General features: G+C 49.0%; 8 protein-coding genes across 11 annotated transcripts; 4 read left to right on the top strand and 4 right to left on the bottom strand.

Moving 5' to 3' along the window:
- Positions 1 to 823: 823 nt before the first annotated feature.
- LOC134150734 (myb-related transcription factor, partner of profilin-like) lies at positions 824 to 3,399 on the bottom strand. The gene is made up of 3 exons (XM_062594783.1): positions 3,086 to 3,399; positions 2,890 to 2,968; positions 824 to 1,593 (listed from the first exon to the last, which is right to left on the bottom strand). The coding sequence occupies exons 1-3, from the start codon at positions 3,392 to 3,394 to the stop codon at positions 1,034 to 1,036; spliced, it is 948 nt and encodes a 315-aa protein (XP_062450767.1). The 5' UTR covers positions 3,395 to 3,399; the 3' UTR covers positions 824 to 1,033.
- Positions 3,400 to 4,622: 1,223 nt separating this feature from the next.
- LMOD1 (leiomodin 1) lies at positions 4,623 to 26,487 on the bottom strand. The gene is made up of 3 exons (XM_062594964.1): positions 26,082 to 26,487; positions 6,921 to 8,465; positions 4,623 to 6,299 (listed from the first exon to the last, which is right to left on the bottom strand). The coding sequence occupies exons 1-3, from the start codon at positions 26,340 to 26,342 to the stop codon at positions 6,273 to 6,275; spliced, it is 1,833 nt and encodes a 610-aa protein (XP_062450948.1). The 5' UTR covers positions 26,343 to 26,487; the 3' UTR covers positions 4,623 to 6,272.
- Positions 26,488 to 31,348: 4,861 nt separating this feature from the next.
- TIMM17A (translocase of inner mitochondrial membrane 17A) lies at positions 31,349 to 41,463 on the top strand. Its single transcript, XM_062594894.1, has 6 exons — positions 31,349 to 31,419; positions 35,268 to 35,367; positions 36,565 to 36,628; positions 38,076 to 38,204; positions 38,609 to 38,719; positions 41,136 to 41,463. The coding sequence occupies exons 1-6, from the start codon at positions 31,352 to 31,354 to the stop codon at positions 41,204 to 41,206; spliced, it is 543 nt and encodes a 180-aa protein (XP_062450878.1). The 5' UTR covers positions 31,349 to 31,351; the 3' UTR covers positions 41,207 to 41,463.
- Positions 41,464 to 44,245: 2,782 nt separating this feature from the next.
- Positions 44,246 to 53,035, bottom strand: ADIPOR1 (adiponectin receptor 1). The gene is made up of 8 exons (XM_062594893.1): positions 52,961 to 53,035; positions 52,391 to 52,619; positions 51,366 to 51,482; positions 50,351 to 50,522; positions 48,672 to 48,858; positions 47,265 to 47,452; positions 45,547 to 45,740; positions 44,246 to 45,148 (listed from the first exon to the last, which is right to left on the bottom strand). Exons 2-8 carry the CDS (start codon positions 52,529 to 52,531, stop codon positions 45,020 to 45,022), a joined length of 1,128 nt encoding a protein of 375 aa, XP_062450877.1. The 5' UTR covers positions 52,532 to 52,619; positions 52,961 to 53,035; the 3' UTR covers positions 44,246 to 45,019.
- Positions 53,036 to 54,647: 1,612 nt separating this feature from the next.
- On the top strand, positions 54,648 to 57,449 carry LOC134150733 (tetraspanin-18-like). The gene is made up of 7 exons (XM_062594782.1): positions 54,648 to 54,704; positions 54,943 to 55,137; positions 55,476 to 55,550; positions 55,705 to 55,728; positions 55,860 to 55,976; positions 56,224 to 56,403; positions 57,402 to 57,449. Exons 1-7 carry the CDS (start codon positions 54,648 to 54,650, stop codon positions 57,447 to 57,449), a joined length of 696 nt encoding a protein of 231 aa, XP_062450766.1.
- A 524-nt stretch (positions 57,450 to 57,973) lies between these two features.
- UBE2T (ubiquitin conjugating enzyme E2 T) lies at positions 57,974 to 63,585 on the bottom strand. 2 transcript variants are annotated; one of them, XM_062595070.1, is made up of 7 exons: positions 63,515 to 63,585; positions 61,760 to 61,872; positions 61,314 to 61,383; positions 60,900 to 61,005; positions 60,317 to 60,415; positions 59,773 to 59,856; positions 57,974 to 58,204 (listed from the first exon to the last, which is right to left on the bottom strand). In XM_062595070.1, exons 1-7 carry the CDS (start codon positions 63,565 to 63,567, stop codon positions 58,082 to 58,084), a joined length of 648 nt encoding a protein of 215 aa, XP_062451054.1. In that variant the 5' UTR covers positions 63,568 to 63,585; the 3' UTR covers positions 57,974 to 58,081. The 2 variants fall into 2 exon arrangements, with proteins under 2 accessions (XP_062451054.1, XP_062451055.1); XM_062595071.1 differs by lacking the exon at positions 57,974 to 58,204 and adding an exon at positions 58,298 to 58,386.
- Positions 63,586 to 63,835: 250 nt separating this feature from the next.
- On the top strand, positions 63,836 to 78,199 carry LOC134150807 (cryptochrome-1-like). The gene is made up of 12 exons (XM_062594896.1): positions 63,836 to 63,907; positions 64,827 to 65,007; positions 68,596 to 69,028; positions 69,997 to 70,113; positions 71,980 to 72,127; positions 72,746 to 72,886; positions 73,731 to 73,901; positions 74,066 to 74,206; positions 74,742 to 74,893; positions 75,958 to 76,055; positions 76,659 to 76,769; positions 77,932 to 78,199. Exons 3-12 carry the CDS (start codon positions 68,616 to 68,618, stop codon positions 78,027 to 78,029), a joined length of 1,590 nt encoding a protein of 529 aa, XP_062450880.1. The 5' UTR covers positions 63,836 to 63,907; positions 64,827 to 65,007; positions 68,596 to 68,615; the 3' UTR covers positions 78,030 to 78,199.
- An 11,281-nt stretch (positions 78,200 to 89,480) lies between these two features.
- Positions 89,481 to 101,961, top strand: LRIF1 (ligand dependent nuclear receptor interacting factor 1). Of its 3 annotated transcripts, none has more exons than XM_062594883.1 (4): positions 89,481 to 89,682; positions 96,019 to 97,534; positions 99,065 to 99,343; positions 100,707 to 101,961. In XM_062594883.1, the coding sequence occupies exons 1-4, from the start codon at positions 89,618 to 89,620 to the stop codon at positions 101,169 to 101,171; spliced, it is 2,325 nt and encodes a 774-aa protein (XP_062450867.1). In that variant the 5' UTR covers positions 89,481 to 89,617; the 3' UTR covers positions 101,172 to 101,961. The 3 variants fall into 3 exon arrangements, with proteins under 3 accessions (XP_062450867.1, XP_062450869.1, XP_062450868.1); XM_062594885.1 differs by lacking the exon at positions 89,481 to 89,682 and adding an exon at positions 89,786 to 89,886; XM_062594884.1 differs by lacking the exon at positions 89,481 to 89,682 and adding an exon at positions 89,916 to 90,273.
- The last annotated feature ends 11,714 nt before the right edge of the window (positions 101,962 to 113,675 follow it).

Genomic DNA, 113,675 nt, shown 5'->3' with positions numbered 1-113,675 from the left:
CCGCCCGCGTCCCGCGTCAGTGCCTTGCTCGGTGACGTCCCCGTTCCCCCAGGATGGGGTGTGTGGGGGGGTCCCAGCCCTCCCCAGGATGGATACACCACGGCATCTTGCTGCTCTTCCGGCTCTTCTCTTGCCTGGGTCTCGGCCAGCCCAGGGTGGGGGGACGCGGGGCTCCAGTGGTACCCAGGGATGCTGCCGGGCATCGCCTGCATCCGGCCTCCCGCTCAGGAGGGGCTGGGAAAAGGAGGGTTTATTTCCTATTTTAGCATTTAGATAGCGTAACGGACGGCTCCGTTGCCATCCCCGAAGGATCTGGCCAGGCACAAACCCCGCAAGCGGGAGCAGAGCCGCAAGGGGAGTCGCTGCGACCTGCTCCCGGCTGCCAGCTCAGCCCTCGGGGCTGGAAGGGGGTGGTGGTGGGGAACATTCACCCTGCCAAATTTAGCCCCTTCCCCGCACCGACGGGGACAGGAACCGTCTCCCTTTACAGCCGCCGGAGAGAGCCAGGCAATCGGAGAGCGCGACGCACCCGGCCCCTCTCAGCCAGCTGTCGCCGGCGTGATTCATCTCGGCCGCTCCGGCTGCCATCCCCGGGGCCGGGAAAAAAGCCAGGCAAATACCTCCAGCTCCCTCCGGAGCGGCAACGGAGGAGGAGGAGAGGGCCTCGTGAATCCCACGAAAACCCCGGCCCTGTCTGCTACGCTCAGCGCCGGCGGCAGCCCTTTTCCTAGCCCCAACGGCTTTTTTTTTCCAGCGGGATTCGGCCGGGGCAGGAGAGGTTCGGCCAGCTCTGAGCAGGAGCAGAGACGGGGCAGCGCCCACGGCCAGTTCAGAGTTTTATTACGAGGTGCCTGCGTTGGTGGAGGAAGGACCGAAAGAAAACCAGGCGCAGGGGCGAGGAGGGGGAAACCGGCCCCAAATCCCGTGCTCCGGGCCGAGCGGGTGTTCGTCGGCCAGCCCGCGTCCGGAGCGGTGGCCTCTCTCCCCCCACCCAAACCCCTCCGGCTCTCCCCACAGCCAGCTGCGGGACGGCTCACGGCTTGGGGGCCGCCTGCTCGCGGAGGTAGAGATCGCGGATCTGCGCCAGGCTGCTGCTGACGCCGCTCAGCGCCTCGGCGATGGCGCGCAGGACGGAGGCCGTCTCGCGGCGGCTCTCGGCGTACTCGCGCCGCAGAGCCCGCATCTCCTGCACCAGCTGCTCGTTGGACTGGACGATGCGTTTTTCGGCCGGGCTCAGGTGGGCGCTTTGGGGTCCCCGCTCCGAGAGCGGCCCGGCGCCGGCGCCTGCCGGCTCGCCCGCGTCGCCGCAGTCAGCCAGGCGCTCGGCGTCCTGCTCGAAGACGATGCCGCCGGTGAAATCCGAGCCCAGCGGCTCCTGCTGCCCACCCGGCTCGCCGCCGGAGAGTTCGGGTGGCGAGGGCTGCGGCGGGCTCCGGCTCCAGCCTTGGCGCAGCTCGCCGGGAGCGGGGGCATTGCCGCGCGGCAGCCGGCGCTCCGGGGCCGCCCGGCCGCGGCCGCTCTCCGAAGTCGGCGCGTGGAAAGGTTCGGTCTTCACCTCCACCGGCTCCTCCTTCACCGCCTCCTCCTTCACGCCTGCTCGGGGAAGCAGAGAGAGCAGGTCACCGCGTGCCGAGAGCGGTCCGGCACCCGTCCTTCCCCCCCCCCTTCCACCCTGCCCTCCTACTGCCGCAAATAAACCCCGATCCCTCCGGATGGGCCAAGCTGCCTGTGAAATGGCGCCGGCCGCGGTGCGACCCCCAGGCGCCGGGATCGTCCCCGGGCAGCTCCATCCCCGGCATCCGCGGCGCTGAGTGCCTCGGAGCTATTCTGGAAGCGCCGGGAGAAACGGTGGGATTAGCAGACCGGCAGCACCGATCTGCCTGCCGGGGGGTCTCGGCCGCACCAGGACTCGTCGCTTCCTCCATCTCCGCTTCTTTCCGGCCGCGGGTCCTGGTTTTCTCCGGGATGCTGAGGCCGGCTGATGCGTGCAGCCTCCTGCCTCCTCCGGGGCTTTGCTCCGTGAGCAAGCTGCCGGGTGTAATCCCGGTGCCCGCAGAAGGGCTGGCACAGCTCTCCGTCCCCCTGCAGACCACCGTGTCCCCTCTCCTGCCCCCCTCCACGTCTTTTACCCTGTCCTGATCCTGTCCTTGTTCCTCTCCCTGTCCCCATTGCCCCTGTTCTGCTCCCTGTCTCACTCCCCACCACGTCCCTGTCCCCCAGTGTCCCCGTCCCAATTCCCCACATCCCAGTCCCCATCCTGCTTCCCTGTGTCCCGTCCTGGTCCCTCAGGTCCCTGTCCCTCCCTCCCCCACATCGCAGTCCCTATCCTAGTTCCCCATGTCCTGTCCTAGTTCCCCGTCCTGGTCTCCCCTGTCCCAGTTCTCCCTGTCCCTGTGTCCCTGTCGCAGTCCCTATCCTGGTTCCTTCTTTCCCTGTCTCCATCCAGCCTGTCCCCATCCCAGTTCCCCATGTCAGCGTGTCCCACTCTTCCCCTGTCGGGGTCCCTATGCTGGTCCCCCTGTCCTTATCCCAGTCTCCCTTGTTCCCGTCCTGGTTCCCCACGTCCCCGTGTCCCCGTCCTGGTGCCGGTCCCCGTCCCCCCGTGTCCCTGTCATGGTCCCTCTTCCAGTCCCACCTGTCCCTGTCCGGGTTCCCCACGCCCCCGTGTCCTGTCGCAGTCCCTGTCCTGGTCCCCCCGTCCCCTGTGTCCCCGTGTCCCTGTCCTGGTGCTGGTCCCTCAGGTCCCCATCCCACTGCGTCCCCATCACAGTCCCTATCCCGGTCCCCCCCCCCGTCCCTATCCCGGTCTCCACTCCCCCGACCCGGTTCCCCCCGGTCCCCCCCGTCCCCCGGGCCGCCGTGTCCCCGTCCCGCTGCCCGCGCACCCACCGTGCGGCGCCACCACCTCGACGGCGACGAGCGGCGGCGGGTCGAGGCCGGCGGCGGCGGCGCGCAGGGCCCAGCCGGGGCCGGGGCCGGGGCCGGGGCCGGGGCCGGGGCCGGGGCCGGGGCCGGGGCCGGGGCCGGGCGCGGCGCGGGGCCCGGCGGCGGCGGCGGCGGCGGCGGCGGCGGCGCGGGGCCCGGCGGGCGCCTGCCGCTCCTGCCGGTGCCGGGTGATCTTGTCGTTGGCGCGGCGGCGCAGGCCCCGCCAGCGGTTCTTCACCTCGCCGATGTCGCGCTGGTTGCGGCCCGCCGCGTTGATCTTGTTCGTGATGCGCCACCAGATCTTCTGCTTCTCGTAGGCGTTGACGGTGCTGGCGGCGGCGCCGAAGAGCAGCTGCTCGTACTTGAGCACCTCGCTCATGAGGATGTCGATCTCCTGCAGCGTGAAGTTGGGCTTCCGCTTCAGCAGCCCCCGCCGCCCCGCGCCGCCGCCGCCGCCCGCCGCGGCCATGCTGCCCCCCGCCGCCGCCGCCGCCGCCGCCGCCTCATGGCGCCGCCCGGCCGCCCATGGCCCCGCCGCCCGCGCCTTTGTCTGCGCCGCCGCCGCCGCCGCCACCGAGCGGCCGCGGCTGCGGGAGCCCGAGCGGCCGCGGCGGCGGCACCGCGCCCCCTGCCGGCCCCGCCGCTGCGTCCCGGCGCCGCCCCGCGCCGGTGGGTCCCGGCCCCGCCCCCCGCCGGTGGGTCCCGGCCCCGCCCCCCGCCGGTGGGTCCCGGCACTGCCCCCTGGCGGTGGGTCCTGGCCCCGCCCCCCGCCGGTGGGTCCCGGCGCCGCCCCACGCAGGTGGGTCCCGGCCCCGCCCCCTGCCGGTGGGTCCCGGCACTGCCCTCCGCCGGTGGGTCCCGGCCCCGCCCCCCGCCGGTGGGTCCCGGCGCCGCCCCACGCAGGTGGGTCCCGGCCCCGCCCCCTGCCGGTGGGTCCCGGCACTGCCCCCTGCCGGTGGTTCCCGGCCCCGCCCCCCGCCGGTGGGTCCCGGCCCCGCCCCCTGCCGGTGGTTCCCGGCCCCGCCCCCCGCCGGTGGGTCCCGGCCCCGCCCCCCGCCGGTGGGTCCCGGTACCGCCCCCTGCCGGTGGGTCCTGGCGCCGCCCCGCGCCGGTGGGTCCCGGCCCCGCCCCCCACCGGTGGGTCCCGGCCCCGCCCCCCGCCGGTGGGTCCCGGCACTGCCCCGCGCCGGTGGGTCCCGGCCCCGCCCCCCGCCGGTGGGTCCCGGCCCCGCCCCCTGCCGGTGGGTCCCGGCCCCGCCCCCCACCGGTGGGTCCCGGCCCCGCCCCCCGCCGGTGGGTCCCGGGCCGGTGCTGGGGGCCAGGAGGGGGCAGCGTCGCCCGCAGGGCGGCTGCTGGCGGGCGGCACCCGCCACCCGGTGCCCAGCACCCAGCACCCAGCACCCGGCGCCCAGCACCCAGCACCCGCCACCCGGTGCCCAGCACCCAGCACCTGCCACCCGGCGCCCAGCACCCGCCACCCGGCGCCCTGCACCCAGCGCCGCCGCGCGCCCGCGGGGCCCCGCAGCGCTCCCGGGCGCGCCGGGTGCCGCCCGCCGAGGCAGGAGGCAGGAGGCGCCGCCGGGCCGCCCCGGCGCAGAATGCCCAAATATAGGCATTTGGCCGGGTTTTGCGCCGCGGCCGCTCGCCTCGCGGCCGCCGGCGCCGCCGGGCGCCCCCGAACAGCGCCGCGCGCAGCCTTTGGTGAACTTTATTGCTGATGCGGTGGCCGTACAAGCCGCAAACCGGTTTCACGCCGGGCGCGACGCGGGGCGCTCGGCCTCGCTCGCCCCACGCGCCGCGACCCGCCGGCGCCCGCCCGAGCCGCCCGCCAAACCCGCGCCGTGGCTCCGCGACCGCGCCGGTGCGGCGCCGTCCCGCCAGCTGCCCGGCCGCCGCGGCCCCGCTCGGCAGCCCAGCTCGGTGCGGTGGTGGCGTGGGGCGGAAGGGACCCACAGCGAGAGCCCGCGCCCGCGCCCCGCGGCAGACCCGAAGCGAGGTGGCAGCGGTGAGGCAGCTCGCCGGCGGTACACGACCCGGCAGCACGCCCTGCCGCTCCCCTGCCGGGGCGTAAGGACGGCCCTGGGCACGGAGGAGACGGGTCCCCACGCTCCGACCTTCCTAACAGCGTCCCAAAGGTGCTGCGAGCGGTGAGAGGAAGCGAGGAGGCGGCCGGCGGCCCCGCGCGGCTGCGGCGCCCGCGGTCGCCATGGCCGGAGCTGCGGGTGTGTCACGGCTCGGCTCCCGTCTCCTGCTCCGTCACCTCTGTCTTCGCTCTCTTCCTGGCTGTTCCTCCTCTTAGCCCCCTGCACGCAACGGACGCCTCCTGCCGTCAAGCCTAACCTCTGGGACCTGGCAACCTCAAGGCCTCTGCTCGAGCCCCGTGACTCTCCTGGCCGCTCGGAGACCCCCGGGGAAGCCGGGGTGGGCAGCCTGCGGTGATGATGGTCTAGCCGTCTCCAGCCCCTTTGAAGAACAAGGCTGGCAGCTAGCTGGGAAGATATGTCTACTCTTCCCAGCGTGGACCGCTGCGGCTCATGGTGCGAGTGGAGTCCTGCTGGCGAGCTGGGCTGCGAGTTGTCACATCCCCTTTGGCATGCTCTGAGGGAGCTTCCTACGAAGCTCTGCAACCCTCTCTGCATCATTGCGCTGCTATTGGCATCACGTTGGATCTCGTTGGCCTCCAGCATTAGCTCCCTTCCGCCACATGCTTCCTCTCCCCTCGCCAGGAGGCTGGGGACGCTGATGCTCAGAGGTGAAGGGAGCTGCCTACGTGCCATCCTCCTGGGCTACCTCATCCCCTGTCCCACTGCTGCAGAGCTGCAGGCGGGGGCTCAGCCCAGTCCCCTGCTCGCTCCCTCTTGGCAGAGCTTCCCCCATGCACGTGCTGCTGTGCACACGTAGAGCCACACGGGGCAGAGACCCGTATGTGAACACGGATGTGACAGGGTGCCATTAGCAAAGCTCAGCTGGTGTCTTCTGGGATGTCCAACAACTCTGGGTGGAAGCAGGAACGGCCCACCATCCCCTGGATTTTGCAGCCTATCCTCTATTCTCAGCATCTCCAGGTTGCCAGATGGAGGTGGGCACAGTGCTGGCGAAAGAAAGAGCTTTAGGGCTTCACAAACTTAAAAACAATAAATACAACATCTTCCTCACACACTGCATCAAATGACCGTGCTGGCCCTCCTCAGGTCTGGTCCCTCCTCTGTCACTCCCAGAGAGATCACTGCTCCTCGGCATCAGTCACTGCAGGCTCCCAAAGGGCTTGTCATGGAAACAGTCACGAGAAAGGCATGTGTCCTAGGGTCTGCCACAGCAGGCTGCGTGTGGGAGAGCCATCCCGCTCCCTACTGCAGCAGCTTTGGTACCTCCACCTGCCGGAGAAAACACCCCGTTACTGGGCAAAGCAGGGAGCAATGAAAGGGGGTAGGAGAGACGTAGCCCTTCCAGGCGTCCCTCAGTACCCTCTGCATGGTGGCCTCTTGCATCCCAGGGATGCAGGCTCGGCTGCGCCAACATGATGGCAGAGCCTGAGGACCTGCTGCCCTTGGAGACCTGCTATGTGCACCCACTGGTCAGCACAGACGCCAGCCACCCGAGTTTGGGTGGAGGCACAGGCCTCTCGCTGCAGCTAAGCCCTGCTTCCTTTACGCACATGAAGGTACTGGCTCCCCATCCACCAGGGGTTTAGGTTAAAAGCGGTTTCTTGCTTGTGTCCCAAACCCCGGACCAAAATCTAGCGGCTGGAATAAAGCAGATCTGCCCAGTCTGGTCTGCAAAGGGATGGATCTGCTGACCCTGCGTGCTCTGCAAAGGGATGGATCTCCCTATCCTGTGCTCTGCAAAAGAATTGGGAACATAGACCCCACACTCGGGACTCTGCACAGGAGGACAGCCCTTGCTTCTGCTGCACGCAAGTGAGAATGGAAGTGACCTCAAATCTCAGCCCCCATGCTAACTCCATGAGTGTTGCCCACACTTGTTCCCATACTTGCCTTCTTGAGCTGTTTGAGGTTGCTGGAGCGGATGGCCGCCAGAAGCTGGTCCCGTGAGTTCTTCTCCTGGGCTGGCAGCGCCCGATCTGCCAGCTTCCTCTGTGTGGCCGGCGATAGTGAGTTCCTCAGGTTCTCATTGATCAGTGGTGGGGCGAGTGGAGGAGGAGGTGGGGGTGGTGCAGCAGGTGCTCCCCCTTTCTTTGGAGAGCTTTTGGGGGAAGACTTGGGGGATGGCTGCGGGGAAGGCTTGGGGGATCCCTTTGGCAGGGCTCCAGGTTTGGGCACCTGCAGGAGGTCTTTCTTCTCTGCACGTTCCTGTGCTAGTTTCTGTTCCTGGAGGCGTTTCTGCCTCTGTTTGTCCATATTTCGGCTTAGCAGGTTGGTGACTGTCATGCGAGGCCCAGCCAGCTCAAAATGGTAGCCCAACTTCAGGAGGGTAGTGTTTTCCTTCAGCAGCTTGGCAATCTCCATCTCCGTCTTCCCCCCGCAGATGTGCCGCTGGTTGTGGAAGCGCAGCTCCGTCAGCGTGTTGTTCTGCAGCAGTGCTCGGAAAATGGCCAGGATGCCCTTGCCGGTGATGTGGTTCGAGTCTAGGTTGATGCTCGTCAGCACCTTGTTGGCCTTCAGCATGATGGCGATGGCAAAGGCCACGTGGTCATCAGCACGGGTGTTGGCCAGCGCGAACACTTTCACCACGGTATTGAACTCCAGGGCCTCGGTGAAGCGCACCAGGGTCTCGTTGTTGATGCAGTCTGAGTTGTTCACATTCACTTCTGTGACCTCAGCATCGTTGTTCTTCACTTTCTCGATGAGCTCGTCAAAAATGCTGGAGGCCTCATCGTCCTTGGCCTGTTCTGGGGGGCTGACGGTGGGCTTGGAGGTGCTGTTCTCAGTCACTGCGGTTGTCTCAGCTTCCGGCTCTGGAGCAGCCTTCTTCTCTGCTGCCTTTTCCGGCCCTGGCTGGGATTTATCCTTTTCACCAGCCTTTGATTTCTTCAAAGCCAAATTCTTTTCTTCCTCTTTTCTATCCTTTTCTTTCTTATCTTCTCCTTTTGTATCTTTTCCTGCCTCTTTCTTTGATCCCAAACTCTTCTCTTCTTCCTTTTTATCCTTCCCTCCATCCTTTTTTAATGCTGAACCCTTCTCCTCTTCCTTTTTGTCCTTCCATGTGTCCTTCTTCAATGCTGAGCCCTTTTCTTCTTCTTTTTTGTCCTTCCCTGCCCCCTTCTTTAATGCTGAACCCTTCTCTTCCTCCTTTTTATCCTTCCCTGCATCCTTCTTTAATGCTGAACCCTTCTCTTCCTCCTTTTTGTCCTTCCCCATCAGTTTTTTCTCCATGGCCTTGACTTTGTCATTGATGGCTTTCTCCTCTTTGGGTTTTCTCTCAGGCTCAGCTTTAACTTTTGGGTCTGTCTTCTTAACACCTTCTTCCTTTTTCGAGTCTTTCCCTGCTTCTGTATTTTGTTTCAGGTCTTTGGAAGGAGCTCCCTTTCCCTTTTCTTCTCCAGTCTTGGCTTCCTTATTCTTCTCTGTTGATCTGCTTTCCTAACAACAGAAGAACACCAAGGTATTACAGAGGCAAATTCCCTCCAACCTCCAGACTTGTTACCCCAGCCCCATTGTCAGAAACTCAGCACCTCTCTTGCACGTGGAAGCAGCACATGAAGAGCGATATGCAATGGGATCTCTGTCCACTGGCCCTGGCCCTGGGGACACGTGGGCAGCACTGCAGCTGGGCAAGTTGCATGGCTAGTCAAGGGAGGATACAGGACAGTCTGGCCTCAGGAAGGTCTTAGACCACTCATACGAGGATGAGCTGCCTTGAAACACACTGGACACTGTCCTCTTTGCTATGAGGCCATTGAAGAGGTGGAGGGGAGACTTGGGGGGAGATGGGGAAAGCAGAGATTTTTCTCTAGTCCCAGCAGCACTCAGGATGAGAAATGGCTGAGATGAAGTACGAGTGATTTATGTGACAGAAACCTCCTGGTGAGAGCATCATACAGGGTGATATGTGCACCCTGGGAGGCAACAGAGAGAGTCTCTGCTCCAAACCAGGCTCTCGCAGCAATGAAAGAGGCAAAGATGTGGATCTGTCCCTCCTTACTCCATGAGGACAGCTAAGGCCAGGTCTGTGCTGGGGCAGGAGAAGAAGACCTGCAGTCTTGTGGTCAGGACTCTTCAGGGAGATAAGGTCACCCCTGATCTGAATCATAATGGTTTAGCCCCAAATATGGGCCAGGGTCTCGCCTATGCCAGTTGAGTGATTTAACGCCGCATGTTTACACGCTGCTGCTTCATGGCTGTGCTTTGGAAGAGGGAAGTTTAACCCGGCTGAAGTCCTCAGGTCCAAGGGAGGGCTCAGTGTCCAAGTGCTCTGGATGGAGACAGAGCCTGCAGGGCACAAGGGTGCTGAGGTCCCCTCACAGCTCTCTGAGGCCCCTCTGCTCTTCCTCTGCCTCCAAGCCTTTCCCAGAAGGCTCCAGAAGTCTTGGTGATGCCCTCCTTTGTCCCCACTGAACGGACAATAACCTAACAGACCGTAACAAACTGCAGAACACATCTCACTCAGAAGACTGCACTGTTTGACCCCCTCCCTCATTTATCCTCTTTAACCAGAGGTGGATCTAACATCCATAGTCTGTAATCCCCAGATCCTTTACTAGCATTTTATAAATGACTTCCAGATGGATGCCCCACAAATATGCCTGGTCTCGAGTCCGGAGTGCTCCTTGCATGGGCCTTGGCATATGTGCAAGCAGGAGAGTGTCCACAGCCAGTGACACAGGTCACATGCACTGATCCAGTAGTCTCACCCAACTCCAAGCTTTTTGACACAAGGCTCCCTTTAAAGTGAGTTTGCATGTTGAGCTTGCAGTTCCCTGTAGAGAACTGGGCAAAATGGCAAAGAGTGTTTATTACTTTTTAATATATGGCATTTACCCAGCATATCTTCCTGCGTTTTGTTCTCCAGTGGCAACATAAGAAGGAAGAGCTTAACTGGGGCAGTCTGGAGGAGGCATGCAGATCTGGTCCCCACAGGGAGGGTCCAAATGATCATGTGTTGTGTAAGGCAGTGTTACTGCAGCTGGCAGCCCCCTGCCCTGCATATCTGCAGTTGGGATTTTCCCAGCTCTCTGTGCCAAGTGGTTGATGCGGCTGATGCGAAGATGTTGTGCAGCTGGACCTCCTGACTTTCTTCTTTTAACTCCAGGCCAGCCAAGATGCCCACTCATTCCTTTGTGGGCTGGCAAACACCAGTGCTTTCGTTTTGTCTGCAACTTTCTCTATTCACCGTTGAAATGCAAATTTTGCCTTTGCATTTTATGCTTACTGTGGTGCTGCTGTTCTGTTTGCTGGACTTTGAAACGCAAGAGGAACTCGGTCTGGTTTTCAGCTTTCTAACTCTGACCTTCAAGTGGTGACTATGCCTTCCTTTCACATTGAGGGCTGAAAACCCTGAAGCTTGATGACTGTTTCCTTGCGGACTGCTTCTTCCAGCTAAGGATTTTGTTGTTTTCCTTCATGCTTAAGGGCTATTTGATCATTTGCCGCCTGTCAGTTAAATCCCCCTTTCTTGAGTTGTCATTAGATGATTTTTTGTACCTTTGCCAGGCAACTGACACTCATTCTTGGTGTAGCTTCTGCTACTGCTGTAGCGGGCTCCTGCACCTTGCCACTGACCACAACCAGCACCAGCAGCTCCAGGATGCAGCAACAGGGAGTCTGCAAATGTCTCGTGACAGCCTTTACCCAGGGTCAGCGGTGTGGGTAGAGTCTCCCATCAGCATTCTTCTGACATATGTTCTGTGTCATGTCTCACCAACATCTTTGTTTGCAGCTCAGTGCAAGCAGCTTTCCAGCCTGCTGTTTTTTATGGCATAGGATTTCCCTTAGCTTCCCTGTGTGCCTCAGGAGATGTGGGCACGGGACCTAGATTTTGCACTATGCACTAAGAACTGGGCATGAGGGCAGGACTCAGCTCCCTTAAGATTAGATATAAGACACCTCTGCTCCCACCCATGGAGATTAATCAATTCTATAAACAACTAAAATGAGACAGATCAATCCCTTCCATTGGGACTAAGCTTGCTCTGCAGGGTGAGGTCCAAATATAAAGTCTGCATCTGGTCTTGGTAGTTTAAACATCCTTCTTGCCACTGCGTGGCCAGGGAGCACACAACTCTTGCCTCTTGTGGCTCTGTCTTGGTACGTGGCTTTGGCAGCACGGCTCAGCTCCATGTGCCTGCTGGCTCCGGCAGAGGTGCAGAGCAGCCTCCGAGGGCTGTGGTTTCCTGTCTGGAGATAAGCAGAGGGCAATGTGTTGTGACACTGCTAGCTGGGAGCCTGGATGCAGAGCTGTCTGTTAGGTCAGGGCCCGGTTTACTACTATGTGGGTTACTACTATTTGGCTTGAATGCAGAGCTGGTAGCAATGCTGGCTGCAGGAGAAGGAAGCACTGAGATGAGGAGATGGCAGAGCAAATGTTGTCTTTGACTGGGGACTTTAGGATTTCAGAGAAAAGAAGAACAAAAACACTCCTGGGAGATGCAGACATTACACTTGAGTGAGCACCTTGGACCTTCTAGAGCTTTAGCAGCACCATGGTTTCCACTCAGCACCTTGACACCGGAGATAACCCCAAATCAGAGCCAGAGACCCTGTTCTGCAGCCAAGGCAGGCCTCCTCGTCCACATGGGTCTGATCAGGACTCCACAGTAATTCCCAGGCTGAGGTGTCTTCTCCAGCCCAGACTCATTGCTGCCGTGGTAGCGTCCATGCTGGGGCAACGTGCAGATCTACATTCCCTCTGTGAGGCACTGCCGGCCCTGTGGGAATGCTTTTTGTGGAAAGAACTGGCCGCTCTGAGTGCAGCAGCTGTGGAGACTGTTTGTACCTGGCATATAAACAGATGCCATCTGGGACGAGAAATCTGTTTATTTAGTTAAGAGATTTCTTGGCTCCTCGTCATGGACCTAAACATGCGACGGAAAGGCATATGCCAGACCACTACAAAGTGCTACCTGTCCTGTCTCCACAGCCCCACAGTGGTGCAAATGTTGAAGACAGTGGCCAGACAGGGCTCCCTGAGTCTCCCCCGAACCACCTTGGCAAAGGAAGAGCCGCATCTTTTCCAACAGGAGGCTGAGCAGAAGGCATGCAGGGGATGGGGGCTCCACTGCCTTGGTCTGTCCATACACTTATGTCTCACACACCATTCAAAGGCATTTGGAGATGTCATGGCCTGGATATGTCTCCATGTCCCTGCAAGAAAAGACAGTATCCCCCAGGGCTCTACAGCCCTCTCATGTCCAAAGGGAAGGCAAACCTGGCTGAGCAGAGAGCCAGCAGCTTCATCTCCATGCCAAGTGCTCCAAAAAGCATTCTTCTTCCCAGCCTGAGCATGCGTAGTTTGGTAATGGGGAGCCCTGGATCTCTCTAAGCTCTTGAGGTTGTTCCTGCAGCATCTCCCAGCCTGTTTCCTGGCACATCCAAGAGCAAGCAGAGCAAAGGTTTTGGCCAGGATAGAGTAGGTCTTGGGAAAAGGGAGGAAAACTCTAGAAAGAAGGATCTACAGAGAAGGCAGCGGAACCAAGATGAAACCAAAGCGAATTAAGAAGTGTATCAAATCCCTGCTTAGCAAAGCTGCAGTAGCAAGTGCTGGGAATATCCTGTTATCACATGGTTACTGCTGTTCTTGTTACAGCTGCTCAGGCATTCCCATGGGCTTCCACATGGTGGCTATGACCAGTGGGGTTCCTGCTGGGTTGCTGTTTGCTTTCCCTCAGGAGAGCTCTGAAGAAGCTCATGACTTCCTTAACCCTCGTGCTGCCTCGAAGCACAAGGCTGGCAAATGCCTGCGGAGAAAGGAGCAGGATAATCTGCTGGCTGGGAAGCCTGGGCATTGGCAGTGCTGGGGAGAGGGGGCTTGGGGTGCTGGAAATGGTGCGATCTCTGGGCAACGTGACTGCAGAGAGCAGAGCTGACACACAGCAGGGCCCTGTGGCCAGTGGATCTCCTGATGTAGCTAACAGCGAGGCCACATGTCTAGGTACTGCGGCATGGGGCATGCCTGTGGGAGGGAGGGCACCGGTGCCTGCAGATCAGGGAGTGGGACTTGGAAATGGCACTGGTGGAAAATGAGCCAGACGTGTCCCTCGGCAGAGGAAAGGCAAGGCAAGCCATGGATGTCCAGCCATCAGCTGTGGGTGTCACTATTGCCCCAGGCAGCGTTTGTGGGATCACATATGCCTGGCGCTGCAGTTCAATTCTGGATGAGCAGGAAGGATGCTGTCAAAGAGGATCTCTCTTGGTAGAGATTTGGGGCATCTCTACAGCCAGATCAGAGGCTTTTTTTCCCCAGAAGACATGCTTTGCTTTAGGGACTTCCAGCTGGTTTGCAGCAGGCCTGCTCCTGCCCGTGAAGTGCCTTCGTCCCCTCCTGTGTTTGCACTCAGTCCTAGGTTCTCTGTGAACTTCTGCCACTTCGGGCCAGCCTGGGGTGGTGACACCAGCTCAAGCTTTGCTCACCGGTGACAGTGCAGCAGTGCTCACCTCCAGGCTGGCAGCACAAGCATGCTGCTCCAGCTCTTGGAGCTGTTGGGGCACGGTGAAAAAGCTCTGTGGCAGAACGATGGAGAGGAAGGGACAGAAATGTCTCTTTTCCCTCGACCTTGAAATGCTGGACCTGCAGCCACCAGCGCACCTTCTCCCACAGCCAGAGCCGCTGGCCAGGCTGTCTCCATCTGCACTGTCCAGGGCCAGCCCTGCACTCTCTCGATTGCCATCTTGAGTCCTGCCTGCTCACTCCTCTCTGCTGTGCTGACATATTTACCTTGGATACCTAGAAACGAGTGCCATGGCACCTCCTCCTGTGCTATTCCCTCTGCTGCGAGCAAGATTATTAGGGGAATATTTTTACACAGCGTGTCAGACCTTTAAAAATAAGCCTAATGAAAACAGCCTGGTACTTGGCTGATTAATCACCAGTGTTTTGATGAACTGAAATGCCTTCCCCTTTCCTCTAAATAGACTAAAATGAGCATTGCCATTGCTTGTTAGCAAATGTAACCCTCAAACCCACTCAAATGTTTCCTTAAAAGGCAAAGGAGACTGGGAACTTCTTGCCTGGAATCCGAGCGTTCGCAGCACTGCTCCCGCCCTGGTGCAAACGCCGCGTCCCACGGCCCAAGCGCTTCCCCTCTGTGGATGTTGTGGAGCTCAGCAAGATGAGCATTGCTTAACGGCCTTTGGGAAGCCCTGGTGCTCAGCAGGCGTTCGGCACGGGTGCAAGGCAAGGGAAGGGGTGAGAGCAGAGGGGCTGCAAGCTTTGCTGCTCGCTCCCTGGCAGCTGATGGAGCATGGCTCTCTCCTCCAGCCTCAAACGCCCTGCAGCCCATTTCTGCGTGGGTGGGAGGACTCGCAGACCACAGAGATGGCCCATGGCAAGGCACCGTCACATCTTAAACGCTATAGGTGCAGAAATCTGTTACTAGGTGCTAGACATTGATCTGGCTGTTCACATGCTGGGAAAGGTACCTGGAGTGGGCTCAGCACGGGGACTGAGAGCTGACGGGGGCAAGGATCACCCTGCTGTGCCCACAGGCAGGTTTCTAAGTGAAATGGAAACATGCTGAGGAGGAAAGGAAAGTACCCAAGGACTCAAAATCTGTACCCCAGCTGCAGAGAAGGGGCAATTTTGCAGCCCAGTTGCTGCTGTTACATCAGTCCCTGGCAGAGGTGACATATGGGAATGCACTTGTAGAAGAAATGTTTTGTCTTTGGAAGGGGCCAGCTTTTGCCAATGCACAGCTATTTTCAGAGGTATGTCCTCGGAAGAGTCCCTCATGGCCCAGATTACCACTCCGAACATACTGCCCTCGCACACCAGCCATGTGCACGGGCTTGCTAAAGAACAAAATGGAGGACACACGCTGCCAAGCAGCTAGTTGTTTGCTCCAGGAAGCCATCTCCCATCTGTGCTTGAGGAGGGCCTAGCTGAAAGGGGGAAAACATCAGAAGAGGCCAGGACAAGCTCCTCCATGAGGTATGTGGCGGGAGGCACATGGCCCAAGGAGAAAACAAAGATCATCTATTGGCATCACATCCCTCAGCAAAAGCCCTCAGTGCCAAAACTGCACCTGTAGCTCATGTTAAAATCCAGAAACACTGAACTCAACTTGCAAGCTTAATACTGACTCAGTCTCTAATGTCATCTGCAGCTTCTGGGGGCCTCCAAGAAGCTGACTGCAAGATATCATCAGGAGACTGATATCTCACCCCAGCTCCTGGCTGAGATAAGAGCACCAAGAGCAGAAGAGAGGAAGCTTGAGCCAGGCCATGGCCCTTGGAGATGCTTGTGCTGTTGAGCGAGGACTCTGCTAGGATCAGACCCACCTCAGCCATCAGCACCGCTGGGAAATGAAGGGTTAGCTCCGAAGGGGCTGACAGCCCCAGATGCTGTTCATCGGTGATGCCAATGGGAACATAAGCTTCACAAGCCCCTGAGCAGAAGAACACAGTCCTGATCTGTGTATAGCTATGAGGACATCTGTTGTCAAGGAATATGAGTGGGAAACATAGACCCCTATGGGGGCAAAGTGAGAGGCAAGTATCTGCACATTCAGAAATTGCCCGTGCATGGCAATTGCACCTGTTTAACCAAGTTAGCTGAGCTGCACGCCTACTTGTGCCTACAATCTTGCAAGCATCTAGCAAGCAGTTAGCCCTGTTTGTTACCAAACTACCCTACACTAGCACACATCCCTCCTAAACCAGGATGTGGGCATCTGCCCAAAAGACAGCTGGACCAGCTGAACTTAATTAATCCAGGAACGATTTCAGTCAGCATGGGTTAATTTCTGCATGGAAACTGGAGCCTGCTAGAGCCCATGGGTCTTCTTGTGACTCACTTCCTCTCTCCTCTCCAACAACTCAACCAGCAAAGCTGTTTCTGTGGTGCTGGCTGTCTGGCGCTTCACTTTTGTTACTTTTGCCACCAACAGAGAGCCTCTACCCAAGGCTGTGCTACTCGCAAACCAAGCAGAATCTCTCCTGCTTGGAGACTGTCAGGCTGGGAGATAAAGTCTAGCCAGGAGACTGTCCCTTTCTCTCAGTCTCTGCTGTGGTAACAAATTCCTCCTGCAGGTAACAGGACATTTTCCAGTTTGCCTGTTGTCAGGGCATAGCTTGGGCGTCAGGTATCCACCAGCAAAGCTCCATCAGTCCTGTGCAAATCCTGAGTTACCGGTGATTTGGAAAAAAATGGGAGAGCAAGGAAGTGGGGAACCGCCAGGGACTCTGAAACACAGAGAAAGCGCTGCAGAACTGTTGGTCAGCTGAGAGGTCCCAAATCAAACTGGCAAGGGAAGGAAGGTGGTGTTGGTTACTCTAAGGAAGGGGTTTAGGCACAATTATGGCTCCATAACTGACTGGCCAATCAGAGTGTCCTATGGATGCTAATTAGCCCTAAAAAGGTCTCCAGAATTACCCCAAGAGCCTGAGATCTAACCCACAGGTCTAAATTCAGGCATCTGCATCATTCTCTGGAGACATCTACTTAGTTGCATTGGCTCTAAAGGAAGCCCCCAATGACTCCTCCTTCCTGCCTACTTCACCCAAATCCCATGCCCAGAGGCTGTGAACAAGACACCAGCACCCCACCATCCCTCGGTGAGACTGTGAACGAGGCGGGCTGAGGCAGCTGGGCACGACCCACAGGAGAGCTCCCAGGGGACTGGGATGTCCCCAAGACTGTTCCACCACACGGGGAAGTCGCTTGAGATGGCCAGTGGGCAAAACCAGATTGTTTTGCATTTGACATTCCTGAGTATTTGGGTACCCATTGCTGTTATGCTCTAGGCATGTGGGAGGGTTGCCGGAGCCAAGCTAATCCATAACAGGACTGGTCAAGCTGCTCCTTTCCTGCAGTCTTCGGCCAATTTTGAGCAGCCCAGGGACATCTCGGAGCCAAGGACATTCCTGGAAAAATGCTGTGTCCTTGGCTGAGTCCTACAGGCTACTAAATCCAGACTGCCAGAGACCATCAGAGGAAGTGGGAGCACAAGGCTTCTGCAGGCCCTGCTCACCCAGCTCAGCCAGGTCCAGCTCTACACAACACCCACCTCAGTCACAAGTGCATCTGGCTTTGCTCTACCTGCATTAGTCCTGGGGCAGCCCTCCCAGTCATTAGCTAAGAGCAAACCTCCTGGGCTAGTGTTGACTGATACAATGCTCGCACCCTCCTGTATGCCCCACAGAGCACTTGCCCTGGAGGCTCCCTGGTAGGACAATTCCCAGGAAGCGACTGGTTTCTCTCTTTGCATATTTGGACATTTTTTGCAAGAAGCAGAGAGGTTCTAGCAAGGGCAAAAGGACCTCAGCTTCCAGCACCGAGAAGGGACGTCACTGTCATCCTTCAGACCTTGCATGACCCCTGGCCCTGCTCTATGTGCCAAAGCCCAGAGTGATGTAAACAACTTCTTGCCCCGTCCTGCCTCGGCTATTACTCTGTTATTTTAACAAGGACCTCAGTTATTCCCCTTCCCTTCTGCTCAGACCCTTCTGACCCCAAATATCACTGTCTCTTTGCACTTCCCAGATGAATGTTTCCTAAAACATGCTCCTTCTGAGATGCAACACTGTTCTCCACAAGCTGGACAACTTCCAGCCCTGACTCCCATTTTGCTCTGTCTTCATGGCTGAATTTAAGGCAGATAACAGACATTTCAGATGGGTTCTTTTTATTTGAATAGCTCCATCTCCTCCTCAGTAACATGAAGCAGTTTTCTAGAGAGCTTTTAAAGCCACTGGATACTTTACAAATGGAAACTTTTGTTTCTCTGTTAAAATCTGTTCTTAGAATTCAGAGCTTTTTTGTTCTACCCGTCATTTTCTCAGCCCCTTCTCCTGACATTCCCGAGCTGAGGTCTTTCCTCTGATCACTTCCTCTTCGGCAGAGGTTGCAAAGGGCAGTAAACTTCAGTGATTCACATCACAGCCACCTCACAGCTGGATTTCTGCCTGGTGAATTTTCTGTGGGCAAACATGAACATTCCTCAGATTTTTAGGAAGAGAAGCACTGCAGATTACATCTAGTGAGTCCTAAATCCTATCTCCTGTCCTCTGCAGCACTGGGTAAATAATGCTCGAGAAGCAAGGGTCTGGTTCTCAATCTCCTGAGACTACATAGGTAGTGTCTTCTGGCACCTTGATGGTGCAGGTTGCCCACAGGTCTGTTGTATGTCCCATCAGCCAGCCCACGGGGCTGTCACAGACGGTTGTGGGGATCCAGTGTGGGAGGATGAACTCAGGTCTGTGAAGCCTGTGAGATGAGTTCCAGACCCAGGTGCCTGCCTGCCAAAATCTGAGAGTTGATTTGTTTGCCAAAACCTCTAAATAGCTTATGAAAAACAGGAGCACAGGCTTCTGTGTCACCTGGGCTCCTAAGTCACATGGGGCCTGAAGCACAGAATTCAGCACTTAATGAAATAAGGCAGGGCATGCCAGGAGCCATGATTTCTAGTTCTTGGAAACGGAAGATCTTCCCTGAAAGGAAGCAGACTGCACATCTCTTTTTTCTGCAGGCTGTTCTCATCACTGTGCGTGCCCACACCAGCTCCTAGGCCAGCCACTTCCACTTTCTGACCTGGCCCCCCTGTTGGGAGACAAGACCACTCAGAGTCCTTGGCAGCAGCTGGCATTTATCACTGGGTGAATCCTGAGCTGCTCATCTCACATCTATAGCAGCAGAGTGGAAGCAAATATTGAGTCTCAGTTCTGGGCTACTCAACCCAATGTGAACGGGCTGCATGCACCAAAATGCCTTTGCAACCGTGAGCCATGCTCATTCCTGTTTTATTTCTGCAGCTGAGGTTCCTGTTTCTTTTCACCCTTGTTTGTCACCATGCTTTGAGCAGAGGAAAGGAAGGGTCTGAAAGGACTTCTGTCAGGTCATTGTGTGGCTGATCCACCACAGTTGCTGCGATCCACACAATGATTTCAAAACTTGTGCCCTGATACTCCTCCCCTGTGGAGTGTTGCACATGAAATACAGCGGGAGATCTGTCCCCTCCACAGCACTGCGATTCCCACCAAAGCAAAGGGTGGGCTTGAGTGATATGACTAGTTAATCCCAGTGTCCTGCTGGGAGCTGAGTCACAGAGACCATTTTAGCACGCAAATGATGTCATAACACTGTGAAAGAAAGCGATATATAAAGGATTTTAGCTCTTTTCCTGCTCTGTAAGTCAAATTATCAGCTCACCATAAACAGATAATAAACTTTCCCATCTGTGGCAGCTCAACCCATATAAACTAAACACTACAAGCATTTCCATGGATTTGTCTGCATCCCAGTTGTGGTCTATGTAAATATAGATCTAAGCTTTTCACTGTTGTTTTTTCAGACTGACTAGAAATTCAGAGGTTTTTTTCACTTGTGCCCTTAGATGGAACATGCATCTTCCAGACAGAAAATTTGCTTCTGGCACAACCTACGAGTCACTGGGAATGCTTTGTGCCGTGATTTGCTCTGGTCACAGGGAAACATGATTTCCCAACAACATTAGAAAAAAACCAGATCTAGTCATACCATTCTTTCTTGCACTGTTTGTTTGAAAATGTGGTTGAAACCTGACTGCATTGCCACCTCACTTTCTTCAGCTGTTCGTTAAACTGCAGATCTTTGGTTATCTGTTGTTGGATCTTTCTTGCTTTTCTTTTTGCCTTGGAGGCCTGTTTTATCTTCTCTTGCTAGCTGGGAACTCGTATTTGTGATGCTTGTCCTTCTCTTTACAGAGTTGATATGTTTCCAGAAATGAAGAACTAAATATCGAAGCTCAGACAACAGCGGTTTTCATTTTTGAACAATAAAAGGTGACAAAAAAGCTCTCCTTGAAGGGCTCTTTTATGCAGTTGGAGAAGTCACACAGCAAAATTCATCTGTGGCATCCCTTAGAGACTACACTAGCACATTTGCTCTGAATCCAAATAGGAGCAACTCAATATCTTTGTTTTCTTCTAAAATATGTGAATATTTTGGATATCCCTACCTACTGTCTGCTGGAGTAATGCAAAGATCAGAGATCCACCAGCGGCAGCTCATGTCGTGTGTGTTGCTGGAAGGACAACACAAGTGTGATCCACACATCTGCACCCCTTGTCCTTCTCAGTGTGAGCCAGATGTCACCAGGGAAGAGTGAAGAGGAAGGATACCCCAGTGTCACCTACTCTTACACCTTTTTCAGAGGCCATGAGCTAGACAGAGCAGCAATATACTCTGATGAAGAAGAGCAGGCAGTGAGATTGCTAGAGACCTGCCCAGGACACAGTTAAAAGAAAGGAAAGAACTGGGAATTGGTGATGACTCGGAGGAGACAAGAGAACAGTCTTGGCTTATCTACAGAACTGGCTGATAAACAGAACAGCAGAGTTTAAATACATATGTATTAGTTGCAGGCTGGTAGGATGATTAAAGGATAATACAAACATTTCTTTTCCCTCTTTTACAATTTCCCTTGAGTCTGTTGCAGCTATTTAAATCTGGAGCTTGTTTTCTCCTCCAGATATTTTCATGAAAAGATGACAAGCTTTGAGCATTAATAGCAAACTAATTAACTGAGTTGGTCTTCCATGGTGTTGATGAAGGCTTCACTGGTAGAAATCTTCACTTTCTATGGTATCTCTCTCTACAAACAGCTAGCAGTAATACTGCATTAAATACCACCCAGTAGCAAGTGCCAAGCCTACACATACAGGAAACAAGTTAGAAAGGAAATCAGCATTTTTTGGAAGACCTTTCCAAGAGGTCTTGTAATCCCTATCAGTGGCATTAGGACCTGTGGGTGTGATGGCCCACTGCTCTCCAAGAAATGTCTGTCAGAACCTATACTTGTCTTCTAACCCTTCCTTTAGCTTTGCTTGGGACAGGTAGGATGCACCCACAGATATACATACACACTGCATTCACCGGCTGCCATCTGGCATTAGTATACCTCAGATATTCTGCATCTGGATTAAGTAAAATCCCTCTGAGTTCACTGCTTTCCCTTTGCATCAAAACACTGCCATGAGGAATGGTGTTGCACCTCCATCAGTTGTATGTAGCCTGCAGCAAACAGTGTTGCTTGGGGGCACAAGGATGTTCTGAGGAGCACTAGGCCAGCGAAAGCATCCTGCAGGGATAAGGACACACGGATCTGGAACAGGACAGTGGCTTACCTGTGCAGGAGTGTGTGCAGGGAGTGGGAAACCTGAGAGAAAGGGGAAAAGTGTTTGAAAACATTTGCCTGAGCCAACTCACCTTCTCCTGTTGGAAGGGATGTTTAAACTTCAGGAGACAAAAATATAGGAAACATACATTAGGGCTGTGCACATCTGCCCTGGCATCCAACGTCCTCTCTTACTCAGAGCCTTCTCCTCCAAGAAGCAGGTCCCTAGGCTCACAGATAGAGACATCCACTGTACATGAAAACATTTTTCTAAGGCAAGAATTTTTGCGGCCCTGAAATAAATCCCCTCCAACAGTAGGATAACACATGTAATTTCCCTGCACTTTCTAAGCAGTCCTTGCTCAAAGCAGCATGAAATCATTGCCTTCCTGTTGGGAGGTAGGACTGGGATGTCTACATTCCCAGGGAGGGTGTTGGGGCCAGGGAAGGAGAGCACTAGGAGGAACTGCCCCTGCCACCAGGTGTTCAGTGTGTTGGGAGATATCTGGGTTCTGTAGTGAAGCCACGCACAAGTCCAGGGAGAGCCAAGAATAGCAGAAGGTAGATTTTGTGGTGTGCTTTGAAAAGTAAAGCCTGTAACTCCTGGTAAGGACACAGCAATAGCTAAAGAGCTCTCATTCACATAATCACCTGGTCCTAGAGGATATGTGGTTCATGCTGAGCTGTGGTGCTTCCTTGGGGTAACACTTCTTAACCAGGTTCCTCCATGCAAATGTACTGCTGGGAGCATTTAAAAGTAACTGAATGCCAATGGAAAAGATAGGGATATCTCCAGGGTATATATCATGGTGCTATATGCACATAAATACATTCCTTTTAAAGTGGACATCACAAATGGCAGAGGAAGAACTAGAAAAAGCCAACTGAAATAGCTCTCTCAAAACCCGTCTTCTCATATAACTCAGTTGTCATCCAGAGAAAACCATCCAAAGATTCCTGCATAGAGCCTCTATCTTGTGGCACAGCCAACTTTTCTTCTTTTAAGGAGAAATCCCAGACATGATACAGAGATTTCAAGTCATTGCAAGTCAGCAGTGCCCCCAAGCAAATCATCCCAGCAGTCAATGCCACTGCTACAAATTTACAGCATGTTTCTAACCTGAATTTCTCTCATTATGTCTTTGTCTGCCATATTTAAAAGCCACGAGCTATTAGAAATCATGTCCCCATTTATGTACTTGTGGATATTAATTTCACTTTGGTTCCCTTGATACATATACCCACGGGAAGGCCTTGTTAAGTATTATCTGAAGAGAGGCAGTGTCCCAAGCCCCATCGTTCAACTGGGGCATCCTTTCACTCACTAACAACAGGAAATCAAGGTTAATTAATGCACCAGTAACACATGAATTTGGCTCCCCAGGGTAGAGAAGTAAGGGAGAAGCTCACGTCTATTTTGGGTTGTTTATAAACAGCTTCCTAGTTACCCAAGTTTGCCCTTTTCGTCACAGAGAAAGAAGACATGTTATTATGTAGTTACAATATTTCTAAATATATCCACTCCTCCCAGGATTTAGAAGGAAATTGGGGTGCCTGGAGCTAGTCCAACAATAGAGAAATGACTGCAAGAGAAAACTCTAAGATTGGCAGACATTGAACTTTTTCCTTTAAAATATCCTATTTTTCCCTTTGTAAAAGCTCCTGCACAATCCCACTAACAGAAAACACTCCATGAGCAAATGCACAGACAAACTAAAAGGGGACAGAGGAGGGAGGGAAAGAATAGGAGGAAAAATAAACGGGGAGACCCAAGAGCAGCAGCTTTCATCAGTGTGCTGCTGGATCAGCCCTGCCTGGACAGCTTTCCCATCCCCAGGCCTGGCAGGCAGTGGTTGAGGGGATCTGGGGCAGTGGTTTTATTGCGGAAATCACCTTCTAGATTTGCAAAATAAGTTTCTTAGGAGAAACAATATAGCTGAGGTGCCACTCAGGAGCTTTACTGGGAACTCCTTAATATTTTCTATCCTCAGTCCTTTTGTGCGACGCAGTTACGGACTATAACCTCTTTATAGTTCAAGGACAAGAATCTAACCCCCCGTTCCTCCCAATGAAGAGACATCACAGATGCAGGATAACATCTTCCAGATGTTCAAAGGGCTAGTCCCACTGAGAGGACCTCCCATTCCTTCTGTGCCCTTGCGTGCACGCTTCCCACCCATGCTCACGCTTCTGCTTCTCGCTTGCAACATTTTCGCTCTGTGCACCTAATCAAGGACGCCATGTGCTGCGTGGATTTGTGATGCACAGAGCTGAGAGTTGTCAAGGGAGAAAGGCTGACATGGATATCGACAAGGGTGATGTTTGCACTTGGCCGAGTGAAGGCCATCTCCTTCGACGAAGGACCCGCGGGCGCAGCGAGTGAATCCAGACCGCAGCCACACGATGTCTGTTGGCAGTCACAAGTGCACGAGCGCATCTCAGCCCATTGCAACATGAAATCTACTGATAAGAAAGAAGGATTTGTCATCACAAGCCTCAGCGCTCTGAGCGGCTAGAAGAGAGCCCTGGGAGCTACCAGGGATGCTCCAAATGGCTCCAAGTTCTCACTCCATCCAACACTGCAAAACACAACACTGCAGCTTCCTTGGATGGAGGAAGAGAAGAGATTGACCTGCTTCTAGGCTGGTTTCTGTGGTTGCTGCTGCAATCAGATGATCCCCCTCCTATCCTCTGCGCCTGTGATGGTACAAAGGCCCTGCTCCAGTATTAGTACAAACTGACCTGCCAGCACTAGGAGCTGGCATTTTCTAGGCGCTAATCCCAGGTCCTAACAATGCCAAGGAGGAAGGGGTGGAGGATATTTTTCTTCTTTCCCTCTAGGGATTGAAATAGAAGAAGAAAGTCAGTTCTACAATATCCAGTTACTGCAATATAATCTAACTGGGCCAGTTTCACTGAAGAATTTGACCAGCGGCCAATTTGCTTTGTCTTCCACAGCCTAAAGCTACTAAAGTTCAAACGAGAGCAAAAAGAGCTCTTTTCTCAGGACCTCCATCACTGCACTCTCTGCCAGCCACAGAGCAATATACGCTCTCGCGGAGTACCTCTCCTCGCCATGTTATTCCTTTTCACTACCCTGAACGCTCTCCCGTGGCACGCAGACACACACATGCTCTTCATCCTTCCAGAACATAATGTTTAACAAGGGAATTTCCCAGCTTTCTTTTCCTAAAAAGCAGATTTCCTTCCTTCCTCTTGATCACAGACACTTTCCTATCCCAATTTGGAGCTGACTTTTCATCTTCATGTGGTCAAAACTAATATTGCATCACTAGTGCTGCCAAACTCAAGAGCACTCCCTCCCTTAAAACACAGCTTTTTCAGGGTCAGCTCAGCGCTGACTGAGAATTGGGTTTACCTGCAAACCAGGGCAAAACCCTGCTACAGTGCCACCAGCCTAACTAGTCCCACACAACTCTATTTCCCTTTTCAGGCAGGCCTGTCCTGCAATGCCTCTATTTTCCCACCAAGTGACAGCCAGCCAGTGGGAAAATAAAGCTAACGCTCTCGTCACGAGGGGCACGGTACTTTCTGCCAGTGGCAGCTAACCAGTGGGGTGGGAATTGCTCCCTCAGCCCACGCTGAAAGCCACATATAGAAGGCGAAGGCTGAGAGTGCCTAGTTGTCGCAGCTAGAGGAAAACTCTCAGGCCGTATAAGCCCACACTCCCCGCTGTGGGCAGCCCACTTGGAGAGAGGAGGGAAAGAAGTATTTAACCCCTTGTTCAGATCTCCAAAAGAAACTTCATTTATTTCTTCTATATCCGCAATTTTCCTCTTTTTCTCCTTGCTCGGACCCTGGCTGCAAGTGGTGCCCCAGCCAAGATAGGACCCTTCTATAATAAACTCTGTATGTATCCATAAAGAGCTATTTCCAAGTGCTCACAGCCTAGTTAGAGCTCGATTACTCAGCTAGAAGATCCAGGGTATTGTCCAGGATATTGCTGGTGACGTGGAACAGATAAGCATTCAAAGCCAGAACAATCTGTTAAAAGGAGTATTCACATAACACTCTGCTTGCTTACACTGCTGACACTCTTCAGTCCTGTCTCTTCACAGCAGATGTGAATCAGACCTGGGCTGCAAAATCTGACCATGACTACAGAGATAAATAGCTTAAGAGTCTCATTCTTTCACTTTCTGGCTCAGCTTGCCATGAAAAAGTAGGGAAACCAACTGCTTCCCAGCCTCCCACGCATGAAGTACATATTAAATATTCTTAGTGCAGACATTAATAAATGTTAGAGAGGTGGGATTGGCTCCCACCAAGGCGATGCATAAAAGACAAGAGAGGGACTGGCACGAAACTTTCTACACCCAAGGACTTGCCAGGTCCAGGGAGATAAATGTATCCAAATCCTAATAAAAAAGTGATTTTAAACTGAATAATGAACAACACAAAACAAATAGCTTAGGGCAAAACCTGCTTATCAGGGTGATTGTCACAAAGCAGCAAACTTTTCTCTCTTTTTATTCCACAAGAGCCAGGTATGTTTTAAACTTTTGCACAAGAGAAACAGAAGGGACCAAGAGTCTGGAGATCTCCAAAGGAAAAACAGAAAACAAAGGAAAAGGCTTTGCTGTCAGTGCACCAGACCCTCCAACCTTCTGCATCTCCACTACCAGCCCTGTTGAAGGATGTTAGAGCAGAGGCAAAGATAAAAACCTTGGCACTAGCACAGATTTTGATTTTCTGAGCAACACCAAGATCTCATGAAATACCCTGTTCCCTCCCAGAGTGCCTGGAGCAGGTCCCTGCCTGGTCTCTTGTCTCTACACGACAGATATTCTCTTGGCAAGCACAACACCCATTTCTCAGGGTTTGTGTTTTCCACTTAGTCCCTTAAAATAGCCCAGCGGAGATCACAGGTGTGCCCCTGCATTTCTCACAGAAACACCTTATAGCTCAGATGTAGGGAGATGTGACTTACGTCTATCGAGTGTTCCCTCTGAATAATTTTCTTGGTCTCCTTTTCGCAGTGATTGAGCTTTGCATCGCAGTTGTGCGGGCCAGGTGGGTGCTTTTCTGTTTGACTGTTCTGCTTGAGCTCCAGAGGGAGGCTTCCATCTGGATCCACCACATCCAGCTCCTTCTCCAGCTCTTCCATCTCCTCTGGAGACAGAGTGGATAACAAACTATCAATATCTGGATCTTCACTAACTTGTCGCCGGTATTTGGCTACCTTGGACATCCTGGTGGCTCGCTGGCGAGACACGGTTGCGGTGATATGTGGTACCAAGGATGAGGAGAAAAAAAATTGAAGCCTTGACACGGCTTCCCCCAGTGGCAGCAGGTGCTGCAGTGTTAAATCTCAGCAGCTCTCAATCGCTACAGCCTGGGATACAGTAGTTATAAAGAGGGGACACCCCTCGGTCCAAGAGTCGGCCAATAACAGGGCCCAGCTGCGATTTGGGTGCTGCGAAGCCAATGGAGCCTAGCGGGAGGCGGGGAATGGTGCTATCAGAGGAGTCTGAAACCCGAGGACATTCCAGGGAACCATGCAGAGCTGCATGACCAAATTTAGTCTGGAGCATTTAGCCTTTTAAAGGCAATGGGCCAACGTAGTGAGAAAACATGCAAAAATGCACAAGCTGGCAGGCTGTGAGTGGGGGTGGGGAGCAGGGAGAGGCAGATCTCCAGCATATGCCCATCAGCGCTGGAGGGCTAATAAAGAGGTCAGCGTTGCCCCAGAGACATCGCTCCTCTCCCCTGTTAGAGAACTGGAAAGTGTCTGGAGCTCAGTTTCATGTTAACGACAGCTCTTTGCTGAAATCAGCAATAAAATGCCACCCTGGAGAAAGTTTTCGTCTTCATCCGCCATTCCCTGTACTCTCTGCAGTCTATGCAGCTAGTCAAAGCATGCAGCCCTTGGAGAAAGAGATGGGGACCGGTTATGTTTTTGGTGCGGACCGCTTTCTTTACAAAGGATGCACAAAGTCCAGCACCTTTCAGCCTGGGAGGAATCAGGCAGTGAGTGTCAGCCCAGGCCAAGGGCTTCTCCTCACTCAGCCAAGGCCAATGCCAACACCATCCCTGGGTCACTTCATCAATGCTTCTGCTGATTCCCTGTCCTCTGCAGGGGTATTTCTGCAAGTGCTCCTCATCACAGCCCTCCCATTTCCCCTTCGCCAAGCCCCAGACATGTCCCTTCTTCTGTGCAGTCTAAATTTTTGAGTGTCTCCTGCTTTTGTTTCTGGCTGTGCTCTAAGTCTGGGCTTTGGTTGGGGGCTCCTACTCACCTACTTTCATTCAACTTCATCCAAAAGGAAGCTTATTGGCACCTGTCAATTCTCCTGGAGGGAAAGAGGCAGATATGCTCTTCTCTCCAAGTTTCAAGGCAGTTTGCCCCCCATGTGTAACATTTTGTACCCATTTGTTATACTGCTAACTTCTCCCTTTCCCTTCATCCTTTATCGTCCTTCTAATATTAACAGCCCACTGTCAGATGCCACTCATTGCTAGTCCGAGCAAGCAGCACTTTGCTCTCCTTCAGTAAAATAATCTCTTGTAAGATTTTCCTCAACCATCTAATCACCTTCTCTGCCTCTGCCTGTCTCCATGGCTTAGTTCCTATCTTGAACGCAGGTACAGGATGCTCCAGGTGAGTCTTCCATTGCTTGTGTTATGGACCTCAGTGGGAAATGCAAAGTCTTGTTACATTCTAGGATTTAATTTATCTCCAGCATCACATCACCTAGCTCCAGCTTCTAGCCTTTCTGTGATTCACCAGCACAACCGAGATTTTTCCCAGATTGTAGCAGAAACTCTTGTTTTTAGTTTAGTTGTGCATAACCTTAAACATTGCAGTATTTAATTTCATCCCATCTCACCCCACCACTTCCATCTCTGTGATATCCTGATTCTCATCTATATTGCTTCAGCAGTATCGGGAAACACGGCTTAAACAGGAAATGTTATTAGCACACTCCTAATTTCTGTGTCAAAGTCCTAAGTGAAAATGTAAAGAATCTCCTGACACTTCCTCCCTTCCTTCATTTCCCACTGCTGACCTTGGAGGCCCTGAGTTTCTCCTAACATGTCATACATCCTTCCCTGATTTGAAAGTCCCCATGCCTGCTGAGGCCTCCTCCACTGAGCTGCAAAGCTGGCCATACAGAGGTAAAACAGAATCAAAGTTTGGCAGAGAAATATTCCCTCGTAAGTATTAGCAGAGGTCTTTGGACAACAGCAAAAAAGTAACAGGAGAAGCAGGGCTCACCTCAAACTTGTCACAGTGTGTGTATTACAGTGGATAGTCTTATTATTACAATATATCTTGGCTGCTATATGTCTCTTTTTAAATGGAGGTAGCATAGTTCTGAATGCACCATACTCCACAGAGTCCCATAAAAACTCTGCAAACAGTCAATGGGAGAACTGGAAAGAAAATTCAGTGTTTGCTCCCCATAATATTATAGGATCTCTAACTGCTCTTTCACTGGTCAGCAGCAGGCAGGAGCTGAGGAAGTCTGCAGGGAACACTCCCCCCGAGCATCGCTCCGCAGCAGGCTCTGGCCACGCCGGAGCTGAAGCTGGCCCTTTGCAGCTGTGCCACTCAGGGGAGCATGGTGTGGCGTGGAGAAGCTCCCAGCAGCCTTATGTCTTCATGGAGGCTCTGTCAGTCTCTGCATTTATCAAGATCTTCATCTCCATAGCAACTGAGCACCTCAGAGGCACTAATGAATATTTCTGCACAACACTCCTTTGAAACGTGGCAATATTATTAGCCATGTCTAAGAGATGAAGAGCCAAGATAGAGTAAGATTTAGTGCCTTTTCCAGGCGCATGTACAGAGTCTGTGGCAGATCTGGGAAAGCTTTTCATGCCCCGACCTCTCATTCCACCACCTATGACCCTCTCTCCTCCCTTTTTACTGTTAGCTGACCGAGTAGGACTGAAAAATGGATGAAACTCTCTGATCTGTTTTATTTTCCCCTTCCTTCAGAGCCCGTAGGAGGAAAGGAGGTTAAACGCACTGATCTTCTCTGTTATTTTATGATAAGATGTTCCTTGGGGAAGCAGGTGACATCTCCTTGGCCCTGCTTGCCTGGCAGTGGCATGCAGCTGCCCTGGAACGTGTTGGCACACTTCTCACTCTCAGCGAGCAAGAGAAACAGCATTTCTCCCGAGCCCAGCTGAAGCTTCATGCAAAACCTTCCTCCACAAAATACTCACATGTGAAATGCAAACCCCTTGGCTTGGGTGTGTGGCTGATCCCTCTCTTCTTCCTCCACATTTACCTGCCTTTTCAATCTGAACTGAAAATATACCCATGCACTGAAATGCAAAGGTTTTGCTCCTCAGCGTTATAAATCAGGAAAGTAACTGGCTCCTGGCTGTAGGGCAATTTGGAAAACCCTTGTGCACTTTCCAGCAGTCTGCCAGGGGGATGCCACTACTGTTCCTGACTGGTCTGCTTGAAATCATTTAGGAGCCACCCGAGGCACTGCCAAACCCATGAGCTTGGCAGGGAGTTTTGGGCCATCTTGAGAGCCTTCCCTCAGCCTGTGGGTTGTTAAAGGGATGATCACAATTATTGTCCAGCCTGGTCCGAATATCCCATCACTTATTGGCGGAAAGGACAAGGGCTATTGAAAGAAATTGCAGCCTTAAGAAGAAGGATCAGATCAGACAGTTACAATAACAGTGGAGAGGTCTGCTCCCAAGCTCTACCAGGCAACAAGCAATTGGGACGAGATTGATATTTTCCACTCTTCATTTCTACTCTTCTCTTCTCGGCTTTCGGTGCTTCCTTCTCCTCCTCCCTTTGCCAAATCAGAAGTCACAATACCACCTTCTGGTAATCTCCATTACTGCATCACCATGCTCGTTCACCTACTGCTCCCATCCTGTCTTAAATAAGGACAAACATGCAATTGCTTCCTTCAGACCATGAAGAAACCTTTACACTTAAAAGGACTCTTTAAATGCCTCAAACCCCAGCAAATTTAAGCAGGAGGAGTATTTCTGTTCCTTTTCATTGCTTCAGCCCATGATTTATTCGAGCAATTAGGTGTCTTGTTGGTGCTCAGATGCTGTAGCACACCACAATCTACACTGCACGTTGTGACTGAATGATTTATTGTCCTTACAAAAGAGCAGTGAGTAAGGTTATATTAGGGCTGTGAAAAGGAGGAATGATTTACAACTTAAGGGTGCTTGTAAGCATTTCTGGGAAGGGCTTTGAGGTGCTTCACACGCTGCCATCACAGAGATGACTTAGGTTTTCAGCTATCTCCTTCTGCCTGCCCAGTTCCCTGGAGACACTGTCCTCTCCAAGTCACTGTTTCTTGACAGAGACCTTAAGGCTAAATTCCCCGCTTGCCCACACTGCCCAGTAACGGGACTGTGCCCAGGGATGCCTTGAGGTCACCCCACTTGATTCACCAGCTTCAAGAGCGGTGCAGGAGACAACTGAACACCTCTGCGTGTCTCGGCAGCTCTTCTGAGGATACGTCACCCTGCGCAGACACGCTCGCCCCTCTCCGTTGAGCGAGGTGGAGCGGGATGCGAACGGGTCGCCGGAAGGCTGCTTGTCCACATTCCCATCGTCATTTCCAGGGCGCTCTCAGCATTTTCTGTTGGGTTGTGTTCACAGACTGCTCGGTGGCCTGTCCACGGCCTGAAGTCACAACACGCAGCAGAGCGTTAGCGTTTTTTTCTGGAGACTCATCGAGGTCTGGGCACTATTTATTAGATGGTTCTAAGGGCTAAGTAAAAGCAGTTTTGTGTTCCCTGCCTTTGTCGGTGTAACATGATCTGGGATTAGCCCCCACCAGGGCTTTTACACGCCTTTTTTTTCCTGTGTCTGAGTCTTTTTTTGGCCCCAGCAGAGAAACCTGCACCCGAGCACCTGTGGGGTGGCCAGGCAGCCGCGGAACCGCGCACAGGGCACCCCAAGCGAGGGCAGCCCGAGAGGAACGCTCTCCCCTCCCCGAGGGAAGGACAGCTCCCGCAGCGCCCTCAGCTGAGGGCAGCGTCGAGACAGCAGGAGCGGAGCCGCGGGGCTCGCTCGGGCTCGGGCCCGGCCGCCGCCGCCGCCGCCACCGGGCAGCGCTCTGAGGCGCCCTGTGGAGCCGCGGCGAGCGGAGCCCGTGAGCGGCGCAGAGCGCGCATGCGCGCGGAAGCACCGCCCCGCGCGGCACGCGCTTCCCGCCGTGCTCCCGCCTTTCTCCCCCCATTGGCCAGCGCCGGGGGTCGATGAGCCAATGGCGCGGCGGGAGGGCGGCGAAGCGTGCCAAGATGGAGGAGTACGCGCGTGAGCCCTGGTGAGCGGCAGCCGCGCGGCCGGCGCGCGGGGCGCGTGCGGCGGCCGTTGGTTTTGGCGGGCTGCGGAGGCGCGCGGCGCGGCGCGGCGCGGCGCGGGGGGAGGGGGCGGCCGCGCCCTGCGCCCTCCTGTGCGCGGCGGCGCGCGGGCGGCGGCGGGTGACCTTGGCTGTGCCGCTGCCATGGCCGCCGCCCGGCGCGGGGAGGCGGCCGTAGGGGGACCTGTCTCCTCCCCCTCCGGCCCGGCGAGAGCGGCTGCCCCTTTGGGGCCGCGTAGCCAAAGCCCCGCGCTGGCAGGGGAGGCTGTGGTGGGGCCCCGCCGGCCGCTCCTCGCCGCTGGGAGGAAGGAGCCGAGCGGGGCCTAGTGCAGCCCGGGGCTGGCCTGCGAGCCTGGCCCCGGGGCCCTTCTGCGGCGGCGTGTGGCCGTCGGGCCCGCTGCCTCATGCCCGCGTAAACGTGCGTGTGAACATAGACACGAGCTGCACGCGTGGCACAGCCCTGCACAGGCCCCTCCGAAGTGTCCCCTCGGGAGATGCTGCTGTTACCCTGCTTTTATTAAGCACGGACGTATCAGCGTGGAGCCAGGCAAACATTTGTCCGCGTGGCTCCACAGGTATCTTTGCTAATGAATTGGCAGCATTTAAAACCGATCGCCTTTCAGCAGGGTCTTTGTAAGCACTCACGGTTGTATTTGTTACTATTTAAAGGTTGTATTTGTGATAATAAAACGTTTAAATGGGAGCTTAGACTCAGGAGTAAGCATGCGGAGGTCTGCCCTTTCCTACAAATAGTTATCTCTGACTATTCGTAAAACTTTTCTCAAAACTTTGGGAAATGCTCTCTTGCCACATTTTGAGTTTCTTCATAAACCTCAAGTCTGCATTTCTTCAGTCTCCGAAGTACCTCTAAGTCTGGGATAGTAGCAAAATCCGGTGATTTTTTTTTTCTTTTTCCTTTTTTATCATACTGTGAGTTACAGGCAATCTTGTTCTCACTTGAATAAGACCATGAGCTGGTGACCTTTTGCTGCTAAGCTGTAGGTTGGTTATCTGGCCCCCCAGGTTGTGTTTCGTCCCGCTTGGTGCTGGTCGCTCCCTGTTATCTCCCCATCCCTCCTGCCCGCAGAGTTCCTGTTTTGGTGGCCACCTCTGCTCCGGGACGTGACGACAGCGCTGTCAGACGTGCCTGTGATCGGTGTCTCAGTCGCCTGCCTTAGCGAGGGTCTTTGCGTGGTCTCAGTTGCCACCAGCAGCGCTGGGATTACTGTAGGAACCTTGCCTTATCTCGCATGCAGCTCAGAGCACCTCACTTTTCTGTTGTGAGTGGTCTCCATAAAATCAGCAAAGCAACAGTAACATCAAGCTTCTGTATAAGTGCCAAATAAGTAGTGGAATCATCTATTTTATTTTCTTCTGATAATTTGCATCAAGTACTGCCAGTGACAGTAGGGTTTTTCAGATACATATAGCATCTCTCCAGGAGTTCAAAGGAATTTAGGTATGAAGTAGTTGTGGTAGCATCGAAGATATTTTCTTACTTAAAAGCTCTTCCTGCAGAAGCTTGGAGAATAGTTTAAAAGCAAAATTAAGACCCCCCCCCCTGATGCTTTACATCTGAAGTGGAGTTAAGATGGGGGAAAAAAAGTCAAGGAAATCAATTCATCATTGAGGTCTAATTAATAAACCCTCTGTGAAAAGGTCACATTTTGCTAAATTGGGATTCTTTGACCTTGTGGGTAAATGGAAGATGGATTGGCGTAATCTGTTTATATTTTCAGCAAGCCTTTTAACAAGATCATTCTTATAAGCTAATAGAGGAAGGGAGTTGTGATGAGATGTTTTATTCATAATGGAGTGCATCCAGATCTGGATAGGAAATGCAGAATACAGACACACACAGATATGTGCGCGCACGCCCAGAAAGAATGACGCAGTAGCTTTTCTTGCTGGCATTACTGACAACAATGTGCCTGTAAAGTTCTGTACTTGTTACCATTTCCAAGTCATTAACGTGTATAAAATAGGAGACTTTGTGAAAAGACAATAAAACATGAAGTGGAGCTAAGCTTTTACTTATTTATTTTTTAATTCAGTCAAAACCAGAGGGAATTTGTAAGGAAATGGAGATGAAAGCATATTACAGGTAGAGCAGTAAAAATACCCAGCCTGTAAAAAATGCTATGGTGGGAAAATTTGAAATCCTTTCACTGTTGACTGGTTTCTGAATTGGATATGAGCCTGGCAGTGGGATGTAATTGTCCTTGTGGAAGATTAGGTGGAGTGCTTCTGCGTTTGGAAAAGCAGAGTAATGTCAGGATGCAAAAGTAAAGCAGCAAAATAAGGTCACGTGTCCAAACAAGTGGTTTATCTTCATTTGGAAGGTGTGCAGAACTGGTTAGACCATCCCATTAAAGTGCCTGTAGTGTTAGAGCGATTCAGAAATAGGTTATGAAAATAAGTAAAAAGCCTGGCAGAACTGAAAATTTTGGAACTTTCTGCAAGAAGAAAAAAAGAGTCATGACAAAATCACGCAGTACAACAAGTGATCTAGAGAAAAGTAGATAATGCTTTCCCCAGCTTCCAGGGGAAGAGAATTAACATGTTCTCACATGCAAGAGTGTGTGATGACAGTGGAGCTGGATGCTATAGGGAGTTCTCAAGAATAGAAGCATTAAATTAAAAGTGAGGTTGAAAAAAATACATCAGTATTCATGTCTGTGGTTGTTCTCATTGCAAGAGAACAACATAAACATTGAACTATTCAATTTTGTGAGCACAGATGTTATTGTGGTCTAGCTTTAGGTAGGTTTGTTAGTTATTGCTAGTGCAGAAGTTGTAATCTTCTGAATGGTTAGCCTTTTATGAGTAAATATTTTGGTGCAAGATGAAAGAACCAAAATAACTTTTGTTAGTGTGCCTGCTTTGAAATCAGTGACAGCGGCAGCAGAGGTAATTGCTGGTTAGTACTCACCTAGTTTCAAAAGTTCAATTTAGTGACAGAGAATTACAAGGTTCCCGTGCTTGGCAATGTTTTTCAAGGGGTTGGTGAAACCCAAATTAAAGCTTATCTCACCGTTGAAAGTATTTTCCACGAGGGAAGTGTTCTTTCTGTTGCAGAATTTCCCATGCTGTTCTGAAATGTTTGATTGCTCCCTGTTGCTGGAGGCGGGAATCCTGGCCTTCTGGACTCTAAATAGATCTAAGCGAGCATTCCTGTGTTTCTGTTTTAATGAACTTCAGAGATCCAGGATGCATCGGAAACAATCTTTGCAGTTTCACAAAAGATGACTTTGAAGTTTCGCTTTTAAATAACTAGAACTAATGAAAAATACGAGTAATTCAGGACAGCAGAGTTTTATGCTAGCTGTGAACCAGTCTTGCGTGCATTTGGCCACTAAGTTTTCTGTAGGTTAAGACAAGAATAAGAGCAATAAATTCACTTAGTTATTTAGATTGCGTAAGCAGAGCTGAGCTGATTATTACCTGGAATTCTGAGTAAGTTTTCCACGGTGGAAATACGTTTCTGTGTCTTGTGTGAGGAATTCCAGTAATCCTTTTCTCTATTTGATGTTAACCATTTTAGGGAGACAAGTTGTTAGACTCCTGGTGAAAGTCGAGTTTGTTTTACTGTAATATTTGCTGTGCTTGCATTTTGTTGATGTCTGTTCACCAAGCTGGATGTGAGACACTGCAGCTGGCAGTTTGATTTTTTCACTCCGTTTTTGGATACTGTGACATTCATTTTGATGGTCAGCTTGGATACATTGGATGTGTGAGTGGTGGATCTGTTACAGTTACCTGCGCATTTTTAACAGGGATTTTAGTGTTTTCATGTTTGTTTTTCTTTACAGTCCCTGGAGGATAGTAGATGACTGTGGGGGTGCTTTCACAATGGGAGCCATAGGAGGTGGCATCTTCCAAGCTATCAAGGGGTTCAGAAATTCCCCAGTGGTAAGTAGAACAGTTTGACAAATGCATTAAGGGTACAATTCTGCTTGCTTTTTCCCTTAATGGTGAAACTTGCTAGAGGAAGGTGAAAGAGAAAAATTTTTTGTGTATTGAGTGGGAATAATTAATGACCTGCATGCCTGTCATTAATCCAAACCAGGAGTCTAAATCTGTGGCAAATATGTAGTAATAATTCTGTGGGGTCTTAGATGAACTCTCGCTGACCAGCAGCAATGGCTTAATGTGGGACAAACGGTGAGGTTGGATGTGTACAGTGCAGGTTAGTGATTATAGTTTTCTGGATTAGATCTTAAAGCCAAGTTTTCTCCTGTGTATGGATTTATGGCAGTGACAGGTATTAAAGAAAGTAATTTAATTTGCATTATCTTGTCTGCTGGCTATTTCTAGTTTAGAGAAGAAGAAACAATTCCTGTTTCTCAGTTGCATTTATTTTCCCTGCTTATGGAAGGTACACAGCAAAAAGAGGACAAATCTGTTTCATGTGTATTTGAGAAATGTTGCAGGGGACTGTTGAGTGAAACGGAGAAAACACCTATTTTTCCTCTCATATGTGCTATTTTGAGCTTAGGGAAGTTGCTTATAACTAAAGTAGATAAAATTCTTATAGAAATGGAATATTATATTATGCAATTTCCCTCTAATGCAGTCCCATGGTGCTCTTCTGGGTGGATTCTCCATGGACAGAACCTCCTAACTGCAGCTACATGCACAAGTTACCTGCCTAGATGCTGCTGTTTATTCCACTGGTGTCCTGTGTACAAGTTTGGTGAAGTAATCGGACATCAGAAAGGAAGAAATAATATATATGAAAAATAAAACACTTATTTTTCTAAAAGTGTTACTTTAAATGTCTTATTCCTTAAAAAATAAAATAATAGAAAAAATATAAACCCTGTAGCACTACTGCCAAACAAACCTTGCACTTAAATAATTTAGTGTAATGTCTGATGGCTGTAATTAATTTCTGTAGTTTAAGCATGTGTTATGAGGATATGAAAAATATTAATGTATATGTAAAATGCAGTCTAAAATGACTGTGTTTCTAACAGTTTCTGGTCATAGCTCTTGAGGATGCTCAGAAATATGTCTGACTTGTGGCTGGTTTTGCCTATATACAGTCAGATTGCAGGCAAGATTTCACTCTGTTTTATTCTAACTGTCATTTCTGGTTTATTGTAGGGTGTAAACCACCGACTGCGGGGAAGCTTGACAGCTATTAAAACAAGAGCTCCACAGTTGGGAGGTAAGTGTAATTTTGTACCATTGTTACAGTCACCTTTCCATTGGCTGTTGATAGATAACCCAGTACTGGAATATAACATGGTACAAGCGCAGAGGCGCCTGAGATGCTTTGCAGCAGGCCAGCTGTGTTTCAGCAGGATTTGTTAGTCCAAACACTGTGTAAATATGGTTCTCATGCATCCAGAAATAGTTTAGATCTGGAAGAAACGTGCTTTGTGATGCTTGTGTGTGGGTGATAAGTCAGGGTGAATAATTTTGTCAGACTTGAGCCAGATCTGTGCAGAGCTGCCTGGGAACCTGTGCATTGTGCGCACAGACCGGAGTTGTCTGATTAGCCCAGGTCTAGCTCTTACGGTGAGTTTAGACTATTGAGAGCAAGGAGCACTGCAGGTGCCCAGGGAAGGCAGCCAAATTGCCTTTGGTGGAAGCAGCCCAGGCCTGCAAACTGCAGTGCTACTGTGGACAATGTGAAAAAATGGGTATCCTAGTTTCCTATTACCTCACATGAGAGAGGGAGAGAGATTTGTTCTGAAATGAAGATATTTGACTCATTAAAAGAAATGATCAGTCTCTGAGATAAATGAAGTAGGTCAGTGGATATGGTTAGGATTTTAGACTAGTTCCCCTGTGGTCAGCTGTGTAAAGTTCACTCATTCTTGTGGAATGTGTGAAAATCCAGAATCACGAAAACTGTGACTTGAGCCAAAATGATATTCTAACCTCTCAAAGGTGGTTCAGCATCAAAGTATGTCCAAAGAGCTGCTCATTTCCCATTATGCTATTCTAACAGGCAAATTGAATTATGATACTTTGAAAGGAGAAAATGGGATAGTGTTGTGGAGTAGGGGAATGTGGTGGCTGCAGCCTATGGTGACTGTGCAAAGAGAGAGGAATTCATCCTTCTGTATCTGCTTCATTTTTTGCAGTATTAAGCTTTCAAAGGCATTAAGACACTTCAAAGTGCGTTCTGAAAACTATCACATTCTCTTTGTGTCTGTCATGCAATACAGACCAATACTAATCTCTTGAGATGCCAGAAACAGGATAAGATGCTAAATTGTTGTACCTCATTTTGTGTGAGTAAATATGTTAAAATGTTACTTCATTTTTTTCTATATGAAAGTTCTCTGAGTGAATGTACCTCCATTAGGATGGAAGTTCCATTATAATCAATGATATTTGGTAGGTTTTCTGTTGTTGATTTGAGTTAGAGGTTTATATAAATATGTATGTATGTCATTGGGCAAGTTTTTTCTCAATATAGATTTTTCTTTTTAGCCAATGTTTTGTTGCTGGCTTTCTTTGGTTCTTTCTGAATTTGAATATGCTTTCATATCTAAAAGCAAGTACTAATATTACACCATTTCTTTATTATATGGCTCCAGTAAAACAATGTCTGGCTTGCCTGCTTTGTCTAATCTGTTGTTTTTTTTCCAACTTTCTAATAGGTAGCTTTGCTGTCTGGGGAGGACTCTTCTCCATGATTGATTGCAGTATGGTAAGAATGAGAGGTAAAGAAGATCCGTGGAATTCAATCACAAGTGGAGCCCTAACTGGAGCCATATTAGCTGCGAGAAGTAAGAAATGAAGCTCTAGGAAGATATTAATTGAAAAAGTTTCATATTCTAAATGTAGAGTTCTTATCATTATAGTGAAGCAAAAGCATATGATATTCAGACTGGAATTTCCTTATAAGCACAGCAGATTGAAAGATAATCTTAAACCTTTGTCCTGTGCTTATGAAAGTAATAATTATGTTCTCAAACATTACCGGTGTTCTTTTGTTTCCTTGAGGAAGCGAGGGGGAGTTGCCTAGTAATTATCCTTTTATTGGTGATGTTAATTAGGCTTAATGGATGCAAAATTGCTGCTTTTGAGTCTGCTCATAGGAGAGATTATAACTATAAAAAGAGAACTATTATGTGCCAAGTAATACATCAAAACCAGAAAAAAGGATGTGTTTTGTACTTTTTATTTTTAGATGGACCTGTTGCCATGGTTGGATCTGCTGCAATGGGAGGAATTCTCCTAGCTTTAATTGAAGGAGCTGGTATTCTGTTAACAAGATTTGCATCCACACAATTTCCGAATGGTAAGGAGCCATCAGATTATGGTATTGCAAGGCTTCTGTAATGTAATTTGAAAATGTGCACACTGAAGAATAGCCATTTTGTGGAAACAAAGTAGAAAAAAAGTACCTAGATGAATACTATTGGTGTGGGTTTGACTGCTGTGCACTTCTTTCTCTTTCATTTCAATGTCTTTTATCTTTTTCTGTTCCTCCACTTAACAAGCACTCTTCTAAACTGTCAAGTCTCCAAAAACGGTATAGTGATAGAAACTCTACCACAAAGCATGTGTTGTGCCCAGCAAGTAACTTTCTGTTCAGTGGTGCTCCCTGTTTCAGCTTGTCTCCTGAAATAAAGATGCTGATGAACTTTGTAGGCATTAACATGATATCCCTAACAAATTGTTTGGTTGTATAGCACATATGCAAACTACTTATATAGATTCACAGGGAAAAATGTTGAAGATTTAGTCCGGACATTACTTGTATCTGCATGTGATTCATAAGGATGCACATTGGCCCAAAGACTGTTTTTTAGTGCTACATCTCTTCCAGACATCAGTCTTATGATGCAGTAAATCTACCCTGCCAGTTGCTCAGAGAAGCTGCTCTCAGGGAGAAAGGCAGCTCATAAGATTGGAGAAAGGCAAGAAGGAGCTGCACATTGCTGATGATGCAAAACGTTTTCTAATTTTCTGTCTGTGGGATGCCAATTCTAGAGAAAGCTACACATACTTGAGTTGCCACACAGCAGAGCAGAGACGTAGAAATGTGGTGTACTTGAGGATTTTTGAAGGCACGGTGGGACGCAGTTCAGATAATTTGGGATTCATCTGAGCAAAATATGCAGATGTGGGTGGTATTAACAGAGTAAACACCCTAACCCCATTCTGCCGACTCAAGCCCAGATGGGACTTGCAGATACTCGCAGCTCCTTACTGCTAGAGACTGGACCCTGCGTGACTGAGAGCAGGGATGTCCCTGGTATCCACAGTCTTATCAGCCTGTGAAATCAGTGTTCTGCCCTGTCCCCTTATACATCAACACAACCCTGTCACATGGGACAGAAGCATTTTAGTCAGTGGCTGCCTAGTGGGTAACATAACAGGTTTGAGAGAATAGCAAGCAGCAAGTTGTGGACAAGACAGATTATTCTAGCAGGCGAGATATGGTCTCTGTGCAAATGTGTGGATGATCCAGATTTAAATGCAGTGACCAGCAGGCAGAGACAGGTGAAAGATTTCAAAGAGGGGTAGTGGTCATGGTGATGGTGTTTTTCTTTTTTAAGCCATTGAGAAAACTAGAACTACTTTTTTCTTTTCTTCTTCTTTTTTTTTTTTTTTTTAAGTAAAATGCAAGCTGAGACCAAATCGTAATTGTTTTGCTGAGGACAGAGTGCTTTCCATATTTATTCTCTAATATTTATATGGTAAGAGTGACCAGTCCTCTTACAATTCAGAGCGGTGGGAAATCCTAAACTGTACTGACTTCTGCAGTGATGGTATTATAATCTATGTTTTTGCACTTTGTGTGTGTTTTTCTAATGAGATAACTACCCATATTTTCCAGAATGCAGAGAGGGAAATAGGAAGTGTGACAGCTCAGGATATGCAAAGCTGGTTGACCTGTGATTGTGTTATGATAAAAGCTGTGTAGATACAGCTGTGTTTGTTGTTACACCCTGGTTGCAGTAACGCTATGCACTTTTTGGATGGTACAAACCAAAGTAACATGCCAGTCTCCAGTTGCCCCACCTTACTTTGGAAGGAATATAGACAAAACACTGGCGTGGAAAGAACTAGCACTAAGCCACTAATTCCTGATAGACTCTCCCTTTCAGGTTTGATCACTGGTGTTCTTTGTGCAGTCTAAATTATTATAATTCGTTATCTTAATACAACAACATTTTAGAATCAGCTTTAGTGAAAGGGTATCATCTGAGTGTTATAATTTAATCTCTCTTAAATTGCCTACAGTAAGAAGTCTGGTTTCCCTCTAGCAGCATGTTAGTAAGATGAGTCGGGAAGCTGACTCCATAGTCATTTGTTCCGTTCCACTGGCTTTCTTTATTGTCAGGCAAGTTACTGTGGGTAGACTTTTACAAGGTGCCCAAGTTCAACTGAAGGGCAGTAAGGCAGAGGTTTCTAGCTCCTTTAGGTGGCTGAAAACGTGTACCTTTCCCTGCTCTGTCTCATTTCCCTATCTATAAATGAGTAAAAGTATGTTCCCTATTGGAATGAGACTGTCAATGCATAAAGCTCTTGAAATTCTTTGAATGAAAAAAGTCAAATGTAAAGTCTTGTTATGGAGTTCGTCCATTTCAGAAAGGATTTGTATTTAAAAGAAAAAAAGCTGTCGATGTGTATCACGCTTTTAGTATGAAGCATCTTTTGTCTTTTTGTATTTCTTATTTGCCTTTTTTCTGTTGCCTTATTCACAGGCCCTCAATTTTCAGATGACCCCTCCCAGTTGCAATCCTCTCCATTTGGCGACTACAGACAATACCAGTGATTATCCTCATTCTGCTAGTTTATATTGTTACGTGAGCTGTAATTTAAAATGCTGGAGGACCAAGATGCGGTATGTTGTAACACCAGTTGTAGTCTCTTATACAAACTATGCCAAGAGGACCTTCAGCACTTTCCAGTGTAAAGTTGCACAGGAGAACTTTTAGAAGATGGTTGATATATTTATTCATAATAGATTCCATTGCTGTAATGTTAATACATGTCTGATAGAATATATGGAGATTTAACACAAGGACCAAATGGAGTCTTGTAATCCTTTGGACATGGACTGAAATGAATTTCTTTGGAGTCTTCTCCGAGACACGACATTAACCATCAACAATTAAAGCGTCTGGCATTTAGCCTCTTCCTTATGAGCTTTAGGTTGCAACACAGATTTCAGCTTAAGGCAAAGAGTATATCTACATACAATCCTGTTTTACATTCCTGAGGCGAATATTATTGGGAGGATATGCAAGCCAGTGAAAGTTACTTCCAGCAATATATTTTTCACATTGTTCTATGTTTTCTACATTATTGCCATGCAACTGTTCTGGATCCACAGGCTGCAGCCTACTTCTGGCCTTCCCGTAAACTGCCAAGGCCCTGGGCCCTTTTTTGCAAAAGGCAGCAGCTTGGTAATTCCTCTGCTGTGCTGAGTCCATAGCTTTGGCTTCAGCTCCACTGCTGCTTACTGTGGCTCCTGTAACAAGCTCAAAAGGAAGCAGTGTAGAAACTTCCCCTCCTAGAACTGTTCAGTAAGGAGATGGCCATAGGAGCCCAGAGCAGAAGGAGATGAGACAAAACATGTAGATCTCTTGGGCTGGAGAAGTGAAGCAAATTCTGCCTGAATGCATACTGTTATTGCAGCCTCTCTTCTCCTGACATCTTGGATCCTGTCCTCCAGCTGCTCTGGAAAGAAGCATCAGTACAACATTTACTCCATGTTTTTGTTCTTAAAACTCCAGTGGTGGAGGCATGTTTCCTTTTGCTAGCAGTTAAAAAATTGTATCCAATTTGTATCCAGTGGGGTTTTCTGTTGTATGTCCTAATTAACTATTGCTTGCTGGCAGTTCTTCATAGAATATTCATACTCGTACATTTGCTTTTGTAATAATCTCTGAGCCACTTTGTGGCTGTCCTCCTGCCCAGGAAGGTGCTTAATCTCTGCACCCTCTATGAAGAAACTAAATCAGACCTGTTTAGTAGGAGGAGAGGATGAACACAACACAAAAGTGGTCACTGTAACGTTTGGTAAACAGGGAATTAGAATTGCATGGTGTGTGCATGCAATAGTAAGATCCTGAATGTAGGACTCCTATGTCCTGTCATTCTGTAAAAATGAGAATTTCATGCCTGTTTCCATTCTCTTGCCTGTCCTAAAACTCCTCCAGGACTACTGTGCCTTGCTTTCTGATTGCCTGGTACCTGACTGTTTAGGCTAGTTGCTGCTGGTGTATAATTTTCAAAACTCTTTAGCAAAAAAAGCACTGTATTTGTGAAGACATGTTGTCATGCTTTGCTGCTTACTTGGTTCCTCAGGTGAACTGTAAAGACAATTTTTGTAATTTATGTCACTCAGCCAGTGTGCTCTCTCTTGTTTTTGGCTGGCATCCCAGCCATGAGAAGAGGGGGGCAAGTCACTGGTATTTGAGAGAGAATTACACTGTCATCAGTGGAGCCTCCACTGGCTATCCAAATCTGCATGTTAATCAGCAGATGTTTTTTTTTCTGTACTCCCTATGCAGGATCAGAGCTCTCTGGCACTGTTCAAATCCATGTGTTTCCCAGGGGGGCTGGGCAGCAGGAGCACACCAGCCTCTGCTTAGCTGTTGTTAACCTACAGCTTGAGGATTTTATTTACCAGCCTGACTCTTGCACCACTGAAACATCCTTAGGGGTTTGCTGAGGAGGGGAAATATGACTCAGCTGAAGCCATTTCAGGCTGCTGCTGTTACTGCAATGCTCTGCCCTCCTGGCACGGGGATAGCTCATTTTGCCTGAGAGCTGAGTGCTTCCCAGGATGGGCCATGTGCTGTTGCTGTCTGCCACGAAGAGCCCGGCCAGCAGGAGCTCGGGAGCCCGCTGCTCCGAGCAGTGCTGTGCCCACAGCGCCCGGCCTTTGCAGCAGGTGCACAGAAGGCAGCTCTTTGCTCATATTTAAACAGCACTCTGGAAACACATGCAGGTGGTGTCTTGGCTCTGGGGCGTTTTGTCTGGGAACAGATTTCAGCCAGGGCTGTGACCTAGGGGGGGGAGGGGGCTGCAGGACAGGTTGTAAGTTGAGCAGCCTTTGCAGTTCCCAGAGCCAGGCTGTATCCGAGCCTCCTCCAAAAAGGAGTCACCACGCACAGGCAACACAAACCATTCCAGCAGCAGCTGGCAGGCAGCAGGGGACAGACTGTGACACAGGGAGGAGGTGGCCCTGCCTGGCAGGCAGGGAATCCCTTGCTCCTTTGTAGCATAGTGAGCCTCAGCTGCCCAAGATGAGCTTTATTTTACCTGTATGCCCCATAGGCTATCAGGTTGCAAGGCCTTTGCTGTGCATGGAGAGCTCAGTGTCTGTCCTTCACCTGGATCCCACCAGCCCTCAGGATCAGAGGAAGAAAGGCAGCAGCTCCTGCTGCCTGCCCAGGGGGGCAACGCACAGTCAGTGGCCAGGGAAGGGCTTCCTGCTCTGTTACCTCTGCAGTACTGAAGAACTTCCTGTGGTTTATTGCTGATGTTTGGGCTGTCTTAACTCCCTGCTGCAGCTGGGAGGAATTGCAGTGCTCTCCAGCACCTCAATGGTTTGGCACTGCTCCTGCCTCTGAACCCTCTTCGCAGCAGCCATCCACACCCAGTACAGTCCCTGGGGGTACTTGGACTAGCGCAGACAGTGCTCCGGGAGACTTTGCGCCGCATCCCAGCACCCAGAAGCACAGCCGCAGCCATCCTCCAGCTGTACAGCTCCTGCCTCGGCTCTGCAACAGCACAGCTAGAGAGGAGCATCTTCCAGGTCCCCGGACACCAGCCACCCAATAAACGACACAGACACTACCAGCACGACAGTAACTATTGACCTTTTTATTTCAATCAGCTACAGCAGCTCTACATTCTCCTAAAACACTGTCCTTCCTTTACTACCACAGACAGCAGGGGAGCCAAGTACACTGCGGTGGCAGCAAGTCTTTTTTAAAGCTTAGTATTAAATATTAAATACTCTCTCATTTATGTTTACATTACTTTGTCAAGGAAAGAAAAAAAAAAGACAATTAAAACTTAAGTTACATGAATCTGTGTCCGTGCCCCTGGGCAGCAGCACGGGGGGCTGCCCCCAGTGAGGCAGCTCTGCTGCAAAGGGATATGCAAAATCTCTGGCCCTCGGCCTGGTAGTGCGTGACGCCGCTCGCCCTGGCGGTGAGCTACGGAACGGGGTGCTCGGCTGTGCCGGCAGCGGAGTATCCGTGCCCTTTGCTTTCAGAAATCAGCATGCCTGGAAAGGTCGGACAAGCCCGGTGCAGCTCAAACACTGTCTGGAGGAGGCGAGGCCTTAGAGCACGCGGCAGGGCTGGCTGCCGGGGCCTCTGTTGCCTCCCCTCAGCCCCAACAAAGTGCATGGGAAAGGGGGTGAGGATTTGGTCGACAGGAACTTCACTAAGAATTTTTCTGATTCTTTTTCCTCTCTCTTTTCTTTTTTTTTTAAAAAAAGAAAAAAACTCAAGCAATTTTGAGTCTTCCTTTGATTTTCTTTTTTTTTTTTTTTCTTTTTTTTTTTCTTAAGCAAAGAGAGTTTAAAAAGCACTTAGGAAGCTTGTACTAAAATCACCAGCCATTCTCAGAGGAGAGAGTCATCTGTGCACCCCCCTTCGAGTCCATAACGAAACTCCTGCAAGTTTGAGACACCATAGAAGTGGACAAAGGCCGCAGCCACCACGAGGACGTGGAAGATCTGATGCGACTGGAACTGCGGGGAAGCAAAAAAGCCTTTTGGGTTAGACCGAACAGAGTCGAAGCAATGTCAGAAGACCTCCTCCATGCCACTCTCCACACCACCCCAGAACTGTCCTCCGAGCTGCACTTTCCCTCGCCTTGTTGCTCCAAGGCAGCACTTTCTGCCCCGTATTTTAGCCCTGCCCCGCTTGCTCTCCGCGGCCGTTCAAGGCAGGCTGCCAGTGCACTCACTGGAGCGCACCACAACCGCCCGCCCCGTGGCGGGACATCTCCCAGCCACCTTCTCCTCGTCTCAGGGCAGAGGAAAGGCCACATCCCAGATCCCTTCACCCCGAACCTCTCCACTGCTTCTCTGCAGCACCTCGCTCACCGCTTCTGCCCAGACCTTATCCCGCCGGGAACTGCACTCACCCAGATGTCAAACTTGCCCGGGAAGAAGCGCTCGGGTATGCGGGCAGCGTACAGCCCCGCTCCCGTGATGTACATCACGGCCATGAGGAAGAACCAGCCCATCTGGCCAACGGTGGTGGCTTTCACAAACCCTTCGGCAATGGTGAAGTGCATCGTGGGCACGACGCCACTCAGCCCCAGGCCCAGAAAGACGCCTGGGACAAAGAGGAGAGATCAGCAAAAGGGAGCTCAGTGTGGCCAGGGCTCGCCTCCCACCAGCTCCCCTCACACCCTCATCCTGCACAAAAGGGAAGCTCCTAGAGGAGCTAGCAGCTTTTCTTCACTCAGTCCCGAAATATCAACCCCCATGGTCCTTCATCCTTCACAAAATGAGGGATTTACAGCTCTACATCCCAGTCAGAACCTGTGCTGACCCCACTGCCTGCTGGGCTGAGCTTGCCCTGCACACATATATTCTCTCCCCCGCCACAGCTCCGCTCCTGGCCATGGAACAGCCCTTTCCGAAGGCGTCAGCCCTTTGGGTCACACACAAAACCTCACAAGCACAAGGAACGTGGCCTGCAAACAGCCGCAGCCAGCCTGCCCAGACGAGATGGCCGCCAGTCATTTGTTCCCTGAAGCTGCGTTGAGCTCAAAGGGCAGGTGCTAATTAGCAGTGCTGAAATTTTCAGCTTTCACATCTAATTAATTCAGTAGAAAGCAAGCGGCACTGCAGCGAGGCAAGAGCCCAGAGAGGCTGCGGCTTGTACTCGCAGCAGGAAGCTGACTCCCCAGCAGGCAAGGAGGATCTGGCCCAGGCAGCAGCCTCGCTGCACACCTGGCGTGGAAAGCAATCCTTTCCACGAGCCAGGAGCTGTGATCCCGCTGCGGACCAACACCCAAGAGGCCCCCATGTGAGAGTCTAGGCTGCCGCAGGAGTAACAGCAGGGCTGGGAGTCCCATCCTGTCCTGCCCTCTTCCAAGGGGGTTTCGACACACTGCACTCGTGTGGGTCACGAGCCAGTTGCGCTGCCTGGCCTCCTGCTCACGCGTCTCTCGTCACACAGCGAGGATGAGGACTCCCAGGAGGTGAGTGTGGGCAGAGGCATTTCTCCATGCTCACTGGTGCTTAGCGAAGCTGCTTTAATGTGCTGGGCTCCGTTTCAGAGGCTGCAGCAGGGGCTACGCAGGGCGCGAGAATTGCCCCAGCATCACCACAGGGGCGCGGAGCAGCTCCGTTCCCACTGCCCAGCCCCAACCTCCAGGAAGGCAGGTACGTGCCAGCGCGTACTCGGCAGAGGGACGGACAAGGGAATCTCTTCCTCCCTGGAAGAGTGTCAGCTTTGTGCTGCCAAAGCGCTTCCTGGAGAAGGCAGCTTCGCACAGCACAGCCCCAGGCCTCCCAACCACCACTTACAGGGCTATTTTTAAACACTGCCTGCCTGTTCCAAACCTCAGGGGTGCTGAGTGCCAGGTGGGGCTCAGGCCCGCTGCGCTGGCCAGCGGCCAGGCCCTGCTCAGCAGGGGATTCAAACCCCCAGCACGGCAAGAGGAAGGAGGAGACCTCTCGCTGCTGGGAGCTGCTGCAGGGCAGTGGGGTGGTCTGGGGGAAAACTAATTCTATACGTGCAGGTGCTAAGAGCTTTTTGGGGTACCCAGAAACCTCTCTGGGATCCTAGCCATGCAAGCCCTCTGGGAGCAGCTCTCTGAGTACGGGCGCACGCACGGGGCTCTCCTACCTGCTCTTGTCTGCCTGTGCTTGGGGGTCGCAAACCGGTCCCACTGAGCAACGATGATTGCTGAGATGCCCAGGACACAGACGATGGAGAGGTAGATGAGTCTTGGCTGCGGGGAGCAGTAGAACGAATAATAGAGCCACGGGACGAAGCTCCCCATGATCAGCAGTGCAATTCCTGAATAATCCAGCCTGCAATCAGAGTGTAAAGAGAGAGGAGAGTCACAGGTGAGCCTGGAAACCCGTCCCCCACCTGTGTTCTCTTGGCAACAGTGTGTTGGTACCCTCTATCTCATCTGTACCCTAGTGGAGTCACCACGGCCAGACAGATGGCCACGGCCACCTGGGTGAACATGACTAAGAACTGAAGCAGCACATCCAGAGAGGAGAGGAGACAGGAGAAACATCCCAGGCCTGTGGCTTCTGAGGATGCAAGTGGAGCTTAACAGGAGTGCAAGAGATGAACGGCAACTTGCTGGATGTGCAGAAACCGCCCGAAGGGGATGTGCACTCAAGCAGCCACCGCAGGATGCCGTGGGCATTAGTCCTTGCGCATGCGGGTTTGACTGCTGTCCTTCACTGCAAAGTGCTTTCGATCTATCGATCCAGGAACTGTTTCGCCACCAAAATGCAGCCACTTGTGTACCCCCCGCCACCACGGCGGCTGTGCAAGCACTCTCCCCGAGTACGCAAGGATGTTTCTGCTAAGGGCACTGCAGCACTGTCTGTTTGGAAGACACGAGCCCACAGGATCTCTGGGGTTTGTGCAAAGGAGATTGGCAGGATTTCCCAGCGAGCAGCACACAAGTAAATACGTTTGACAGACTCGCGTGTGCAAGGTCTTATTTGAAAGCCTTGCTGCTGTTCTCCCTGTGCCATGAAGGGTGATGTGAGCTTAATTCTAAGAGCAGTCTGTGTGCTGACCTCAGAGAGGAGCGCTGGCCACAGCCCAACATTTCTACTTTGCTGGGAATTGTTTGTTTTGTTTTCTCCCAGTTTGGTTTTATGCCAAATTGGACCTGAACCAAAGATTCTGAAAATATTCAGTAAACTGGAAGCTCCCTAGTCCCACAGTTGACCTGCAAGACAGACCCCTCCTCATTTCACTGCCTCGAGAGGCACAAAGGCTTTGGGACCCTTGGAAATCGCACATTCACAGGGTCTCTGTCCTCGTAGACCCATATTCTCAGGGAGCTTTTGACTCAGCAGCTTCAAGGTGCCTCAGCACAGGGCAGAGCCATCCAGGATCCAGCTGCGGTTCCCTCTGAACTCCACACTGGATTCACTGAACTCTCCCTTCCCCCAAGCATAAGACATGTGGGACTTAGCAGTGCAGCATTTTCCAAGAGAAAATGCTGCGAGAAATCAAAACTGCCCACGAGACCACTCAACCGCACTTTGGCTGACTCACTTTGAAAAAGTCCGCGAGACCTTTTCTGAGTGACAGTAGACAGTGTGGAAAAGCCAGGAGAAGCTGAGGCACAGCACTGCTCCGAGGAAGAACATCCCAAACACCACCTTCTCCTGGAGAGGAGCCATGAAATACATGTTGGGCCGCAGCATGGTCAGGATCCCCAGGCAGAGGAACAACACAAAACCTGCAGACAACACACAAAGCCGGCAGTTAGATGAGGCAGAACGGAGGTGGCCCAACGCCCTCCATCCAGCACCAACGCTGAGCACGTGACAGATGAATCGACCCCCGAAAGATAAGCAGAGCGAACCGAGAGCGCTGGCAGCAAGGCGGGGTGGGTGATATGCAATAGATGGGGTGAGTCTCCTGCCCATGCACACACGAGAAACAGCTCCGCAGGCTTGTCCCAGCACAGGGCTGGCCCGGAGCAGGCATGTTAGCAGGGGCAATGGTTACTGCGGACAAGCCAAGGCAAGGGGAACCTTGTGAGATGGCAGGGTCAAAGGTATGGTTAGGCTCAGGGTTATTTTAAGGGCTGTTAGCTCATTCCTGAGTTTCAGAGGAAAGTGTTATGAGAGATTCTGTCACACCTAACATCTATTTTTCCTTCCCTAGAGTAGAAGCAGCTTGCCTGACGCGTGCTGGCAGATCTACCGAGCAGCACAGCCTGGTCTTGCCCCAGCCAGCCCTTAAAGCCTTGGGTCTCTGTGCTGTCCCTCTGAGAGGGGTCCTCTGAGTCCTCAGCCCAGGCTGGGGCTCTCCACAGAGAGCCAGGAAAGCACATGCCTGACTAGGTCCCTCTCATGCCCTGTCAGGCACCAGCAGTTCCTGATCCTACCCAAACCGGCCGTTAGTTCTTGTGGAGCATGGGCAAAGCCACAAAACGTCACCAAGCTCAGACCTTGGGCCCTGCAATGTTGCTGTGAGGAAGTGCCCTCTTCTCCCCTCCAGTCCCTTCACCCAAAGCCCCAGGGGCTTAGAGCAACCACATCCACAAGGAATCAAACTGCTTTTCTGATGGTGCTGAGAAAAGGTGAAGCTGGATCCAAGCTGATTCAGAGGAAGCGGAATTGGCCCTGAAAGGATCTAATCCGAGTCTGTCACGACTTATTTAAATACAGTCCTTGCGCAAGATGGGGCTTGGGGTTCTCACTCTCAGGCATCTTGTGACTGAGCTGCTTGTGAGAGCACAACCAGGTGGCCACAAACGATGCTGAAAGGGAGGCCCCAGGAGGCCTAAAACAGCAGCCAAGAAGGCCTTAAGGCAGGGGTTTAGGACCCTGGGTAAAGCAGAAATTCCTTCTCTCTGGTGCAACACACCAACCCCACTAAGACTAGGTGCTTCACAGCCACATGGGTTTTGCTTCGTCAGCTCCAACCTCCATCAGGAGTGAAGCGTGGAGCGATACAGCTGCTGTCCCGGTCCAGCAGCAGCCCAGGAACCCACGAGCAAAGCCACCACGAGCAGCGTCCCCTCCTCTGCCAGCAGGCTCATTTGGAGGTAGCAAGGGGACAGACCAGAGGACCCAGCAAGTCCTAGTTCTTAAGCAGGCCAGCCTAGAAACAAACCCAGCCACGAAAGGCCTCCCTACGCTGCGTGCATCCAGGGCAAAGCACATCTTCAACCCCATAGAAGCACGGCCCAGCCCCACAGCTACTGACCCCACCGCAGGTACCTAGCAAGTGCGTCCAGATGTTTCCCGTCTCGGTGTGTATTCGGAAGATGCTCTTGAAGCAGGCTCGGAAGGACGGCATCGGAGGTCTGTGTCCGTGCAGGAGGTAATCGTTATCCTTCAGCCAGTCAGGCAGCACGTCGTAGGGGATCACACGCCAGCGCCCTTCCCACACCTGCAACACACCAACCCGTGCTGGTGGCCCCTAGGGCTGGCACTTGCCAAAGAATCAAGGCAGCCCAGAGACTCAGGTTTACTCGCCCCAGGGAGCTTAGAGTCTCACACAGAACAAAACCACCAAGACTCTTCCTTACAAACGAGGCTGAAAAGGCCCCTGTAATTCTCCCCCAGAAGAGGAAGTTCAACTTTTACAACATCAGGCACCCTGTGGACCCTTTAAACCACCTACATCCTGCAGAGAACTTGCCACATCCCACCCTGGGGAGTTGGAGATGATCTGCACCCTCTCATTTGACCCATCAGCACCATAAGCAATCTCTCTGTTCTCTGCAGTGAGGAGTTCCCTTTAAGTTTGGTCAAGGAAAAGGGATCTCAGCTTGCTGATAGAACTGTCCTGGACCTCAGCATTATGGCACTGGTCACCCAAAATGGGGCGCAGTGGGGCAGAGCAGAGGCACCAGGCAAAACCAGCAGCAGTGCTCCGAGCTCCCCTTCCCTGCCTGGACACACACAGAGGCTCTCCAAACCACTCCAGAGGTTAGTGTTTGTCTGAGGGGGCTAGGCACAACCTCCAGGTGCTGATCAGGAACGCCGGCGCTTCCCAGCTGCTGCCATCTGCTTCCCACATCGCTCCCCAGAGACGTTGCTGGGAGCAGGCCCAGGCGGCGAGCGAAGCCGGAGCAGATTGCAGGCAGAGCCGCGCGGCAGCGTGGTGCTCACCTTGCCCGGGGCCAGGCAGAGCGACGCAGCCCAGTCCCCACCCTGGGGCATTCGGGCTCCTCTCATTCTCCCAAACCAGGGTCGGGGGGTGAGGGAGAATCACTACAAACTCCTGTACCTTATACACAAACTCTTCCATCTTCTCCATTGCGTGGTGAGCCTGCAGGGGCAGAGTCAGCACACGGACCACCTCCTCCTCTTCCTCACGGGTCGCTGGGCATGGCGGGTCTTCAGCCTAGAGGGATAAAACCCAGGACGGAACAATTCCAGCTCACTGGAGGTGAGTCTTTTCTAAGAGCACCTTTAGGGGCTTCACCCCCCCCGAGGAAGACGGACAGGACTCACTGGTCACCACTGCTTATGCAACATGTTACTGTCTTAACCATCTCAGGCAGGCTAATCCCAGATTTATTCTTGTTTAAAGGCAGGATTACATGGAAGGATTTTCATCCTTACAACCATGCCTGCAAGCTGAAACAGCCACTTGGCCCAGCCAGGCTCACCAGCCCAGGAAATCCAACTGTTTGGGCAATCATCTTTCCCAGTGCTCTCCCACAAGTGCTGGGAGCAATCTGCCTGCCCAGTCTCAAATTTCCTCTTTCCTCCTTTTCCATTAGCAGGTTTGAGAAGGTGATTTCTAGCCCTAAAAGCCACAAAACAGCTGAAGGACTAAGAACACCCCATTCACTCCAAGAAACTGTGCTGGCATGCAAAGACAGCACATCTTGGCTGACATCTCTGCACAAGGTTTATGTCTGCACAATAAGAGAAGTTTCCGGGCCAGATTCCTGGACAGCTTAGAGCACAGCACAGGCAACTTGTCAGCTTTTGGGTAAAAAAGTACCTCACAGCCTCTTTGCACTGACTCAAAGCAACTACTAGATTCAGGGCTTGGGAAAATACGCTACATTTCCAGCTTGCATCCTTCAAGCTGCTAATGGGATAAGGAGCAAATTTCTAGGTTAATCCTCAAGGACAGCGTTGAAGAGTCTGAGCAGGGAGGAGCGGATCTGGCTGCGACTCCAGTGCACGTCCCGCTAAGGCTGCCCATCACCTGCCAGCTTTGGGCTGATCAATGGGGTGAAACGCTGGCAGAGCGGGATGGGTTAGGAGACACGGGGCGCGCGAGGGCTCAGGGCTTACACCGGCCGAGCCGGCGGCTCCCTGGTCCCCCTTCTCCTCCAGCAGCGGCCCCAGCTCGGCCAGCTCCAGGTGGGCTCGCTCCCGGCTGGCGGCAGCCAGCCCGTTGCCCTGCCCGGCGGCGGCAGCTTTGCGGGACGCCATCGGGGTGGCAGGTGGTCCTGGTGGTCGAGGGCTGGGGCGACGCCGCGGCTGCCGGTGCAGGTCCCCTCCGCGTCCGTGTGCCGCCGCGCTGGCGAGGGAGGAAGAACAGAGTCACCGCCACCGGCCCCGGCAGCCCCCCCCTCGCGTTACCGGGCACAGGCCCGCTGACAAACCGTCCGCAACGGGCAGGGACCGGGACCCCCACCCGTACCCGAACCCGCCTCGGTGCTCCCGGCGGAGGCACCGACCTCCCCGCCAGGCCGGGCCGAGCCTCGCGCTTGGTCCGGGGCCGCCGCCGCAGCCAGGACGACATGCGGAGCCGCGGCAGGGTAGCGGGCGGGCCCGGACGCCCCGCTCAAAGCCCCGAGGGGGTCGCGGTGCCGGTGCCGGCGGCGCCTCCCCGCTTCCCCCCTCCGGGCGCGCACTCACCGGCCGCTACATCCCGCGCAGGGGCGGCGGCGGCGGCGGCACCGGAAGCGACGCTGAGGGAACGAACCACTTCCGGCCCGCGAGGTCCCGCCCCGCGGAGGTGGACTCCTCCGGGGGCGGGGCGGGGGCGGTACGCAAGCTCGTGTTCTGATTGGCCACGGCCGCCGTCTCTCCCCTTCTCTCTATCCCCCCGCCCCGCCGGCCGCGGTGATTGGACGAGCCGCGGGGGAGCGCCGCGGGGGAGGCGCTCTAGCCCGGCGGCGCGGCTCGCTGGCGGCGCGCGTCATCGCCCCCTGCGGGCGGGGAAGGGGAGCGAGAGGGGCCCGGGCGCCAGCTCGGGGCATCCCGTGATGGCGGCGGCGATGCGGGGACGCGGGGCCGGGCGCCAGGCGGGGTCCCCGCTCCGCGGCCTGACCGAGGAGCGGGAACAGGGGGGCGGACAGACACGGGGCACGAAGGCTGGGCCTAGTGCTGCCGCGAGGCCTGCGTTACCATGACAACGTGCCTCGTTACCGTGGCAACGCGGCCCCCACGGAGACCACCGGGGCCACTCGGCGGCTGGGGCCTGGCGGCAGCCTCGCAAGATGGCAGACGGCAGCTCTGAGCGGAACTGGCACCCGCTAAATATTGATGGGACCCCCCCCAGGAGGGTGGGGGGCACCTGCCGGCTGCCGAGGGGGCGTCCGGGCTGCGAAAACACCGCGCAGGCCGGCCGTCCCTGGCAATAATTGCAGGCCGAGGGCTCCTGCCGTGGCCGGATCATCTTTCCACGCTCGTGGAGGGCCAGATTTAATTACCTCTGCCAACGACAGCCCAGGGCCGGGCTCCCCTCGTGCCCTACATCTGCCTCCCCGCACAATGGCGGATCCTGTTCCCCATCAATCATTCATGGCGCTGTGGCGGAGGGGGTTTCTCGGGGGGCTGCTCAGCCAGGCAGGGGGAGGGGGGGATTTTTCCAACCTTTCTAGTGCCGAATTGGCACAGTCAGTCCCAGAGCAGGTTGGAGGCATCTGGGTCACCCGTTGCCGCCGTTGGGTGAGTGATGGTGGGGTCTGGAGGTGCTTTAGGGTTCGAACCGTTTTGGGGAGCAGCAGGGTGAGGGTAGACAGATGGACCATGCTGTAGGGCAGGGGAGATGCTCTGGGGATGTGGATTTCTGTGGGGCTGTGCCTCATCCCTGGGAAAGCCGGGGGTCCTACAGGGCTCAGCCCCTTCGTGGGGATGCTGCGACTCAGCCCTGTCTGCTCCCTAAAATCTCAAGCGAGGATTTGGGGGCTCTCAGCAGCCACACAAGGCACAGGCTGCACTGGGGCTCCCAGGAAGGGTGCAGCACCTTCCCACGCATGGAGCTGCTGCTGACCAGCTCCCCACGTCCCCTTAGCTATCTCTGCCCCATGCAAGCAGCCAGGGCTGGAAAAGGAGATCTGGCGGGTGCTTGGGCAGAGCTGGGAAGTGTGGAGGAAGTTTGCAAGGAGCCAGATTCCTCCCAGTCCTTTCCCAGTGCCTGTCCCCATCTGTCCCCTCATGGTGGCAAGGGAGGTCCCACCTCCCATCGGAACTGGGGTGCAGGATAAGCGTTGGGACTGGCTGCGGGCCAGGGCTCTGCTCTCCCTTCCGCAGGCACAAGCACCACTGCCGTGCTGCCGTGTCTCCAGAGACGTGACCATCTCATCCCCCCAGCAACCCCATGGGTGTCTTGAGCTGCGTGAAGTACCTGATGTTCGTCTTCAACGTGCTGGTGTTTGTGAGTCCACCTGGGCTCAGTGGGATGGGAGGAGGGGAGCTGGCACTGTGCTGTGCCCGGAGCCAGAGACGGCTAGTCCCATCCGAGCAGAGCTGGTGCACGATGCTCTGGTCTCTGTGGATGGGTGGGTGGCACCGGTTTAAGGGAGGGGACCCCAGGAAACGTTAGAGCATCCCCAGTCCCCTGTGCGGTAGCCAAGGCTGGTCCATATTCCCTGTGACTGCAGCACGTCCCGCAGGCTGGGGGGACGTGCCTGTCAGGCGTGGGGGTCTGGGTGGCCGTGGACCCAGCTGGTTTCCAGGACATCGTGGCCTCCAAGGCCGTGCTGAGCGCGGGTGCCTACCTCCTGCTGGCTGTGGGCATCGCCCTCTCGCTGCTGGGCTTCCTGGGCTGCTGCGGGGCCCTTCGCCGGAGCCGGCCGCTGCTGCTGGTGGTGAGTGAGGGGAGTTGTGAAGGGAACTGAGGGATGCAGGGAGCCGTGCAGGCCGGGTGCTGCGGGATGTAGGGTTTTATGGGATGCAAGGATTCGGGGGATACAGGGTGTTGTAGGATATTGGGGGTTGCAGTCTTGGAGCTGTGGTGCTGAGACATGCGTCCGTCCCCACAAACTGCACTCTGGTCCCTGCTCCCCGCCTGCCTCCGTTTGCCACTCTCCAGGCTGGAGGGGATGTACACAGGCAAGAATGGCTGCAGAGGCAGGGAGGAACAGCCGGAGCGAGCGGTACTTGCAGTCAGGCTGGTTTCTGACCCCTCCATCTCTCTGCCTTCCAGTTCTTCATCCTCGTGAGCCTCATCTTCGTCATGCAGCTTGTGGGGGCTGTCCTCTTCCTGGTGCAGTGGAAACAGGTACCATTCCCCTGCCCTGTCGTGGCGCCCAGCAAGGACAGCCCCACTCTTCCCCACATCATGCCATGGGTCATGGTCCTGAGCCTGCCAGCAACCAGCCAGGGACAGGGACCAGTTCAGGGATGTCCTGCCTCACCCTCACCTTCATCACTAGCACCTTGACACAACCCTGAGCCTGGCTGGTCCAGCCATATGAAGGGGGTGGATCCCTATGTGCCCTTGGAGAGATGACGCCCGTGTAGCGCTGGGCAGCAGTGGGTGAAGGCGAGTGTGCGGGTCCCTGCGGTCTCCATCCTGTGACACCTGCAGACTGCACTGATCCTGCAGATCAGGCCGGAGCTCTTCCTGTCCGAGCTGCGGAGGAACTACTGTGGGGATGAGGACACAGAGGTCTTCTCCACAGCCTGGAACACCCTCATGATCACGGTAAGCAGCCAGGGGGGCAGCCACTAGGTTGCAGAGGGGAGCAAGGCACCCGTGGATCCTGCTGCGACCTACTAGCCCTCAGTTCGGGGATGCCCTGAATGCGAGGAGCAGGCTCATGGACCCCAGAAAGAAACCGAGCTGCCCACTTGGCTTTTCCCCCTGCCAGGATGCTCTCCCTCCGTCATCTCCCTGAGCCAAGCCCCTGACATTTTGACAGCACATTGATGGCATTTCTCTTCTATTTCAGTTCTCGTGTTGTGGCGTTTTAGGACCTGAGGACTTTGGGAATGGGTCCCAGTTCCAGGAGCTGCACCCGGGGATGCCCTGGCCGCAGGCCTGCTGCACCCGGGATGGGCTTCTGCAGGCTGGCCAGCTGCTGGGCTGGGAGCAGTGCCGGGAGAAGAGCCCTGGCTACATCCATGAGCAGGTAGGGCCGCACGGGCGCCTGCCTTGCCCTGCCACATCCCGGCTGCCCCAGCGCTCCCCAGGCATGTGCTGATGGGGGACCACCGCCCTCCACTCTCGAGCAGGAGCCTGTTGCGTTGCCTGTGCTGTTGGTCTTCAGCCCAAACGTTCCCCAAATCTCTGGCTCATCCCATCCCACTGTGGTGCTCTCCCACATGTCCTGATCTCCCCCAGACTTTGGTGGCTCTCTAAAGCTCCTTGTATCAGGCAAGAGCCCTGAATCATCTCCCTCCACCCTAGGGCTGCTTCTCCACCATTGGTAGGACCTTGCAGAAGTACACCTCCGTCCCCGGGGCTTGCAGCTTGGCCGTGCTAGGCATCGAGGTACCCAGCGAGGGCTGGCAGGGACAGAGCTGATGGGAATGGTATCGGTTATAACCCAAGACAGGAAGGGGAAGCACGTCACCCCAGATGGGCTCTCACTCCCAGAAGGGGGAGGGACAGTGCTCTGCACACACAGAGGGACCACAGATCTGCTCAGGCAGGACTCACCCACAACTCTGATTTCCCTGATCACAGCCACTAAGTGGGTGCACCTACAATGAGGGTGTCTCTGGAGTACAAAGCTCTCACCAAACTCATGCTCACTGGGAAGAGAAGGCTAAATGGAGGGATGGCTCCAGGACTGTGGGAAGGAGGAAGTTTATTTTGCTCCCACAGCACAGGCCCGGGAGAGGGGGAGTTACTACTCACTCAGCAGATCCCCATGAGAGCTCAGAGGTGCCTCCTCAGTCATGGCTTTTGCTGTGCAGTGTACAGACAGCAGATGCACAGACCTACGAGGGAGCACAGCCATCAGCCCCTGCCTTGGTTAGGCCAGGAACAGATGCACAGCGGGGTCCTTTAGTCCCCAGGCTCTCAGATTTCAGCTGGCAGCTGCCACAAGGGGCTGGGGTGGTTGCAGGCTGCTCTTGCCCTGCAGCAGGGAGATAACTAGCTCCCCCTCTCCTTTTATTTCAGATCTTTGCCATGTTCTTTGCCATTTGCCTTTATTACAACTTCGACTGACAGGACACTGGGAGCAGTGCTCCCTGACCACTGTGAGTGCAGCAGAGACAAGACAAGTGCTTTGGAAACAGCAGCAGGCCGGGACGCTGCCTTCTCTTGCACCTCAGAGCACACACAGCTCTTTGGTTTAACCCTGTGATTACTTCCCCAGGTAGGCAGGCAAAGCCTCGAGTCCTGCATCTGCTCCAGTGGTCAATCAAGGATGGCCTGAGTTGCTTTCCTTGGAGTGGGGACAGGACACAGGTTAAATTCCTTGCAGACAAACACGCAGACTCACTAGAAAAATTTCACAGTTTAACACTACAAACTAGTTCAAATGTATTTTACTGCTTAGCTTTTGCTTTCAACTTGCTTTGATGTAGGGACAACAAACTAGAAACCACAATGCTTGACACCATCCTCCTTCCTCCAAGAGGATACTGGAGATCAAAAGCCAAATTGGTATTTCCAGTCTTGCTTTCTTCAGCATGACAAACCAGAAGAAAATGCATATAGATTAGAATTTTGTTTTATTTATGAGAACTATTAACACAATGCTAGGAAACAGAAAAATGAAACTGCTACATAGCCATTAAAAGATTTAGTTATACCTTTGTAAAGAGAAAACAACAGTGCACAGCCACAAAAACCACTTAGGAATCTAGGCGAGATTTCTTCTCCTTCTTGAAGATATTACTCCCTTTTCTTTTCTGTGGGATAGATTCTTTGGTACTTGTTTCACTTTGGTTTATTTCCTCTTCCAAAGCCTTGGAAGCCTGAGATAGCAAGAAATAAAACTAATGGTTTTGAATAATTCAGTTCTACAAGCTATTAGCACTGTTGTGTATTCCCAGCGCTGCGTGGGTGTGTACACCTTGGAGCATTCTGCACTCCATGAAGATCAGAATGACTGCTTCCAGCACTTAGGCAGTGATCCTTAATTATCCTGCTCCTGCTGCTGGAAATTTTGGGAAGGGGAAATGAACAGACATTCAGCTACAATACTAGAGTCTTCACATGCAGAAGTAGAGGCACAATTTTGACAGGAAAGCAGGATTACCGTTGTACCCAGAAGTGCTAGATACATTTATGAGCCAGGTCTCTACGGGGCTAAGTGTGTTACTGTAAAGATCTCTTCACCGCGTGTCTTTCTAACAACCCACAGCAATTAACTTGCAAATATGCTTGGAAGAGTTGGAGTAGTGAGCACCAGTCATGGAGCTTTCAGGTTAACAAACAAACAAAAACACCCCATTCCCTTCTCAGAAAATACACTGTCCAAGTGAGGTGTAGGGAAAAAAAATAGCCAGGTAAAGAAGATCCAAGCAAAAGCTTCAAAAGACTTTTCAGAGCAATAAGAAGTCACCAATCTATGAGATGTGTCAGGATGCAGAATGGAGACAAGGACACGTGATAGCAGGAAGGCTGCATTCCGCTGGGGATTAAGGAGACTAGTCAGTGCTGGAGAAGATATTTCCAGAAGGAGGAAGAAAACAGGACTAGCTGAGCATAAGGCATAGTCACAGCAGAAAATTGAGTTTGGAAAGAACAGCTCAAGCAGAAGCAGGGCTGCAGAATCCCAGGGGAAGGGTTTTGTCAGACTTCAGTCCCACTCGTCCCTCATTCTTCTTGGAAAACACTGCAATTATCTGACCGAACAAATCATTTATTTGGAAGGAGGGATAATTCGTCCTCCACACAACCTTTCCCCTTCAGCCGTGCCTGCCTAAATATTTATCAAAGAAGTAGATTCTCTAAAGGAGACAGAAATCTTGCCTAGTTGGAGAGTCTGGGGAGCAGAAACACCACTTAGACACTCGGTGGCCAAAGGCAGCAGCTCCACCTGCTGTTATAGCTCGCAGGTAATTAATTAGTTGCAGCAGCACAGCTATTCCCAGTGAGCTGAATATTTGCCTGGCAACAGAAGGCAATGTTGCTAGCTGAAACAGAGAGCTGCCTTTGATCAAAACTTCTTGAAAAGCTAATACAGGGAAGACACTGTATGAGTGCCGCCCTTAAAGGGCTATGAGGGCTCCAAGTAAGGATCCCTCCTAGCAGAGGAGGGCAGAAAGGAGACACCTGCTTCTCCCTCCTCCATCCACAGGCTTCAAGGCTGACATTTTCAGTCACTACATGAGATATTACAACGTGAATCTAATTAATCTTAAAAAAATATTAAGGATAATGAATTTAAATACACCATCCAAGAATAGAATGGAAGGGGAAGAAGGGAAAAGTTGCTAAAGAGGGCCTCACAAAGTAATTGTAGGAGAGGCAAGTTCAAGCAAGAAACTGTTTGCAAAGACTGAGCTACACTCAGCAGAGAATGCATAGCGTTTCTTACCCTCTTTTGCTGGCTTGCATATTTCTTAGTCCACTCTTTGGCATTTGTCAAGAACAGTTGCTTGTTGTACTTATACTCTGAGGACTAAACGTTAACGAGCAAGACAAAGAGAGAGACTTGATTTAATACAGACATCACAGAGCGAGCACAAGATGCAGAGAAGTTGAGACTGAGGGCTGGCTTTAGGACTCCTAGAACTATACCCAAAACACTACAACCACCTGACACAAAGCACTGATCCAGCTTAAAAACCATTCTGCCCATTTGGTTTGCTTGGAGAATACATACTACTTCTTTGTATTGGCAGACTTGATGGCAAGACATTTATGATCGCTTTTCTGCTGCTGGCAAGACCTCCCTATCACATACCCTGGCTACTTCAGGAGAAAGGCAATCACATGCCCAGGCCTGATCCAAATCAAAGCTGAGCCACAGTGTAATTTGATAGCCAGGTGAGCAAAGGAAGCACAGCTTAAGTCTAACATGCTGTTCCACCCCAGTTTGTGTCCACAGACAAAGGGAAGGAAGAGGGGAGATCACGTACTATATCTGCCATGAGAGGGTCATCAGGGTTGGGCTCTGCCATCAACAGCTGTATGGAGGTCAGCAGCGTGGAGATATTCAGGGAAGGCCTCCATGCACCCTTCGCAGACACAGGGCAAAAGCAGCAGTTAAACAGGACAAAACCTGCACACAGGGTACCTAGAGAAACCTTGGGGTTTACAGCATTTACCAGCCTCCTCACATCCAAAAGAGGCGAGAGCCACCTGCAGGAAGCAGAGCAGTTAAACCCATATGGAAAACACTTAATCTGTTCCCAGCACACAGAGTACAGCCTCTCTGAGGAAGCCCAGCCAATGGGTATTGGGACATCCAGGCTGTTTTTTCAGATGGCTACCTAACACTCTCTGGCTCCAATCCTTAGAGCCTTTGAAGCTTACATGGAACAAAGGTGGCTACGTTCCAGACTAAACAAAGGAGATGCCACACACAAAGTTGACTTGCATGTTCCTATGTACACAAGTCAGTAGCAGACAGACATTTAACAAGGCTTTTACAGGCAAAAGATAAGGAGTTCATTATCCTCTCCAGACTCACTTACCCATGCACGAGTAGCACTATCTTACCTTTGGTGGTAATTTAAGAACATCCAGGCAAATCCTTCCAGCAGAATCAATGTTAGGATGATAGATAGGAGTCAAAAAGCGAATCTTTGGGGGCTCAAATGGGTATCTATAAGGGATAAGTGTCTGTTATCTGTTTAACAGTTAATTAATTGTTAATCACACACCTTGGTGCTTCTAAAGTGAAATAAGTGTAATGGAAACAAAAGTTACATTCCATAAATGAAGGCCCTCACCTAAGCTAATCAACACATTCTTTCCAAGGAGGCTGAAGGAAAGACCCAAGCACTCTGTGTCCAATCAGCTAATGCTGCTTTTTGGCATACTTGCATCAAACATCTTACATAACTTACTTTTGAAGGAAAAACAATATGCTACCTACTTAACTAGAGTAACTTCATGTCACTGCCCACTTACCTTTCAGGAACAACTATTTCCAGGTTGAATATTCCTTTGTCATATGGCGTGTCTGCACCTCCCAAAATTTCTTTAAAAACAATATTAAAACATGAGCATTACACTAAAAACACATGAACTTGTCCAACAATTTCCAAATACCACCCAGTTATGCAACTGTAACACTGCTCAGATCCACCAAAAAAAAGCTGCCACCTTATGAAACCACTTCCACCCCAGTGCAGTCAGAACAGTAGCCAGACCTACAGAAGGTCCAAACAACATTTAGAATTACATTAAAAGGAAAACTAAAAAAAAAAAAAAGCATTTTTCTAAGAACTCCACAGCTCCATGCAACCTATAAAAGCATGTGCCACCCCACAACAAATCCAATCTAGCAGCAAATTGCAGTGTATCCCTACAATATCCCTATTGTAGTGTAAAGGCCCCACCAGAAAAGTACATACGAGCTCGTAGCTCATCTAGCTGGTTTTCACTTTGCCAGCAGGTAATGCCCGGAGGTGGCTCCGTGGTCAAGAGTGAGAGCTCCCTCTTCAGTCGCGATGCTCTCTGCATTATGCTGAAATCATAAGAAACTGAATTTTATAGCTGGCAACACTGGCTCTTCATAAATAGCATTTCACATTGAGGCATTTTTAGCTATGGAGAACTAACATGGATTTCAAGTTTATCCACGACTTAGTGGTTAACCTAACGTGAAGACGACCCTCGCCTCTTTGTGAGGCAAGGGCAGCGTAGCTGAGCCTACTCCTAGTGCTTTTCCTGGCACTTAGCAGGAGGGGGAGAACCAAACCCCCCTTCCTTTATAAGCAGTCCTAGCACCTCCGGACTCAAACGGGTCTAACAACCCCTCCTAGTCCGTGACTGCACTCAGCTCCCCTAAAGGGGCTGTGATGTCTACCAGTAACATATACCCACCAACTGCCCCCTGGCCCCATCCCCCCCCAGCAGACAGGGGCCCTTTCCCCACTCCGAAGGGGCTGCTCTGCCCCTTCCTATGGGAAAGGATACTCTCTCCCTCTAAAAAAGAAAAAGGTGCCCCCACAGCTAGGACTTTTCCTGCACTCTGCATCCCCACAGACAGGGAAACCCCACCCACACAGCAACACCTGCCTCCCCCAGGCCTAAATACCCCGCTGCGGCCGTGGAAGACCCCTCAGCCTGAACACCCCCCTCCTCTATGGGCCCCACCCCCTGCCCTAACCCCAAACCCACCCCCTCGGCGAGACCTTCCCTAGCTGACCCTCCCCTGGCCTCTCCCCCCCCACGGGCCTGACTTCCTCCTCCAACATGCCCCCCACCCTCGATGGGACCCCCCTGCCCCCTGCCTTCCCCCCCCATGGGTCTGACTTCCTCCTCCAACATGCCCTCCACCCTCGATGGGACCCCCCTACCTCTGAGCCTTCCCCCCCATGGGCCTGACCTCCTCCTCCAACCTGTTCCCCCCCCCCAACGGGACCCCCCTGCCCCCAGGCCTTCCCCCCCACAGGCCTGACCTCCCCCTCTAACCTGCCCCCCCCCCGACGGAATCCCCCTGCCCCCGGCCTTCCCCCCTCCCCCAACCTGCCCCCCCTCGACGGGACCTGCCTGCCTCTGGGCCTTCCCCCCCACGGGCCTGACCTCCTCCTCCTCCTCCTCCAACCTGCCCTGCCATGGGACCCCGGTGCCCCCAGCCTCCCCCCCCCCCCGCCATGGACCTGAGCCCCTCCTTGAGGGGCTCCAATCTTGCCCCCCCCCCCGCCCCCGGCCTCCCCCCTCACGCCGGCAGCAGGCGGCGGCAGCAGGCGGGAAAGCGCGACTTCCCCCCGCTGCCTGGCAACGCTGGCGCGTCCCACCCCCTCTCGCGGCGCAGCCGGCGCTGATTGGGCAACAGCAAACCCCGCCCCCCTCGCGGCGGCGGCTCGAATTCGAAGGGTAGGCGCGCTGCCATTGGCGGAACCCCGCAGGCAGTCACGCCCCCAGGGCAGGGCAGCGCCGCGGAGGGGGCGGGGACGAGGGAAGCCCCGCCCCCTGCCGCGGAGTTGGGGCGCGGGCGGCTGCGGGGGCGCGGGGAGGCGCCGGGGCCACCCCAGCCCCAGGCTGGACCCTGCCGCTGGCCCGTCGCCCTGCCGCGCTCCCGGTCCCCGCGCCGCCCTCAGCCCCCAAATGCGTGAAACCACCCCCCTGCCTGAAAAGGCAGCAAGAAAACACCCCAAATGCACCCAAACCAAAGCACTGGCCCTGGTGGCCAGCCGAGCCCCCCGCCAGGGCCCATCACCCCGGTGCTGGGCCGCGAGCCTGGTGCCCGCCGCTGGTGCGCCACCGGTGACGGTGGCGGCGGTGGCCCAGCCCAGCAGGCCCCTCCTCTGCCACGATGAATGGCCAGCGTTGCATAAGCTCCCGGCCGCCGCCGCCGGTCCCGGCCCGCTGGCCTCGGCCGCCGGCTAAGAGGCCTCGCCGGGCGGCCCGCGCGGGCCGTGCCGTGCCGTGCCGTGCCGGGGGGCTGCCCCCCGCGGCTCACGCACCCCTCCTGGCAGCGCCCCCGGGGCCGGAGGAAGGAGGTAAACGCGGAGAGGGCTTAATCCGGCCGCGAGGAGGCAGCTGCCTTTGGCCAGGTGTGTGACGGCGACGGGGCTGGATCCATGCTGGCTCCTCCGCTGCGACGGGCAGCGCCCACCGCTCTTCCCTGCCTGCTTCCAGCCCCTTCCCCTGCTCCTGCTCCCCCCCTTCCCCGTGCCCAGCACCCCCAGCCCGCCGTGCCCACGCGAACGGGCCGTGCCGGGGTCTCCGGCCGCCCGAGCCGGCAGCGGGAGCCGCGCGCTGCTGGGGACGGGCTGGGCCCAAACTGCAGGCTCGTCCCAGGCCCTCGGTACTGCGGTTCCGCTTCTCGGGGAAAGGCGCGACTTGAGGGTTTCCTTTGGGCAAATACGTGCACTTCAGCGTTTCATTTTATCGCCTCATCCACTGGCACAGGACAAATAACTTAGAGGTATTAGATCAAAGCCAGCCTCAGCTCTGACTCAGATCCCGAAGATGGGATTATATAATCCAATTAATACGGAAACACGTTCTGTTTCAGGCCAAGTAAGGAATTGCTCGAAAGCCAGTCAAATTGGAATGCAATTCATCAGCTTCACGGTGATAATAATTTAACTGTGAAAGCCCAAATCACACTTTGAGATGCCAGTTTGCAAAGCCAGCTGGCTGACACACGCTTGCTTAAAGCTTTATAATTACATTGCTATCGCTTCCTCAGTGGAGAGGCTGTAATTTAACTGAATAACCTGGAGGATAAAGAGTGTCCACGGAGGGAATTTTATAACTGTTGAAGCTTTCCTTCCTCGAGGAGCCTGCAGGCCTCAGTTCGTACGCAGTCGGGGAGCACTCTGCAGTCCTTCTCCTTTACCCACAACTGCGCAAAAGCCTCGAGTCGCTCAAAACATCTTTGACGCAGAATCCACCTTGACACGTGTATTTACGCGCCGGTATTTAGGCATGTTTAAACCTGGCCGACGAATTTCCCAACGCTTGCAGGAGCAGGAGTGGCGAGGCTGGATCCGGCTGGTGGCACTCCGGTGACTGCCGTGTCCCTCCGGCAGATCTCTGCGTGCGGACGGAAACGCTTCCCGGCAGGAGAGGCGCGATCGGTCGTCGTGGGGCTTCCCCTCTCCGGTGAGATCCCGGCGGGGCCGTCGGCTGCCGGATAACCCGCGAGGTAAGGCTTGATCTTGTGATTCGGGGTGTTCCCTGCTCCGGATCGCAGCACGCCTCTCCCAAAGTGCCTGGATAGATCGGGTGCCAGGCGCGTTTTCTCCGAGTTGGCTGATTTTCAGCTAACAGAGGTAACGCAGGCACGGCCGGGAATCGGCCCGCTCTCGCTAAGTCAGCAGCCTCGTTTCACGAGATCATGGAGAGCTGAAAGAATAACTGGATAAATCCGAACACGGAGGCGACTGAGGGCATCGGCTCCACCTTTCCCGCCGTCACCCCCATCCCAGGGGATCTGCCCCTTCCTCCCGGCGGGGCAGCCCGTTTCCGTGGGCCACGCACGTCTCTGGTGTGCTGCTGCCCCCAGAGCAACGGCCTCGTTTCTGACTGTCCCCTCCGGCGTAACGGCCTCCTTGCCGCCAGCGCTGCCTCCGGTGCGACGACCCTCGTCTCCGATGCTGCCGTTGGGCCTGTGCCACTGATCCCTCCCCGCAAACTCCCACCACTGCACCAGCTACCAGCTCAGCCCCTTGCCAGCGTGGCCCAGCTTGGCCCCTGCGCTGCCTGGCCCCACACCAGTACCACCCAATAGCCCCAGTCCCCTGCACTGGGATCCCCCCAGAGCTGCCCTCTGCTTGCACCCTGGGGCCCCCCATCACCTCCACGCTCCCTGACCCAGTGTCTCTCCGAGCCCCCAGACCTCGCGGCCCGCCTCGCCCCACTCCCAGTATCTCCCAGTCCCGGTACTGGTGTGCCGCCGTCGCCCGCGGCTCTGCCCCGCTCGCCCCGCAGGGGGCGCCCGCGGGCCGCGGCGCCGCCGGGGGTGCGCAGGCAGCTCCCCCCCCCTCGCCAGGGAGTGGAACGGTCCGAGCAGCCCGGCCGGAGCAGCGCGGGCGGCTCCATTCCCGCACGGCGGGGGCGCCCCCACGGTGGCTCCTAGCGGGGCGGCCCGTGGGCTGCGCGTGGCCACGGGCCCCACGCATGGGGCAGTTGTGCGGGCTGCGTGGGGCCCCGTGCTCGTGGCGCCCCCATAGGCTGCCTGGGGCCGTGGCACCCTGAGCTTGTAGTGGCCCTGTAGACCGTGGGGCCCACACAGGCTGAGTGGTGCCATGGGGCTCCATAGGTCGTGTGGGGCTGTGGGGCCTTACACTTGGGGCAGCCCCAAAGGCTGCAGGGGGCTGTGATGCCCTGGGCTTGGGGTGGCTCCATGCAACGGGGGGGCTTCAAGCTCAGGGTTACCCCATAAGGCATGTAGGGCTATGGGGCCCTGTGCTTATGGCAGCCCCATAGGCTCTGTGGGGTCCCTGGCTTGGGGTGGCCTCATATGCTGTGTATGGGCCCTTAGCTGCAGATTGCCCCATAGGCTGTGTGGGACCAGGGGGGCCTGTGCTCACAGCAGCCCCATAGGCTCTGTGGGGTCCAAGGCTTGGGGTGGCCCCATAGGCTGTGAGGTCTCATAGGCTGAGTGGTGCCTTGAGCTCAGGCAACCCCATAAGCTGTGTGAGTCTGCAGGGCCCCAGGCTCAGGGTGGCCCCATAGGCTGCGTGGGACCATATAGGCTGCGTGGGGCTGTGAGCTCAGGGATGCCCCATTTGATCCATGGGGCTGTGTGAGGCCAGTTGGTGCAGACAGGGGGCTGCGCCCTGTGACCAGATGCTGGGAAGTGTTTTAGTGCCTTTGCTATGATTTGCTACCTGAAAGTTTTAGCCAGGTGTTGAGCAGCCGGAGAGTGACCTTGTTTTTCCTGTTCTTCCACAACAAGCCAGCAGGGTGGTGCCATGGTCTCCTCCCCAGTAGCTTTGATGCTGGAACCAAGGCTCAGTGGAGCGCTTCCCGCGAAGCCCAGATCCCTGCGCTTGGCTGTGTGCTGTCCTGCCGGGCTCTTGCAAGCCCGTGAGTTTGCAGGTTTAGGATACTAGGAAGTTGCAACGCGCTGCATCATGGCTTGGGAGCACAACTGAATTTGTCCCAGTAATGCTGATGGTGGTGTTTTGGGAAGAGGACAAGTCAGATGATCTTTTATGAGGCTGGTAAAGCTCTTGATTGTGGGCTGAGAAAGTGCTGTAGTCACCTAATCGGGCCATTTAAGAAAGTGTGAATAGAGCAGTTTGGCTGCAGGAGCTGAGCTAGATTAGAGAATATCGATTATTTCTGTGGTAATCTAATCCCTTAATTCTTGTTTGCCTGGTAATGCTAAAATTAGAAGCAGGTGTGAACACCACGTTGGTGATGGGAAATAAGCTTCACTCCTTGCATGTGGCAATGCAGAGAATGTGGGAGAGAAGGTTGGGAGGGATGTTGTGGGGCTTTGGCACAAACCTGAGGTGCTGGCTGGGTTGGTTGTGTCTGTTTGCTCTGACTCTTTTGCTTCATGTGCAGGGCAACAAGCAGCTGCGGAGCAGCTTCTCAGGCTGAGAGCCAAGGTGAGCCCTCCTACAAGTTCCTTAAGCTCAGATGAAACAGTTCAAGGTTAATTTAATGTGTGTTAACTCTTACATCAGTTTTGGCTTAGAGAAGTGGTAGTTTTGTACAGTTGTTGCCCTGCAGCCCTGCTATAGGGTGAGGATGGTTTTTCTCCCAAAATGTAGAGGCACAAAGTGATCTCCTGGGGTTAGGAAATATGGATAAATTCAGTGGGAAACCAATGACTTCAGATGTTCACTTGATTCATGTGTTTGAAGGACTCTTCCTCCAAGTTGCTTGTGCAGGCTTTGCAGCCAGTGAGGGTAGCTCTTAAAACAACTTAAAAGCCTTTTGATGTGATGGAGAACATTGTGTCACTCGGTGAGAGAGTGGCAAACCTGAACTCAGGACAGGATCTTTCTATCACCTCTTACGTGTTTTCCAATCAGCATCACGAGTAAGAAAGATTTTGTCAGAATAGCAGTATGTGCTCTTGTATCAGTGTTGGCTGTACTTTGCTTTTTCTTGTTTCACCTGGCAGCCTTACAGCTGCGTAAGTGAGCAGATGTGTTATGCCTTTTAGATCTGCTTCCTGCAGAAATCCAGAAAGGCTTTTTGCTCCTAGAGTGAGTGCTGCATCAGGTCTTTGATGAGATGAGGGCTCCTGCAGAGCTGTTCTCCCTGCGAGTCCATTGTGTGCGAAAGGCAGCAGAGCTCCTGCCATGAGGCTCTGTTCTTCGATCACCTTGCTGTTGTCTATGGAGGGTTTGCTGATGGATGCCGCAAGCCCCATCAGCAATGATGTTACAGAACATTATTGCAGTAGATGGGGCTCCAGCAGCTCTGTCTGTTTTGATTCCTTCCTTCTGGTGAGCACTATCAGCTTGTAATTTAATATTAAAGTTTCAATTCTGGGACTAGAGAGATTTATTTGGGGAAGAACTGTTCTCTGTGCAGCTAGGTGGTTATACAGCTGCTGAATGGTGGGACCTAGCATGTAGGTATGTGATGCAGAGGAGTAGCTTGGTCCTATTTCTGCTTTTCCCTCTCACGAAAGCTTATTACAAAGCAGTCTTTATTACAAAGACTTGCAACGGCTGAGAGTTGTCCAGAGTTCTGTTCTTACTTGTTAATTGACCTTTAACAGAGATTGTGAATCCCCAAAGACAACAGTTGTCTTTCTCATTGACAGATCTCAGGAAGGCACCCAGGATGCCACATCGCACCATTCATCTTTTCCGCAAGGGGCTTCGGCTTCATGACAACCCAACGCTGCTGGCTGCACTAGAGTCCTCGGAGGTCGTGTACCCCATCTACATCCTGGATAGAAAATTCATGACGTCAGTGATGAACATAGGGGCTCTGCGTTGGCATTTTCTACTGCAGTCCCTGGAGAATCTGCACAAAAACTTGTTACAGCTGGATTCTTGCTTACTGGTTATTCAAGGAGAATACGAGTCTGTTCTTCGAGATCATGTCAAGAAGTGGAACATCACGCAAGTGACTGTGGATGCAGAGGTGGAGCCGTTTTACAAAGAGATGGAAGCCAACATACAAAGTCTTGGAGAAGAGTTAGGATTTGAAGTGCTTTCTTTGATCGGGCACAGTCTTTATGATGCCAAACGGTATGTGATTGCCCCAGACACCAAGGAGGTGTCTGAAGAAAGGTTTATTTTAGATTTAACAACCGTAATGGAGAAAAGGCCGAGCACTTTGGTCTTTCTAGATCCTCATGTGTTTCTTTTGAGAAAATGTTAATCTGAGATGAACCTGTTACTGTTTGCAGGAAAACTTTTTTGTGATGGTCTGCTGGAAGCAAACGTGAGTAGTTTTGGTGTGTTGCACAGGTGTTAGGATGTTGGGCTGTGATTTAAGCCTAATGAGTTTGTTAATTTTCCAATTTTGGCAGTTTAATTCACATCAAATCCTTACATTAGTCACTTTTTTTAAACAGAGTGGAAGGAAGAAATTCTTCAACACATTTAACAGAATTTTATAGGGCTTTTGTGTCCATTTTTTTTGGATTTCTCTAAACAACTTTCACTGGGGTCTAGATACACTTGGATCCAAGGTACTTACTCAAACCTGAATGACTGAAGACACTGAAATGTAAGAACAATTAGGCGGTCATCAGTAATAACACTCCAGTCCTGGAAAGTACCTAATTTCTGTAAATGAATGTGTGTGACTTGCCCTGTTGAGTTCAAGCAGCCTGTTTGCACATGTAGTTGTTTGCAGGTAAGAGTATTCACAGCCAGGAGCCTGTTCTTTGTGATCCAACTGCTTCTGGCAACCTCGGATGTGTCGTGCACTGTGTAGGCTGTTGCTCTGGGTATGTTTGACAGAACAAGGCTGCCCAGCTGAGGCTGTGGCTGGGCTCCCAGTCTGGCATTTGCTGCTTCGAGTCCTGAGACACTGTCTTGGGATGGATGTTCATTTACACAGAGAAGTTTTACTTGTAAGATCTGTGACTTCTGTATTCACGCCCACAGTCTAGGACTGTTGCAGTCTCCACTGTTGCCTTCCTATTCACTGACAGCTCCAGTTTCCTTCTTGGTTTATCCTTTGTGAAAAATGTTGTTGTTCTATTTAGGATTTTGGACCTAAACGGTGGGACTCCCCCATTAACATACAAGAGGTTTCTTCACATTCTGGCCCTGGTTGGGGACCCCGAGATGCCTGTCCGAAACCTTACAGCTGAAGACTTCCAGTAAGTAACATCTAGACAGCAGGAAACAGCAGGTCCTTTCTATCTGAAAGAAGAGCTATAGCTAAATCAAAATAGGGTAATTTAGATGTTATGCTGCATTATTTTTATGCATGGCAGGTTATAGATTTGTATGCATAAGGGATATGAAGCTACTGCTTATACTTCAGGCTTCTGCTGATGGGAGGGGAGAGCAGATGAGAGGTGACAATGTCCAGAAACTTAAGCTTTTGTAAGGCACATTTAGACAAACTTTTACAGCTACGTTGAAGTTTAACAGAGGAATGACTGAGGAATCATAGGTCTCTTTCTTAAAGGCATTCTCTAGCTCCCTCGTGAAGCACAGTTTCAGAGCGAGAATTGGGTGAACGGGTATGGTTTGCTATATGTGGGAAGTTCAGCGGAATAATCATGCTCTTCCCTCCCTGCTTTGTCTTCTCTCCTCCTCTCTCCTGTATGGGAAGGAGGGACCCAGCTCATGTCTCCCAGGACTTGAAGAAGCTCTAAGTCAAGGATGTTTTTATCTTTAGCTCTGCATGAGGAGAGGTTAGTGATTCAAAGGGAGGAAAGATCGGGGTAGGAGAGAGCTGGCCACCTGAGCTGGGACTACAGATACTGGGGACTTCAGGTGCTTCCTGTGTGAGACACCTCAGCTCTGTGTTAGTAACCTAGGCTTATTTCTTCCAGTCTTGGGGGATCCCATTAATTCCTGAATGTTGCTCCCAGATAGTCCAGTGATAAGAATCATGCAAGTGTTGGGATAGATTGGTTTCTGGAATTTCATGGACTGTTTGTTTTTTTCCCTACTTTGTTTATTCCCACATTTTTATTTTATTTTATTTTTTTGACTGATGATGAGAGATAAGTGGTTCACGTACTTCCTGGCAGGCCTGTGTCATGCCAGTGCTGTGAGAGCTGCACTGGCCCCTTCCTCTGTAGGTTTCTGCACCAGAACTCAGCTCAGTTTTTCCAGGTGAGTAGAAAGATCTCTCTTAGTCTCTAATCTTGTTCATGGTCTTGCTGAGAAGTCTGGATGCTGCCAACACTCTCCTAACCCTCTTTTTCTCTTCTGTCTTTTGCAGGAGGAAAACTGTATTTTGGTGCTCTTCCAGCCTCACAGGAGGCAGAGGCCTTGGAGAAGCCTCAGCAGCTGTGGCTGCAGAAGAGAAGTGGGGGAACTGTCCTAAACAGGCATAGGAGAGCAGGAGACCACTGGCTGGGGCCAGAAGAGCCCCCACCTTGGTTAGGAAGAAGCAGCTAGGGTGGTGGTGCAGGGAGCTGCTCTGCCTTCTTCCTGTGAAACCTCTTCCCCAGAGACACAGGAGCTGGAGCGGGACAGGCCCTTGGAGGCAGCACCAATGCTCCATATTTATGTTTAGAGTCTGAGGGGGTCTTAGCTCCCTCCCAGAGACGGGCAAGGTGGCTGGGGGAAGCCGGAGAGAAGGTGCCTCCGAGCTCCTGCCTTATGTGGCAGATGAGAAGTGAGAGGGAGGTTTGAGCTTTGGAAGCCGAGCTCTGCCCAGGCACCTGCTCTGAGTGCTGTCACTTGGTGGGTCTGTTCTTCCTTCAGTTTAGGCTAGGGCCCAAGCTGGCACTATGGCCTTTCACATCTCAGCTCTTCCTCAAGCTTGGCCCAGACCCAGCTGTCTCAGAAGGTTCATCTTGATTCCTGCTCCCCCGGAGCAGTCGCAGAAAGAGCTCTTTCTTCCCCAAGGGAAGTGTCTGGGATTTTTGGCTGTGTTCTTGTTCCACTTTGCTCTGGCTGTGCTGTGACAGAGGAGATTTCCTTGGCATGTGGAATGGGCAGGGGTCTACCTTCCTCTTCTGACTCTGGTTCCCTCTTTGAAAGAAGCCTTTCTTTCACGTTAGGAGATGTAGGCCCCCTGATCTGTGCCTGGCTGAGTGTTACAGGGTGCCTCTCCCTGTGGATTTGAAGATCTCCACAGAGAGCCTCTCCCCCTGGAAAGGAGGGGAAACTGAAGGGCTGCAGCGCCTGGAGCAACACTTGATGAACCAGGTCAGTCCTGATTTTGTGGGTGATGCTAGTGGCTCTGGGCTGTTTCAAGTTAGTGTCAACCTCCCTTCTACTTGTGGTTGTGTCTGGACCTCAGGAAACCACTCAGCCCTGGAGCCCCTTGTTCCATCTCTAGCTGAGGTTCTCCCTGACAGGGCTTGGCTCCTGGCAGGCCAGACCTGCCTTGTTTGCATAGAAACAGCCAGTGCCACTTTACCTGCTTCTAATTTCATAAAGCATAAAATCTTCAGGGTGGTGCTGTTGTGCCTAGAAAGCTATTCCCTGCTTATAAAATCACCCAGCTCGCTGGGGAGAACAGAGCTTTCCAGCACCTGTGGATTGGATGTAGCCTTGAAACTGCCCTCAGAGGAGGTTGATGTATTTGGAGATCATGGAAGAGGATGGCAACCTGGCCTCAAGACGTTTGCTATCCTTGAGGGCAGTGTTTGTTGGAAGACTAGGTGATGGGACTGTTTTCCATGTCCTGCACTGAACAGATCTCCATGACCAAGAAGCCAATAGCTGAGAGCTCTTCCCTCTTTCAGTGAGATGTGTGTCACTTTGCACTACTCAGACCTGGATTTCATTTCTTTTCTTCTTCTTTTTTTTTTTTTTTTTTAGGGCTGGGTGGCAAATTTTACTAAACCAAGAACAATCCCAAATTCGCTGCTTCCAAGCACCACAGGCCTGAGCCCGTATTTCAGTTTGGGCTGTCTGTCAGTTCGCACTTTTTTTTATAGATTGTCAAACATTTACGCTCAGGTAAGAAAACAATTTGTCATAGTCAAGCAAATGCAATGCTCCTATATGTCTGGCATGTAATGCTAGGATTTAACACCCAAATCATTTTGGTAGACACCCAGTGCAAACAAATGCTGCCCTTCTAATGTCTTTTCACTTTGTCCTGTGAAATTTGTGAAGTACCTTTACAGATTGTGTGAAACACCTGTAAATGTGTAAGGCTTTTCCTAATTAAGTTCCAGAAATATCATAATTAGGGTGCAATGAGAACTGGAAACAGCAGGGAAACCCAGGAAAACTGAGCCAAAATAGAAGCAGTTCAAGGTGTCTGCCTGGTGTTTAGTGAGTCTTTTTTTTTTAAAATCAATTTAGCCTGTTCAAGTATTTTTTTGTTGACAGTGCCTGTTTTCATCTTAGATGTTTTAACTGTGGCATAAGCCAAAAGAATCAAGTTTTCAGAAATTGATTAAGAAGAAGGTATGTTTTGAAGCAACCCAAGAAAATGTCAGTCTGAACTTCCTTAAAAAATCTCTGAGACATGACTGAGGCACCTGAAATCTGCTAGCCAAGCGGTTAGCATGTTGATAAATACATGTGTGGTTTAAAAACAATGCAGTGTAATTCTGTCCTAGAAGGTGTATTGAGAATGCTAGAGGAAATACTGAGGTCTAGCAGAGCTCAGCTTTCTCTGCTTTGGTGCAGAAAGCATTGCTTCAGATCATGGGTTATTCGACTTTCACGGTAAAATACTGTAAAACCTGTGATGTAGTTAGTATCTTTATTTTATGGGCTTGGTAGGCACAACATAATTGAAAGTGCAGTGATATGTATGAACTGAAGCTCTGATCTTGTGTATCCTTTGCAGTCCAAACACCACTCTCTGCCCCCGGTGTCACTCCAAGGGCAGCTTCTGTGGAGGGAATTCTTCTACACGGTGGCATCAGCAACACCAAACTTCACCAAAATGGCTGGGAACCCCATTTGCCTTCAGATCAATTGGTATGAGGATGCAGAGAAGCTCCACAAATGGAAAACGGTAACAAGCTGCAATGCCACCATTGCTACATTTTAGTTCAGAGCTTTTCCCATTACCCGAGATTATTCCCTGCTGGCTTTTTGAGATGGTGCTTACAGCAGTGTGCAGGAAACTTGTGTAATGAAGCTTGGTGCAGGAGGGCTGATGTTTCTTTCCTGCTTCAGGCTCAGACAGGGTTTCCGTGGATTGATGCGATTATGACCCAGCTGCGCCAGGAAGGCTGGATTCACCACCTTGCTCGGCATGCTGCCGCCTGCTTCCTGACACGGGGGGACCTTTGGATCAGCTGGGAAGAGGGCATGAAGGTTCACATCTGTTCTTTTTTGTTTGTTTCCCCCATGACCTTTTTTATTATGCAGTTCTCTATTATGGCTGGTCTTGAGAAATCCCTGCAAAAATGTGAACCTGGCAGTAGCACACAGTACTATAGAACAGTGCTTTATCACTGTTCCTCCCCAGAAATCTCGTGGCTTATAAAACTGATACTTCAATGTCCTTCACTTGAATGGGAGCCCTGCTGTGCTGGGTGCAGTGGTGAGAGGTCATTCCCATCCCTAAAGCCTGATGATCTTGGATGACAGTGATATCGGAGACCTGCCCCGTCCATAGCGGGTGGCAGAGCCAGACCTTTGGGATTTGGCTTCCTCTGTCATTGTGTCCTCCCTGACTTCCTTCTGGAAAACTGTCTTGCTGGAGCGTTCCCTGAGTGAAGGGGGTAGCCTAGACCAGCACAGTGCTGTGCTTTTAGCAAGAAGGTTCATCCTGCATCTCCCAGCCTGTCTCTTTTTGCCAAATAGAGAGCCATTTCAGGGGAATTTCTCTTTCTCTTCCCAACTGCAGGTGTTTGAAGAGATGCTTTTAGATGCTGACTACAGCATCAATGCAGGGAACTGGATGTGGCTGTCGGCCAGCGCGTTCTTCCACCAGTACACACGCATCTTCTGCCCTGTCCGTTTTGGGAAACGCACGGACCCTGAAGGGCAGTATATTCGGTAGGGTGATATGCAACCGTGGCACTGTCTGATCTGTTAATGCTTCCCTCTTACAGCAGGAGCAGGCAAGCTCAGTCAGCAAGAAACGCAAGCCCTTGTCAAACAGGGGTCATAGCAATGATTTGTTTTAAACATAAGGAAACTGAGGCACAGAAGCAAAGAGACGTACCTGTTGTCATGCAGATGACAACTGAAGGGGAACTGTATCGATCGCTGAGCGTTTCCCAGCTACAGCCCCACGTTCAGTCACTGGATTGACTTCTTTTCCTCGACGACTTCTGTGAAGCTTTTCACAGCTCCTCCTGCTCCAGTTGTTTCCTGGACTTTCATTTAAAAGAAGCTTGAGTTTTATTTCCCACTCTGCTATTAGTGAGTCACATTGGCTTCTAAGTCTCAGTGTCTTTATTTTTAGAATGGGAATAACGTTAGTCCCTCTGAAAGTGGCTGAACTCTACTGATAAGATGTGCTATATACTGAATTATTGCGATTATCTCCTTGTCGCTGGTAAAGATACTGATTAGCCCTTCTCATAAGTAGTGGGTGATTTTTACAGGCTGACTCAATAGGAGTAGGTTGTGCTGATGTCTGCCTGAGGAAGTAACTCCTTTTCCACAGATCTCTTCCTCGTGTTTTATCTAGCTGTGCCTCTTAATAAGTAAGATGAAGCCCGTGCTGACAGAGTTGGTCAGGAAATGACTCCCATTCTGTAAGAATTTGAGTGTGTGTGTGTTTGTTTTTGAAATTTAGGAAACTGTAGGACAAAATGTCAGTGAAAATGTTGAAAACCAAAAAATTTGGGTAAAGTCAAAATTGAAACAATATTTAAATCAACCATTTCATTCTTTGCTGTAAAGTTAGCTTTTGGAAGATATCACCATGAAGAGATTTCAGAACAGAAAAACAGTTCATTTGTGCAAAATGAATCAAAACTTTCCCATGGATTGTAGTATCAGTATGGTCATCAGGAATTAACGTGGCTTAGGTTGGTTTATACTTCTCTTAAATACAAGAATATTTGCGTGCCGTCTTGTAGAAAGAAAACACTACTATCCTTGTTTTGTAGGAAGTATCTGCCTATACTAAAGAACTTTCCTTCCAAGTATATCTATGAGCCCTGGATGGCATCTGAAGAGGAGCAGAAGGAAGCAGGATGTATCATAGGTAATTCTGGCATGATGCAAATGGGTTTGTTCCTCACAGTTGTCCAAAATAAGTATATACATGAGATGAATGCTTCATGCTTCCAATGAGAATCATCTATCCATCTTCTAAAATTGAATTATCCAACAGTCTAGCTTCCATCAATTCTCCTATGAAGTTTTTTACTGGTATTTAATCTCAGGGTATATGCTCTTGCCTCTACATCATGTTCTAAGGCTACTGGATCACTCAAAGTGGTTGCCTTTGCATTTTTCTCTCTTGGACACTGGCTGTCTGTAAATAGTGTCTGAGCACCTTATGCTTTTATGCTTATTCTAACACATCTTTGAGGACAGAGCAGGCCTCTCATCCCTGCTAATGGATGGGAAACCAAGGCCTAGAGCATCTAACACAGGAATTTGTTTTTTGTAAGATCATGTGTAAATGGGAGGTAGTTGGCCCTCCCTCTTACAGCTTGTGGAGAGAGACAATGTGACTCACCCTTCAGAACTGCTTATCTCAGATGCCCATATTTTAGGAAAAGCCAATTGCTTGCTCTGGTGCAAATTCAGTGAAGTGGCATTGACTAGTTCTGCTAACACTGCTGTCTGTGTGTTGTATCAGGTCAAGATTACCCCCTCCCAATGGTGAACCACAAGGAAGCCAGTGATCACAACCTGCAGCTGATGAAACAGGTCAGAGAAGAACAGCACAGAACAGCTCAGCTCACGAGAGGTAAGAGGTGCTGCAGCGGTGTATGATCAGCGTGCTGCAGTGCAGAGGCTATTATTGGGGAACTGATGGATTGGAGGTTGGTTTTGTGTTCTAGGATTTGGTTACAAACACCATGTGCCGCTGTTCTAGTTATTGTTAAAACATTTCCCTCTTGGGACAGTCAGAGGGTTCAGTGTCCCTTTGCTTTTGGCTGCCCTTGTAGGATGGGAGCTTGCTTGTGCCAGCTAGAGGAATGCTTTCCCAAAAGCAGACCTTCTGTACAACATAGACGTTCTGTAGGTCTGCATGAATGCAATTCCTAAACCCCAGTTTTGTGAGGTGTATCTTCAACACGCAGAAATCTCTGCAGCTGTGCCCACACCTCTTAAGCTGAACGTGCTGCCCAGGTGACCCAGAGTATCATTGCTTGTCCTTTTTACCACAGTCTGTCCTGCTCCATGACAGGAGATATTTGAGATTTCCATTGGCCACAAATGAGTGAAAAGCCATCAAGAGAGTTGAATCGAGCTTTGCTCCAAGAAAGTGACCTTTCCACCTTATTTTCTAAATGGTATAAGCGTATGCATAGCATGCTGGTAGTTATCGATCAGCTATTCTGGCCTAGCCAGAATTGATTAGGTATTTCCAGTCAAACAGATATGCCACTTATATGGCATGTATGCTCCTAATGTTGAAATCCTAGACCCTCTGATGAGCTCTTTGCCTCAGAGGAATCCCATGCAGGAGAAGCGGAAACAATGCTTTTGTATCCAACAGCATGCCTCAGCAGACTGCATATATATTATAAAAACCCAACATGCAGCAGTTGATGGGAGTCTCAATTTTTTCTGCATCAATTTTTATGGTCAGATGGAGCAAATTGCTCCCAAACTTGTGCCTATTAATGCATCCAGTGGATTGCAGAGTGGTACCTTCCAGATACAACTAGAATACGCTGACAGTTCTCCCAAAAGCCCTGTGGTACAGGGCTCTGATTGCTCTTGGAGATATGGAAAGTCCAAGTCTGAAAATGAGTTGCCAATTCCCAGTATTGTTCTCACTGCCTGTAAATCAAAAGCTTTTGCTTGCATGCTTAGTCACTTCACCTGCTATGTCACTGCTGGCTGTTGCACTGAAGTCACAGAAAGTGCAAACTTTTATTCTTGTTTCCTTCTTGCTATAGATGATGCAGATGATCCAATGGAAATGAAACTAAAGCGTGACCACTCTGAAGAAAATGTAAAGAAAGGAAAAGTAGCCAGGACCACAGAACAAACCTAGATCCTGTTGGGGATTATCCTCTGGGAACCAAAGAATGGCAAACGAGGAGAGCCAGAAACCAGTTCAGGGAACTCACGTATAGTATCCAGTTGACCTGGACTAAGCGTACTCAGTGCTTGGCCCTGCAAATGGTATCTCTTGGCTGTAAACTGATTCCCAACAAAACAGTTTTTTTTATCTTGAATATCTTTGTTAGTAATTATTCTAAGTGAAATTGTTTGTCTGCAAATGGCATTTGTTGCATATGTTAGATGAATTCAAGTGGTAACTGGTTTTGATAAGACACATTGCTGTAGCATCATACAGAACTCAGTTGATGTTCGTGTGTCTGTATAAATAGTTTTAATGATAAATACTAGTCTTTCAGAGTGCTAGATGAGTGCCAGTTCAAGAACATATGCACATTAATGTTTTCACACTTTAGTGTCAAAGGTTTCACTGTCTTGCACAGGCAGAGATTTAGGGATTTTTAAGATGTGGTTCTTCTATTTCACCCAATTTGTGCATGCAGTCTTCAGTTTTGCAAGATATAGAAGAATGCAGCCTGTTATAAGGTTGTGTGTAGCTCCCATGATTTAAATAGGATTCCCCTTGTACTTTAAGGGCAATGTTGCAGAGTTAGGGCTGATGTACAACTTCTTTCACCATAACTGTCCTTCCTGGCTTGTTCCTCTGGAATTGTAGGATAGTTATTATTTTGATCATGTAACACATGCAAACATCTTACTCCCTTGAAATGTCTCATTGTGAAGTTTTAAAAGAGTGGATTTGTCAATTATATTTGTTACAACTGGGGCTTTAGTAGGGGTGGGGGGAAGAGTGAGTTTTTAATCAGTGTGGTACTATTTTTGCTTTTAAAAGAAATAAAAATTGTTTCTGACATGGAAAAAAAAATCTCTAGAGCAATATGTTGCCACAACTGGCCTCCATCTGTCCTCTTTGGAAACCTGGAAGCAAGACAACTTCAGCAGCAATCCAGTGTGTCTAGAGTCCCTCACTTTGAAAGGGTCCCTGGACCCAGTGTAGAAGCAGTGCAATGCATGTGAACTAGGAGGAGGCCAAGCACAGGACAGGAGGACCTGTCAGAGGAAAGTGCAATGGCAGCAGAGTGGCACTGCCTGCTGCTTTTGCAATAAATGTAAAAGATGCAAGGACTGTCACCTAGATCTGAGAGGCTGGTCATGTCCTCTCTGCTGTGTCAAGCCTACATTGAGCTCCTGGAGGTGCTGATGTTCTTGGCATTTTTAGCTCCTCTATATCAAACCTGATGATCGTGATGATGACCAGAAAGAAGGGCAGCTACATGGACTCCAGATGTGGGGAAGAAGGCCAAAGTAGTGCTTGCTACTTTGGAGAAGGTGACTGCTGCTCTACTTGCTGGCATCTGGGAGGCTAATACTGTTCCTTACTGTGTGTAATGGAATTTATTGCATCAGTGTCTGTAGCGCTGTAGCCTGGTGCAGGTGGCCAAAGGAATCCAGAGCTGGTTCTTGCCTCACATTTTAAGGCATAGTCATTGCCTTCAATCCCAAAAGGAGCTGGGCTTTCGTTACCTAAAACATCATTAACTTGGAGACCTTTTTGTTGCTTGAGGTTTCACAATGAGTCCTAGGAATTGTCTCATACAGCAAACGACAGAGCCATGTAGCAGCAGCAGTTGAAAGTCTTTTGGTGTTCAGTGTTGCTACTAATCCTGCAACCCAGGAGATGATTTTTGTGGACGCTTATTGGCCAAGAATGTCCATGCGGTCACAGGCGCATCCTCCCCTGGGGAGAGACTCCTAACTCTGCAGGTGGCGCCAGTCGGCCATTAAGAGGATCAGGAGGTTCAAACCTTCTTTGGAGCTCCTTCTGTTGCAAAGCAGCTGTACAGACAGCAGATGCCTGATCTTACTCAAAGGTTAGCCCCGGTCTTGACTGGAAACAACAGGGTTCGTGTCTGCCTAGACACAGGGGTGGGAGCAAAGTTTTGAGCAGGAAGCTGCAAGGGAAATTGAGCTCTAAGACATCTGCTTCTGGGAAACAAGGTAACAATGATTTTAGGAGAAGTTCCTCTGAAAGAGAAGGCCCAATGTCTAGATCAGGCTCATATCAAAAAGACTCTAAATAAAAATGAATTGCCCACAAAAATGTTTGTCAGTGTCCTCTTCTTCTCTGCTGTTGGGAACCTGACCTGTCTGCATGCAAATGCACGTAGAACTGGTCAGATTTTAAGCCAGCAGAATGCATCTGGGCTTTCTGCTGATGCAGGTTTCTGATATCTAGGGCATGGAGACAAGTGATGGCATCTTGGCTGTGCCTTTCTAGTGTGAGACATAGCTACTCTAACGTGGTGGTGGTGGTGGTAGTATCTGAATCTAGCTCACGTTGAGTGCATTTAATACTGTAGGGAGAGGTGCTTTAATCTGTTGCTGATCGATGCTGGTTTTGTCATTCCTGCCCCTCCCTTGGCTCCCCTGCACCTTTCCAATATACAGATATCCACCTCTGTATTTCCAGGGGATGTTTTTCTTGTCCTTCCCTCACTCTTTATGAGGCTTACCTTTTAGATTGGTTTACCTTGTAGGGGGGAGGAGTTCGGGTGATAGGTGTCTTTGATCTTAGCTGTCCTTGTTTTGTGTCGCAGTTGGTAGAAACAGGCACTTACGATGCTGTGAATCATGCCATAGGCAGATATCCAAATTAGGTCACCCTGACTGCCTGCGGTGACTTCTCCTCGGGGGAGTCTTTCCCCAGTGAGATGCAGAGTTTTTAGAACTGCTTTAGCCTTTTGACAACAGAGGTGTTGAAACTTTCACTGGTAATACTGGTTCACCAGTTCAACTAGCTTCACTGACTGATTTAAAGGACTGAAATCACTAGCTGAAAACAGAAGCGACTCTAGATTTTCCCCGGAGACTCATCCCTGGGTGATGATGAATGGATCTTTGCCAGGATTGATGGCAGAGGCAGCTTCATCTCAATAAGGCCATCTCCAAGGTGTGGAATCTACTAGTATGAAACCCTGCTTGAGAAGTACTGCTGTGATTGACCCCATTGATCTTGGGCTGAAGCATTTGGGTTCCAACATCACCACTGAAGCAAAGCGGTAAGTGCAAATATTTCTAGCCGGCTGAGGACTACACGTAGTGACTATTGTGGAGATACTTCACGCAAGCCAGGAGCTGACTCTGAACTTGGAGTCACGGGTCTACGCTTCCTATGGACAATGCTTTTTGGAAGATGCACATTCACTCCAAACCCAATGTACTTTAGTCCCACAGTACGCACTGGATCACAGCTTCAGCTAGCCTGGGTTGGAGTTAAGGGTTAGCTTTGTCTGTGCAGTGTGTGTTTGGATCTTCACAGGCTGTGGAGCATGAAGAACAAAGTGCCCATTCCTTAGACAACACTATTTGACTGCTGTGTCCTAAAACAAAGCTGTGCTGAACACATCTTTGGGGGCAAAGCATAGGCTGCTGATGCTGACCAGCCTGGACCTGGAGGCAATTTAGTGAGGAGAAACCTCGTTTCTAAGCTGTGTTCAGTTTTTCTGGAGAACTAGGCTATGTTTTCTCCAGCTTCTGCTGATTGGAGCAGTTCTGGGTATTAAAATTTAAATATAAAAACTAAAACCTGGTTTCTAGGCTGTGTTCAGGTTTTCTGGAGAACTAGGCTATGTTTTCTCCAGCTTCTGTTGACTGGAGTAGTTCTGCATATTAAAATCTAAATATAAAAACTTAGTCATGATAATAATTTTGGATTGTAGTGTCTGAGTTTGTTCTACGTTTTTTTCAGATCTAGACTCAAGGGATGAAGAAATCTATAATCCTAGTGACTTTTGTTACATTATACTGATAAGTGATATGTCACTTTTTAAAATGAGATTTAGAATTCTAACTAGGTTACTTGTTCTTGAGTGTTTTACCAAGTTCATCATTAGAACCCATCAGTTCATTATCCTTGTGTGTGGTGTAGCAACTAGTGGGAGGCAGTGGAGTGTGTACCCTATGGCAAAAAACACTGCTTTCATGCAAGATTTTCTGCCTCCATGCTCTAAATCATCCTGTTAAAGTTATAATTCACTCCTCTCTTCTTTCTTACTCAAATATTCTTCTTTAATCCAGAAACATTCTATACCTGATTTCATCATAAAATGTTACTCTTTAAGTTAATCATATTTTACATAAACCAGTTATATACATACATAAATATTAATCTATATATAATATAGATAGATTTAACTACGGCTTATAAACATGATGCTTGTAGGTCCTCAAGCTTCCCATTGGAATTTCAAACTTTGGATGAGTTTTGAATTCTTTGTGGTTTAGTTTTGATCGTACAAAAATCAGAAATAAGCAGTATTAGCTAAGATTTTCTGTCCCTCCAATAAAATTTCAAGCATTATTTTGTTTAATGTCTAGCAATCAGAACAGTAAAATGCAAAATTCTCATAAAACCCCATGAAGCCCTATTTTATTTAAAATAATGTTTTACTACATCTTACATCAAGTTTACAGTTTCAAGCTGCATAATTACCAGTGAACTTAGAGGCTTACTGCTTTATACTTGCAAATTTGCAATGCATGGTTGAAAACAGTAATTCTATGTGCATTACCATGAAGAGGAAACCTACTTTTTGTAGGAGACGCAAACATCTGATGACTCCCCACTAAAAATTACATTGAGGACTAGAAGGCGGTTTATAATTCATGTAGCATTGACAGAATAAAATGTACACAGATAAGCTTTTACCCTAATTTTAAATCAGCATCATCTAGCTTGGTCGCAAGCGTTACAAGACCGAAGATGTATTAAGCCATCAGTTGTATTAGTCAGCTAAATTTGTCATCTTGTAAAATCTCAAAGGTATCAAGTTTGACAAGAGCAAGTATTTACAATATCCAGTGTCTGGCAGGGGATGCATCCATCTACCTTGATTTCTTTTCTGATATGAGTTGTGAGGCCAACAAGCCAAATAATCTTTTGAGAGAAGACTGGTTAACAAAGAAACGGCTTCTCAGTTTTCGCACAAGTTACTGTTTTCATTAGGGACATAGTGAACTCAAGTCAAAAAGAACTGACGCTGTACAAGCAGTCTGGAAAAGGAGACAATCAGTCGAACTGATTTCCCTCAAAGACCAAAGACTACATCAAAGTCAACGCGTGTGTAAAGTCAATGGGTCTGTTTTTCAGTTTAGTTGAAGATGAATTTTGCCGGGTTTAACATGTTTGAACTTAATACGACGAAAAAATTTTGACTATGAAAAAAATTTTGAGAAGTTTTTTGTCTAGCTTCTTATAAATAAAAAAGCAAAGGTCTACCTTGCAGTTAACAGAGACTAGAGTACTTTGCAAATTCAAAGGGAATTTTAAAGGTTTAAAAAGAACTGCCTAAATCTGAAGGAGATAAATCAGAAGTCTAAATAACTTCAATAAAACCACAAAGTAAATACTGTTAGGAAATGGAGAACCTGCTGCAGCTAGAATTTTACTGTAGAGAAAATAAGTATCTTGTATCAGCTCCCATTTTAATTGTACAAAGTATCTGTAGAAAAGTAGTGTCACTGGATTGATTGGTGTATTTTGAGATCACTTTTGGGAGACTAGCTTTCTTTTAAGAAATAATAATAAAGGGAGTTAGTCCTAAAGATCTTTGCCTTTGACATGTTCTAGATTAGAGGCCAGTCTCTGTCTAAAAGTATGATTTCAAAGTACTGGCCAGAATGTCATCGGTCTGTTGTAAAATAGTAAAAACTCATAAGGAGAGGTGGAATAGTGCTTTTACCTCGTTGTCCTGGAAGAAATAATGTCCAAAATACGTCAGATGCAATACTTCCAGTTCAGTCAAACAGCAAACCTCAGTCAATAGGATATCCAGATGGCAAGAGAGGGAAAGGAGGGAAAAAAGCTTTTGACTGGGTAGAGTGGCAATTTGTGTTGAGCCCGTTTGTGACCAAACATTTGACAAACTCTTCCCTCTTGACATACAGTCATGTAGAAATCATTGTGAATAGCTTCAGGCAAATTCCTGCTATTTGTATGGCATGGGAGGACAGGGAGAGCCATGAGCTTTGCCCTTTCTTTAGGTTAGAATATGTCCCTCTGTGTAAATATAATCAGATATAGGGATATTTCCATGTCCACTTGAACGGATATGAAAAGTTTGGGACTTATTGGGGCTATTTTCTTTGAGGTAGAAAATCGATCTTTTAGATTAGGTGAGCTCTCAGGACAGTGGCTCTGTTAATTTACAAGAATTGTGCTCTGATTCTTATTCCTCTAAACACATCAAGTTTCTGTTCAAATGTTTACAAACTGGCCCTGGAAAGCTGCATCCAAGACAACAACTTTCATTTCACTCTCTCTCTTTTTTTTTCCTTCCTGGCTTCCAGCCTCTAATCAGTAGTACTGCCTGTGAATTTGGAACCAGAAAGTTTACTCTGTCCAGATTATTTCTTCAGTTTCCTGAAGTGGCAGTTATCTCACTGAAGTGGTAGGCATCTCTGAGCAATGAATGAACTGCACTGATAGTCACCCATATTTAAAAAAAGCAAATTCCCCAATAGCATAAAAGCCATTCCCAGCATTTACGTTACATAATTTTAAAAAACATAGTTTATATTCTCAAGTCATTCTCACAAAACAGAAAAACTTAAAATTAACTTTTGAAGTGAAAATTCAGCTGTAATTTTATGGCTCAGGAGCTTTAGGGAAAATAAACTCAATAACGGCTGCAGGACTCAAACACAATTGCAGGAGATTCACAGGTACTAACCACGGTATGAGGGAACTCAGTTTTTGAGTTCTAACCCACTGGTCAAGAAATATACATAGCAGATCGCCTAGGCGCTTCTCTGAACTGAACTGAGAAAATGACATCTTTCTCCAAACAACATCCCGAAATGGTTCAGAGGTTAGATCAGTTCAAGGTCTTCTCTAAGAGGTGGTATGGATAGATTGTGAAGGTCATAGTGTCTCTGATGTAATCTTCCGATGCTCTTGCAGAGAAGGACCTGGAAGTGCTGGTGGACAACAAGTTGATCATGAGCCAGCAATGTGCCCTTGTGGCCAGGAAGGTCAATGGTATCCTGGGGTACATTAGGAAGAGTGTTGCTAGCAGGTTGAGGGAGGTGATCCTGCCCCTCTCCTCAGCCCTGGTGAGGCCAGGGCCAGTTCTGGGCTCCTCAGTACAAGAGAGATACGGAGCTACTGGAGAGAGTCCAGCATAGGGCTATGAAGATGATCAGAGGACTGGAGCATCTGGCCTATGAGGAATGGCTGCAACAGCTGGGCCTGTTTAGCCTGGAGAAGAGAAGATTGAGAGGGGATCTTATCAACGTCTGTAAGTACCTGAAGGGAGAGTGTCAAGCGGATGGAGCTAAACTCTTTTCAGTTGCCCCATGCGCAAGGACTAGAGGCAACAGGCACAAACTGAACTACAGGAAGTTCTGACTGAATATGAAGAGCAATTTCTTTACTGTGAGAGTGACAGAGCACTGGAACAGGTTGCCCAGAGAGGTTGTGGAGTCTCCTTCTCTGGAGGTATTCAAAATGTGCCTGGATGCAACCCTGTCTAACATGCTTTAGGTGACCCGGCTTGAGCAGGGAGGTTCGACTAGATGATCTCCAGTGGTCCCTTCCAACCTTACCCATTCTGTGTGATTCTGTGCGATTCTTCTAGGATGTCTCTGTCCTCAGATGTTTCCATGCCATGTCCTTCAACATGAGTACACTGTTAGTTTCGTGCTATACAACCAAAAGGTGGCACGTTCCAAAGTCAGTCTTCTCTCTGGTTCGGATATGTTACATGAAATATTTTTTAAAGATTATGATTTCCCAGGTATATCAAGAAACCACACAGGGTCAGGAGGTGGTCTAAGGTTTTGTGGCAGTGTGCCTTCAGTTAACCCAGACAAGAAAGTGGCAGGAGAGGAGAGTTTATTTAGAATTTATTTCTAAATATTACCTCAAAGCCTGTTTCCTCCATTTGCCAGCTCCTTGATAGGTTGCTTCTACTGCTTTGTGAGTCAGGCAAATCGCAGAAGGAAACTTTCCATTCTGTGCTGACGGTGAAGCTGTTTATGGCCATCTTAACAGAGTAATATGATAGTTTAATTTGGAAGTCCAGACCTTGTTCAAAGCAGAATCAACTTCAATGGCAAGTCAGGTTGCTCAGTGCTTTGTTCTGTTGAATTTTGAATATTACCAAGGAAGGAGATCCCACAGCATTCCTGGGCCTCTGTCCCACTGCTTAGGCACACATATAGTGAAAGTTTTTTTCTTCTATCCAGTCAGAATTGCCTTTGCTGCACCTTCTGTCTGTTCCCTCTTGCCCTTTCACTGTGCACCTCTAAGGAGAGCCTGGATCTGTCTTCCATATTGCCCCTCACTTAGTTAGATGAAGGCAGCAATTAGCTCTCCCTTCACCCTCCCTTCTCGAGGCCAACCAAACCTGGCTTTCCTAGTCTCTTCCTGTATGTCACATGCTCCAGATCCTTACCATCTTAGCGGCCTCCCTTGGAATCTCACCAGTTTGCCAATGTCTTTCTTGGGGGACAGCCCAAAAGTGGATGCAGCGCTCCAGATGGGCCCTCACAAATAATGCCTGGAGAGATTTTGCCTTCTGTCTCACAAATCCTGCCATTTTTGACTCATTCTATTGCTTCAGCAAGAGGGATGCTAGCGGGAGGAAGTAATGGGAGATTATGGTCATGGAGCAAGGAGAGGAAAGAGCACAAGAGGGTCTTGTAGTCTGTTCCCAAGAAAAAAAGCTCAAAATCTGTAATAAGTAATTCCCAAATAGGTTTTTTTTTAATCTTCATTTGACAGTTTGAGTTCAATTACCATGTTTGTCAGTACTAGCAATTTTGTCAACTCTTTGGTTGGAAGTCAGCAAGATGGATGCAGCATCGGAAAGACGAGATTTGGGTTGTCACGAAACAGGCTGTACTTCATGCCACTGAGAGCTCTGCTGCATACGTGAGGGTTTTTTTGTTTGTTTTGGTGTTTTTTTTTCCAAAGCTGACTAAATACAGATGCCTAGATCTGAGTTCTAAATTAGAGGTCAGCCACTGTCTCACCCAAGGCTCTTCCAATTTTACTGACTGTTGGCTATAAAAAGAGTCCAAGTCTTGAGTGTGATTTAGTTAATCTTAGAATGGGTGTCCAAAATAAATCAGACGAACTACACTTGGAAAGAGCACATTTTTCTCCACTGCCTGTAAAGGGCACTGGAGATGATTAGCATGGATATGGACATCTACATGCAGATATCGAGAGACAGACAGGTTGAGGCACTCATGGGTGTCTACAGACAAATCATACTAGCTAAGTTCCCATCAGAGAGAAAGCAAGTCTCTCAATGCAGATGGAAGAAAATAGTTTTGGCAAGCTGTTCATCCACACATGGAGAGGAATCCAACATGTACTTGAAGTTTCATGCCACTTTGACAATCTATGGCTGGTAAAAGCAAAACTTCCAGAGATTATTTTGATCATTTTTCCCTCTCATGAAATACAAAGATGGATGCTGCAAATCTTGGAGGCAGCATTAACTGATTTATAGACATGTCATATAAAGTCATTTATGTGGCAGTATGCCTCTAGGGAAGTGAAGGGGAGATAGAAAATAGAGAAAAAAGATGAGAGTGAGAATGAAGTGCTGTGGGAAAGGTGAGGTGGAAGTGAATGAAGGGGGTAGTGTACGGATGAAGGTCTGAGAGGTAACTAGTGTAAAAGTTTATTTGGATGGAATAATTGGATAAGCCAGTGACTCATGTTGGTGAAAATGAAGCATGAGTGACAAGACAGACAGCATTCCAAGAGAACTGTGAGTGTCAGGGATGTCAGTGAAAGCACGAAGATTCATGAGCTGAAGGTTGGAGAGTCAGAGTAAGTAGAAGTCAGTGATACAGAGGGTTGAAGAAGTCAGTTGAAGTTGATGCAGGCAAATGATAGAGAAAGGGAATAGATGTTTTATAGACTTTGGGAGGTTGGTAGGATGTGAGTGTCATGCAGACAAACCAATAGGATGAGAGAAGACTCTGTGTGGTGGAATCTGTGAGGGAATTCCTCAGGGAGAGGTGAGAGATGGCCAATGAGAGCCAGAGAAACTGGTAAGTCACATACACAGCGAGTGCATGTAATTCCTCCCCTGTAATGGTCTCCTAGATTTTAATGATTTGCAGGTCAGCGATTTCCTGAGGATGCTGTAGTTTGTTTTTCCGGTAATGCCTAACAGAGGTTTTGGACAAGTGTTTGTCTAGTCTCCCCTCAAACCATTCCCAGAGGAAAGCACTGGTGGAACTTATTGAATGACACAGGCAGACCTGAAGAGGGCAGTAACTAAAGGAAGGCTGTTAATGAGAAGACTGCAAAGAAGTAGTTTCAGTATGAGTAAGGAGAGCTAAATTCAAGGTAATCAGAGAACATCATAGTAGTAACAAGGAGATGTAAAGACTGTGGAACAAGCTGAGTAGCTTCTAGAGCGATAACTGGGAATAAGAGATCCACACACAGCAGAGATTCCTAGTGAGGAAACACTGCAGGGCCCAGCAAGACAGTCAGATGGGCAGAGAAACCAGATGGGGCATATAAGAAGGATGACGGATGCTGAACCATGAGGGCTGCCATACCCTTTGCACAGTGCTACCCATGGCAAGATGAGTGAGTACCATGGACTTCGTACAGCTTGAAAGTGCTACAGTCCCACGGTATCTTAAGTGGCAACGTGAGCCATGCAGGAAGCCCTAGCTCCATGCAGTCCTGGGGGGGCAGCCATTCAGATTTTCACCTTGCACCAAAGGGATCATAAGAAAAAAATAAAGTGGAGCTTTGCCAGTGCCTCCAGAAAATGTCAGAGTACAGAGGAAGAGGCACAGCAAGAAAGCAACAGCATTTATGCGTCATCGTGAAGGCTGGAGCTTTGCTGAGGAAAGCGATGGTGTCGTCCTCGTAACGTTGAGCAGCCGTGCTGCGGGCGATGGCGGCGCGGGCGATGGCGGCGCGGCCCGGCCCGGTGCAGGGCTCTGAGGAAGGCCAGGCAGATGGGGGCCGGCAAGGTCTGGCGGAGCAGCGAGCGTGGCCGGGGCAACGCGTGAGGTCAAGCAGGTATGGGAGCTCGGCCTCCTGCGGGGACGGGGCCGAGCGCCCGCCTCTGCCCTCAGTGGCGGCCGGGGCGGCCTCGAGGCCCGTCCCCAGCGCTGGGCCACGTGCGCGCCTCCGCCGCGAGGAGCAGCGCCATTTCCAGGGCCAAAGCGGATGCACCGGAAGCAGTCTCTCGCCAGTAGGAACTACTTCCGGGGGCGGCCGGAAGCGCTGCAGTAGCTAGCTCCGCCATTTACAGTCGCGCGCTCCTGCTCCCTCCCCCGGAAGTGGGTGGGGCGGAAGTGGCTGCCGATTGGCGGCGGGCGCGGGCCTTTCCCTCCGCGCGGCGGCGGCAGGAAGGAAGGAAGGGAGCCGCAGTGGCCGCGGGGCGGGGCGGGGGTGGGAGGGGAGAGGGTGGGGTGAGGCGGAAGTGACGCGGCCGCCGCGCCCCGGCCGTTGTTCGCGCTCGCGCCCCTCGCGGCGGCTCCCCTGCCCCCTCCCCCCCCCCCCCGCCCGCCATGTCCCGCCGCCCGCTGGGGGCCCCGCGGAGCCGAGAGGAGCGGCCGGGCAGCGCCGCGCAGTTGTGAGTACCGGGCCGCGGGCCCTCGGCGCGGCGCGGCGCGGCCCGGCGCCGCCCTGCCCTGCTCCGCTCCGCCCCGCCCCGCCCGCCCGGGGCGCGGCTGGCGGCGGCGGCGGCGGCGGCCTGGAGCCCCCGCGCCCTGCTGCCGCCCTCTCCCTGAGCGCGTAGCAGAGCCAGGCCCGGCTAAGCGGGGAGAGACGCGCCCAGGTACGGCACCGCCGTCGCGCCCGCGGCCCGGCCCTGCCACGCGCCTCGCCGCCGCCGCCCCGCTGCTTTTCCCGGGTTGGGCGGGGGGCGGGTTTCGCCTTCCCGTCCGTGAGGGCGCCCCGGCGGAGCGGGAGACGGAGAGGGAGCAGCGCGCCGCGGGCCTGCCGGCAGCGTCGCGTCGAGGCCCTCGTGCCGTGGTGCCATGCGCCGGGGCGTCTCCTCGTCTCGCCTCTGGCCCTGGCTCGGAGGGCTCGAGCTGGGGCACTGGTGAAACGACCTGAGAGCGCGATCCTGCCAGGCGATGATCCAGCCCCTCGTGCGCTCATCCCACTGCCTTTGCGCTTCTCCTGCTCTTCGCACCTGAGTGTTGTGTTTGTCCGGTGCATGGTAGGCTGATTCAGCTCACTGAGCTGCCATATTGTTGCTCCTTCTTTTGCTGTTAGTGTTGTGTTTTGGGGGAGTTTGGGGGACTGACAGTGTGCTGAGGCTTGTGCCGGGGATGGGAGACTTACGGGGCTAACACCTTTCAGTGGTAGCATGGTTTTACAGTGTTAATTGAGCTGTAACATAAAGCTGTAACCTTAAGACTCTTGGTGCTTGCTGGATGATACTTGAATCCAATTGTACGAAGGAAATTGAGAATTTTCTAAGCAGCCTGAGACTCTGCCTTCCTGGAAATGCTTAAATTGGCAGCATAGCTCAGATGGGCTGATCGCTTGAGTAGCTACTTGGCTTCAAATGGGTTTTGCAGTCTCTCTGGAGTTTTCTGCTGGTGCATCTATTTGCCTAAGAGTTTCTGGTTAGCCACTCAGTGCTAAATAGCAGCTCAAAAGGTTGTTGTGGCTGTGAGATTGTAGTTTACTTTATCTTGACCTTCTGTGCAATTTGCTAAAAATGTTGTTGCTGAAAGAAGACCTGCTCTTCGATTGGTATAGCTGTAGTATATAGCACATAGCCTGTCTCCTGGCAATTAGCAAGTCCCAGAATAATTATCCGTGTTACAAGAAATGCTCCACAATGTATGAAAAGGTTTTCATACAGAAATATTGCCAAGAACAAAATGTTACTTCTGCTGTCTGTGAAAGCTATGCATTATAATCAAATGTTATGTCCTTAGGAACGTTCTGAACCTAAATTCTGGATGAGATTCCTAACTTTAATAGCTGCTTATGCAAGCTCAACATCAGTTTCTAGATTTCATTCACATAATAATAACAGAACTATTTTTGTCATAATATTCAGTTAATACATGGATAAAATGTGGCCATGTTAAATGAGTAAGGACTCCAATCCATTTATTTTACTTTGTTCCTTGGTATATGCTTCCAATTTATAATCATTGTTAATTTGCCACTTCTGGGATTCAACTTTATCCATTAAAATGAAGGAGGTTGATTTTCTGGAGTTTGTAGTGGCTTGATTGTCCCTCTTTGGTTTATTTGTAGAAGATGAAAGTTGACTCCAATTAGTTGGAAGTAAAGGCAGACTAAGACGCAGCTTGGCACTGCTGCAGGAGAGTATTTCTTCTTTCAGTTTTGATGTATAATGGAAACTTAAGCAAGTGTTTCTGTTTTTTTTTTTGTTTGTTCGTTTTTGATCTCCACTCATATTTTTAGATGGCTCTTGCATTAGCCAAGCTCTTGATATCTACTTCAGTAATGCGTTGGGATGCCTTGGTGGTTGGCAATGGATTTGAAGAATTTTTATTTATTTTAAATATTCCAAAGCTATTTTTGTTAATGCCCATTAAATACATCAGTATGGCAAAAATTAAGGACCTAAGATTAATTTTTAGATATTTGGCATTCTGCTCTTTGAGATTACTTTTCAATAAGAGTAGCAAACAACATAGAATGGGACCTTCAGGCAACATTGAAATTGGTGTGTCTGATTGTGTGAGTGAAGCAAATGGGAATTTTGATCCAGTTGGGGGAAACTTGGGCTGTTCTTTTTATTTATTCAGACTTGTTTTAAAAAAATAAATTAAAAATGTATTCTTAATTTCTGTAGCCTTCTGTTCTCTCTACTTTTGTAGGTTGCTTAGTGCCACTCCCATTTTTGAGTAGGAAGCTTTCAATACTGTTATGCCAACTGTCTAGCAAAAGCAAGTCTGACTTTTTTGTTCAAGAAAAATGTCCTCTAGTTGTTGGTCCCTCTGTGAATATCACAAAACCACATCTTTTAAAAAAAGAAAACCAACTAATGTGATAGTCGATATGATGGCATTAGAGGAGAATTTTGACCACTCTATTCCTCTTTTTCTTCCAGGAGTTTATTATCCTCAAGTTTTCTTTAAGGTTCTACCATATACTCAGACCCTGAGCAATGCTAAAGTATCATGATACTGTGATAATTGAAAGTTTGCTAAGTGTGTTTAAGTAACATTTGGGAGAGCTTATTAGAAGAAAGAAAAGTTGTATAAAACCCTCTTCCTTTTATTCTGGGAATAGGAAAGGGAAGGAGGATGAAGAGGAGAAAGAAAACTAATTCAATAATTATGAAAAAGTACTTTTTTTTGACAAGAGGATTACTAAATAATCTGAAATACTATGACATACAAGTAAAAGCTGGGACCAGCCTTCTGTTTGTTCTTACGTTACTTTAACAGTATTGGAGTTGCTAATCTCTGCACAATTTTTGGGTTTCCTATTAATAATTCTTTTGGAAAAGAGATTAGCCTCATATAAAATAAATTAATCTCACACTCCTGAGGGAGGGAAACTGATGGAAAGATTTTTCACTCTGCTTGAGGAATTCTTAAAACATACTCTTTTGAAGAAAAAAAAATGGCCTCTTGAGTGGAGAAAAATAGCTTTTTGCTCTCTTCTTCATCACTCAGAAATGCCTAAAGAAGGGTGGAAGTGCTGTATTTCATGTTGATAATATGGAATGTCAGTCCTGCTTATTTTCTTGCATCACCTGGAGAGGTCTGTAGTGACACAAGATAAATACCTGTTGAAGCATTCTCAACCTGTATCTGAAATAACAAAAGCATCTAAAGTCTTTGACAATGTCTTCTTTCTTTCCTGTTTTCTAGATGTTTGAGGTAGATATGTATAAACAAGACCTCTCAATATCTCACCTGAATATTTCCTTTCCTTCCTTCTTTTCTATCTTTTAGCTTTTTGTATTTCTACAATCCTGTAAGTACCTGTTAAAGAATTTGTTGCAAGTAAAAGAATGTTATTGTCTAGAAAACTGTAAATTTTGGGTTTCCTACTCTTTTGCATAGAATGTGAAAATGAAAGCTACAGTTGTCTTCTGTAATCATGAGAAGTAAAATGAGTTTGGAGTTCAGACAATCTGTGGACTTCTAGGGGAGGTTTTTTTCCAAGCCAGATGACTTAAAAGATGCTGTTCTTAGCACAGCCTCAAAAACAGTTTTGAAAGTACCATTAAAAGGGAGGTGTACACTGATGAAAGGCAGAAATGAAAAGAGTTGGGGTGAGCACCAGACACTGGCTTTGCCTCTGAAGAAAGTATTTACGTAAATCGTGCGCTCTCTCGCTCTCTCGCTCTCTCGCTCTCTCGCTCTCTCGCTCTCTCGCTCTCTCGCTCTCTCGCTCTCTCGCTCTCTCGCTCTCTCGCTCTCTCGCTCTCTCGCTCTCTCGCTCTCTCGCTCTCTCGCTCTCTCGCTCTCTCGCTCTCTCGCTCTCTCGCTCTCTCGCTCTCTCGCTCTCTCGCTCTCTCGCTCTCTTCTCCCCTTCCTTTCTTCCCCCAGCTGCTAAATTTTACATGCCTCCTTCTCCCCCCAAAAGTACATATCCCCTTGCTCTGACAGATGAAGTAGCATGACTGTTGAAAGATTTCTTTTGCCCTTTGATACTTCTTTGTAGTGCTAGCTACTCTGAGTGGAGTTTAAATGCCTGTTTGCTCTTTGGGAATCAAGAAGGCTGTAGAGATTCAGCACTTCCATGTCTGCAGAGCTTGTTGAAAATTTACATCTGAATTCTCCTTCAGAAAATTAGTTCTTATATCTAAAAGAGAAGAAGGGTAGAAAATGTACATCATGAGGTTATGGGAGAAGCATTCAAAGATTCAGAGCATAAAAAGATACAGATGCAAATTACTGTCCAAGAGCTCACTGCTGATCTTTCCAAGTTTGCATTTTCAGTAGTGCTAGGAGGTTTAGTGGCTCCAAAAGTGAGCCTTTTCTGTTCACACATTCAGATATTTCTAACTGCTGCTTTTTGTTTACACAGAAATATTTAGACGAAGTAATTACCCCCAGCACTAGTCTTTCTCAAGTATCATTTTTGATTTCAAACAAATCTACAAAACAATTCTACAAAAACCACCGATGACTGCTTCTACAAGGGCTATGTGGTGTACTGCCCATGTCTTTCAGTTTCAGTACATCGTTATTTTTGAAACAAAAGTATCGCAGATTTTCCTGCCTACTGCACAAGTAGGTCACGGAAGTGTCTGCTTTGATATGCCATATGCCTAGAAACGAGGCTTTGTACCAAAGCATTGGATACAGGAATTATAAGGCTGCAGCAAGGAAAGCTCTGCGTGTCTAAAGCCTTCCATGTTTTAGACAGACAATAGCATGGTTATGTGTATCAGCCACCTAAGGGAACCTGGCCCCTCAAACTGTAGCAAGAGCTGTCCTGCTCTGGGAGTGAAGAGCACCCTTGTGGCTTCTCATTTGCTGGGAAAAGACAATATCTTGACTGACTTCTTGAGCAGATGCAACGCTTGAACTCATGAATGGTGTCTTCTATTCACACTGTTCCATGCTGAGTTGGAAACCTTAACTGTTACTATGCTGCCAGAAAAAAATGCCAGTGTTTCAAAAGTACTTGAGAGTAAACAGATCTCAGTATTGTCTTCATCTGGACTAGGGTTTGGAAATAATCTCAGGTCCTTGTTCGATACATTTATTGATTTAGAATACCAATAGGACAGAGCTAAAATGCTCTTGGTGACTGAAAATGGAACTGGCAGCTTTGCATTTTAATCATTCTGGATCTGACATCAAGACAGTGAAACCTACTTCCAGTTCATTGTGTCTCTTCTCTTCTGGTGAGAGAAACCTCATTTTGTTCTTATATCTCTCAAGCTGCTGTGACACTTCTGCAGTGTTTTGGGCATTAGATTATTCTGCTGAAAATCCAAGAGTTTTTTGGGGAAGATGCCTCCTTTCAGGCAAACTCACTTGAAGCAGGAAAGATTCTCACAGTGGATTTGAAAGGTCTTTTGTCATTTTTATCTTGGCATTTGAAATGGTCAAAACTAACTTTTGGATTGACAGAATTGTATCTGTCTGTTTTGCTGTTTTGAGTTTTTAATCTTCACATGCAAAAAATCTGTATTTATTCTTCAAATTTTACTGGTGCTGTTTCACTGAAGCCATCTACTTGTTAGAGTTTGACTTCTGTTCTCAAATTCTTTAGAATTTTCACTTGTACCTTGATCACACTTGCTGTTTGTGCCATCTCTTTGAAGACAACCTTCATAATCTGTATCTGCCTAAGAAGTGAGTGAGTAGGTGAGGTGTAGGCATTGAGTTGGTCACCCTATATCTCATTCCACAAGGTAAATGTATTCTGCATTTAACTTCCTTTTCTGTGTATATCTGAAGTAATTTCTGCTTTCATCTTTGCCATGCAACTAATCTGCTGGTGTTTTCCTAAAGCTTCTCTAAAATTCATACTTCTTAGCACTAAGTTGTAGTATTGTAGCAGGGAGATGGGAAAGCAAAAAATGCAGCTTGTCTGTGAAATCTAGAGATAATGAACTATTTTCCATTTCAGAAAGAAAGGCCCTGTAAGTAGCAGAGGATGATAATTTAAGGTGTTTTGGGGGTCTTTTAAATTATTTTTTTTATCTGAGAAGGATGCCATTCCTTGCTAGTCTGTGATATAATAGTTGGATATTGTTTTCAGATAATACTGATGACATTTTAAATGCTAATTCAAAGCATACAGTAAGTAACTCAGTATGATTTTTGCCAGTGAAGTTCCTGAAGATTAGAGCTGGCATTTTTCACTAGTTAATATGCTTCTAAGACGTAGCAGCACTGGGTATACAATTCACTGATGCACTTCAATTAAAATATCTGTGCTGTGTTCACTTATGCTATCTTTCTTTTTCTTTTTCTTTTTCTCTTTTCTTTGTTTTGTTAAGCATTGCAGGCTGTATGTACCGAGTAGTTCAGACGACGGGACCAGATGGAAAAAACCTTCTGAAATTACTTCCAATTTCTAAATCTTCAGGAAGTTTTGTGCCGATAGTTCAGTCTTCAGCCATGCCAAATAATCCTAAAGCGAATATTTCTAGTCCAGTTCATCTTACTTTTAAGACACAACTTCCCAGTACTACTACACCTTCATCTGTTAAGATACCTGTTTTTCAGTCTGCTAATCCTGGAAAGATTATTCTTGCAAGGACATTAGACACACAGGAAAGTATTAGAGCAATTTCTGAAAAAGAAAGTTTAACTACAAAATCAGCTGCTAACATCCAGGGCAGTTGTGTTTCAGTTGATAGACTGTCTTTGGAGAGCATTGCTGTAACAAGTTCATCTAACCAGAGTAACACTGCATACATGTTGGTAAACACAAAAAGTCTTCCAGTGACTGTAAAATCTCCAGTACTGCCCTCTGGCCACCACCTCCAGATACCAGCTGATGCAGAAGTGAAATCTGTTCCAGCTTCTTCTTTACCTCCTGCAATACAGCAAAAAATACTTGCAGCTGCAGCAACAAATGCATCTGGAGGAGCTGACAGTACAAAAATGCCAACTGTTATTTATGTGTCGCCAGTGAACACAGTGAAAACAGTACTTCCCAGGCGTCTTCAAACCATTTGCCCAAAACCTGCCACAGAAGTTTCAAAACCATTAATAATGACAGCTGCACAAAAGGCAAGTAGTTCCCCTCTGGAGGCAGTGACACCTGATGGTCAGCAGCACCCACAAACTCCAATGAAATGGATTGTGCAATCACGTTCACAGTCGTCAGCGCCTTGCCTTATTCCTGTAAAGTCATCAAATAATATGGCTTCCAAGATCTTGAAAACTTTGGCAGATATGAAGAATGTAGAAGTTAACTCTGCAAATATTTTACCACTCTGTTCCAATAACTCTGGTGGAAGTCAAACAAAAATCACCCCTATTAAAGATAACGCTCTGGTCATGTACAACGGGAAAGTCTATTTGTTGACCAAAAGAGGCTCTGATGTTCTGTCAGACCAAGCCGACAAGCAAGCATCTTCCTCTTCTGATATTTCACTTAAAAAGGAGACGTCCAAACTAATTGATTCTAATGCAGTCACTAAAATAACCAGTAAAGTGGTGAATCTGGTATTCTCAAAAAACAAAGGAATGTTGCTGTCTCAGAAAGATCCGAAAACATGTATAAACTCAGAACTTGCTTCACCAGCTGGCTTAAGAAAAGACTTAAAGTCTACATCTGCAATTCTGGTGACTCCAAGTGTTGATCAGCAGAATTCCACTGTAAACCAGGGAAAGAGTTTGCCCATCACCAAGAGCATTTCAAGTGGAGTGACCCTTATTACAGAAGTAGGGACACAGGAAAATGTATGCCAAAATGACAAGGAGAAGAGTGATTCTCCCAAAGCAGCAACTGTTGCTTTACCACAGTGTAAACAAGAGTGTGCTTTCAGTGAAGACTGGCAAAAGGTAACTCCCTCCAGTAAAATGTGCCAACCCTCATCTATGCAAAGTTGCTTTACATTCCTGTTTCTAGTTGAATAAAATGGCTATCATTAAGTTCACAGATTTTTTTTTTTTTTTAACCAGATCTCCTGACATCAAAAATAATGGTCTAAAGTTTGGTTCTTGCTTGGAAAAAATGGAAAGATTTTTATTCGATAAAATTGTGCTCTGCAAATGAGAACACACACAAAAGAAAAGAAAAAGGCAAGGAGAAGACTATTTGTTTTTCCCCATGCTATTCATAATATATCCTGTGAGGAAGTGTAGGGAAGTTGTTCATTCTTTTGAGCTCTGGTGGTTATCTAATGCTGTTGGTCTCTAATGTGTTGCCACATTCTTGCAGCAGAGCAAGTGTTGACTGTGGTGCAGGTGTGATGAAATAACATAAAGGATTTTGCAGCTAAGTAAGAGAGAGCAAGGCGGAAGAGCAGGGTTTGTCAGGCTGAGACAAACAGCAGTGTTACACTGAGTCAGCTTTTCTTTCCGGTAGGTGAGAGAAACAAAAGCAGGAGTTGCATTTCCTTCCTTTCGTACTATGATGAGGAGAGAGCCACCGCCTTTTCTCATGGTTTGATGTCAGGTAGAAGAAATTCTTGAGAGCTTTAATGGCAACAGTTGTTTCCACCTTTATGCTGCCTACATACTTTTTAAATTGTGATCTAGAAAATACCTAGAAAATCCTTGATTTCGCATTCCACAAACTTTATACTTATGAGGTAGGTCAGGTTTTCAGTAGCTCAGGAGGCCAGGATGACTTCATGTCCAGATGAAAAATTGCTCTGAAGATAGTTTATACTTATGTTTGACCTGGCAGAAGAAAACTGTCAGCTAAGCATATTTGTGATCATTTTAGACATTTCAGTCATTTCTGCTGTTCCTCATCTGAAACATGGCTCAAACAGACTTTTTTTTTGTGCTTTGTAGTACCCAGTGTTAGCATTCTAATTTGCTTTAATCTCTGTGAAAATAGTGTGTCAGACACTTGCTGCTTATTTTCCTTCTTCAGTACATAGACTTGGAAGTGCATGGGTGCTAGACGTACTGATAGGTGACTGGCCTTGAAGATTAGATGTAGTTCAGGTTACAGTGAAGTTAGATACAATTGTGCTATGTTAATATTATCAACTACAATGCAAATATGGAATATTTCCAACAGTCTGAAAGTGATATTAAAGAACATTATCTCTGATCTTTCATCATCTTTGTTACTTGGAAGCTTTAGGATAAGTGATTCCCTTGCCTGTTTTACTTCCATAGTTTACCAGTTGATTGTATATTTTCTGGATATAATTGGAGTTTAAATGGCTAGTACCGATGTTAAATCTATGATTCTATGTATGTAATTTCTCAGGCTTGACTTACATGTTAAATATAACTCTTGGAAAATGACAAAAACACTGTTGGAAGGTTTGTTGTTTTTTAATAACTTGAGATAGATACACGGAGAGAGAGACAGAGAGATTGATGGGCTCTCTCATTGTTCATATATTTCAGATCCAGTGTGAGAAGATGGAATCACCAGGAAAGGTTATTCAAATCAAACACCAAGAGAAGCCGCATTGGAAACAATATGTGGAATTAAGGAAAAAATTTGGCCTCTCTAAGGAGGAGAGAGTATACCTTAAGAGAATACCCTTAAGGACCTCCTGTGAGATATCAGAAGAAAGAGCATGTTCCAGTAATAGCTTGAAAAGGAGAAATGATTCTTGCAGTTCATCGTCGTTAGATACGGAAATAACAAATCAACATCAGGAATGTGTTAAAGAGGAAAAGGTATCTTGAAATTTCAGTCATAAAACAAGTGTTCTGCAACGCATTTAGAGTAGCATATGTATAGGTGGAACAGAGCTGTATGTTTATTCTGAACTTTCCCACCCCTTGGATTTATCAGGAAAGCTAGTAATTGTCATGGCCCCTGTGAGAATTGTCCCTGGAACTTGTGTTCTACAACAGAGCTCAGAGTAGTTTCAATAGGAGTTCAGTACCCTCTGAGAATTTTTCTCCCCTTTTTTGCTTTCAGCTGAAGGACGTTCAGAAAACTCTGAAGAAGTTGCTCTGAAGACTAGACCCTCTGCTAGTGGCTGAACTAGTCATAGCCTTTATTGAAATAGAAACTGTACCTCTATTCTAGGGTACAATACCTTATCTACCTTTAGCCTTTTGCAAACAGTTGTTTGTATTCAGTAGTGCAATGGCTATATGAATAATTAATTCTTGTAAAGCTTTGCCTTCGAGCAGAGGAGAGTTTGAAGTCAGGCATGTGCTATTATTTCAAGGCTCTTCGGTCACTCAGATGGCTAGGTGTGGCTGACTTCCAAAGCGAGGCACCCACTTCGTCAGGTGTGTTTTTATTGGAGGAAATAGAATTTTGTCTCTGTCTACATCTTTAGAGTTACAAATGTCTTTATAAACTTAATCTGTTGTCACTGAGGTTTTCCTGAGTGTTTTAAGGGTGCTTTTCAAAAGGTTCCCTTGATATAAGGATTTCCATCTTAATGCATTTGAAGTGATTTTATCCATCTGCAGTGGTTCTACTCAGCTCCACAGTGCTCTAAATTTTCCTCTAAATACTCTACCCTGTCAAAGGCTTTCTCAAGTTTTAATAATTCTGTGTTATTAAAAGCCCTACTTTGAACAAATCTACTGTTCTTAGTAAAGTGCATTTCCTTTCATCTTTTTTGTTATTTAAAATGTATGCAATCTGGTAGTGGGCAGTATCTCTGATGTTCAAAGCCTTTTTTTTCTTCATGTGAACATGAAGATTTCTTCTAGATTTTGAGTCTTCTCATCAAGTTAGATATCCTTGATAGGCAAAACATTTTCTTTTACACTCCAGTTAAAGAAATTAAGCAATAGTAGGAGATGATAGTTATGCACAGAAGAGGCAGAAGTAGACTGTTGACTAGGGAAGGAATTTAATGCTCTGGAATTGTAAACCTGGGAGTTTTTGCTAGTAGAAGTTCCTGAATGTAGAAGTGTATTTGCTAAAACTGTTAAAGGAAAGTACCTCCACAACAGTAGTTCTAAAAGCTTGCAACAAATAACTGGCATTGTGTGTTTTAATGTACTGTGATGTAATGTAGAAGGATGCTCAGTTTAACAAAAGCATGTTTATATGTGTTTCTTGACTGTACAGATAATTGTGGATCTAGAAGAGGACTTGTCTAAGAAAAGAAAAATGAAATCCTCACCACTGTCAGACAGTGGGAAAAGAAGGAAAACATCAGTCAAATCAACCACAAGTCCAAGTTCAGAAAACACCAGCCCAGGTTCTGTAGGACTTAAAAGTGTTTCGCCTCCACCAGTCCTGTCACAGGAGAGTATTTCCACAGACTGTGTTATATCCCCTCCAGGGAGGGACTCTGAGCAAGACCCTTGCTCTCAAAATACTGATGTTACAGACTCAAATATTCCAGTTTTAGTGTCTTGCGAAAGTGATGCTTCACTTATTGAAGGTTCCTTCAGAGACGATGTGTTCCCTTTGACTCCCCCAGACTTGGATGAGACAATCAGGGATGAAAAAATAAAACGACTTAAACAGCTTTTAAGAGAGCGAGAAGCAGCACTAGAAGAGATGCGCAGAAAGATGCAGCAAACCTGAAATACTGAAGCTGGTTATCTGCACCATATTCACTTTCATTTCAGTGACTGTCAGAAGAAATTCTATGCTTAAAATAACTTTTCTGGTAGATGGAGGATCTTTAATGAGATTACAACATGTGTGTATTTAGGAAAGTAAAAGTTTCCTCCTAGAGACCAGGAATACAAGAACTGAATTGTCTAGAATTCTGCTTTTGGAACATCTTTTTCTCAAAGATTGCAGAAGATAAGCGCTTTTATTAGTGTATTCTCTATATTTTGAATTGAGAGGTTTCTGTATTAGTCCTAGAAAATAAATTTTCCCACTGTGGAATTTCATGGCCTATCTCTTAGAAACTGAATGTAAATTGAAAACCCCAATTATAGATATTTTTTTGTTTTGCTAATGTTTTATAGTGCATGACAACTTTTGTGAATTACTGAAAACTGTCAAAATTAATTGTCATAAAAAGTCATTTGTCTGTGTTTAATAAATACTATTTAAGCAGTCTGGGGCTAAGATTTTAGGCAGTAGTAATGCTGATCTAATCCTCTTACTGCTGTGAAGATAGAACCAGAACTCTCACCTGCTCAAGTGTGGCAGTGGAGTTAAATCTCTCTTGCAGTTATTGTTGTAAGCTTTTGTAAGGCATTTGCCACCTGGGCAATGTAGAAGTTTGGTTGTGTGTGGGAGTGATTTTTTTTTTTTCTTTTTCGCCCCCTAAACAGAGTTATGTTGAGTCATTACTTGTTGAAGGAAAAAGGGCACATTTCTTTCACCAAGGGTTATTAAAGATACCACTTCTGGTTAATTTCGCTTCCATTAACTTCTTCAGTCTTCATTTAAACCCATCTCTTGTATCCTAAGTCTCTCACTGTAGGAGAGAGTAAGCACTCGAACAATCTTTGCCATCATGATTTTACGTATTTATATAGTGCGTTTGCCTTTTACCTTTTCCCCAGGATCCTCAGACCCTGTATATTTTGTCATTTGTTGTATGGAAGCTTTTCCTTGCCCTAGCAGTTCTTCAAAGTGAGCCTTTATTGTTACTGCCATGAATAACTTTGTACTGCCTGCAGATTTGTTGCCCTGTCTTCTCTTGTCTGTTACTAGCTGTATTTGAGCATCGTAAATCCCTGTGGACCTCTACTGATGAGCTCTGTTCACTTTTCTCTGTAATCTCTTTTTCTCTACCAGGATCTTCACTATTAGCGTATGGATACGTAATATATATGTATAGGATTTCAGTGAAAGATATTGCTGAAAAACTTTGGAAGGCCAAGTAGGCTGTATCAACCATATTTCCCTTACTAATATTCACATTGATTGTTTGGAGAACTCCAGTGGATTACTGGGGCAGGACAACCTTTTACGAGGGAAGAAAGAGATGGTCCCTTTTCTGAAAAGCATAGGGTAGGCCAGCTATAGAGGAGATGATACTCCAAACATACACAGTGATGGGTGAAGAAGGAGGGTATATATAATGGAACTAAGCTCTTTAATGATTGAAATTACTGTAGAAGAGGCAAGTTTGGGTGATTAGCTCAGTTGGTTAGAGTGTGGTGCTGCTAATGTCAAAGTTGTGAGTTCAATCCCTGTATGGGGCTATGCTGAGGGTTGGACTAGATGATCTCCAGAGGTCCCTTCCAACCTTACCATTCCATGATTCTGTGATTTTTACCATGAACATCCATGGGCTCATCGTACAGAGTGAATGTTTTATGGGCAGAAATCCCATAGTTTAGCATAGGAAAGCAAGCACCTAGTCAAGAAGCAGTGCACAGTGGAGAGAATGATGTGTATGAACTGGCCCTGTTGGCCTAGGTATCTCAAGAAAATTCGGCCCCAGTATCACAGAACTAGGAGCTCCTGTTAGACAGTTGAGTGCTTGAGGAAACCAGTGTTGGCTGGACCAGTGAACTGCAGACTCTGCCAGTGAGGCAGAGTTGCTCATGGAGCAGGTGTGTGCAGGTGTTTATGCCCTTGACTGGTAAATGTGCAAAGCAAAGAGCATAATTTGTGGGAGATGTTTTCTTCCAGCTGTAAATGGCGCCAGGCTCTTGAGGAAGCCATATGTTTGCCCTCTCGAGTATGTATGTTCTGAAAGTGCGGAAGAAGCGTAACTTATGCCAAGCTTGCCTGTTGAATGCTAGCAATAGTGAGAATGCAATCATTTCATGAGGGAAGAGGGAAAGTTCCTCGTATGTGGGACAGCAATCCAAAAAGGGAGTGACACTGCCTCACGTCTTGTGTCTGGTGCTACAGTTGCCAGTTGTGATGTTCTTTCAGCAGCTGTCATTCATCTAGCCTGACTGCCTTCTGACAGAAGTCTTTCCTCTTTATTTTCCACCAATCTCTGAAGAAATTAATGAAGCTGAATTCATTTTTCTCTTCCTTTGGCATGGAGGACTCCAAGTATAAAGTTCTGTGACGCACCACCTTTTGCTTTCAAAACCTCTTTTCCCCTGGCAAAGCGATCAGTTAGGCCTGAATTTTCTGTAGAGACAAAATAATGAAAACTAGGAGAAGAATTTTTGAAGAAATTAGATCAGTGAGATTTTGTAGAAAAAAAGTGTATTGGCTGTTTCTTTGCAAGCAAATAATGGAGAGCACTTAGTGCAATTCAGAAAGGCAAAGTGAAGACATCTGTGGAAGAGAAAGAAAGAACTTAGGTGTTCCAAGAAAGATGAAAGGATCACTGAGTGCCAAGAGAAAATCCATCATGTGCTGATGCAGGAAAGTTGTGCTAACAGCTACAGCAAAGGGTCTCCAACAGCCAAGGACCTTGCAGGTTGTTGGAGCTACTCCTCTTCCATCCACGTTACTGTCTGTAGCACAAATTATGTTTTTCTGCACTGTTATTCCTTGAACGCCTATGATCTACTATGAATTTAATTATGCCACAAAGGATAGAATTCTTTTGGGGACCTTGACTGCAGCCATAAGAGTGAAAGTTATTAGCATCTATCATTACACACAGCCTTGGACGGCAGAAGGTTTTGCAGTTACACGCCATGCTTGCTGTGTCAGGTGCATAGCATCATCAAAGCCATGAATTTAGGCTGTGATTTAAAGGCCATCGCGAAAGAGTCAGCGATAGACCTTTAAGGAATTTCTGAGTCCAAAGAGCAGAAGTGGCAATGAATGCTGGACAAAACAGAGTGGGAACCAACAAAAAAACCAAAAATGTTGGGCCAGCTCCCAACATCAATTTGACCTGGTGACTTGGGAATTTCTGAGTAGAAGAACTATTACTATGCAAAGATGTAATTTTTCAGCTAGAAGACAACTCACTGAAGCTCTGGCATCTCTGTATAAGGACATGAATCTATGGAGAAGTCTACATCAGCCATTTAGCTTGAGAGTTCATCTGGAAGCTGTCTACTCTAGGCAAGCCAGCAGTCAGCCGCTGGGGATGGAGATGTGCAGAATAACTGCAAAAGAAGTTAATCTGCAGATACTTGTCATCAGAGATGTGCAGATTTGGCTTTCAATCAGTGGTGCTTACAGACTGGTTTGGATCATGTTGAAGTGACCCTAAATTTCCCACAGCAAATGTGATTTGAGTGGACAAATTGTGACCAGTTTCCAATGGCATATGCAGCAGTGGGAACAGATATTGAGGCTGTTTGGCGCGACTCTACTTGTCCTCATCCTTGGAGTTAGGAGGCACAGAGCAATTACAGCGTGGTCCAAGGAGTGCTTCTAGGAGATGGAAAGGAAGATGGTGCTGTTTTCAATAACAAGACTTAAAAGCATAAGTAGGCTGCACTGGATCGGATCAAAGATACATCCAGCCCATTACACGGTCTCCAACAGAGACCAATGTGGGGAAGGAAATCAGTAAAAACAGAGACCAGTAGTGGATGCGTAGGATAGAGTACAAAGACACAGCAGTTGTATGTGGAACTTCACTGAGATTCTCGTTTTCCTGTGACAGTGGCTCTTAACCAGACATGGTATCTTTATGTTTAATAACACCTCCCGTGACAGTGGCTTTTAACTAGACATGATACCTTTATGTTTAGTACCCCTTTCCCCCCACCTCCCCTTTTTTGGGGGCCTGTGATATTTTCAAATAATGAGAAGAGTATAATCAGTCCTCAAGTCACCATCTGGAAGCAAACTGATTTAGTAGGCCTTTCTTGTCTCACGCCTCCATCTTCCATAGGGCTATGCAGATGATCGGAGGCCTGGAGCATCTCCCCTGTGAGGAACAGCTGCAAGAACTGGGCCTGTTTAACCTGGAGAAGAGAAGATTGAGAGGGGATCTTATCAATGTATACAGATACCTTAAGGGAGTGCATCAAGAGGATGTGGCTAAACTCTTTCTAGTGGTGCCATGTGACAGGACAAGAAGAAATGGACACAAGCTGGAACACAGGAAGTTCCACCTGAATAAGGAAAAACCATCCTTACTATGAGGGCGACAGAGCACTGGAACGGGTTGCCCAGAGAGGTTGTGGAGTGTCCTTCTCTGGAGATACTCAAAACGCGCCTGAATGCAATCCTGTCTAACATGCTTTAGCTGACCCTGCTTGAGCAGGGAGGTTGGACTAGATGATCTCCAGTGGTCCCTTCCAACCTCAACCATTCTGTGATCTTCTCCTTTTCAAAACGAAGAAAATCTGTGTAAGTGTTCCCTGAACAGAAACCATCTGATATTTTTATTATTCTTCTCCATAGCTTTTCCAATTCAATCATGATCTTTTTCAGATGGATGGAGCAGATCTGCTAATCTGGTCAAAAAAATCTCATTGCAGCATAGAGTTACTCAGTGGCATCTGAATGTTTTCTGTTTTGTTCTCTATGCCTCCCCTAATCTTCTTACATTCCATTGCTCTTTACTACTGAGCTGATATTTTCATGGTCTGATCCACTAAACTTGATTGCCTTGAATATACTATTCAGAGCTCATTAGTGGGTATGGAAATACACAATTTTTTCCTCCACTTGAATTAATTTTTAATTTGTCCATTCTGAATGCCATCTTTTACTTCTCAGTTATTTGGTATTATGAGGACCAGTTGTGTCCATTGCCTCTTGTCCTGCGGCTTAATTGGCTTGAGAATTATGAAACTGTCAGATTTTGTCATCTTGCTCTTTACCTCCTTTCTAGGTAATCTCTGACTGTTGAAGAGTATAGGCTCCAACAGAAATCTTTGGGACTTGTTCCTTGCATTGATAAGCTGACTGTTAAATCCTAGTCTTTATTTCTACTCTTTAAACCAGGTCTTCTCACACAGCAGCCTGGGTTTATTTTCTTTCTTTCTTCTCTCTCTCTCTCTCTCTCTCTCTTTTTTTTTTTTTTTTTAGAACACAGAAGGAAGTTCAGATATGTTATCAACCAGAGTGCTCTATTTTTAGGGATACCGATTCCTTCTGTAATGTAAAGGACTGGTTGTCTCTTTACTGAACCTAAAGAGACTTTTCTTCAGCTGAGAGAATTATAATAGAAGAGTGAAGACTGATCTGAACACAGCATGAATGGCCACGGGAACAGCAGAAACAGCAAATGGCAGGAGGGCTCCAGGAATAGCTGCTGTTGATAGCACTGATATTAGTGGGCCATCAACATCCCAACACATCTACTCCACACAGCTTCTGAGGACCTCCAGCTCAGGAAACTTAAGGACTGCCTAAAAGACATGACAGCTGACATTCAGACTAAAATGAACATTCGGATCTTTTAAGAGGTGATGGTGGGAAGATAGACAACAAGGTAGGTAGGAATCACAAAACATCCAGATAAAGAGAGGACATTAAGTAGATCTCAGTGGTTCACAGATGTGAGGCAGGATGGACAGACAAAAGATCACAATCTTGTCATCTCCGGAACAACACAAAAAGGCACATCTAAAGCCAGTTCTCTAAAGCCAGTTCATGGTTGATGACCTAAAAAGAACCCAGCAGCTGTGAGAAAGATTGAGTAGTTGGTTTCATCCTCCATATCATGGCAAGCAATTCTCGATGAGAACTTACTTCAGCTTGTTCATCTTTTATTCCTTTAAGGCTCTTGTATTAACATAATCTCATATGAACATATAATCTCATTTATTCATAATCTCATTGCTGTTCATTTTGTCAATTTGTTTTGCAATTTCTTACCCAACATCTCCATTTCAGGCAGATCTATCAGCGTGTTTGCTGTGGAGAAAGGTTCCAGCATGAGAATCTTTCTAAACTCCTCTGTGGTGATCATGGATAGTAGTACTTTCTTTTGTGATAGCTTTATGTTCTTTGAAGGCTTATTTTTATACCTTGGTCTACTGTTCTTAAAAATATTCCAGCAGACTTCCTCCTGATGTTTGAAAACAGATTTATTGTCATTTGCTCATTGGATGCAAATTCAACTTGTTCAATGCTTTTTTCTTGCATCTGATGGCTGTCTTAATCCAGTTCAACCATGTTGGCTGTCTCTTCCATCACAAAGTCTTTTTGGGATAGGTGGCGCACATTGGCTCAGAGCCTGGAATATTGTGTCTGGAGACAATCTCCAGTGACCTGCAAGCATTTTGCCCTTTTGAGCTACTCCTTTTAATGCTCTTGATTTTTTAAAAATTGATGATGGCATCAGTTACCTGGTTGTTTTTCAGATAAAGGAGTAAGAAAGTAGTAAACCTTATTTTAATGTTCAGTGTGACAGCTAGGAACAGTTTCCCTTTATACCATTCTGAGCTCTTAGCTAGCATCCTGACTGAACATCTCTTAGTGCTCTCTCAACACAGTGCTCCCAGTAATTGCTAGGTCCTTCTCCAGTTTTCTCTTTGCATCTTTACTACATCTTTCTTCTACATTCTTCTCTCTTACTAGAGTAACTCTCAGCAAAGCCATCCAGCCCAATTGGCAGCTTCTCATCTGGCTTAGTTTTGAGTGGAAATATATTTATTTTTGTATTCCTGCTCTCACATGTGAGAAGTGATGATTAAGCTTAACACAATATGACAAACAGGTCATCCAAGTGGAAAGGCCAGGATTCACCGAGAATTTGAGTGGCTGCTGGATGTTGCCTTCTTAGCAGGCTTTTCTTTCTTTTTAACAGATATCTAATGTTACCTCCCTGTTGATCTTAGTAAGAGGGCTGTGACTCTGGCACACTCCAGCTGGTGTTTAGGTGCCCACAGGTGCCTCCATCCTCAGCATCCTTGCAGAAGCTAGTGTGGTGCTCATTTTAGGAGCATGCTTTAGGGCCACCTCACACACCTGTTAAGCAGGTGAGAAAAACAGTCCTGAGTTCAGCTGTGGTTTCACAGAAAGACACTGGAGTCATTTGGGTGAAGATTTCTTTGGCCCAAGCTTGTAGTTCATTGCAATCAGCTGTGCCTGGAGGGACAACTAGATCATAGGGCCTGGTGAGGAGAGTAAGTATGAACTCAACTATTCCATCACAACTGTCAGTGAGGAAATGCTGGTGAACTCAGTGAGGGTGTCTACAGCACAGTACAACATCTCAAGTCTTATCTTTGTCAAGGAGCAGCAAGAGCAGGGCTGCTCCCTGGGAGAGGATGAGCTGGGAGCTGAGGGTGGTCCCAGCACAGGCAGTGCCTTACCAGCCAGGGCACCATCCCACAGGAGCTGGACTAGATGGGCACAGCAGGGTGGTGATGTCAGGGTCTGTGGACAGTCACAGACAAGTTACAACGATGAATCAGGTCCAAGGTCTATCAAGGCAGTTCAGTCAGGAGCAGCAGGAGCTGGAGACAGGACTGCAGTGTGTGTCTGAGGTCTGTGCAGAGGATAGGGCTGGAGACAATATAGGTCTAAGCACCATCCAAAAAAACCCAGAAAGCTAGAGATAGGTCTGAAGGTACACCTACAACATAGCTCAATGTAAGTCTGGATGCTCAGGCCTAACCTTAAATGGAGCTCTGGCACCATGCCAAAGGGTGTGGGAGGAGGTCCCAGGTGGGGTTGGTCAGGACAACGAAGGGCTGTAAGTGCCCTCAGAGCCATATAAGTTCTGTAGCAGGGAGAATAATAGATTCTAAAGAGTTTTGCTTTGACTACCTGAGTCCTTGGCCTTTCCTCAACCTCTTCTTTAATCAGCATCATCTGAACTAGCTTGGCCATCTTCCTGTAGGCAGATGTGACACCAAGGGCCCTCAGCAGAGGAGGTAGAATATTGTTCATTGCTTAGCCCAGTGTTTGGAGCAGCTGGGCCTTAAGCAGCCCCTGAAGAATAACCTTCTGTGTTGATGGGAATGGAAGGGGGGAGATGAAGGAGGCGATGCTGTGATAGGAGCATGTGATTCAGGAACAGCTTGCTGGGAGTGTGAAGGAACCAGATGAGTGTTTGGGAGCACTACCAAAAGCTATTGCTTTGATGAAGGGTGAGTGAGATTTTGATAAAGGGAGGAAGAGCTGTTTTTCTTTCAGCATGTGTTAAGAAAGTTGTTAAATGATGGACTGGGTCCTGAGAGCAGTTTGGTGATCTAAGGTTGAACTTCCTTAGGTCTGAAAACAAGCAAGGACCCCAGCAAGTGGTACTGAGCTGGCAGGGGGAAACCTAAAGCTGTTTTGGGTGAGTCTGTGGGTTTTTCTGTGTGTGTGTGTATATATATATATATATATATATATATATATATATATGCATATATTTAAGAAATCAAGAATGTGCTGCTTTTCCTTCTGGCTTTAAATGGAACTAAACTGCTTCCTAGAGTTTGGACTCTGAAAAGGTCTCTTTATATCTGGTGTACTAGAAAAATGATGCCCCTTCCTGGAACTGGATCTTGATAGGATGTTACCCAAGCCAGGGGCCTGGGCTTTGCTGAGCTTCTATTGTGGCCTGTTGTGTCTGTTGTGGCCAGCTAATCAGAGCAGTGTCACTGCAGGAAGAGCTGGGGCTTTCCAGAGCAAATACAGCTCCCCTAGTCTGGCTGGTCAACACTTAGTGTCAGAAAGTATCTGTGTCTGATACTCCATGGGAGAGAGGTACCAAGCAGAGATGAGGGGAAAGCAATGATAGACAGCAAAGGAAAGGAGAGAAGAACCCTATGAGCAGGTAAGGTCATATTAGAGTCTTTCTGATATAAAATAATTGGACTTTCATTTCTCTTTCTCTAGTATCAGGAAAAGGGCATTTCCTTTCTCACAAGGGTCAAGTCTCTGCAAACCCAGAGTAGTAAGAGGCTGTTGTGATGAACTCCTGGTTAAACCTTGTGCTTAATGAGAAGTAAACAAAGGCATGGAAAAAAAGGGTTTCTGCTAGCTGATGTTTCATATTTATAGGTTGTAATAACTAACCTTACCATAAAGGTTTATCTATTGCATCATTAGAGCACATGTAGCTAAATATGCAACTCTCTAGGGAGAAGCCTTGATCCATAGGGATTTTGTGGAAACCTTTCCTAAGCCATGGCACCCTTGGTGCCTGAGACTTGGTTCACGTTAGTGATATCTGCTTGTCTTACTACTCTAATGGCTTCAGTAGTTCATAAGTTTGTTTAGTTTTTTTTTTTTCTTGCAAAATTTGTTTTCCTGCTGTGAACCATCTGAATTCTGGGCTAAACCAGGCTGCAAGTGCAAATAAACCCCATCTAAAATAGGTTGTAAGTTGAGAAGAAGGAAGTTGCCCAGGGAAGCTGCTGTGATGCTTCCAGGGGACTTCCAGTTCAAATGGCTCTCCCGGTCCTTTATGTGCCTCTCTAGGCAGAAAAATCTTTAGTACCAGTCAAGGGGGAAAGCTGCCAATGTCTCGTGTTCTCTAGCAGTGTGAGCCATCCTGGTAGGGGAGGAAGCAATACCTAACGCTTATGTAGCCATGTACTCGATCAACAATTTAGAAGGGAAGCTGGGCTACTGCTGTTAAATAGGGCTTAGGGACAGAGTGCAGCGAAGAGACGCAGCAACTTGTGCAAAAGGCTGCAAGAAGGCACCTTTGTTTCCAGTTCTAGAAGTGTATGCTTCCTCAGATATGGTCATGACATGCTGCAGGGCATGTTCCCCAGCAGCTGTTTAATTTGCTGCATCAGCTGTGTCAGAGGCTTTGACCCAAACAGACCCTCTGACAGCAGATGCAGCTGTACAGGCCTCAGGCTGCAGGGAGTCCTTGGGGCCCCTCCATGAGGCCGGGGCTGACAGTGGGCTCTTCCGCAGAAGACGCGTTGTTGTTGACGAGTTGTGTCATCAGGTAAAGGAGTTAGTGGAAGAAGTCAGTAGGCTACGTAGCCTTCATCCGTGAAGATGAACGAGAGAGAAACGGTATTCTTGGAGACCATACAGCTCCAGGAGTCCCAACCTGCCACAGCAGCGGAGTTGCTGGAGGGCTCTGTGCCAAGTGAAATGGTACATTACTACACTGTAGAAGAAGGCTGGAAACTGGTCACTCCTCGTAGGAGGAGAAAGGCTCTTACTCCTCCTCAAGATTTGCAATTGAGGAACAGGTTTTGTGCCTTCCAGGCTGAGGAGGAGCTGGGCATGGCTTCAAGGGGAGGAACTGGGCTGACAGACCTTGTGCCTTGTGGCAGAAGAAGTGGCAAGTGATTGTTACGGGTGACTCCATGCTGCAGGGGACAGAGGCACCTATCTGCCAACTTGACCTCTTGTCTAGAGAGTTTTGTTGCCTGCCAGGGGCTCGAATATGAGATGTCATGGGAAGACTGCCAAGGCTTGTCCATGTGTTGGACTCTTGTCCTCTGGTGCTCTTCCATGTGGGCACTAATGATACCAAGGGCAAACTGGGAACCATCAAACAATATTTCAGAGCTCTGGAGATGGTGGTAAAGGGTCTGAGAGCCCAGGTAATTTTCTCTTTGCTCCTACCAGTGAGGGAGAAGGATGGGAGAAGCAGCAGATAGATTTCCAAGTTAACAACTGGCTGCACCACTGGTGTTGGCAACAGAGTTTTGTTTTTTAAAACCATGGGATCTTGCTGAAGATCAACAGATGGGGAGAGATGAGATCCACCTCACTAAGTGGGGCATGTGTGTATTTGTCAACAGATTGGCCAGCATGGTAAGGAGGGCTTTAAATTAGGAAAGATGGGAGAAAGGCAGAGTTATAGAGACAGGATAGTTAGCAAAACACAGCTTAAGCTGAGATGCCTTCAGCAGGTGCATGCAGCTGGGGCAGTGCACGTGGCACGTGACTACGGAGGCTCCTCTTGCACTCCTCCTTAGAAACCTGCATGCTTAATTACTTCTCTGAGATGCCTGTATACCAATGCATGCAGCATGGGGAATAAACAGGATGAACTAGAGATCTGTGTGTGGTCACAGGGCCGTGATCTCATTGCAGTCACAGAGACATGGTGGGATAGCTTGCATGACTGAAATGTTGTCATGGATGACTACGTCTTTTTTTAGGAAAGATGGGCCAGGAAGGCAAAGTGGTGGAGCTGCGCTTTATGTAAGAGAGCAACTGGAATGTATCAAGCTCTGCCTAGGGGTGGATGAACAGCGAGTTGAGAGCTTACGAGTAAGGATTTAAGAGCAGGTTAACATGGGTGACACTTAAGGGTGTCTACTACAGGCCACCTGATCAGGAAGAGGACATCGATGAGGCCTTCTACAAACAGCTGGAAGTAGCCTCATGATCACAGGCTCTGGTTCTCATGGGGGACTTTAACCACCCTGATATCTGCTGGAAGGACAACACAGCTAGGCACACGGTTCAGGAGGCTCCAACAGAGCACTGATGATAACTCTTTGACACAGGTGGTGGAGGAGCCAACAAGGAGAGGTGTGCAGCTGGACCTTGTACTAACAAAAAAAAGGACTGGTTGGAGATGTGAAGGTTGGGGACAGCCATGGCTGCAGTGACCATGAGATGGTGGGGTTGAGGATCCTGCATGGAGGAAGCAGGGTAATAAGTAGGATTTCAGCCCTGGACTTCAGGAGAGCAGACTTTGGGCTCTTCAGAGACCTACTTGGATGAATCCCATGGGTTAAGGCCCTAGTAGGAAGGGGGGGGGTCCAAGAGAGCTCATTAATATTAAAGTATCACTTCCTCCAAGCTCAAGATTGGTGCATCCCTATGAGTAAGAAGTTGAGCAAAGGGGGCAGGAGATCTGCAGGGATGAGCAAGGAGCTCCTGGCAAAACTCAAACAGAAGAAGAAAGTACACAGAATGTGGAAAAAGGGACAGGCCACTTGGGAGGACTAGAGGAATGTTTTCAGAGCATGCTGGGATGCGATGAGGAAGGTTAAGGCCCATTTAAGATTAAATCTGGGCAAGGGATGTCAAGGACAACAAGAATACATCGGTGGCAAAAGGAAGATGAGGGAAAATGTGGGCCTGCTGCTGAATGGGTTGGAGGCCCTGGTGAAGAAGGATGCAGAGAAGGCAGAGTTACTGAGTGTCATCTTTGCTTCAGCCTTTACTGTTAAGGGCAGCCCTCAGGAATCCCAGACTCCGGAGAGAAGAGAGATGGTCTGGAGAAAGAAAGACTTTCCCTTGGTGGAGGAAGATCACGTTAGAGATCTTTTAGGCAAACTTGACACCCACAGATGATGGGATGCACCCATGAGTGCTGAGGGAGCTCGCAGATGTTATTGCTAGACCATCATCTTTGAAAGGTCATGG

Source organism: Rhea pennata, chromosome 25, assembly GCF_028389875.1.
Source record: "Rhea pennata isolate bPtePen1 chromosome 25, bPtePen1.pri, whole genome shotgun sequence".
Taxonomy (NCBI): domain Eukaryota; kingdom Metazoa; phylum Chordata; class Aves; order Rheiformes; family Rheidae; genus Rhea; species Rhea pennata.
This window is presented reverse-complemented; position numbering and strand designations above follow the sequence as displayed.

Coding starts and splice junctions, on each gene's coding strand:
- LMOD1 (XM_062594964.1), bottom strand. CDS start 26,342: ATGTCCAAGGTAGCCAAATACCGGCGACAAGTTAGTGAAGATCCAGAT. Junction 8,466..26,081: donor AGAGGGAACACTCGATAGAC/GTAAGTCACATC, acceptor TTCTGTTGTTAG/GAAAGCAGATCAACAGAGAA. Junction 6,300..6,920: donor ACCTCAAACAGCTCAAGAAG/GCAAGTATGGGA, acceptor TTTCTCCGGCAG/GTGGAGGTACCAAAGCTGCT.
- ADIPOR1 (XM_062594893.1), bottom strand. CDS start 52,531: ATGGCGTCCCGCAAAGCTGCCGCCGCCGGGCAGGGCAACGGGCTGGCT. Junction 50,523..51,365: donor TGGAAGAGTTTGTGTATAAG/GTACAGGAGTTT, acceptor GGTGTGTTGCAG/GTGTGGGAAGGGCGCTGGCG. Junction 48,859..50,350: donor CATCTGGACGCACTTGCTAG/GTACCTGCGGTG, acceptor TGTTGTCTGCAG/GTTTTGTGTTGTTCCTCTGC.
- LOC134150807 (XM_062594896.1), top strand. CDS start 68,616: ATGCCACATCGCACCATTCATCTTTTCCGCAAGGGGCTTCGGCTTCAT. Junction 69,029..69,996: donor AGTCTTTATGATGCCAAACG/GTATGTGATTGC, acceptor TGTTCTATTTAG/GATTTTGGACCTAAACGGTG. Junction 76,770..77,931: donor AACAGCTCAGCTCACGAGAG/GTAAGAGGTGCT, acceptor TTCTTGCTATAG/ATGATGCAGATGATCCAATG.
- TIMM17A (XM_062594894.1), top strand. CDS start 31,352: ATGAGCCAATGGCGCGGCGGGAGGGCGGCGAAGCGTGCCAAGATGGAG. Junction 31,420..35,267: donor GAGTACGCGCGTGAGCCCTG/GTGAGCGGCAGC, acceptor TTTTCTTTACAG/TCCCTGGAGGATAGTAGATG. Junction 38,720..41,135: donor ATCCACACAATTTCCGAATG/GTAAGGAGCCAT, acceptor CCTTATTCACAG/GCCCTCAATTTTCAGATGAC.
- LOC134150733 (XM_062594782.1), top strand. CDS start 54,648: ATGGGTGTCTTGAGCTGCGTGAAGTACCTGATGTTCGTCTTCAACGTG. Junction 55,551..55,704: donor TCCTGGTGCAGTGGAAACAG/GTACCATTCCCC, acceptor CTTCATCACTAG/CACCTTGACACAACCCTGAG. Junction 55,977..56,223: donor GGAACACCCTCATGATCACG/GTAAGCAGCCAG, acceptor CTTCTATTTCAG/TTCTCGTGTTGTGGCGTTTT.
- UBE2T (XM_062595070.1), bottom strand. CDS start 63,567: ATGGGCCCTGGCGGGGGGCTCGGCTGGCCACCAGGGCCAGTGCTTTGG. Junction 61,873..63,514: donor GGGCCAGTGCTTTGGTTTGG/GTGCATTTGGGG, acceptor TTATGATTTCAG/CATAATGCAGAGAGCATCGC. Junction 58,205..59,772: donor ATGCAAGCCAGCAAAAGAGG/GTAAGAAACGCT, acceptor TTGCTATCTCAG/GCTTCCAAGGCTTTGGAAGA.
- LOC134150734 (XM_062594783.1), bottom strand. CDS start 3,394: ATGGCCGCGGCGGGCGGCGGCGGCGGCGCGGGGCGGCGGGGGCTGCTG. Junction 2,969..3,085: donor GGCAGGAGCGGCAGGCGCCC/GCCGGGCCCCGC, acceptor CCCGGCCCCGGC/CCCGGCTGGGCCCTGCGCGC. Junction 1,594..2,889: donor CGAGGTGGTGGCGCCGCACG/GTGGGTGCGCGG, acceptor TTCCCCGAGCAG/GCGTGAAGGAGGAGGCGGTG.
- LRIF1 (XM_062594883.1), top strand. CDS start 89,618: ATGTCCCGCCGCCCGCTGGGGGCCCCGCGGAGCCGAGAGGAGCGGCCG. Junction 97,535..99,064: donor TCAGTGAAGACTGGCAAAAG/GTAACTCCCTCC, acceptor CATATATTTCAG/ATCCAGTGTGAGAAGATGGA. Junction 99,344..100,706: donor AATGTGTTAAAGAGGAAAAG/GTATCTTGAAAT, acceptor TTGACTGTACAG/ATAATTGTGGATCTAGAAGA.